Raw genomic sequence first — 144,179 nt, 5'->3', positions numbered from 1 at the left:
TTTTCCTAGTCCAAATGTATATTTTAAAAGGAGCCAATTTAACCAGGCTGTCTTGAATCAAAGAAAGAGTGTTTATTCGTTACTAAATACAAGAAAAAATAAAAACACACCAGATTAAAAATGAGAAATTGAGTCCAAAAATAAAAGTTAAAAAGATACACGAATCAGTCCTTTGGCTTGTCCATGAGGAGTAGATGGTGGAAAGTTGCAGACCTTAACTTGGGGTGATTCCAGTAGAACTGACATAGACAGTTGAGCGGTTCTTTTGGAGCTTCTTGATTCTGCAGGTTAGCTGAAAGGAGTTGTCCTGTTTCCTTTTCAACTGTGGCTTTGCTGACTTGTGACTTGCTTTCAGCAATCAGAGGGAGATCTTTTTACCTGCAAGCGCAGGGGTGCCCAGCTGATGTTCTTCAGCTGTGACCTTCACAGCGCACACACACCAGAACAGAATACCAGACAAGTACACAGGAATAGGCTTGCAGTTGGCATTTTTAAACCCCTTTCTTTGTCTATTCCTGGAAGGGGAAAAAACAAACATGTCTTTCGCCCAAATCTGTTTTATTTTCAACTCAGTTCATGTTCATAGTCTGGGATATAACCCAACAGGAGGTGGTTTCAGCTGAGATGGTCATAATTTTCCATTACCTTCGCAACCACAGGAGATTACAGTTCGGTTTGCATTGTTTTGTTTCTTTTGAAGTGCCTCTGTCCGAAGTAGGCCGTGTCACACCTTTTAGGTGTGACATTCTGTTCTCTCTGAAGTAGTTGGTCGAGTCATAAGTTCAAGGTGAGGGGCAGGAGGTTTAGGAGGGAATGTGAGGAAAAACTTTTTTACCCAAAGGGTAGTGACGGTCTGGAATGCGCTGCCTGGGAGGGTGGTGGAGTTGCCTCACATCCTTTAAAAAGTACCTGGATGAGCACTTGGCATGCCATAATATTCAAGGCTATGGGCCAAGTGCTGGTAAATGAGATTAGGTAGGTAGATCAGGTGTTTCTCACGTGTTGGTGCAGACTCTTCTGCACTATGTGATTCTGTGAAAGGAATATAGAGATTTCAAAATGGTCACTTGAGTCATGTGACCTTCTTTCTCCATAATGATGTCAAAAGAGATGTTTATCAATTGTCGGGGACTGTTGGTTTCAGTACTGATGTTGTCCCAGCCATTAGCCTTTGCAAGAGTTACCATCCATCAAGAAGTTCTTGTGTCGGGAAGCCTTCTTGACTCCACAAGAGGGATAAGCTTATCAAGATGCAAATGGCATCCATTGTCCCCTCAATGGTCCCTTTTTGAAATGGACCTGGACAGTCCCAGATGTGAGATGGGTTTGTTAACAACTCTGCAGGAATAACAAATTTTGATCTGCAAGTCCCCTGGTTTCATGATTATAATGTTCTTACAATTGGGTGTGAGATTCCATGATGATGAGAGGAGGATTTTTTGGTTCTTGTAACTCCTGTTGGTAGCTTCCAGAACAAAGGGCCAATCCTGTGGTTATGTGACTCGTAGCAGAAACTTTTTGGTTCAGCAGAAAGTCCATTTTAAAAATATCAAAGAAGAATAAAGCTTTGATACGTACAGTTTTGGATTTCTTTTCATGCCTTATTGACATAACAGTACTCTTTTCTGCAACTCTGAATGATTATGACGCACCTGTGGGCGAACAGACAAAAGAGAAATAAAACCAGAATATGCGGGAAATACTCAGCAGGACTGCAAGCATCAAATGAAAGGTCATCGACCTGATATGTTAACTCAGTTTCTCTCCACAGATGCTTCCAGTTCTCTGAGGAATTGTGGCATTTTCTGTTTTTATTTCAGATTCCCAGCATCTGCAGTATTTTGCTTTTGTAATAGGCAAATGGGAAATACTTGACTGAACTACTTCTCAAAATACAGATAATTTACAATCACTAACAAAAGAAACTATGGCCTGGAATTATAAAAAGCAACACACTGCAGATGTTGGAACTTGAGAACTAAAAGTAGATTGGAACTTCAATTTAAAATCTCATCTCAAGTGTTTGGCACCTCCAAGTTTTAACAGACTTAGGACTGGTGTAGGTCGTTCAAAGGTGTCGCTAAGCAAATGGGCATATACAACCAGCCCGACAACTTGTGAATGTGGAACTGAGCCACAGACTATGCAACATCTCCTGCAATGTCTATCGCTAGAGGAACCCTGCACTGTTGCAGATCTTGCCAAATTCAACAACAAGGTGCAAAAATGTGTCCAGTTCTGGCTGGACCATGTATAGACTGTCCATGGACACGATAAGAAGGCACCTCCAATACAGTACCCTTCTACCATTGCTGCACTGGAGTGAGCACACAGATGAAGTGCTCAAGTCTTGGAATGTGATGTAAAATCATGGAATTGTAACTTTGTCAGTGCTTGTTCCATAACCCAAAACTTTATACTCTAATCCCATTTCTCTGGCTTGAACCAGAATGTCTGACTCCAAGGTGTGAACCCTCTGTGACCAACAGGCAATGTAGGCATGGATTGTTTATACACGCCAGTAATGACATTTGTTACAATCCTTGGCCAGACCCTGGGTCATGGGGGGAGATCCGGTTAGGGACAAATAACATTTTGTTTAAACTATATAAAGGCTGAGATTCAAGACACCTGCTTTTGGAATAAAGCTACAAGGTACCACGGGTTTTGAACAAACAAAAACAAACTTTACTATACAAGTTCAGAAAGATAAAACAATTTACAAATCTCTATTATACTCTAATATTCAGGGTAAGTATGAAGTCAGATTCCATGGATTTCTCAACACCCCACCCAGATGTCTGACGTGTGTGCCAACCAATGTCACAAACTTGGTCTTTCTCATGGGGGTTTCCAATCTCCATGTTTGAAGATCCTGCCTTGGAATTCTCTCCAAATGTCACTCCCATTCGAATGCTTTAATGATGGCCCAGCTCACAGGTATTCAGTTTTGCCTTCTGAGATTCATTTTCCCTGGATGGCCAAATACATTCATTCACTACCTTACAAGCACACTTTAAGATCTATGGCCATGCCAAGCAGAACACCACTGTTCCAAACGGCTGTCTTTACTTAAGTCTGATTTCCAGAGTCCTTTCTCTAACTTCTTAACCCAACTTAACTGGGACCTCTGTCTGTTCCTGTGTTACGACCACAGCTGATGTTAATGCTGAACAAGCCAGGTCTCAAATTGAAATCCATCTCATCTGATCATAATTTTGCTTTGTATTGTAGAAACAGAGGGAATGCTACTGAACACAAAAGCACAGGACTCCAGCGATAACTTATAAAAATTTGAAGAATTAAACTGTTTATTAAAAAGATAAAACTTAAATGGACAAGATAAAAGATACACAGTTATAAAGAAATCTTACAAAGTAACCCCCAAAATGCTTTATCAAAGGTGCACAATTAAACTATCTTTTTGGCCACAACCCTTATAGATTCTTAACCATAAAATCCAGGAAATATTACCCAAACCAAGAAATTGCTTTTACTTTAAACAGGAGTACAATCTACGACTTCTTAGAACAAATCCACGCTGATGTGGTTTTTCCAAAGGGAGATTCAAAACAAACTTTCTCAGGACAAATACTCTCCTGGCCCAAAACTGAGTTGCTTTCTTCAATTAAAAAAGACTTTCACAGCTTTTCAGCACACTTCAAAACACAGGAGCTGGCTTTCAGTGGGACTTCCCCCACATCAATTCCCTACAGCTGAAAACCTGTTCACATAATACTTTTTCACTCTTTTCATCTTAGCTCTCCATTGTCTTTAAATACCCCTTTGAAAACTCAGGTTCCCAAATATCAAAAACTTTCATTTTCCTATTTTACCTCTATTTTGGGTCAATAAAATTTAAAATGTCTGCCCGTTTACTCACAAATCTCCTGTACAATGCAAATGTTCTTTAGTACCTTTGAGACCCCTTTGTAACGCAACAGCTACAAATCAATTTCAAAACTTATCCCCAATGCAAATTTCAGATCTACTCTGTTTCCTTGTAAGTTAAGACCCATCATAAGGCTTCATTACAAAATTCAAGAAGATAACACCTATAGTCTTTCATCCCTTAGATTCTACAGACAATTTGACACCAACAACCTCACCTTTGATTAACCCTGGACACACACAGACACAGCTTACCTTTACCTACACAGAATATACACATAAACACAGAAATATAAAAATAAACACATATCATAAACACCTATTTCTGTGGCACTTATTGGCTGGCTGACTCCCCAAAACTATCTCCCTCAAGAAGAACTGTTCACTGACCATTGAACTGACCTAGTGACCTATCACAACCCTGCAAGAAAGTTCCACCCCTATTACTAGGCAAGAACAAATGTAACAAATATTGAAACATCCCGTACCTTAAATATTACAATCTCCACAGACTGCTAATTTAGCACCCAGGGACACAATGGAGAGAATTTTCCCCCCGTCGGGGGTGTTGTGCGGCGGCGGAAGCTGATCCGATCGGGTCCACGCCACCATTTTACATGGGTGGGCCAATTAAGGCAGGGTAGTGGCGAAAGAGTGCAGAAATCTCCCTGAGGCACCTTTAAGTTTTAAGTTTAAAAACTTTTAATAAAGAACAAAAACTTAAGACATGTTGTGACAGTGTCACATGAGCTGAAACATGTTAATGAACTTTAATGAAACAAGTTATTTAATTTATAAACCCTTCATGAAACCTCATCTCGCCCGTGGATGAGGTTCCATGAAAAATGCGAAGGCTGCCTGGGCTCTTCACCTGCCCGCCAACCTTAAGGTTGGACAGGCAGCTTTCTCAATAGCCTTAATTAGTTAATCAATGGCCTTAACAGGCGTTTGACAGTTGTCGGGTGCACAGCCAACTCGGACACACTCCCAACGTCACCCTGCTTCATTTTACGCCTCAGTTAGTGGGCCCCGCCCCCACTCGCCTGGCCGAAAATGCTCCCCAATGAATTGAATTCATAACATATTCTAATTGATTAAAATTAATTCTTTTATTTGGACCACTCATTCACTTACTATATTAGTGGTGCCCTAAAAGATATGCTAGTTATGCTGGTTCTTGTGCAGTGGCACTGACACAACTCAGTGTCTCCCTTATTGGCCCAATCAAAATAGCCTCAGAGATGAAAGTGCAACCTACAAGCCATTCTGACACCTAATAATTTAATTACTGTACTGAGTAACGTTGATCCAAAACACGCCTGCAGCTGTCATTTTGAGAAAGTGACAGCAGAAACCACACGTTAGCAACTGGTCACGTCTTTGTGGAGGAAAAACTCACCAGATACTTATCAACCACAGAGGAACTTTGATTTTGAACAATCTTTGGTTTTTGAAATGAAACCTGTGTACAGTTCAACTGGACTAGTATGTTTTTACTTATTGAGATTTCTACCTAATAGATTCTGTATTTCTAAACACTTGCTTGCTCTTGTACTGTAGTTTCGTGGGCTGACTGCATTGATGTACAGTCTCCACACTACAATATTATTTCTCTGTGGAATAGCTGGTAGAGTTTCAATATTCTGGGACAATTAAAAGGTTGCCTACAAACCAACAAGAAAGGAGTCAAATTTGGATATCCCTATCGAACAGTACATTGTTGAGCTGCAGCACAGAATAGGGAATCAGGTTTCAAGATTAACTTTGTCTGGCCTGTTATACTATCCATGTAGTGAGTGATCCGGCAGTAGTGAGGAGCCCAGCTAAGTGTTGAGGAACAGAAATGGGTGTATATCTGAGAGTCACAATTCAGCTGCAGCTTTCTCCATACACATTTTGCCCCAGGTTGGCATGGGAGAAGTTGTCTAAATATCCTGTCATCCACCAATTCAGCTGTATTTTGGAATGCAAATACAACTATGATGAGAGGAATCAACAGCAGGAAAAGAGGAGGAAAAATCGCCGTGTGGTCTAGTTAAGTACAATAATGACGAGATTTGAAAAGCGAGTGTGACAGACTAGCAAATATGAAATAATGAAAAGTGTGCCTCTAGCTGCAGCACGACAACAGGATCATGTTGTCTGTGATCTCCTTTATGATTTTGGATTCAAACATGAAGAATAGGCACTGGAGCCAGGTAGTGAAAGCTGAGTGATGCCTTGGAACTGCAATGCTCAACTTCAGGTTAGGAGTGGAAAAATTGAGAGGAAGCAAATTTTTGAAAAAAAATTCCAGATAATGTATCACACTATCCATCTTTCCTTCTAAATTGCAGTGTCATTTATTTGCTCTACTGTAAAGGGCTGAATTTGTATTAAATCCTGAATTTTTTAAAGTAGTGACCTGCAGCATTCCAAAGCATAGTTGCAAGTTTCTCCTTAAAAGGGAATGTTTGTAAAATAGTTTCACCCATTTTCTTTTATTTTATAAAGTGAATCTGTGGCCCTCTGGTGGTTAGAATACAGACTATTTTTGATTATTTTGTGGTTTGGCATTGAATGTACCTAGTTAGATTTGTCAATTTCTATTTAAGTAACAATGAACATCCTAAAATGAAAACTTGTGAATACACTCAAAATCCTTTATTTGTAACTTTCGAGTACAAACACATCTCCATCTGTTTCAGATGGAGTTACATTGTTTCATAGTTTGCCATTGTGAGATTTGAACTTTTCATCTTGGGGTTACAAACCCAGTACCATAACCACTTGGCTATTTAGGCCTTTAGCTGTAGTTTTTAGTTTTGGGAAGCTTCCTGTTGCAAAAAATACTGGTTTGCATTTTAACATTAATTATTTTTATTTAATATGACTATAATAACATTTCTTTTCTCAATCTTTGTTTTCTGAAGTTGCTGACCCTTGATGAGATATAGTTTAATGACCCTCTAGTATTTACACCAAGTGTGTGTTGTTAAGCTACATGACTTAGGAAGCATCACAGTCTAGCTTGATTCTGTTTTCACTAATGCACATTTTCCAGCACAAATGACTGAATAATGATAATGAGCAGAACCCACGAGTACTTTTTATCACACCCCACCCAGCACAAGGCAGGGCTAAGACCAATTCTAGCACCCTGATGTTGGTCTAGTTCAGTGGTTCTCAAACTTCTAGCAGAATTAATGTGAAGAATTGTGCAGCTTCCAATGAAACTCTCATGAGGTAATATCTATTTCTAAGCTGGAGAGCTTCAGTCTCCTGTCAGGCTCTACATGCAGCTGGTTCCTCTTCTTTGTTTTCAGCCTCACGGCTATTCTATATTCACTTACTTCAGGACTCAAGCATGGCCCAACTGACTCAGCTTCCTGGTTGAAGGTGGAAGCTTGAGTAGTGGAAAAGTATAGGTACAAACCTGCACCCTAACACCACAGCACACCAACACTATATTTGAATTCAGGTTGAGGCTGATCATCTTGGCAAAAAAGATATAACTTCAAACAGAAAAAACTTGTTGCAAAGTAAGATCAGTAATTCTGAAGGATACTAACCAGAAAGGGGAAATGAATAATTTTTGTACAACTATAGTTTAGAATATAAATTTACAGTTCCATCAAAAATATTGAACTATCTCCCGTGGTTACTTAGATTTTCTAAGTTTGCGGATGTAATGGAAATGTAGTAAACAATGAGGAGGATAGCAACAGCTTTCAGGAGAACAAGGACAGTCTGGTGAAATAGACAGACATATGGCAGATGAAATTTAGCACAAAGAAGTGTGATGTGATACATTTTGTTTGAAAGAATGAGTAGAGGCAATATAAATTAAATGGTACAATTTTAAAGGCTCAAGGGCAATTAGGGATGGGCAATAAATGCTGGCCTTGCCAGCAACGCCTACATCCCATAAATGAATATGAAAAAGTGGGGAAGAACAAAGGGACCTGAGAGTGTATGGACCCACAAATCTTTGAAGGTGGCAGACCACGTTGAGGAGGCTGTTTAAAAAATGAGATCCTTGACTTGATAAATAAGGGTGTAGAATTCAAAAGCAAGGACATTATGCTGAACCTTTTTAAAACAATGATTAGGCCTCTGCTGGAGTATTATGCTCAATTCCAGACACCATATTGACAGCACTCAAAGAGGAAATGGATGGAATGGAATCCTACTTTACCCGGGGAATTTGTGGAGGCTTTGATCACAATCTTCCAATTCATATTTTAGAAAGTATGTCAAAGCCTTAGAGAGGGTTAGAAGTGATTTACTAGAAAGGTAAGATGGATGAGGAACTTCAATTATGTGGAGAGACTTGGGACACTAGGGTTGATCTCCTTAAACCAGAGAAGGCAAACCGGAGATTTGATAGCGGTGTTCAAAGTTATGAAAGGTTTTAATAGAGTAAATAAGGAGAAATTAAATTAGGTTTATCACTCTTCCCTTTTTAGAAAAAGAGTATAATATTTGCAATCCTTCAGTCCTCTGGCACTATGCCCATATCTAAGGAGAATTTTGTGATCCACAATTTTGACCCTTCCCTCAATAAAGTAGGATTCCATTCCATCCAGACCCGGTGACGTTTCTTCTTTGAATACATTCAATATATTCATTAACTTTGGGTTTGCAAGTTCTAACTAGTGAGGTACTCCTAGGATCATTGGGTCAACTATTTACAATCCATATCATTGACTTACATAAGGGAACTGAGATTTTAATGTATCCGAGTTTTCTAATGATATAGAACTGGATGAGAAAGTAAGTTGTGAGGACACAAAGAGGCTGCAAAGAGATATAGGTATGCTATGTGAGTGGGCAAGAAGCTGGCAGATGGAGTATAACTTGGGGAAATGTGAAATTATCCATTTCGGTAGGAAGAATAGAAAAGAAGCATAATTTTCAAAAGGTGAAAGACTAATAAATGTTTTTATGCAGTGGGAGAAAGACCATTGGATGGCAGCTGATAGTCACAGATAGACAAAGTGAGGAGCTCCCCAGGGAGTCATCTTGGGAGCCTCATCTTGACAAATGCAGACATAGATGACAAAATTCATCATTGCCTCCAATGTGCCAGCCCAGCCTTTGGCCAGCCTGAGGAAAAGAGATTTGAGGACCAAGATCTCAAATTTGAGACTAAGATCATAGTTTGCTGTGCTCCTTTAAGCTTTAAAGACTTGGGCAATTTAAAGCCGGCACCTCAAAGCACTGGAGAAGTGCCACCAGCAGTGCCTTTACAAGACCCTCCAAATCCAGTGGCAAAAACGGCGGTCCAAGTGCAGCATCCTTTCCCAAGTCAAGATGCCCATTATCAAGGTTCGAATTGTTCAAAACCAGCTAGCAAAGCAAGATATTAATAAGATAATTAATATGTTAGCTATTATTGTAAGGGGGAGGGGAGAAGACATTGGAGAACAAGAATAATGAAGTCTTGCTGCAATTGTATAGGACTTTGGCATGAACACATCTTGAGCGCTGTATTCAGTTTTGGTCTCCGCACATAAGGAAAGATATACTTAGCTTAGACTGAGTACAACAAATATTCACTAGATTGATTCCTGGGATGAAAGGGTTGTACTAAGAGGAGAGATTGAATAGAATGGGCCTATATTCCTTAAAGTTTAAAAGAATGAAAGATGATTCAAACATTTCACTGAAACATAGGCCAGAAATTTCCCCCCCATCAAGGGGGTTGTGCAGGGGCGGGCGCGAACCCAATCAGTGCCCCCGATCGGGTTCGCGCCGCCATTTTACATGGCCGGGCCAATTAAGGCCCGCCCATCATGACACTTGCCCAGAAGCGCTGTGCGCTTCCTGTGCGGGCAGGGGGAGGGGGGGGATTCCCTGAGTGGTTCCCTGCACTCTTTTGCACTTTTATTTCAGTGTTAAACTTTTAAATAAAGGATTTTTAAACTTTTGAAACATGTCCCCTCAGTTGGGACGTTAATGAAGTTTTGGAAAATATTTTATTGATTTTTTTAAACACTTCATGAAACCTCATCCCGCCCGTGGATGAGGTTCCATGAAATATGTGAAGACCGCCTGGGCTCTCCACCTGCCCGTCAACCTTAAGGTTGGACGGGCAGCTCATTAAATTGTTTTAATTAGTTTTTAATAGGCCTTTGACAGTTCGGCAGGCACACAGCCAAGTCAGCTGTGCACCCATTGAACTGATAATGTAAATGACAAGTGGTCACATCAGGATGCACACCCGGTGTCAGAGTGCGTCATTTTATGCGTCGGTGAGTGGGCCCTGCCCCCAGCTCACCGATGGGAAAATGCTGCCCATAAAGTTCTTAAAGGGCTTTTCAGGGGTAGATGCTGAGAAACAGTTTTCCCTGACTGGAGAGTATAGAACCAGTGGTCATAGTCTCAGGATAAGAGAGCGGCCATTTATGACTAAGATGAGAAGAAATTTCTTCACTCGGGGTTGTAAGTTTTAGAAATTCTCTACTCCAATGGGCTGTAGATGCTCAGTCATTGAATATATTCAGCACTGAGATTGACAGAAATTTAGATAGTAAGGGACATGAGATTTATGGTGATAGGACAAGAAAATGGAGTTGAGGTAGATCATCAACCATGATTTTATTGACTTACAGAACATGCTCAAGGGGACACTTGGCCTACTTGTTTTCCTCTTTCTTCTTATCTGCTTAAACTGTATCCAGTGGCAGTAGGTAACCAGTGGACACAGATTCAGTGTTTGGCAAAAGAACAAGAGGCGACATAAGCAATAGGTTGTGATCTGGAATGCCTGAAAAGGTGATGGAAGCAGATTCAACAGTAATTTTCAAATGGGAATCAGATTAATACTTAAAGGGGGAAAAAAAGACAGGGGTCTGAGAAAGGGGAGTGTGACTAATTGAATTGCTCCACCAAAGCTCCGGCACAGGGACAATGAGCTGAATGGCTTCCTCTTTTTCTAAATCATTCTATGATTGTAAGGGTTGCAATAACCATTGGTACTGTACCCCAGCTAGAAGAGAGATGAAAACAAATATTTGAGGACCTCTGACGGTTTATTGAGTTCATGCAATGAGACTGAGCTATACAAGTCAGGAATGGTTTCAACTTAATTCTCTGGCCTGCGCTAAATTAGCTGATCTCAGCCGAGGAGGTGATAGGGATTACAGTTGACCTCAGCGCTCCTAAGGTTGGAAGGATTAAATTCCTCAGGGTGCGCTGTCATGGTTACTCTGCTGGAAAGGACACATATGTAAACAGCAGGTGAGGACAAGTTGATGCTCGGATGTGATTCTTTCTCAAATTGTAAAACCTGCTCACACTCCCTAGGCAAGCTCATATATGAACAATGAGCACTTGGGCGGGGTACCACATGAATGTTAGTTCTGCAGAACCATACCCCATGCAAGCAGTCAATGTTTTCAGGAGAAAGTCATCAAGGGAGAAAGTTCTTTTAAAAAAGATGACCTGACAACAATACAGAAATAAATGGACTGTATTGTTTAATCCACAATTATTTTTTTTTTGCCTGGCATGTTAACAGCAATTTTATCTGTTTCTGTTACATTTCAAAATCAATGTGAAGTAATATCTTTTCCAGTAAAAAAGAAATAAGGTTGTAGACTGAGTAGCATTCCTACACTTCAGAAGTGTCACATCGCTTTGAGTTTTATTCAGTTCTGCACAGAGATCCTAATTTGACTAAAAAAATACATAATTGCTAAGACATCCCTTAACACAGATACAAGTGCAGCAAAATTTCAAGTGAGAGAGAGGCTTGAAGTAAACTATCACAGTTTAAGATGCACATGCACAATCTCAACCTGTAACAGATTAAAAGAACAAACTAAACACAGACATATCACATTCTGACCTGCCTGCAGAGGTGGAACCTCCAGAATCAAGGCAGAGTGCCAGTCTAATCCTTTACATTTCTGGCCATAAACCCTGCTGACAAAGAAAAATCCCCAGGAGTCCCACAGAACAAGATCCGGTACAAATAGAAAGAAAGAAAAATAGTTTATTTAATGAGCAAGGGTTTCAAAGGTAACATGATTCAAGGACAGCCCCTGCACCCTATCCACATGGGCAGTAGTTGTAGTTGTAGGGTCTGGCACATACAGGGTTAATGTGGGACTGAGTACAGTATCGCCCACACACTGATGTAAGAAGGCACAGAGACAGGGCCAGTCTATAAATGGACAGAGATATGTAAAGACCCAGGATGAAGTCAGCTCCATACCTGTACCTCTACTATATATGTGTATATAGTTATGAGTTGTTAATAAAGATTTGAGGTTAATTTACTCAAGACTACAAAGCCACTTCATGGTGTCCAAAGAGGAGTCTTCATGGTGGCAGCATCTGGATCAAAATGCTTATTCTCACAGGAATGCAGAAAAACTAAGACAAAAGAACACCTTCAACAGATTCTGAACTGAAACAAACTCCCAACTAGTGCTACAGACGAGGAGAAAATTCACCAGAAAGGAAAAGCTCCAGAGAGAGATGAGGCTACTACTAGAAGTTTTACTCCAGCTTAAGACTTCACTGAATCTCCCTTGGAAGTCCAGCTTCAGCAAGCAAAGCTCACAGCCTGGAAGGGTGAGTTTTTTTTAAATTCCAGCCCAGCCAGTTCTGAGAAACCCTTTATCATTCATCCAGTCAGAAGTGCCATTTGAAAGAAACCTGTCGCTCAACTCGATCCCCGACTCTGGGTCTCAATACATGGCTCCCGAGTTCGGCAAAGGAAAAAAAAAATTCATTTTGTCTACTTCGGGTACCTCGTGACCATCCAATTTCCTAAACAGCAAACCTACAGTTCTTCTCTATGCATCCCAACTCACAACATTATACCGCTGATTAAATTAAGTCAGCAGCCAGCTGACCCATGCAGCCATTGCGGACCCTTCTTCTTCAGGCAGAAGTGCCCTTTTGAAACACCCGCCAAAAACCAGCAAGCGCTGGAAGCCATTGTTCAGCAGCAAATGGCAATGTCATCTTGGAAGCCTGTATTCTCTTAAAGTTGCACCCACACTTTTAAAAATCTTCAAAATGGATCACAATTCCACACTTCCAGCTCCACTGGGATTCATCCATGGCCCAGAACAGTCTCAGAATAGGAATCTTTGGAGGAAAAGATTTTTAAGGTACAAAAATGTTACAGGTCTAAATAAAAAATCAGAAGCAGAACAAGTCAATATACTTCCTTACTCGAATGGGCCAATTGCAGATGACAATATTTCACGACAAACTATCGATGAGTCATCTACCAAATCTGATGATGTTTTAAAATCCTTTGACATTTATTTCAACCTGAGATCCAATAAAATATTGGAAAGAGCCAAATTTAATAAGAGAGTCCAACTGCCTGGGGAGCCTGTTGATTCTTTCATAAACAATCTCTACAGACCGGCAGTGGAATGTGAATATGGCGATTTAAAATCTGAGCTCATCCAAGACAGAATCATGGTGGGTGTTGCAGACGATTCACTCTCTGACCTCCTATAAGCTAAAGATGATCTTACCCTAGACCAGACAATCCAGCTAGCTAGACTGGGTTATCTGAACAATGCAGGACCATCCTAAGGGGAGGGAACACTGTGGGGCAGAAAACAACCCTCAGTCCACCATATCAGGTCACATCCAAGTCAAGGAGAGCAATTCTTGAATTGCCCAGTAAAGCAACCTTGCCAGTGCTGTGGTGCAAGGCGCCCTTGCAGGAAAAATCAATGTCCTGTGAGCAATGCAACCAAGAGGGACACTTTGGTAAACTGTGAAAGGCAAAACCCCAGCACCGCACAGATAATCAAAAGTTAATCCACGAGGTCGAGACCGAAAACCCTGAAGACATGCAACCATGCTTCTTGGATGACATCAGAGAATGTGATTCTTTGTTTTGGAATGCTGAAATCCTGGTAAATGGACATTAACAAATTCTAAATTATAACCAGGTGCCAATGTGATAGTATTGGCAGACGAGGAACAATGCCTCCATTTTATGGAGCAGGGTGTGTCCAAAATAATCAAGCATGATCCTTGGGCCACTTTGGAATTGGCAACAAACAGATCTTTGAGCTGATATACATTGTCCGGAACAAAAACAGAAAATGCTGGAAAAACTCAGCAGGTCTAACAGCATCTGTGGAGAGAGAAAAAAGAGTTAACGTTTCGAGTTCTTATGATTCTTCTTCAGAGCTAAAGAGAAGTAAAAATGAAAATTTATACTATTTAAGGGGGGTGGAGGAGGTGAAGCTGGATAGAAGGCCAGTGATAGGTGGAGGCAAAGGAGAGATTGCCAGAGATGCCATGGACAATGGACAAAGGGGTGTTAATGATAGTGGTACTGGCTAAAGGAGATGCTGATGGTGGCATTAAGGTCAGAATGCAGAATGTGTTAATAGCAAGCAAGCACTCTAGAAAGAACAACATGAACAAGTGACAAAACAAAAACAGAATTACCTGGAAAAACTCAGCAGGTCTGGCAGCATCGGTGGAGAAGAAAACTTCTCCGCCGATGCTGCCAGACCTGCTGAGTTTTTCCAGGTAATTCTGTTTTTGTTTTGTATTTCCAGCATCCGCAGTTTTTTTGTTTTTATGAACAAGTGACAGATGGTCCTTGTGGGGATGGGGTGGGGGAGGGGACGTTGGTGGGAAAAATGGTTGAAAATAGGATAACAGATGGGGATAAAACAATGGAAATAAATAAAAATAAGTGGATAAAAAATTAAAATTGAAAAAATAAAATTTTTAAAAAATGAATATTGAAAAAAGGGGATTAAAAGGGGATGAGGATGGAGGAGAGAGTTCATAGTCTGACGTTGTTAAACTCAATGTTAAATCCTCATTCCAGGTCCTGGAAAGTCCCCAGTGGTCAGACCAACCTACCGCACACAAAATTACCATAGCATCTCCAGTGGAAGTGGTACCAGAGAAGGATCAACAGTCAGAGGAGCCTCTACCTCCAACTACAACGATGGTACAGTTGATAGACACACCAACCACTGTGTACACACAGCAACTTCCAGCTAATGTGCCAGAACTGCAAGGGATGCTGGAACCTCATAGCAGTCTCGCAACATCAACAACAAAGAAACAGATGAGCATGCTTGCCACATGAACTCCCTTCCTCAGCCTCAGAGAGCTTCCCGATGGCCCAAACAGAATAAGAAGACGAAAAGTCACCGCCAAGCAGACAAATAACATTTTTGTTTACCCCACAAGAAACAACCAAGAGTAAAAACAACCATGCACTACCAAACCAGTCAGACCAACCAGGCGTGGTTTCACATCAAGCAATGGAAGAAACAGGTGAAACCATACCCAAATGCCAGACCAACCTCCAAGCAAACAACAAGAACCAGAACCACCAAAGCCTAGAACTTTCCTGACAGAACAGCAAATGAAATGTGGAAGCGTTATAAGGCCTCCAGGCCGCCTTAACCTCTAACTTCAACGACCTGAAGGCAGGGAGATGGGGAGTGAGAATGTTGTTAATGTTAATACTGTAATAGCAATATTGTTGATATAGCATTAAGGTTGCAACAATAAGGTTAATATCCAAAATTAATAACACTGTAAGACTTGGAAGTAAACTAAAGTAACTCTATATCCATGGGATAAAGACTTGGGGCAAGGGGTACATATGAAATAGGAGCCATTAGTCCCCTCGAGCCTGCTCTGCCATTCAATAAAATCACGGCTGATTTGGTTGTGTTTTGAATTCACATTCCCATCTACCCCTGATGATCTTTGATTCCCTTGCCCAACAAGAATCTATCTACCTCCATCTTAAAAATATTGAATGAACCCCCTCCACTGCCTTCTGAAGCAGAGTTCCAAAGTTGCACAACCCTCTGAGAGAAAAAAAATTCTCCTCATCTCTGTCCTAAATGGGTTACCCTTAATTTTAAAACAGTGCCCCCTAGTTCTGGACTCACCCACAAGAGGAAACATCCTTTCACATCCACCTTGTCAAGACCGTTCAGAATCTTATAAACTTCAATCAAGTCACCCCTCACTCTGCTAAACTCCAGTAGAAACAATCCCAGTCAGCCCTTTTCTCATAAGACAACCCGCTCATTCCAGCTATCAATCTAGTAAATCTCCTCCAATGCATTTATATCCTTCCTTAAATAAGGAGACCAAAACTGCACACAGTATTCGAGATGTGGTTTCACCTGTGCCCTGTATAACTGAAGCATAACATCCTTACTTTCATGTTCAATTCCTCTCATAATAAAGGATAGCATTCCATTAGCCTTCTTGATAATGTGCTGTATCTGCATACTAACATTTTGTGACTCATGCACTAGACACTAAGTCCCTCTGCACCTTGGAATTCTGCAGTCATTCTCCATTTAGCTAATATTCTGCTTTTTTATTCTTCCTGCCAAAGTGAACAACTTTACATTTTCTCACATAATACTCCATCTGCCAGATTTTTGCCCACTCACTCAACTTATCCAAATCTGTCTGAAAACTCCTTATGCCTTCTTCACAACATACTTCCCTACCTATCTTTGTGTCATCTGCAAATTTACCTACCATGCCTTCGCTCCCCTCATTGATATAAATTGTAAAAAGTTTTGGCCCCAGCACAGACCTCTGCAGGACTCCACTCATTACATCCTGCCAATCAGAAAAAGACCCATTTATGCATACTTTCCATTTTTTGCCAGCCAGCCAATCTTCTATCCAGGCTAATATGTTACCCCTACATCATGAGGTTTTATTTTCTGCAATAACCTTTGATGTGGCACCTTATCAAATGCCTTCTGGAAATTAAAGTACAGTACATCTACAGGCTCCCCTTTATCCATAGCACATGTTACTCCTTCAAAGAATTCTAATAAATTGGATAAACATGATTTCCCTTTCACAAAACTGTGCTGACTCTTACCAATTACCTTGAGCTTTCTAAATTCCCAGCAACAACCTCTTTAATGATCGATTCTAGCACCTTCCTCACGATAGACATCAAGCTAACTGGCCTCACATTTCATTGTTTTCAGCCTCCCTCCCTTCACGAGTAAAGTACTTTCCAGTCCGATGGAACCTTTCCAGAATCTAGGGAGTTGTAAAAAAATTAACGCAATTGCATCCACTACTTCATTAGCCACCTCTTTTGAGACCCTAGGATGAAGCCCATCTGGACCCGGAGACTTGTCAGTCCGCAGCTCCATCAGTTTGCTCAGTACCGCTTCCCTAGTGATTGTAATTTCACCAAATTTCTCTCTCCCTTCCACCTCCTGATTTACAGCTATTACTGGAATGTGTTTTGTATGCTGTCTGGTGAAGACAGCAGCAAAATATTTGTTTAATTCATCTGCCATTTCTTTATTATCTACTATTAACTTCCCATTCTAACTCTCTAGAGGACCAACCCTCTACTTACTCTTTTCCTTTGTAAATACCTGTAGAAACTCTTGCTATCTGTGTTTACATTTCTAGATAGCTTCCTCTCATACTTCCTTCTTCTGATCAACCTTTTAGTCATTCTCTGCCTTTCTTTACATTCTGGCCAATTATCTGATCTGCCACTCATCTTTGCGCAGTTAAATGCTTTGTCCTTAAGTTTGATGCTTTTCCTAACTTCTTTAGCAAAGGGGGAGCAGCCTTCTATGGTGGGTCCTCCCTTTAGAATTTTTCTTTATAGTAGGAATATATTTATTCTGAAATATGCCTTTGCATGCCTGCCGCTGTTTCTTTATTGATCTATCCCCTAGCATGGTATCCCAGTTCATTTCAGTTAGCTCACAATGGTATACAGGAGCTCCCAGATGCTGCAGCCTTGACATATCATCTATCCAGCCATCCTTAATATGTTTTAATTAATTACTTAATTATATTATTCACCTATTTATTTTTATTTTTTATATATTTTGTTAACTTCACCACTAATTTGTATATTATTTTAAACCTTAGGAATAGAATAGACCTTAACCACTTACCAGATACTCACCAAACAACTTGCTCCTCACCTTGACAAACCACCAGGAAACTCAGGTCCAGGCCACGATCACTTATTAATTATTCAAGCATACGCAGAGAGAGATGCAAGTCAATACCAGAGGTGTTTAGTCCAATGGGTACCAGCTCAAGGTGTGCATTATCATAGTGTTTTATTTGCTTCTATCAACACTAGTTCATTCTCTGGTCCAGGGCTGAACGTTGGACAAGGGGGATCAGATAATTGCGTGCATGATGTTTTGCCTCCACTTGTTAAGTCAGTTAGCGCTGTTTTTGTAACATCATTCCTGTACAAGGCCTCCCAGTCGTCACTGGTTGGTCACAATTAGTTCTGTAAAATAAGATCAGTTAGTAACCTGCTTCAACTGTGACCAGTGCTTCCAGCACCTTTTCCCTTTCATATCCACACAGGCGCAAGTATCGCTAATCATTATTATCTCAAAGTCCTATCCACTTGGGTGCCAAAACTGGTTTCTCGGGTTTAACCTCCACCATTACCTTATCCCTCACTTCAGGCATGTCCGGACAGAGCTGCTCCCCCTCACTTCTTTTCTGGTCCCCTTTCTCCTGCTGCTGCCTCACCTCAGACTTCAATTCCTTAAGCTTTCTACCCAACTCTACAATGCACCTTCTTATCCTATCTGTCAATGGTTCAACGTCTTCTCTTCAAGTCAGGGTTCTCTCTGGGAGCCACTTAACTCTCCCTGTGATCATGGTGTTAGTCCTGTGGTCTTTTTGTAGCTCGCAATCAGATTAATACAGTCAGTAATACATCTAATTAGCCTTTTCCAGCTTTCCCTTTACCTGTATCCATCTTGTGGTAAATTGTTGTTAAGTATTATTTCTCCTTACCTTTCAATTGTCTCAACTGCAGATTCCTGATACTTTTACCTTTAAGTTTTTTTTTACTCCTCCTTACCGTGATCATCCTCAGATTCTCTATTGCCTTGATCGGTTAAAATGTTTCCTTACTCTTTAGGCTATATTAACCATCCCATGTCAATGGGGATTTCTGTCTCTCGATCTTTGCTTATCTCCCCCTGTGTGGTTTCAATGCCTCAGGTAGTGGCCAGATTATCAAATTCAGTTCTCTTAAAACAGTTTGTATATTATGTCCTCTTTCCCTATCTTTATCTCCTACCCTAAATCATTTCCTCATACCATTTTACACATGCAATAGCTGCCATCTTATCTTGTTCAGGTTGTCTGGAGAGATTGTGCAGTCCAATAAAGTATTCTCATGATATTTTTAAAACAGAAATCAAACACTTATTTGATTCCAGACATTAACATATTTTGCTTCCTTATCTTCTCCTCAAACAACATTTTATTTTCTCAAAAGTAGCCCACTAGATTGTGTCTGACCATTTTTTCATTTTAAAATTATCCCAGATTCATTAACTCTGGCAAAAATTGGACTTCTGCCAAACTTTGTCAAGGTCCTAAGCTTGACTTTATATTTTGGGAACAGACTTACACATACAAAAAGCTTGCAGCATTTGAATTAGTGTCAATTGTTGTCAAATAAAACTTTTGAGAACTTAATCAGGAGCCAAACCTCAAATTTTTAAACTTTGTAAGAACTGTAATTTACACTATCAAAATTAATACTACCTGTTTCTCGTGTGTATAAATTTGTATTCAGATTAAAAGTCCCACATGTTTTTCAACACATATTCTTTATCTTGGATAGCATTTGAGTTGTTCAAAAGCAACCTGCAAATTACACTGCACTTTTCACATCTCAAGATTCTCCCAAATTCAAATAACAGTGCTGTTGGGTTGCAGATTTCCTTTCATATTTAATTAATCTCTTCTTCAAAAGAAACCCTTTTTATCCATAGAAACCACCTAGACCATGTGTTTATGTCTTTTTGTTTCCCTAGAATCCTTTTGAATTTCAGGTACTTTTTTTCCCTCAGAATTTTTAGAACACCAACTCGTATGAACTAAACTAATTCATCAATCCCAATCAGCTTGGAAGCTGGTGGAAAGAGTTACTCCCCCCTAGTCTGGAAGGGAGTGGTGCAAAGGCTGCTTCATCTCAAAGGAAAACCATGTTTTATCTTTACAATACCTTTGAATTGTGATTTTTGCCAGAAATCTCAATTTGAACCTTATACTCAAAACATTTTCTTTTAATCTAATATGAGGTTTTTGACTCTAAAGTGTTGAACTCCACACACAAATGATTATTTAGGGAGGAAAAACACTTTAAAGCTCAAATGCAAATGCTTCCTTGCACTCAAACACTTCATTACACACTTCAGGCAAAACACACAGATAAAGGTATGTATTTCCAATCTTATAACATTTTTGTTAACAACTTAAAACTTTCATACTCTAAATGAAACTTCAAGTAGCAGTAGGGGAATAAAGGGAGCTTCGAGGTTCCACCTACAGGGACAATCAAACTGACTGAAGCTTACATTTCCTCTGCTCCTTATACTCAAAATATTGGAATGTTTGAGTACATTTTTCTTTTAATCTGTCACTGCTCATTGACATCCCTAGGAGTACCCCTCTCTCTCTCTCTATTTCTCTCCCCAGCTCTTGTGACTTAGATCAATTCATTTTTTAAGTTATTTACCAAAGATTCAGGTCCCACCCGTCCTTCTGCATTTTCTTAATAAGTTTTTTATGATGTTCTGCTATGAACCTCGTAAGGAAACCTTCCAGTCCCTGGTCGAGGTCCATGGTACCTTCTTTCTCCTTCTTCTCTCCCGAAAACATTTTGTTTCCTTTCACCTGCCCTATGTGATGCCTGTTTCTTGACCTCGGTGGCTTCGGCTGACTGATTTTGTGAGCAACTTCGAGGGGTCGAACCCACCTGGGTGGCTTTGGCTTACTTAGGTCCCCAGCGCGGTTCTGCCTCCTCCTTTCTTGTGACCATAACGGGTCTGACCTACCTGCGCGGCTTTGGCTTACTTAGCCCGTCAGCGGAGTTCCGCCTCCTCTCCCTGGTACTTCTTGTCCTGAGTTCTCCTTCAGATTCTTTGGATACTCAGCCGGAACTTTACTTGGGTAGGCTTACTGCTTTGATTATGAGTGGTAAATAAAGGTACTCACTCATTTGCAGTGCCACTCCGATGATCCAGTACGAATACTCTGCTCACAGTGCCAATTGTTGTGGTTTGCCTTACAAACCACAAGGAGACTCAGGTACAGGCCACGATCGTTTATTCAAGTGTACACAAGGAGGGACAGCCTTGGGCAGTCCAAGACCGAGCTCTACCAATTACAGTAAAATCACTTTTTCATACACAGTTAGTCATGTACACATATTCTAATCTTGTCAACTCACAATCACATGCTCAACAGAGGCCTCTGGCTTTGGTCACTTATTTCCTGTGTGTACATCCTGTGTGTTCTCATCCTTGCAAGACCGACATATCTTGCAGATTGTGCGGGATTCTGGGCCTTCTTGATTCCAACACCCACTCCCTGGATGTTGTTCTTTGTTTCATTAGCTTGCCTATCTCATTTCTTATCATGCCTATTACTTCCCAGTTCTGCTTTTCTACTTATAGTTTTGTTTTTACTGAAACACACTTCTAACAAAATAAAATTATAACCCTTTCACTCACCAAATAGCTTGACCCAATCCCTATAGGGCCGGAAAGGTAGAAAAAGCAAAAGGAAATGAACATCCCCTCCTCATTGAACTCCCCCACTCATCAAACTCTCAAGTTTGCACTCAGTTTCCTCAGCTGCGCTTGTTTGCCAAGGTTGCACTAAAGAACCCAGAATTTATAGCCAACTGGACTGGGGCTAGAAATTCAACCAGTTAGCTAATTAGCTACTCAGCTCTCATAGCAAAATGTGTTTACCCTGTCTAAGCTGCAAGATAGGAAGAAACTTAGTCTACTTCCACAGTATTTACAGACTAGGTTAGATTTTAAGAACAAAATTAACACTTTAAACTCCTCCACTCACCAAGATCTCAGATTTGCACTCAGTTTCCAAAGCTACACTTGTTTGCCATCTATAGTGTTAGGGTCTGGTACATACAGGGTTAATGTGGGACTGAGTAAAGTACTGCCCACACAGTGATATAAGAAGGCAAATGACCCAGAGCCAGGGTCAGTCTAGAGATGGACAGAGATGTGTAAAGACCTTGGATGGTGTCAGCTCCATATCTGTACCCTCTACTGTATATATGTATATAGTTATGAGTTGTTAATAAAGCTGTTAATATACTCGACTACAAAGCCTACTTCATGGTATCCTAAGCAGGATTCTTCAGTAGTGAAGAAGGTTGTATGATAACATTGTCAGTGCCTCCAGCTCCTCAAACTCCATGTGCCATCCTTCCGAGACAGCAGTTATCGCTTCCTCAAAAATCCATCTTCAACTTCTATTTCTGTGCAATTAGTTCCCTATTTCCAGCTTCCATTTACTCACTAAAGCCCTCAAATATATTGTTGCCAATCAGCTTCATGGCACCTCTCCCATTACACGAATCCCTTCCATTTCCACATTGCCCACAGCAACAAGATCAGTTTTTAAAATAAATGTATCTTTTGTGACTGCGTGACTGCAACTCTAGAGCACAACCTCTCTTCTCTCTGCTGGTCTTCTCAATGTCATTTGAAACAACTAATCATCTCATCCTCTTTAGCTGTCTCTGTGGTACATTTTATTGGCAGTGCCCTAGCCAGGTTACATGCAAACAAAGCCAACACATTCCTGCAATGGCTTCATTTTCAATGGCCCCTGTCACATAGCTCAAGAAATTAAGCATGGTGTCAAAGAGATAGATCTGCTTGTCATCAGTGTTTATATGAAAGATTGTCTCTATCATTTTGAATTATGTCACTGAAGAACAGTGTATAGACAAGGAAAAGGCAGTTCTACCTGTGCAGACAGGCCAATGTGTGAAATATCTTTGATTAATTTGCTCTTTTAATACCTTATCTTCTATGTTCTTTGTCAACAGTGTCCTTTAGTGGCAAAATGGATATCATCTCTCCCTTCAACTAAATATTATCAAGACAGAAGCTATCCTGTTTGGCTCCCATCAAAAATTTCCACCTCCATCCCTCTCCCTTGCAACCTACTCAGGCAAACCTAACAATGTGTAGTCATGGTTTCCTATTTGACCCTGAGCTGAGCATCAAACACCACATTCTAAGCACCACCAAATGCACTCATTACCATTGGCAATGTTGCCCACCTCCATGCCTATTTCACCTAATTTTGCCACTGAGGCCTCTATACATGACTTTTCACCTCTAAATTCCAAAATAGTGCACCAAAATTCTCCCTGCCAGTCTCTGACTTTTCCCCTTTGCAACTCCTATTCATCCAAAATGCCACCACCCACTTCCCAATCACCACTGTTCTTGCCAACTGTCATTGTCTCCCCATCTCCAATACTTCTGATTTTAAAATCCTCATCCTTGTCACTCTCGACCTCTGCAACCCTATTCCAGCACAGACTCTCCACTCTATTAGTTCTGGACTGTTTCATCCCATGCTGTCATTGGCCGCAGAACCTTCACCCATCTCAACCCCACACACTGGAACTTTCTATAAACTCTTCCACCTTATTGCCTCTTTCTCTACCTGAAAACCAATCTCTCATCTGGCTGTCCATGCATGACTACTCCAGGCTTTTCCCAGAAATGTTTTTTTGCATTTAGTTTATGTTATTTTGCCTTGATTAAACATTTTTCTATTATGATTGCAAGCTTCCATAGTCAGCAGTTGTATCCGGACAGACGCACTGATGTCCCAGCATCCTTTACTTTGATACATTATTTCCAGTGCCAATGCCATAATGAAAAGCAGATAAGGAGCCTACGTTTTATTCTACATTGAATTTAAAATCTTTTTTCTTATATTCAAGCTCCATCGTCCTCACCCTACCCTAAATTTGCAATTTCCTTTATGTTTATACATTACTCACCAAGGGTTATTTCATTTTTTAATTTCATGGAGTCATAGAATAATTATGGCACATAAGGATATTTGGCCAATCGTCTATGCTGGCTCTCTAAAGAGCAATCTAATTTGTTTGCTAGATCCCTGCAGCCCTGCAAGTTTATTTGCCTCTGGTGCCCATCCAATTTCCTTTAGAAATCATTTACCGTCTGAGCTTTCCACATCCTTGTATAAGCAGCAAGTTCCAGGTCATTACCACTCGCTGCGCCACTGACATCCCCCCTAAATCACTTGCCTAAAACCATAAATAGTACTCTTCTTGTACTATCAGCTAAAGAGCTTTTCTTTACCTTATCCAAACCGGTCTTAATTTTGTACACTTCTGTCAAATCTGCCCCAGCTTCTCCAACCTAATTATTTTCAAAATAATTTTCCCTTCTGCGAAGCTTCTTGGGAATTTTCCTTCTTTAATTGCTCTATGGAAATATAAATTACTATGGTTTAAAGTACGTATCATTTCAAAAACAGATTTTGGTTTATTTTCAATAAACCAACTCAGTATAACAGTTTGATTTTAAATTGAAAATAGGGCCTATTTCCCACACTAGGCACACAGAAGCCGTGAATATCTCTAAATTAAATAAGACTTGACAAAAAAGCTTAAAGTCTGCACTACACAAGATGGCCACAAGACTTTCATCGTCAGTTAACCGAGTCACGTGGTTACAGACCGGCACTGGGCGGAAGTATTGATATCCCAGCATTCCTGGTCTTTCCGGTCTTTCCGGTCCCGGCGCCATAACGAGGGAGCAGGTAGGGAGTTGAATATTGGGTTGATCAAATATAAATCTATTTGTTATCGGAACCATCCTGTGGTTGGTTGACTCTTATTGTGTAGGAATGTGAAGAGCAGCGTCATATGTGGTAGTTGGACTAATTATTTTATGTCGAATTGTATAATTTGAGTCATTATTTGTGGAAGCTTGGATGAGGCCTTTCAGTAGTGCAGTGCGAACTTTGCTTGGCGTATGAATCCAAACTCCGGGCTCCTGGTTGACCTCGGGATCTGTGATATATCAAATGAAGATTTAAGTTTTTTTTTTGAAGGCCTTCACTTCACTGGGTGTTGGTCTCGTTACTGGCAACCCCGGAAACTAACGGAGTTCCCGTTCTGAATATGTAAACCTGGCCAATGGCCCATTGCTGTTGAGTGCCCGACATTCAACAACAACTTGTATTTATTTAGCGCCTTTAAGGTAGCAAAGTGTTCCAAGCACTCCACAGGAATGTTAACGCGTTTTACACCAAATTGCATATGTGACAAAAAGCTCGATTAAGGAACGTTTTAAGAGTGTTTTAAAGGAGGATGAGAGATGGAGAAATTTAGAGAGGAACTTAAAGTTTGGGCCCTGGGCAACTGAAGGTGTAATCATTGAACAGTTAAAATCTGGAATCTGGGCTGCTCAAGGGACCATAATTGGAAGAGTACAGATACCATGCAAGGTTGTAAGGCTGGAGACCATTACAGTGATAGGATAAATGGCAGGAAAGGGTTTGAACACAAGCTAGAGGTGTTACATTAGAGAGGCACTGTAGACCATTAAAACACCATAGTGATTGGAACTTTGTGAGAGTTGGGAGGCAGAGTATTGGATGACAGAGGATAGAATGTGGGAGGCTAGCCAGTAATATGTTGGAATAGTCAAGGGGTAACAGGCATTGAACAGGGTTTCATTAGCAAATAAGCTGAGGGGAGGAGTGGTTTTGAGCAATGTTACAGAGGTGGAAATAGTCACTATTGGTAATGGTACAAATACAACATGCGATTGGATGCACATCTCGGCCAAATCCTGCTCAGCTGCTTCATTGTGAGGGGAGGGAAAAAAGATTCAGTCTGTGTAAGATATCGCTGAATCCGAATCTTGTGGGTTGAAACTCCATCTTGGAGATTTAGCACAAAATCTCAGTGCAATGCTTGGTGGGTGCTGCACTGTGGGAGGAGATTCTGCTGTGTTATTTTGAAGTAGAGTTCTGTGTTCTGGCCATTATATTCCTCAATCAACATTACTTAAAAAAATCATTGCATTGCTGTTTGTGGGAGCTTGCTGCATGCAAACTGGTTGCTGTGTTTCCTACAATTGTGACAATCATTCAAAAATCCTCAATTTGCTATAAAGTGCTTAAAAACAAAAAAACTGCAGATGCTGGAAATCCAAAACAAAAACAGAATTACCTGGAAAAACTCAGCAGGTCTGGCAGCATCGGCGGAGAAGAAAAGAGTTGACGTTTCGAGTGCTCATGACCCTTCAACAGAACTTGAGTTCGAGTCCAAGAAAGAGTTGAAATATAAGCTGGTTTAAGGTTGGTGGGGGGGGAAGAAAGAAGAGAGAGAGAGAAGTGGAGGGGGTTGGTTTGGTTGTAGGGACAAACAAGCGTTGATAGAAGCAGATCATCAAAAGATGTCAACAACAATAGAACAAAAGAATACATAGGTGTTAAAGTTGGTGATATTATCTAAACGAATGTGCTAATTAAGAATGGATGGTAGGGCACTCAAGGTATAGCTCTAGTGGGGGTGGGGAGAGCATAAAAGATTTTAAAATATTTAAAAATAATGGAAATAGGTGGGAAAAGAAAAATCTGTATAATTTATTGGGAAAAAAAGGAAGGGGGAACAAAAAGGGGATGGGGGAGGGAGCTCAAGACCTAAAGTTGTTGAATTCAATATTCAGTCCGGAAGGCTGTAAAGTGCCTAGTCGGAAGATGAGGTGTTGTTCCTCCAGTTTGCGTTGGGCTTCACTGGAACAATGCAGCAAGCCAAGGACAGACATGTGGGCAAGAGAGCAGGGTGGAGTGTTAAAATGGCAAGCAGCAGGGAGGTTTGGGTCATTCTTGCGGACAGACCGCAGGTGTTCTGCAAAGCGGTCGCCCAGTTTATGTTTGGTCTCTCCAATGTGGAGGAGACCACATTGGGAGCAACGAATGCAGTAGACTAAGTTGGGGGAAATGCAAGTGAAATGCTGCTTCACTTGAAAGGAGCGTTTGGGCCCTTGGACGGTGAGGAGAGAGGAAGTGAAGGGGTAGGTGTTGCATCTTTTGCGTGGGCATGGGGTGGTGCCATAGGAGGGGGTTGAGGAGTAGGGGGTGATGGAGGAGTGGACCAGGGTGTCCTGGAGGGAGCGATCCCTACGGAATGCCGATGGGGGTGTGAAGCGAAGATGTGTTTGGTGGTGGCATCATGCTGGAGTTGGCGGAAATGGTGGAGGATGATCCTTTGAATGCGGAGGCTGGTGGGGTGATAAGTGAGGACAAGGGGGACCCTATCATGTTTCTGGGAGGGAGGAGAAGGCGTGAGGGCGGATGCGCGAGAGATGGGCCGGACATGGTTGAGGGCCCTGTCAAAGGTTCCCGAGGTTTTTCACCCACGGTCGTTGACAGGGCCCTCAACCGTGTCCGGCCCATCTCCCGCGCATCCGCCCTCACGCCTTCTCCTCCCTCCCAGAAACATGATAGGGTCCCCCTTGTCCTCACTTATCACCCCAACAGCCTCCGCATTCAAAAGATCATCCTCCGCCATTTCCGCCAACTCCAGCATGATGCCACCACCAAACACATCTTCCCTTCACCCCCCCCCCTATCGGCATTCCGTAGGGATCGCTCCCTCTGGGACACCCTGGTCCAATCCTCCATCACCCCCTATTCCTCAACCCCCTCCCATGGCACCACCCCATGCCCACGCAAAAGATGCAACACCTGCCCCTTCACCTCCTCTCTCCTCACCGTCCAAGGGCCCAAACGCTCCTTTCAAGTGAAGCAGCATTTCACTTGCATTTCCCCCAACTTAGTCTACTGCATTCGTTGCTCCCAATGTGGTCTCCTCTACATTGGAGAGACCAAACGTAAACTGGGCGACCGCTTTGCAGAACACCTGCGGTCTGTCCGCAAGAATGACCCAAACCTCCCTGTCGCTTGCCATTTCAACATTCCACCCTGCTCTCATGCCCACATGTCTGTCCTTGGCTTGCTGCATTGTTCCAGTGAAGCCCAACGCAAACTGGAGGAACAACACCTCATCTTCCGACTAGGCACTTTACAGCCTTCCGGACTGAATATTGAATTCAACAACTTTAGGTCTTGAGCTCCCTCCCCCATCTCCACCCCCTTTCTGTTTCCCCCTTCCTTTTTTTCCAATAAATTATATAGAGTTTTCTTTTCCCACCTATTTCCATTATTTTTAAATATTTTAAAATCTTTTATGCTCTCCCCACCCCCACTAGAGCTATACCTTGAGTGCTCTACCATCCATTCTTAATTAGCACATTCGTTTAAATAATATCACCAACTTTAACACCTATGTTAAAAACAAAAAAACTGCGGATGCTGGAAATCCAAAACAAAAACAAAAACAGAATTACCTGGAAAAACTCAGCAGGTCTGGCAGCATCGGCGGAGAAGAAAAGAGTTGACGTTTCGAGTCCTCATGACCCTTCGACAGAACTTGAGTTCGAGTCCAAGAAAGAGTTGAAATATAAGCTGGTTTAAGGTGTGTGTGTGGGGGGCGGAGAGAGAGAGGTGGAGTGGGGGTGTGGTTGTAGGGACAAACAAGCAGTGATAGAAGCAGATCATCAAAAGATGTCAATATTGACATTACTGAACCACAGGCGTAATTTAAGGACAAACTCCAATCATCGACACAAAATTCCATTCTCCATTAGAGACTGATGCCATTTTTGTATTGTGTGCACTGCCTAAAGCACAGGTCCTGCTCAGTCAGTGACACTACCAAGGAATTATGGCTGGCTTGTGATGTGAAACAATATTGACATCTTTTGATGATCTGCTTCTATCACTGCTTGTTTGTCCCTACAACCACACCCCCACTCCACCTCTCTCTCTCTCTCTCTCTCTCTCTCTCTCCGCGCCCCCCCCCCCCCCCCCCCCCCCCCCCCCCCCCCCCCCCCACACACACACACACACACACCATAAACCAGCTTATATTTCAACTCTTTCTTGGACTCGAACTCAAGTTCTGTCGAAGGGTCATGAGGACTCGAAACGTCAACTCTTTTCTTCTCCGCCGATGCTGCCAGACCTGCTGAGTTTTTCCAGGTAATTCTGTTTTTGTTTTGCTATAAAGTGCTTCCAGATGTCCTGTGGTTGTGGGAGGTGCTATATAAATGCAAGTTCTGTTTTCAGGTTTGGGCAGTGAATAAAAATGTTAACTATTTAAAGTCTCAATTTGGTTGTGGGAGTGTGTAAGTGTGGTGCTCTCCTATGTATATGTAAACAGATGAAGCTGTTTACATACGTGTTTACATTGGTAACATTTTTGCTCGCACGCATTACACAGTTGTAGTTTTGATGTTGGATCTTAAGATTAAAACATTAATATTACCTTCCTCTCTCTGAACAGATGCTGCCCAATCTCCAGAATATTTGGTCAATTTTTGATTTTTGGCTGTGATGTAAGACTACAAATGATTTAACCCAACACATCAAGTGTCTAGTTTTGGATGCTTTGTGAAGTGGTAAAACGTGGAGACACCCAGCAGTAGCCTAAAGCTGTTTCACATCACAAGCCAGCCATAATTCCTTGGTAGTGTCACTAACTGAGCAGGACCTGTGCTTTAGGCAGTGCACACAATACAAAAATGGCATCAGTCTCTAATGGAGAATGGAATTTTGTGTCGATGATAGGAGTTTGTCCTTAAATTACGCCTGTCGTTCAGTAATAGGAAATAGTTAGAAAATCAAACTTGCATTTACATTGCACATTTCATAAACCCAGTATAGTCCAATGAATTACTTTTGAAGTAGAAGCCATTTGCTCTTGTAGGCAAATGCGGCAGCTGGTTTGTGCATAAGGTCCTGCAAAAAGCAAATGTTTTGGCTGAGGGATGAATGTTGGTCAGTACGTGGGAGAGCTCATCACTCTTGCAAGTTCTCATGTTCACTTGAACAGGCAAATGTAACATTTAACAAATTGCACCTCTATCAATGCAGCACTCTCTCAGTACTGCATGTAGTATCCACCTACATTGTGCACTTAGTAGTGGACTGGGACTTCCACCTACAACCTTTTGGCTCATCAGACTGCTACCATTGAGCCTAGCTATTAGTGAAGTGGAAGAGAATTGCATTGAATTTTTAAGTTGCGTTCCCTTTTATATGTAAATTCTAATGTGTCAACTGCTAAATGTCATTGCCCTGGTTCTTCTGTACAGACATGGCGATCAGGTATCCTATGGCAGTTGGCCTGCGCAAAGGTCATCCCGTCACCAAGAATGAGACTGGCCCAAGGCAGTGCCGTAGAAGAGGGGTGAGTAAAATCTTATCTAGTTAAACGAGCTGCATGTGTTAGTTTAAAAGCCTTTGTGAAGGGAAAAAAGCAATTAATGTCATCATGAAGGTTTGTCTCTGCATGGTGCAGCATAAAGGAAGGAGACTGGGATTTATTGTGGGCCTTGAGCAAAAGTCAGAGGTTGAGGAACAGAACACTTTTTTTATTGATCCTACATTCAGGAGTGCTGGCTTTTTGACCAGTGCTCAGCTGTCTTGAGCATAACATCCTTGCCCTGAAGTAACTGCTGAGAGTTTAGGGAGGGTTGGGATGTTTAGCCAGAGATCTAAAATTGTAATCTTTATTTTAAATGATAGCACATAGTTTCTATTAAAGCTGCTGTCAATATGCAAGAGGTAGCAGCATAACATTTTAGAAAATCATAATGCTATCAGGCAGAGTCTGTAGTTTTGTGAAAGGAACTCATGTTTGACAAATTTATTAGAGTTCTTTGAGGATGTAACAAATGGGGTGGATAAAGGGAAACCAGTAGATGTAATGTATTTGAATTTTTAAAAGGTATTTATTAAGGTGTCACATAAAAGGTTAAAACAACAAAATAAGAGCTTAGTGTTGGGGATGATATATTAGTTGAAGGGTCAGTCACAAGGGGACATAAGTTCAAGGTGAGGGGCAGGAGGTTTAGGGAGGATGTGAGGAAAAACATTTTTACCCAAAGGGTGGTGACGGTCTGGAATGCGCTGCCTGGGAGGATGGTGGAGGCAGGTTGCCTCATATCCTTTAAAAAGTACCTGGATGAGCACTGAGCATGCAATAACATTTAAGGCTATGGGCCAGGTGCTGGTAAATGGGATTAGGTAGGTAGGTCAGGTGTTTCTCACGTGTTGTTGAAGACTCAATGGGCCAAAGGGCTTCTTCTGCACTGAGAGATTCTGTGATTAGCACAGAAAGAGGACTGCCTAGATAACAGGAAACAGTGTTGGGATAAATGGGTCATTTTCAGGGTGGCAAACTGTAACTAGTGGAGTGCCACAGGGAGCAGTGCTAGGGCCTTGACTATTTGAGTTATATTAATGACTTGGATGATAGGACCAAATGTATGGTTGCTAAATTTGCTGATGACTCAAGGATAGGTAGAGCAAGTTGTGAAGAGAACATGTCTATAAAGGGATATAGATGGGTTAAGTGAATGGGCAAAAAATTGGCCGATGGAATATAATATGTGGAAAATGTGAGGTGGTCCATTTTGGCAAGAAGAATAGAAAAGCAGCTTATTTAATTGGAGAGGATCTACAGAATGCTGCAGTACAGAGGGATCTAGGTGTCCTTCAACATAATACACTAAAAGTACAGCAAATAATTAGGAAGGCAAATGGAATATTGGCCTTCATTGCAAGATGGTGTAGTATAAAACTAGGCAAGTCTTTCTACAACTGTACAGGGTGCTGATGAGAACACTGTACAGTTTTGGTCACCTTACCTGAGGGGGGAGAAACTTGCATTGGAAGAAGTTCGGAGAAAGTTCACTAGGCTGATCCCTGGGATGAAGGGTTTGTCTTATGAGGAAAGTTGAGCAAGTTCGGCCTGTACTCATTGAAGTTTATAAGACTGAGGTGATTTTATTGGAATGTAGAAGATTGAGGAGGCTTGACAGAAGAGATGCTGAGAAGATATTTCCTCTCATGAGGGAAATTTGGAACTACATAAAAATTAGGAGCAGGAGTATGCTATTCAGCTCCTTGAGCCTGCATTTGATAAGATCGTGGTTGATCTGATTATGGCCTCAATTCTACTTTCCTATCTGCAATCAAGAATCTAACCCAGCCTTAAAAATATTCGATGACCCAGCGTCCAATTCTCTCTGAGTAAGAGAATTCCACAGACTAATGACCTTCTGAGAGAAAAGTTTCTCCTTATCTCAATCTTAAATAGACGACCCTTTATTTTTAAACTCCATCTCCTAGTTCTAGTCTCTCCCATAAGGGGAAACATCTCAGCATCCACCTTGTCAAGTGCCCTCAGGGTCTTATATTTTTCCATATGATCACCTCATTCTTCTGTACTCAAATGGATACAAGCCCAACCTGTCCAATGTTTTTTTATAAGATAACCCCTTCATCCCAGGAATCAGTCAAATGAACCTTTTCTGCACTGCTAATGCAATTATAAAGGAGACCAAAACTACACAGTACTCCAGATGTGATCTCACCAATGTACCAGCTAGCAGGCACAGTTTTAAAATGATAAAGATGAAGAGGAATTTCTTCGGAGGGTCATTAATATTTGGAATTCTCTTCCCCAGTGAGCAGTGGAGGCTGGGTGATTGAATATATTCAAGGCTGTGTTAGACAGATTTTTGATTGACAAGGCAGTCGAGTTGTTGGGGGTAGGCAGGAAAGTGGAATTGAGGCAATAATCAGATCAGCCATAATTTAGTGAATGACGGCACAGGCTTGAGGGCCTGAACGGTCTCCTATTTATTTTCTTAGGCAAGGATTCCAGCACTGAACACTGCAGAACTCTGCTGGAACAGCCGTTCAGTCAGTAAAATACCTGTTGTCTACAACCCTTTGTTTACTGCCACCAAGCCAATTTTGGGTCCAATTTGCCACTTTCCCTTGCTCCCACATACTTCTAATTTTATGACCAGTCTATCATGTGGGATCTTGGCAAAAAAAAAGTCGCTGAAATTTATGTAGATTACATCACTTTTTTTTTAAACAAACAATCAAGTTTGTCAAGCACCACCACCCTTTAAAATCCATGCTGACCATTCTTGATTAATCTGTGCTTCTAGAAAAGATTTGTATTGTCTCAATGTTTTCCAGTAATTTGCTCACAACAGAGCTTAGGCTAATTACTTGGGCTATCCTTTCTTGCCTTTTCAAATGATTGTACAATGTTACAGTCCTCCTGTTCTTCGACACCATCCCTATAGTCAGGGAAGACTGGAAACTGATGGTCACAGTTTCTGCTGTTTCATCCTTTGCTTCCCTTAGCCTAACATGCATTTCATCCAAGTCTGGTGACTTATATACACTTTCAAGAATGCTAATTACTTTAATATTTCTTCATCATTATGGTTATCCCAACCAATATTTCATACTGCTCCTTAACTACAATGTTTACTTTGCATCTGTTTTCACAAAATAGTGACAAATAATTCATTAAGAAACATGCCCACATCTTGCACCTTGACTCAGAAGTTACTTTTTTGTCTCTAATTGACCCTACTTAGTTACTCTCTTTCCCTGTATGTATTTATAAAACATCTTTGCATTCTTTTGATTTAATTTGCCAATATATTTTTTATGCCCTGTACTTTCTGTAACCTCTAAGCTTTCTGCAATATTGAGCTCTTAGCATCTGTCAAGTTTTTTATTGCTCTTTGACATCCAGGAGGGTCTAGATTTGAATGCCTCTCACTGCTCTGACACTGATTGGCCTTCCAAGTAGTTGTTTCCAGTCCATTTTTTCTAAATCACATCTCAGCTTAGTAAAATTAACCTTTCACCCTTGATCTATCTTTAACGTTTTCCATAGCTATTCTAAATCTAACTGAATTATGATCACGACTGGGATACTTGCCTTTATTAGCCAAGGCATAGAATATAAGAGCAGGGAGGTTATACTGGAACTGTATAAAATGCTGGTTAGGCCACAGCTTGAGTATTGCATGCAGTTCTGGAATCCACATTATAGGAAGGATGTGATTGCAGTAGAGAGTGCAGAGGAGATTTACCAGGATGTTGCCTGGGCTGGAGAGTTTTAGTTGTTATCCTCATAACTAAAACCAGATTGGATAGACTGGGGTTATTTCCCTTGGAGCAGAGGAGACTGGGGGTTACATGATTGAGGCGTATAAAATTGAGGGGCATAGATAGGGTAGACAGGAAAGAACTTTCCCCTTGGTGGAGGGATCAATAAAGGGGCATAGATTTAAGGTAAGGGGCAGGAGGTTTAGAGGGGATGTGATGAAGAATTTTTTCACCCAGAGGGTGGTGGGAGTCTGGATTTCGCTGCCTAAAAGGATGGTAGAGTCAGAAACCCTCGTAACATTTAAGTATTTGGATGTGCACTTGTGATGTCAAGGCCCTAGCCCTGGAAAATGATATTAGAATACTTAGGTACTTGTTTGACTGGCACAGACTCGATGGGCCAAAGGGCCTTTTTCTGTGCTGTAGATCTCTATGACTACTGCTAAAATGCTTTCCTGCTAACTCCTCATACACCTACACAGATTCATTCTCAACCTAAGCCCAAACTGCTCCTTCTCCTGCTAACCTTGCTAAGTACCTGCTAAAAAGTTCTTGAATGCATCTTAACAGATTCTGTGGGCTTAGTACCTTTTACATTAATTCCAATTAATGTTAGGAATCTCCTTTTGTTATAGCCTGTTTGTTTCTCCAGTTCTCAGCAATTTGCCTACTTCTTTGCTCTCCTAGATCCCTCTGTCTGTTTGTGTCTATAGAACACTCAAAGCAGTGTGATTCGCTTTTTGTTCCTCAGTTCAAGCCATGTGGCTTCATTCAGTGCTCCTTCTAGCATATCATTCCACCTCACAGCTATGATTGTTCCTTTACTGTGTTCCTCCTCCTCATCTGCCTTATTTACTAGATTCCTTGCGTTGAAGTGCGTATACACACACACTTCAGAGTACAACTCATTTGTCTAATTTCTAGCCTTTGTTTCCTTAAACTTCTAAATTCGCTTATTAATTTTTCTGCCTTTCTAGTTTTGCATCACTTCCTCTGAATCTAAGCACAGGTTCTGACCTGCCTACCAAGCTAGTTTAACTCCCCACACAACACTAGCAAACCTCACCATCAAGATATTAGTCCTGGGCATGTTGAGGTGCAACCCATCCAGCTTGAATAGGTCCCACCTCCTCAAAATGGTCCCCATGCCCCAGGAATCTAAACTTCCCTCCTGGACCATCTCTCCAGCCACATGTTCAGCTGTGCTATCCTCTTATTTCTGTACTCAGCACATGGCACTAGGAGTAATCTGAAGAATACTATTTTTAGTGGACATCTGGAATTGTAACTGAACATTAGTTGAAACTGTTGAGATCCTGAGTTCTCTTTTTTTAACTCTTGGTTTGATTATCTTTTTATTTCCTCAGCGCCTAACCAAGCACACCAAGTTTGTCAGAGATCTGATCCGTGAGGTCTGTGGTTTTGCTCCCTATGAACGGCGTGCAATGGAATTGCTGAAGGTCTCTAAAGACAAGCGTGCACTCAAATTCATCAAAAAGAGAGTAAGTAACAACTTGCCAGTCATCTGTGTTGCATGTGTCAAGGTTTTACAAAAGTAGGCAGCAGCATTTATGCCTATTGATAATAGTTTAATAGATTCTTATTGTTACTACATGCCTTTGCAGTTACTCATCCTATGCTAAAGTTAGTAGTAGTAAAATGCCAATATAAACTCAAGTTACAATGATTTTCTATGAAGCAGGCTAAACCTTCTCAGATGAAAGGTATGTCAATGTTACTTGACAGCTCAGAACAGAAAAATTTGGGGAATATGAGTGGTGCATCCTACATATACTCTTAAAACAAAATGAGAAAGTAGTCGGTAGCTGTTGCAGCTTCAGTTGTTTAGCTGCCTGCTATACTATCCAGACTTGCATGTGAAGAATGACAAATATAAAAATTCAAAATAATTGAAATATTACCATTCTATATTTGAGGGGCTAGAAAACTGCAGCTGTTGTGTACTCTTTAGCATAATTGGAAAACCGTTTTAAATTACATGATTTGTTGCAAACCAGTGCCTAAGTTAATTTCTCTAGTATTAAATGCACCTAAATATTAACCAGTGTTCATTCTTTTCAGGTTGGCACTCATATCCGTGCAAAGAGGAAGAGAGAAGAACTCAGCAATGTGCTGGCAGCAATGAGAAAGGCAGCTGCGAAGAAAGATTGATCTGTACAAAGTTGCTACCATTAAAGTTATTTCAAAATTACCTCGTGTTTACTTAATTTACAGTTTATTGAACTTTATTTTTCATGGAACCACAGGCTAAAAATAGTAATGACTGAGGATTGTGTATAGAAAAGTTGCTAAAAAGGGGAAAAATAAATATGAAAGTACACTAGCCAGGAATATAAAGATTGTAAGAGCTTTTTCCATCCACCCATAATTAGCTAGTCTACATTAGGTCATAGGCATCTCTGTTCACTGCAATTTTGTACTGCTCTTGTTGTTCATCAAGCATTTTCTGATGTTATCCACCCATCCAGTCCTAGCTGGTCTGATGTTTCACCTTCTATTGTTGCAAACGTTTTTTTGCAATTGTATGTAAAAAGGAGAATAGATTAACCTTAGAAACAAAGACAGGCGATAGTATGAGGAATAACGAAGTGACAGACATTGAACGAATATTTTCTGTCTTCACAGTAAAAGACACAAATTACATACTAGGAATAGTGGATAACAAATGGGCTAATGAGAGTGAGGAACTTGGGGTAATAGTAGCAGGGAAAAAGTGTTGAGGAAATTTAAGGGATTAAAATTTGACAAATCCCAGGATGTGATTGAACCCTTAAATGTAGGCGAAACAAGGTAGCTGCAGAGATGGTGGATGTGTTGATTATGATTTTCCAAAATTCCCAAATTTTGGAGGCCCCAGTGTATTGGAAGTTGGCAAAAAGGTGGGAGACATCACTTGCCTTTCAGTAGATAAGGGCTTATGGAGTTCGTACACGTTAGTGTGGAGAGGAAGCAGAAAAGGCATACAAGGGAGTTTCAAGTTGAACTTAATGAAGCATACAATAGGGTGATTTCCCCTAGTTGGGGAATCTAGAACACAAGAAATACAGTCTCAGGATAAAGGGCTAATATAGGACTGAGATGAGAAATTTCAAGAGGGTTGTGGATGTTCCATCATTGAATATATTCCAGGCTGAGAGACTCTTGGTCTCAGGGAATTGAGGAATTATGGGGAGTGGGTGAGAAAGTGAAGTTGAAATCGAAGATCAGTCATTGAATGGAAGAGCATGGTCTATTGTACTCTTATTGGAGGATTGCTTTACGGACAGGAAGCAAAGCATAGGGATAAACTAGGCATTTCAAGTTGGCATACTGTCTAGCAGAGTGCTGCATGGTTTTTAAAAGGCTTGAAACTTGTAAATGATTTTTCAGAGGGACTTGTGTGTATTTGTACAAGGAACACAAGGTTAGCATACAGATACAAGTAATTAGAAGGCAAATAGCATGTTGGTCTTTATGATAAGGGGTCTGAAGTACAAGAATAAGGAAGAATTGCTCCAGGGCTTTGAGACCAGATTGGAATACTGTGCAGTTTTGGTCTCCATTTCTAAGGCAGGATATATTTGTATTTGAGAGTGTTGTACTATGATAGGCTAAGTTAACTGGGTCTAAATCCTTTGGATTTTAGAAGGATGAGGTGATCTCAATGAAACATAGAATCATGAGGGGATAGACAAGGGTAGACATTGGTTATTTCCTCTAGCTGGGGAATATAGAATACAGAGCACAGTTTCAAGACAAATGGCTGATTATTTAGGACTGAGATTAGAAATTTCTTCACTTAAAGGGTTGTGAATGTTTGGAATTCTGTTTTGCGAGTAGAGACACAATCAGCCATGATCCTATTGTATAATCTTACCTAGCCTTCTGCAAGCCAATCTATGCAGTTGTCAAAAACATGTTTAATGAAAATCTTGCTTAATTCACAAAAATCAGTTGAGAAAGTTAGAAAAAGCCCTACTGAAAGAATTGATTAAACAAATACACCTCATTTCCTCAATCAGCTTGTACCAGAACTGTGACATTTCTAACTTCGAAGGGGCCATATGAAACAAGACAACTGGCTGCAGTAGAGCAAAACTACTTGATGCCAACAGAGTTTGGCAACCTTAATTTATTAGGAAAAAAATATGATTCAACAGTGTCACAAGTTTGCTATTAATAGGTAGAGAACCTTGTAACTGATTAAATGAAATTATAAAGTTTAAGTGAATGGCTGATGGGAAACACAAAGTAGCATTCATACTTTGAATCCTATAGACAAATAGAAATATATAAAAACTTGACTTCAAAACATTCCTAGGAAATTATTAAACTTTAAAATTTAGCTGCAAGTTTTCATTTCCCCACTAGAGGTGCAGTAGTATTACAAAACATAGTCTTGGCCTTAAACTGCAATAATTTTGCAAATATGTACTTGCTCTCCTCCCATCTCTTAGAAGGGAAGCATATACCTATTTTGATGGCAGAAACAATATGGAAAACTGGTAAGACTGGACTTGCAAACACCTGTGGGAGTATTTGGCAGTGTAATGAACATATAATCATTCTCATTGAGATTTATTGTTAATAGTGGGGTTAGGATAGTTTGTGTGGGAGAGATTTGATTGAATTGGAGACAGCTGGCTTGGAGGCTTGAGTCATCAAAAGAAGCTAGGTTTGAAATGTTAAATATGTAAACATGGCTGAAGTTTTAGAATGTGGGGTGAGGATAATTTGCATTTGTAGATAAATCAGGGTAGTTTGAATTTCAAAAAGATGATAGGATGTTGCACCTAGCCAGAGAAGTTAGGCCAAGAAGTGTGTTTATTTTTCCCAAAGGTTACTAATATAAATCTTTTCATGAGAAAGGTAAAATTCCAAAAGACACATAGGAACAAAGGAATTTGCATTAAAATGGAGGAATGTGTATAAAAGGAGAAGAGGCTATGTGCCAGAGAGGAAGGCATTTTAAGATCTACCAGAAGTGTGAAAAGCTTCCAGAATTTGAACAATAAATTGCTGTCTACAGAAACTGAAGCTGGGAAAAGCCATTGAATTCTACTGCCCAAGGTATTGTGATGACTTGTTTACTGTTGCCTTAACGGGGGTGTAACTGGAAGCCAGATTAATTAGGGGTTAGGTCTATAAATTACTACTATAACTCCTATGTATGTGCTTGCAATCTTTTGTTAATAAATGTTTAATTCTAGAGTCTTGGTGCACTTATTACTAGTGAATTCAGGGCATGCACCTCGAAATAAAATACAAATTGCAAAATTGTTGTGACCCCCTTGATCAATTTTCCCTCGTGGATTTGATCTGCCTGGAACGCATCATAAATGGGGGGGCTCTTCGCATATTTGAAATTCCTTGATTGTATTGGAGTTGGTGAATCTTAAGGTTATGAATATGAGGAGCACTTTGAATTCAGGGGTTGGTGTGAGGGATTTTTAAAGGGGTGGGACTGCAAAACTGGCTGTATCCATGGCTAACACATTTTTGGAAGTAGATGATATAACTGGATTTAAAAAAAGTTTTGAAGGGTAAGTTAACAGTTGGATAAGTTGCAGTTGAGATTACATGTAGGGACAAAGAAAGCAGACATAGTTGAAGTGATAGCACAGCATCTGAAGTTGGATGGTGATGCCCAACATTAGTGAGTCACAGCTGGAGGTAGTGAGACTTCAGTTAGAAATGAAGAAGCTGGAAGTTGAACAAGCAAAGGAACTGAAAAAACTTGAATTGGAGGCAAAAGAAAAATAATTGGAATTGAAAAGGCTGGAGGCAGTAGAAAAAAATAAGGGAAAAAGATTATTTCAAAAAGAAATGAAAATGCAAAAACGATCTCCAGAGGGAAAAGTTAGCAATGGAGGAGAGAGAAAGGGGCAGGGGGTACCGACTTAAAAAGCTGGACTTTAAAAAAGAGACATTAGATGCTGAGGAAGGTTCTTATGATGAAAAAACAGTTAACCTAAAACCCAAAGGGGAGATATTTAGATCTTTGCAAGCTCTTCCAAAGTTTGAAGGATGTGATATGGAGGCATTCTTTATTTCATTTGAGAAGATAGCTAAACAGATGAAAAGGCTACAAGAAAACTGGATATTGCTGTTATAGTCTAGGCTAGTGAGTAGAGTGCATGAGGTTTATGCTTCACTGTCAGAAGAAATGTCAGTGGAGTATGATGTGGTTAAAAATAGGCTGTTTTGAGTACATATGAGTTGGTTCCTGAGGCATGCAGGCAGAAATTTAGGAATATTAGAAAACTGCCTAGGCAAACATTGAGAGTAAAACAAAGTAATTTTGACTGGTGGATACAGGCATTAAAGATGGAGACAACATGCAGCTCTTTGAAAAGTAATTCTTCTGGAAGAATTTAAAGATTCAATTCCTTCAGTAGTGAGAACGCGTGGAAGAACGGTTAAAACAATAAGGCAAGCAGCAGAGATAGCTGATGAATGAATTAATTTGTCACCCTTTTAAATTGGAGAATGATAGAAATTGGGAAGGTAAAGGATGGTGGGTAGTTAGGGAAGAGGAGTAAGTGGAAATTCCCAAGGAGGTTTTTTCTCAGACTATAAGGGAAGGTGCTGAGGGTAGAAGTGACACTTGAAAATTGAGGTGTTTTCATTGTAATAAAGTTGGGCACATGAAGTCAGTGTGTTGGAAATTACATGGAAAATCTGTTGGAATTATTGGGATGCAGAAAAGTTCTGGAAATAAAAGTACTGTGGGTTCTGAGGTTCAAGCACAGGAAAAACCAATGGTTTGTGTACAGGTAAAATCAGTGATTGGTAAAGAAGTGGGAATGTGTTTGCAATTTACCCAGAGGGGTTCAGAGGAGCAGGTTGCAGAAATGTTTAAAGATTTTGTATGTGAAAGGGAATGTCTTTCCATGTGTGCAGGGTGGAGTAGGTAAAGATATTAAAATTTTAAGAGACACAGGGGCTAGTCAAGTCTTAATGTTATGGGACAGTGATTCTTGTTGTTCAAAGGGAGTATTGCAGGAACAGGTGATAATAAGTGGGGTTCATGGAGATGCTAAACCTATTCCATTGTGGAAGGTAAATTTAAAGAGCAAGTGGAAAACAGGAGAGGTTGTTGTTGCAGTAGTAGAAAAATTGCCCATTGTAGGAGTTCAATTTATTTTGGGTAATGATATTGCTGGGTCACAGATGTGAGTGATGCCTGTGGTAGTTGAGCAGCCTCTAGAGGTGTTTTCAACAAAAGTATTGCAGAAAGAGCATCCTGGATTGTTTCCAGATTGTGTGGTAAGATGATCACAAGCTCACAGGTTGAAACAGGAAGGAAAGGAAGTTAAAAGGCAGGGAGAAAATGTTGAAATTCAATTAGCTGACACAGGCTTTGATAAGATTGTTCAGCAAGAAAAAAATGGAGGATAATGCATCTGAGGTATTTAGCTCAAGGCATTTGGTAGAGTTACAGTAAAAGGTTCCACAAATAAAAGTTTTATCAGACAGCTTACCCAGAAACGGGCAGAATGTATTCCAGAATGTTATTGCCTTAAGGATGTGTTAATGGTAATGTGTTAATGAGAATGTGGCAGCAGTATCAAGTTTCAGTAGATCAGATTGTTATACCATTTGGATATAGAAATTAGATCCTGAAAATAGCTTATGAAATTCCAATGGGGGACATTTAGTAATTAGAAAGACACAGGCAAAAATACAAAAACATTTTTATTGGCCTGGATTGCATAGAGACGTAGTTAAATTCTGTAGAGCATGTAACATATCATGTGATAGGGAAATCACAAGCCAGCACCTTTAATTCCAATTCAAGCATTTGATGAACCTTTTACTAGGGTTATGATTGTGTAGGACCCCTCCCTAAGACTAAAAGTGGAAATCAGTATTTACTGACAATAATGGATGTGTACAAAGTTTCCTGAAGTGATATATTTGAGAGATATTACAACAAAGAGAATTGTGTAAGAGTTGACTAAATGTTTTACAAGATATGCTTTACCAAAAGAAATACAATCAGATCAAGTTTCAAATATCATATCACAGCTGTTTAAGGGAGTAATGAACAGTTTGGGGACAAAACAGTTTAAGGCAACAGCTTACCATCATAAATCACAAAGGACTTTAGAAAGGTAGCATCAAACGTTAAAAACTATGTTGATGGCATGTAGTCAGGACTATCCACAAGGTTAGGATAAGGGAATTACATTCTTGTTATTTGCTATTAGGGATGCTCCTAATATATTGACTGGATTAAGTCCTTTTGAATTAGTCTATGGTTATAAGATAAGGGGACCACTGAAATTGATTCAGGAGAAATTGGTGGGGCAAAATTCGGAAAATACTCTCCTGGATTATGTATCAAACTTCAGAGAATGATTAGACAGAATATGCGAGTTAGCTAGGTAATATTTAAAGATACCACAGCAAATTATGAAATTGAAGGCAGATAAGAGAGCCACAGCTCCTAGTTTTGTTGCTGTGGAAAAAGTGTTAGTTCTGTTACCAGTACTGGGTGACTTATTAAAGGCAAAGTTTAGTGCACCTCACAGGATTGAAAAGAAACCGAGTGAAGCAAATTATTTAATAAATACTCCAGATAGAGTAAATATGTAGAAAAAGTACTTTGACAGGGAAGGGAACAAAGGAGGAGTTATTGGTGGTAGATAAGGAGAAAGAGGTAGAAATGAAGGATTCTCAAATTGATCTTCCTCTAATCAAATTGGATAATGTGGTGCTTGAAAATTTAAATGTAATATTGAGTTGCCTTCCAGACAAGTGTCAAAGTGATTTGGAGAAGCTATTGCAGTCACATAAAACTATTTGTGGGAACAAGCTGGGTAGGACAAATTTAGCTACACATGATGTGAGTGTAGTAGTTTCATCTTCAATAAGGCAGCATCCTTGTAGATTAAATCTGGCAAAGTTATCACAAGTACAGAAAGAAATTGAATTCAAACTTCAAAATGATTGAGTCTAGCTGCAGTAACCAGAGTTTGCCTATTGTGATGGTACCAAAACCGGATGGAACAAAAAGACTGTGTGGACTATTGAAAGGTGAATGCAGCGACAAAAGCGGATTCATATCCTATACAACAGTTGGAAGATTGTATTGAGAAAGTGGGCAACTGAAGTTTATCACAAAGATTGACTTGCTAAGAGGATATTGGCAAGTACCATTATCAGAGAGAGCATAGGAGATATCAACTTTTGTGATGCCAGATAGATTATATCAGTTTGAAGTCATGCCATTTGTTACAAAAAATGCACCTACAACATTTCAAAGACTGACAAACAAAGTAATTGCATGACTGAGCAATTGTGCTGATATTGACAGTTTTCAGTCAAATGTGGGAAGAGCATTTATAGCATCTGGAAGAATTATTTAGTCAACTACAAGGAGCTAATTTGGTGATAAACTTGGCTAAAAATGAATTTTCAAAAGTGCAATTTATATATCTAGGCCATATCATTGGACATGGTAAGGTGCCTACAAGAGATATGAAAGTCAAAGCTAGCGTGGATTTCCCTGTGCATGGAACAAAATGAGAAATTGAGATTTCTGGGCATGAGTGGGTTTTATTGGAAATGTGCACCAAATTTTAGCAGTATGGTTGCTCCATTGACTGAACAATTAATTAAGAAGTTTCAATGGACATAGGAGTGTCAGAAGGCATTTGATAGTTTAAAAACTGTATCGACTACACCATCAGTTTTGGCAGTACCCAGTTATGCCAAGCAATTTAAGTTGCCATTGACAGAAGCGATATAGGCATTGGGGCTGTACTATTGCAAGATGAAAAAACTAGAATTGAGAAACTAATAGGGTATTTTTCATGGACATTGAATGTACAACAGAGAAGACATTCAACCATCAAGGAGACTCTGGGTCTGTTATTAGCGTCGTAGCATTTTGAGATTTATGTTGTAAACAATTTGTCAGAAACAATTGTTTATATAGACCACAATCCTTTAAAGTGTGGACAAATTTTGAGACTGAAGTGTAATGGAGTTTATTACTGTAGCCATTTAGTTTACAGATTTTACATGTTGCTGGACAAGAAAATCTAATTGCAGATGCATTGCCAAGAGTCTAAAGCTCAAAGGAAAATTGGACAATTAGAACCTTGACACTGGACTGGAATGATTTCTGTTGCTATCAAGGATTTCTATACACATTATGCTACATTATGCTAATGCATGCATCTGGTAATGTAATAGTGTGAGTATATAGAGAAGTGTAGGAGGTAGTGCAAGAGATGAGTTAAGAAAATGAAGCTGTCTTTTTAAATGATGATGGTTAATTTTCTCATAAGGGGGAGTATCATGAAAGTTTAATAATTCTCATAATATTGTGATTTATTGTAAAAAAATAGGTTAATTGTGGGGTTTGGATAGTATGTGTGTGGGATTTGATTGAATTGGAAACAGCTGGTCTGGAGGCTTTGACTCATCAAAAGAAGCTCGGTTTGAAATGCTAAATATGTAAACAAAGCTGAAATTTTAGAATGTGAGGCAAGAAGAATTTGCATTTTAGATACATCAGGGTAGTTTGAATTTCAAAGAGATGGTACAATATTACACCTAGCCAGAGAAGCCAGGCTAAGCAGTGTGTTTATTTTTCCCAAAGGTTACAGATAGTATTAGCACCATGAAAAGATTTATATTATGAGAAAGGTAAAGTTCCAAAGACAAATGGAACAATGGAATTTGCATTAAAAGGGAGAAAGATGTATAAAGGAGAAGAACCTACATGTCAGAAAGGAAGGCATTGCAAGATCTACCAGAAGTGTGAAAAGCTTCCAGTATTTGTGCAATACTTTGCTGTCTACACAAACTGAAGCTAGGAAAAGCCACTTTGAATTCTACAGTCCAGGGTATTGTGGTGACTTACCTGGATCTGTTTAAAATCTATTTTTTTTGTTTACTGTTGCCTTAATGGGGATGTAACTGGAAGCCAGATTAGGGATTTTAGGAGTTATTATAGTAGTTTGTAGACTATATATGTGCTTGAAGTTTTTTCTTTTGTTAATAAATGTTTGATTTAGTTTTGTAAAAAATCTCTAACATCTTGGTAGACTTATTATTACTGAATTCAAGGCACACATCTCGAAATAAAATACAAATTATAAAATCGTTGTGACCGCGTGATCAAATTTCCCTCATGGATTTGATCCATCTGGCACACATCTGCTGTGTCATAACAGCAGTGTATGACAAAACCAATACATACAAATTTGTACCCATGAGGATGAACAAAGTATAACTATCCACTTCCTAGTACAGGAAACATTGTCCAAGCAAATTAATTAATGGGAAGACATAATTGAAAAGCTTACAGATGTGTTCCCACATCTATTTACTTACACCTGGAATTTCACTAATGGTTCACATATGTGACTGCTGTAACTTCAGTGGAAACCCTGTGCATTGTCGGACAAGCCTTGAAATTGCTGGTGTCTGTCCCAATAAAATATTGTAAACTATATATTTGTCCTGAATGTACTGAATCATGTTGGAATATAGCTACAGATGTCAGGCACACCCTTCCATCTTAAATGGCCAATGAATATTAGCAGGCATTTTGATTGGAAGGGATCTCAGCTAAGATTCAGGCTGCCCACAGTCATCATTGGTACAGGTCAGTCAATAATAGGGATTATGATCTTGAATATAATTTCCGCTTTAATAGTTCAGTAGTGCCACAGCTAAGTATAGTGCCCAAGCTGTTGCCCCAGCTAACTTAGCACAAACCAGATACACAATTTAGAGTCTTATGGTCAATGTGACTACCTCATCTGGCAGTTGATTTATTCAAGTAACCCACAGGTGATAATTGGATCAAGTTTCTATGATTTCCATTGATTCTAGAATTACTTAAATGTTGATATAAATAAACTTTATTATCAATTGTCTGACAGTATGGTACCAGGATTGGTTACAATACTACTTTATTAAAATGACCAAATATATTTGATCACATGTGCTCCATTGACTCTATGGTCATGATGATTCTGAAGCACTGAGACAGCTACTCTGGGGCTGGCACATAGCATCTGATTCTGCTTCTACAGAATGTACTTCCCCAAAATGTGTCGCGGTCAGTTCTATTATATGTCCGCTGATCAATCTCATTTATCTGGAAACACTGTACTGTACACATCCTGGTAATGTTCAACAAAATGCACTTCAAGACCCTCTGTAATAAAATTCGGTAGATCGAAAAAGTCTTTTTTGTTTTCCATTGGTAAAATGATGCAGTCAACACCAGCTCGCTTTGCCTAAAAAAAAAATATAGTTGCATTTAAATCTCTGAAGTGAAATTGTTGTAATGACTTAATTATATTAAGCTTTCAGATTGCAACACATTAAAAAATTACCCATCAGGATGTTGGGAAGAATAAACTGGTTTCAAGGAACAAGAATTGAAGTGGTTTCCCATCATATAAATGACCAATTCTGGATAAAGTTTAACATCAGTGCAGTAAGAAATTTTCTGGCTTGTAAGAGTGTTAAATGAGTGTTAAAATGAATTAAAAATTGAATAATTCCTTTTTTATTGGCCTTTGTATCAATCCACTGTTTACTGCAAGCCCCAATTTTAAAGGGCCTTTGGTTTTCAGCTTGCAGTTGCATCTGTTCTATTAATTCTACTCTTTCAGAAGCTTCACAGTAACTTACAGCAATGGTCTTCTCCTTAATTCCACCAACAGGCAGGATTTTTCCAGTAAGTGACACCTCTCCAGTCATGGCTAAATTTTGCCGTGCAGGTCGATCCATTGCTAGAGAAAGGAGTGCAGTTACAATTGTACAGCCTGCACTCGGACCGTCCTTAGGTGTAGCACCCTAGAGAAACAAGTATTCAATAAATTAGAACATTTAAACAGCCTCCTATGCTACTGACTCATTGAGAGTTACTGCATTTATTAAACTCAATTTCCATCGGCGATACAGAATACAGTAGGGGGTGCACATAATAGTCCACATCACAAATTGTGCATTTTGTCTAGCATCTTATAGATAAAAACAATTCTACCGTTCACATCTCCTCTAGATATATCTTTTGTTTCTTTACCAGTTCCTTTGGCCTGCACCTTCAGCTTTTGTCATTTAATCTCTCCATTACAGACCATTTTCCGGGGCAGAATTTTGCCCTTGGCATACGAGCTTGGTGGGGGCAGGCGGGGTGGTCCCCGCAATTGGGCCTGGATGGCAATTTCACGCTGGTGGGCCAATTAAGGCCTGGTCAGTGTGAAACGCAAGTGGCAGCGCTAAGTGTGTGTGTGTGGGGGTGCGATGCAGGTGCGCGCTGCATAGTCTCCCTGAGGCAGAGGGCTGTCTCAGGGAGATGAACAGATTTTTTTTTTTAAATTAAAGATTTTATAAATGTTATGAAACATGTCCCCTATCACATGAGCAGGGAAATGTTATTAATGAAAAAATAAAGTTTTTATTTGCTTTTGGAAACCTCACCCTGCCCGTGGATGAGGTTTCTAAAAAAGTGCAAAGTCCACTTGGCCTTTTCGTTTGCCCACCAACCATGAGAGAAAAATTTATTTCAATTAATTTTTTAATGGCCTTAAGAGGCCTCTAATTGTCAGCGGGTGCGCTGCCGACTCTAGCGCGCGCCAGCCAACTGAAACATCGAGTGCGTGATGATGTCTACACGCGCCTGACATCATCACACGTCATTTTACATTCAGTTGGGTCAGGCGCGTGCCCACCCGCTAAGCTAAAAATTTTACCCCCTTTATGTTTTTTCCCCACCCTCTCTGTTTTCATTTTCTTAAACTGTATTACATTTGTTGAAAGGTCACAGATCTGAAAGAAACATGCTGTTTCTCTCTCCATGAATGCCTGATCTGCTGAGTATTTCCAGCATTTTCTGTTTTACTAATTTTATGATCAAAAATTATCCTAGATCACTTGAATTGTAGAGCTCAGATTAAGAATGTGCACCAAGTTAACAAGATCAATAGTAGGAAGTTATGGGCATTTCAATATTCTCCTCCCAAAATATCTGTAATAAGCATTTATCATCTGCTCTGTCAATAGAAACCTGCTTCAAATTGCTAGGAAGGAGGAAATTCTGTACAAAATCTATTTTTCCAAAACAGCATCTGGTCAGATCCTCAGACATTTAACACAAAAGGGACAGGAAAACAAACAGCAGGACAGACGGATTCCTAACTTTAAAAAACATTTATTTGGCAGTCCAAATGAATAAGTTTTTTTTTGAAAAGTTCTGCTAAATTCAAATAGGAGTAAAGAATCATGAACATATCTGTTACAAGGTTTGTGAGCTGACCGACCTGACAAGGTGTAGCCACACAAGCACAAAAACAGAGACATTTCTATAGTGTTGGTTCCTATGACCCGCTAATGTAACATGCACATTGCACCTGGCTTACATAGCTCTGCATTAATAGGGGAATGACAAATATTTAGCCACACTAGTTGAAAAGAGTGCTGTGTATATGGAATGGTGTATATGTTTAATACAGAGCTACAGTATGGTGTGCATGTTTAATGCAGTACTGTGTGTATATTAATGAAATATATATCTTTATTAGAACTCCACAATGAAGCACAAATTGAATAGAGTGCTGAGTATATAGTTATGTAGATTTAGTACAAGAGGTTAATTTGTTTTGAAATCAAGTTGATGTTGCAAATTCAGTTCTTCATTTAAAACATTAAATGGTTAAAACCATACCAGAAGACAGCTGCTGTAAAGGTTAAGAAATTCACAATGCAGTTAGCTAGGAGATAGTGTGTGTGAATATTTTCCCTCAGATCTTTCCCATTTCTAATTCAAAACATGACTAACATAAAAGCTACACTTTTTCTGTTGTGGGGTGGGGAAGCGGAAGAGGAAGGAATACAACATGGTTGCACTGCAGGGGTTGTGAAAACAGAACCACACGAGGCATTTCAATTGATCCATGTGTTGACTTTTTTCTACAGAGGAGGAAGTGATGCCTCATGATGCAACCAAAATTTTATAAATCGTAATTCCATTGCAGTATAAACTAGACAACAATTTACTAAAGTTTATCAAACAACGTACTCAAAACTTACCTCAGGCACATGGAGGTGAATGTGGGACTGGGTCAAGAAATCATTGGCAGGGTATTTCTGCATGAGAAAGGCCCTTGCAAATGTATAGGCAATTTTTGCACTTTCCTTCATCACATCTCCCAGCTGACCAGTCATTTCAAGGGAGCCTTCTTTATTTTCCTTGTCCCTTGGTCGACAAAGAGAGGTTTCAACAAAGAGAGTTGACCCGCCTGATTGTGAGAATTACAAAGAACAATTAACTTAGGCAGTTTCTGTTGCTGCAAGGATACAAAATCCTTTTTATTTCCTCCCTAGTTCCTCTTGAAGGGCAGGGGGAAATCACAGATTATATACAACTGAAAAACTCAAAAACATAATCACACTGATGAGTTATGGTTTTTATGTAGGCTGCAGATTTGTTCTGAAAATTGAAGTAAAATTGACAATTGGTTCATTTAACTTCCAATGTCAAGGACCCTGCTGGAGTTTAGCATTATGAAAAACTTTTAAGTTGGATTCTGCACGGTGCGAATCTCGGGGAAAAAAGTGTCACCTTGAGGCTACTCTTTGGACTGTTCTCAGTGGCCAGCTCAGGAACACTGATAGGCTGGGAGCAGGTTTCCTACGCTTGTTCCTACAGTTCATGTTCATCCCAGAGTGGATGGAACAGTAGAGTTCATCCACTCTCAGAAAAGTTGCACAATCAATAACCAAAGAACAATTTGTTCCCACTTAATCATGTTTAAAATTTTGTTTTTAAGTGCTGATTATACAGGGCAGCCCTACTGAAGGATCAGAATCTGGAGTTACAGCCATTATTCTTAAAATTTCAGAGATTGCATGCCTTCAAGTAGGTAATAATCCAGCTTTTTCATTGCAAATCTGCCAAGCTAATTTCCAAACAACATGATTAAATATAACTATTCAAATGAGAACAGCAGTATTAAGACAACAAATATAGTATTTTTTTTTTGTTGACTGGTATTCAAGACAAGTGATGAGAACCAAGCCCTCCAAACTGAGAAAGAAATGGTAAATGCAATCAAATGTTGGAAAATGTAAGACGGTGAGATTGTGCAGAAGTAAAGATATTGTGCAAGATGTACTCTAGTGAATATACTGGCCATATCAGAGCAGGAGACAGCTTGGAATATTGATGGACTAATCACTTAAACATGCTTGTAAGGCAATGGAATAAGCTTTCTCTAAGCTGCCATCTTACAATTAGAGGTATTTAGCAATAATGTGCAAGAATAAGTTGCAGTTTATGAAGTGTAGAGGATATGGGAAATATAAGCTAAACAGTGTATGCCTGCAAAATGCAGGGCTGAAGACAGATGTATCCCATTACAATTTAATTAGTGTGAAATGCATGCCACAAATGTAAAAGTTCTGCCTCAAGATGTTGGATAAAATCATGGATTGATTTACTAATAATCATTTCACTGATTCAGTTGTTTACTGTTGTAAGGTTAGGACTCTTTCTTTAACAACACAGTCATTTAAGTAAATTTTAAAGGTGTAGTAACTGTAGTAATTTTAGATTTTTTTTTTATTTGTTTTTGAAATGTGATCGTACACCCAAGTGCTGTTCGGAAGTTCCAGAATTTTGACCCAGTGAAATTAAGGAACAGTGATATGGTTCCAAGCCTGGATGGTCTATGGCTTAGAGGGGAGCTTGCAGATGGTGGTGTTCCCATGCATCTACTGCCCTTGTTCTTCTAATAGTAGAGGTAACTGGTTTCAAAAGGCACTGTTGGCCAGCTGCTGCACTACATCTTGTAGGTGGTACACAGCGCTGCCACTGCATGCCGGTGATGGAGAGAGTGACTGTTTAAGGTGGTAGATGGGTGATCAGGCGTGCTGCTTTGTCCTGGATGGTGTTGAGTTTCTTGAGTATTTTTTGGGAGCTGCATTCATCCAGCCAAGTGGAGAGTATTCAATCACACTCCTGACTTGTGCCCTGTAGAAGGTGGACAGGCTTCAGAGAGTCAGAAGATGAGTTACTCGCTGCAGAATTTCCCAGCCTCTTGACCTGCTCGTGGCCAGTCCAGTTAAGTTTCTGATCAATGGCAACCCCCAGGATGTTGATGGTACGATACTGAGTAATTCTAAAACGTAAGCTGCAAGTTTGATAAGACCTGACTGTCAAAACAGGATGGTGGTCTTAGGGAAGCATTTGTGATTAATCAGAAACTGAAACTTGTTTTGCAACATCAGCAATTATAATCACAGAATCACAGTGCAGAAGAGGCCCTTTGGCCCATTGGGTCTGCACCGACACGTGAGAAACACCCGACCTACCTACCTAATCCCGTTTAACAGCACTTGGCCCATAGCCTTGAATGTTATGACCTGCCAAATGCTCATCCAGGTACTTTTTAAAGGAAGTGAGGCAACCCGCCTCCACCACCCTCCCAGGCAGTGCATTCCAGACTGTCACCACCTTCTGGGTAAAAAGATTTTTCCTCACAACCCCCCTAAACCTCCTGCCCCTCACCTTGAACTTATGCCCTCTTGTGACTGACCCTTCAACTAAGGGGAACAGCTGCTCCCTATCCACCCTGTCCATGCCCCTCATAATCTTGTACACCTCGATCAGGTCGCCCATCAGTCTTCTCTGCTCCAATGAAAACAACTCAAGTCTATCCAACCTCCATTCATAACTTAAATGTTTCATCCCAGGCAACATCCTGGTGAATCTCCTCTGCACCTTATCCAGTGCAATCACATCTTTCCTATAATGTGGCGACCAGAACTGCACACAGTACTCCAGCTGTGGTCTCACCAAGGTTCTATACAACTCCAACATGACCTCCCTACTATGCCTCGATTGATGAAGGCAAGTGTCCCATATGCCTTTTTCACCAACCTAACATGCCCCTCTGCCTTCAGAGATCTATGGACACACACGCCAAGATCCCTTTGTTCCTCAGAACTTCCTAGTGTCATGCCATTCATTGAATACTTCCTTGTCAAATTACTCCTTCCAAAGTGTGTCACCTTGCACTTTTCAGGGTTAAATTCCATCTGCCACTTATCTGCCCATTTGACCATCCCGCCTATATCTTCCTGTAGCCAAAGACAATCTCACTGTTAACCACCCGGCCAATCTTTGTGTCATCCACAAACTTACTTATCCTACCCCCCACATAATCACCTATGTCGTTTATATAAATGACAAATAATAGGGGACCGAGTACAGATCCCTGTGGTACATCACTGGACACTGGCTTCCAGTCAATAAAGCATCCTTCTGTCATCACCCTCTGCCTCCTACAACTAAGCCAATTTTGAATCCACCTTATCAAATGACCCTGTATCCTATGTGCATTTGCCTTCTTTATAAGTCTCCCATGTGGGACCTTGTCAAAGGCTTTGCTGAAATCCATATAAAATACATCAACTGCACTACCCTCATCTACACACCTGGTCAACTCCTCAAAAAATTCAATCAAATTTGTTAGGCAATGACGTCCCTCTGACAAAGCCATGCTGACTATCCCTGATCAAACCTTGCCTCTCCAAGTGGAGATAGACATTCTCCTTCAGAACTTTCTCCAATAGTTTCCCTATCACTGATGTGAGACTCACTGGCCTGTACTTCCCTGGCTTATCTCTACAACCCTCCTTAAATAGTGGAACCACATTAGCTGTTCTCCAGTCCTCTGGCACCTCCCCTGTGGCCAGAGAGGAATTAAAAATTCAGGTCAGAACCCCTGCGATCTCCTCCCTTGCCTCCCTCAGCAGTCTGGGACACAAATCATCCAGACCTGGAGATTTGTCCACTTTTAAGCCTGCCAACACCTCCAATACCTTGTCACTCCCTATATTAATTTGCTTAAGAACCTCGCAGTCTCTCTCCCCGAGTTCAATACCTTCATCCTCATTCTCTTGGGTGAAGACGGATGCGAAGTATTCATTCAACATTCTAGTGATATCCTCTGGCTCCACCCATAGATTGCCCGCTTGGTCCCTTAAGGGCCCTACTCTGTCCCTGGTTATCCTCTTCCCATTGATATACTTATAGAATATCTTGGGATTTTCCCTACTTTTACCAGCCAGAGCTTTCTCATATCCCCTCCTTGCTCTCATAATTGCTTTCTTAAGCTCTACCCTGCACTGTCTGTACTCCACTAATGCCTCTTCTGATTTGCTTCCCTTGTACCTGCTAAAAGCCTCTCTTTTCCTTCTCATCGTAAACTGAATATCTCTGGCCATCCATGGTTCTATGGCTTGTTAGTCCTTCCTATCACCCTAGAGGGAACATATTGAGCCTGTACCCTCCCCATTTCCTTTTTGAACACCCCCCACTGTTCCTCTGTAGATTTCCCCATAAGTAACTGCTCCCAGTCTACTTTGGCTAGATCCTGCCTTATTTTACTATATCCACTCTCCCCTAAACCAAAACATTTTTTTGCAACTTGTCGATTTCTTTGTCCATAACAAACTTAAACTGTACCATGCTGTGGTTGCCATTACTAAAATGCTCACCCACCACCGCTTCAGCCACCTGTCCGGCTTCATTCCCCAGAATTAGGTCCAGCAATGCACCGTCCCTTGTTGGACCCTCTACATATTGACCTAAAAAGTTCTCCTGTATACATTTCAATTATTAAATCATTATTATTTGTAAGATTGATAAACCTAGCTTTTAAATGTAACAATGGCTGCTTGTTCGTTCAAAGAGGAATAGAAAACAGGATACCACTGCAAAGTATTAGATAGCAGCAGGAAATGCCTACATACAATTGAACTTAAAATGTGTAAACTTGCTGAATAAGCAAGTCAACCAGAATTTGAGCTGGTGGGGCCAACTTTGATTGTTCTTAATTGAGAATAAAGAAGAAGGATTGTGAATAGTCAGATAGAGGTAAGGGCCAAAAGGACACCTTAGCTTGCATGGCTGGATGTAATGCTGGCAGGAGCTTAACACTTATCTAGCTAAAGCAGCTGAACAAGAAGTAGTACACAATGCACACTACTCTCTCCAATAAAATAACAGGTGATATATGATGTTTGGAACTGTAAACTACTGCCTTGACACTGTAATGAAGTTGATTTCTGCACTGTGTCAATGAATGATTTGCTGCAACCAATTTATAACAACTTCAAATCCCTTTAATTCTAACACAGTGAAGGGTTCCCAAGCTGTTAAAAAATTGTTCAGCTACCTAGCAAAGATTTGAATATATAAAATAGAAAGGCAATTTTAAAATTCCACATGGCCTTAGCGAGAGCAAGTATTGTCAGTTTGATCTTTTATTTCAAGAGGGTAATGTTTTATTGAAGAGGATTCAGTGGATGGTAGCAAGTCTAATACCAGTGCTTGAGAACCAAGCTACGAACAGCACCTTTTGTATCAGAGAGCTTGCCTTTCGAAGAGAAAAAAGACGATTTGATATAAGTTTTGAAGATTGCAAAATAGTTTGATAAGTTAGGGATAGATCATAGATGAGGAAACAAAAAGTAAATAATACGTTCAGAGATATTTATTTAGCAAAAGGCTGATTGACACTTGGAACAACTGATTGTGCAGGAGGGGAACTAGATTTCAAAATTTATTTCAAATATTAAATAGACAAGTTCCCATATCTGAAGGGATTCTGGATTGTTTTTATAAACGACAAGGCCATCTCTGAGGAAGAGTTGATTGGAGCAAGACAGAAGTAACAGGCTTCTCTCTGAACAACAACAGCAACTTTCATCGATAGAGAACTTTAATGTAGTAAAATATCCCACAGTGTTTTACAAGAGCATAATCAGACAAGAAATTTACAATAAGCCAAAGGAGAAGAATTAGGTGATCAAAAGCTTGGTCAGAGAGGTAGCATCAAAAAGGGAGGAGCAGTAGGTTTAGGGAAGGAATTTCAGAGCCTTGGGCTTGGCAACTGAAGACACGACATCCAAGGAAGTGGCTGCGGAAGTGGGGATGCACTGGAGAAACAAGAGTTCTCAGAGGGTTGTTCTACAATAGAAGGTTACAGAAATAGGAATGGGCGAGGCCACAGAGGGACCTTAATGTGATGGTGAGAATTTTAAAATATAAATGTGTATGAACTAGAAGCCAATGCAGGTCAGCAAGAACAAGGGTGATGGATAAATGGGACTCAGTGTGAGTTACGGTAAGGACAGCAAAGGGTTAGGCAGTCTAAAGTTTATGAAGGGTGAAAAATGGGAGGCCACCTAGGAGAGCATTGGAATAGTCGAGTCTAGAGGTAGCAAACATACATAAGGGTTTCTCTGCATCACACAGGCTGAGGAGGGAGCAGAGTGAAGAGATGGAAGCAGGTGGAAATTACTACTGCGTTGCTCTGACTCAATCAATTCGAAGCTCATCCACTTACCCATCGCTGTCCAGGCTAAACCCATTACAACTCCTGGAGGAGTGACATCATACATCCTGTCCACTGTGAAAATAGGTTTTCCAACAAAATCCTGGAGGTTCTCGGGGGTTGCCACTACTGTGTCAGCCTCCTTGTGTACAATTTTATAAGCAGCCTTACGAAGCACCTACAGAAGAGAAATTGACACTTGCGGCTGTAGAAATTCAACCAACTGGAAAAACATGCACAAAACATAAAACTGAGATTGAAATGAAAGCCCAGCTATATGTTGCATCCGGGCTTTAAAAGCAGCATATAAGAATGTAATGCGAAGTAACCAGCTTACCAGAACAATCTGGAGCTCTCCAGTCACAAATATCCTACTTTCTGAATATGGGGACAGGGATAAAATAAACACCTTCAAACAACAGTGACTGTAAGAAAATGTCAAAGCTGAGCTGGCTCACATTCAGTGCCTACATGTGCATGCAAACATATACACTCATTCTTTCCAACAGGAGTCATTTGATTTGCTAAAAAAAGGCATCCCACTGTCTACCTCACCATTAAAACGCATTGAATGGTGTGAGATTGCAGTATTTGTGCAGTAGATACAAACTAAACATGTCATAGTCTTGACATTTCAAGTGTAAGGACTCTTAACATGGCAGATGTTGATTACTACAAAGCAATGTCTCTAGTATTGAAAGTAAACCATTTAGAAATATGACTTCTCATTTCTTCAGGTATTAATTGCTGGAGAACTTTAAAAGGTAGTTATTTTTTCAAAAAGTTTCTCTTTTCTCTTTCAATTCAATCAGTCTTTCCCTTTATTTCTCTTTCTATGCCTGATTTCCTATTGAATTCACCCATTCTAATTTACACTCCCCTCAGTCCTTGCACTGTTAATTTTACAATCCTTCAGTGTGATTGAGATACAGTCGCTTGCCTTGTTCACCTAGGTCCCAGATGCCCTGTTTCCCCTGTTATGATGTTAGAAGCTCCCAAATTCAGTCACTTGCCATGCAATTTAACAATGTGCAAGCCCAAGTCTAACTAACGGTAGACACTGTTAGATGCCCTGCTACAGCAAAATCTGGACCATGAGAGTTTCAATATAGCTTTTAAACAATTCCCAAGGTAGAAACTCCCTCTCCATATATACTTAATAAAGTGTGACAGAAAAAGAAAAGAAAATAGAACAGGGACCAAAACTTGTACCATTACATATCGAGTCCTACACCCTGTGCTAAAAAATTAGGCCGCAGAGATTTTACATCATAATTTTTTTCAAAGAAGTTAGGTTCGCAGTCTGATGCATAGTACAGTATGCTTTTTTTTATTCATTCACAGGATGTGGTCATTGGTGGCAAGGCTAGCATTTATTACCAATCCCTAGTTGCCCTTAAGAAGGCGATAGTGAGCTACCTTCTTGAACCACTGTGCAGTCAGGAGTTCCTTCAGCGACAATTAATGTATTTCCAAATCAAGATGGTGTGTAACTTAGGGGAGAACTTGCAGGTGGTTGTGTTCCCATCTGCCTGTTGCTATTGTGTTTCCAGGGGGGTAGAGGTCACAGCTTTAGGAGGTTCTGTCAATTATGTCTTGGTGAGTTCTTGCAGGTGGTACACACTGCAGTCTCAGTGTGCTGGTGCTGGAGGGAGTGAAGGTGATGCCAATTAAGAAGGCTGCTTTATCCTGGACGACGTTGAGTTTCCTAAGTGTTATTGCTTCTGTGCTCATCCAAGCAAGTGGACAGCATTCCATCACACTCCTAGTCAGATGGTGAGTCACTGATCGCAGGTTACACAAGCTCTGACTTGCCCTTGTAACTACAGTGTTTGTATGGCTGGTCTAGTGAAGAATCTGGCCAATGGTGACCCCCTGGATGTTGATGGTGAGGAATTCAAATAATGGTTATACCTCTGAATGTCAAGGGAAGAGGTTAGACTCTCCCCTATTGGAGAGAGCCATTACCACGCACTTGTGTAGCACAGATGTTACTTGCTACTTATCAGTCTAAGACTGAATGTATGTGGGCATGGACTGCTTCATTATGTCAAGAATCGTAGATGGAACTGAACAATTATCAGTGAACAACCCTTCTTTGGACCTTACCATGGAGGGAAGTTGATTGATGAAGCAGCTAAAGATGGTTGGACCAGCAAACTGCTCTGAAGAACTCCTGCAGTGATTGGTTTTCAATAACTATAAACATTTTCATTTGTGCTAGGTATGATTCCAGCTAGTGGAGAGTTTTCCCCTAATTTCCACTGACTTCAATTTTACAATGCTCAGTGATGCCACGCTGTCAAATGCTGCCTTGATAGGATCAAAGGCAATCACTCTCACCTCCCTTCGAGTATTCAGCTCTTTTGTCCATGGTTAGATCAAGGTTGTAATGAGATCAGGAGCCAAGTCATTCTGACAGAACTCAAACAGAGCATCAGTGAGCAGTTTATTGGAGAAATGTGCAGCCGAGGAAGATATCAGTTTAGAGACAGGCTACTTTGTTGGACATCAATGCTGAATATACTATTGTCTATACACTGAGGAGCCTTTTCCTGGTTAGAACATTTACATCAGTAACCACAGTGCACTCACCTTCTCCACCTGTTTTTGCAGATTGCGAACCCCACTTTCTCTGCAGTACTGTTTAATCAGAACAGTAAGTGCTTCAGATGTGATCTGCGCACTCTCTTTGTCCAGACCGCAGGCGTTCATTGCTTGGGGAACCAGATAACGCTGCAATAAATTGAGAATCCAAGTTTACAACCCAAGAGAAAAAGGAAATTCATTTGTAAAGAGCTATTTTTAAAAGTGCTATCTTTTTTTGTAGGCAAACACAGCAGCCAATCTGTGCATAGCAAGATCCCAAAAGCAGCAAATGAGATGAATGACAAATTTATCTGTTTTTGATAGCATTGGTTAAATCGTAAATGTTGTCCAGGGCACGGCAGAACTCCCCTGATTTTTATGAATAGTGTCATGGGATATTTCATATCTATTTGAACAAGCAGACTTGGTTTAATTGATTTAGCGTCTCAACCAAAAGATGGCATCTGCAACAACATGGTACTGCAGTGCATTGAAGTGCTAGAAGCAGGACTTGAACTCCATGACCTACTTATTCAATACTGGAACATAATTAATGATAAGTTTTGCAAACAGACTAAATTCTTTGCTTGCATCTAAGTTTCTGAGGCGCCAGTATTTTTGTGGCTTCTCACATCCACAATTCAAAGCCCATTTCAGAATTATAGAAAGTTTCATGTTCGAAAAGATCTGGCAGTACAGTCTTTTCTTCAGATCTATTATACTTGTTTCTAAATGATGTACCTCAGCAATCGCAAGCTTCTCCTGTGCTACATAGCCAGAAATGTTAATCATCTCCATTCGATCTCGTAAAGGTTCTGGAATTGTTTCAGTCACATTAGCAGTGCAGATAAAAAGTACCTATCAAAGTAAGAGACACAGGATTACAGCAGATGATTCAACAATATAGCCTTTTTCTCCCCGCTCATCAAGTGTCCTGATTCTCACTGGACATGGTTTCACAGATTGCAGCTGCTCTGAGACAGAGGTATTTTTACCTGCAACACTAGGCCAAATGTAACCCCTGATCTGTGGTAATCTGGCCCATGAAACCCACAAAACAGTCTTCTTTGTGCCAATATTTCTTTGATGAATGCTTCTGTTTGAATTTGATGGCCCAGGAGGTTCAGAAAGAGCTGTTTTATCGTGGTTTCCAATGAGAATACATACTACACTTTTGCTGACATAAATATATTAGCATATACACCCAGCCCTACGGTATCTCACACTTGCTTGTACATCCGTGTTCATTTCAAGACCAAACAAACAGTTGGAAGAACTACCTGAACATGAAGAGCATTACAGCTGACCCCAAACTCGTCCTTCTCTAATATCCACGCAGGCATTTCGAGAAGAGATCACTGTAGGCTAATAACAAGTGGGAATCCCAGCTTATTTTACCATCCTTAGGGTGGTAAGGCTATTTATAGCATTTCTACCATCAACTGGCTAAGATCAGTTAAGTCAAGACAGACCAGGGCTTAAAATATTGTATGATTCAGAGCCATTAGATAACTCCATGTAACAGTAGTTAAACCAACATACTACTATACTTTACAATGCACTTAAATACAGGATTTGCGCTGGACAAAATTTTTACATCCTCTTATGGGATACAGATGTCGCTGTAAAGGCCAGCATTTGTTGCCCATCCCCAATTCCCCTTGAGTGATATGCTAGGCTACTTCAAAGGCTATTTCAACCACATTGCTGTGATTTCTTTCTCTGAACCAGACTTTTTTTTAAATCAATGATATTTTCATGGTCATGAGCTTTCAATTATAGATATCTTATTAATTGAACTTAAATTCCACCAACTGCAGTGATAGGATTTGAAACTATGTCCCCAGAGCATCAGCTGGGCCTCTGGATTACTAGTCCAGTGACATTACTACTATGCCATGGTCGCCCAATTGCATGTACAACATAAAACTTCTATTCTTGAGATTTCATAGCAGTGAAAATAAAACAGTAGCAAGATGATACAACTCATTGTCCCCCTGCTTACTACATATTTAACTGACACCACAAGAACAAGCATTAATTACGAAACAGATCAACAAATGTCATCTCTTAAACACATTAGCATTCAATATACCAACAGATATTTTATGGATAGTTCCCAGGTATATTTTTTAATGGTTACTTGTAAAATCACATTTGGAAGTCCCAGATTTAATCTTCAGTCAGGGCTGTTTTAACCCAAATTTGCTGTACAGGTGGTAAAATTGGCCACAATATTTTTTGGTACTGATCACATGTCCAGCTGGGAGGTGCATGAGAGAACAGGATTGTGTTTGGCTGTGATATCCTCTACAATTGCAATATCTTCTATGCACAGCAGCCAACAATCATTGTTCAGACTCAGAATATTCACTAGAGCAAGGTAATAGAAAGCTGCTAAACCATATGGAATTATATTTGAGGGGGATTAACAGTCAAAAAAAATTCTTACAGTATAAAACTGATAATTCTATTCACTTCTTGTACTACAAATGTTTGTTTAATTCAAATTATGGGTTAATTCGATATAAATAACAGCACCAAATGGGAATTTAGTGCTTAAAAATGGTTAATTTGAATAAAGTGATTTTATATTAAGCAAAATAATGTAATTCTGTACGTTGGATTATCATTTCTGAACTGGAAAAAATTATTTTGGCTCCTAAAATGTTAGCCAGGATTTTGAGATCTCAGTATCTAATAAAACATGACTGAAAAAAGAAATCTGAAGAAATGTTTTACATATAATTTATTAGTAAATTCCGAAACAGAACTGGTTATTGTGTTGAGACAGGTAGCACTTCAACTGAAAGTTAGAATCCATGACACAAGAAAATGTAACTGTTGCTGCAGTAATCTTGCAGGAGGCCCTAGAAAGCAGAACAAAGGTCAAGACAAGAGGGAACCCAAAACATACCTTTGATAAATCAACTGGCACATCAAGATAATGGTCCAAAAAGTTAAAATTCTGTTCTGGATCAAGAAGCTCCAGCAATGCCGAAGATGGATCGCCCTGATAACCACGACCAATTTTATCAATCTAGAACAGGCAAAAGCAATTGTACAGGATCAGACATGTGAAAACTCTGTGCGAGCTATGTAAGCAACAATGGACCAGATTATTAAAAATTCCATATATACAGATCAGCACAAATCAATTAAATGCAGTGTAAAATAGGTTCAGATTTTATGTGAAACAGCAATCATGAGCTAAAGTTGTGAACTTTTGATCACCACTGATTTACAAACCCTCTGGTACTAATTACAATTATTTTAAAGAATTTTACCTCATCAATAAGAACTAATGGATTTTCAGTCTTGGTTTTCTTCAGGCACTGAATGACTTTTCCAGGCATAGCTCCAACATATGTCCTCCTATGAAAAAATGAATACAACATGCAGCTTACTACTACTGTCAACACTTTTTAAGAATTTACCATGAATATGCACTCTTTAGCTGACAGCACAAATAGATGAAGATTGAAAATAAATACATCAATAAGGAGTGGCAGCATACAGTGAGAGTGATATGAGTTGTCTGCAACAAGACACAGATAGGCTAGCAGAAAGGGCAAACAAATGGTAGATGGAATTTAATGCAGAGAAATGTGTAGTGGTGTGTTTTGGCAGAAGGGTTGTGGAGAGGCAATATGGACTTAATGGCATAATTCTAAAGTGTGTGTAGGAACAGAGGGACCTGTGGGTGCAAGAGCATCGATCTTTGAAGTGGCAGGACATATTGAGAGAGTGGTTAGCAAAGTATATGGGATCTTGGGCTCCATAAATAAAGGCATTGAGTGCATAGCAGGGAAGTTATGTTGAACCTATATAAAGATCTAGTTAGGTCCCAACTACAATATTGCATCCAATTCTGGTCACCATTCTTGGTACAAGGACAAGCGAAGCACAGATTTAAGATTTTGGGCAAGAGATACAGAGGGAGTGCGAGGAAGAATTTTTTTTATACAGTAATAACCTGGGAATCAGTGCCTACAAAGTTGGTGAATGCAGAAATAATCAATGATTTCAAAAGGAAATTGAATCACCATTTGAAGGAAATAAACTTGCAGGGCTACGGGACTGAGCAGGGGAGCAGGACTGACTATTGCTTAACGGCAAGTTGGCATAGACTATGACCGGATGGCCTCTTGCAATGCTGTAAATTACTCTATGACTCTAAAAAAGGTTACGTCAACATAAACAATAATGGTAGTTACAATATAGATAACTGCAAGAGGCAGGTCACTGCATTGCACATTGTAATGCAGTGTGGGACAGAGGACTTTGTTATTCATGTTTGATAAATCACATCAATTAGGGATTTAAGAATCTAAAATCTTCCCAGCTGAAGCCACAATAGGTTTGTTAGATTCTTGACCCAGTATAAAGCAGGATCATAATTCTGAATTTGGCAGCACATACCCAGACATAATCCCACTTGTATGCACTAGACATAACATTGGGTTCCTACCTTTTTCATTTTATTCTGTAAATTGTACTTTAAAATAGCAGCACGATCATGCAACCGAAACTTACTCTCACAGAAAGAATAGTGAGCTAAGCTAGTGGTCGTTCTTCTATTTGTTTGCAAGTATCAGTGCACTGGGTGTTGACGGATGGATGAGTTAATGTACTGATGATATGAGCTTCAATGAGAGAATTAGGGTATTACGGATGAGCTTCAATAGGCCAGGTGGTCTTTGACTATCTCTGATTTTTCTTATATTCTTTATGATGCTAATCTTAGCAACAGGTTCATCTCAGAATCCACACAATTAATCTGTTAACCTACTAAACCTGTAAAGACTGTATTTAGAGCTGTTGCTATAGATAAATCGTAAATTAGAACAGCTAGATCTGTTAACAAATGGTCAATATCCCACTTAATTCAACCAAAAAAGAGTTCCAGTCTATTTTCTGCACATTGATACCAAATATTTAAGTTACGTTGATGTCAGCAAACTGGTACACTTAATTTGACAACTGTTTTTTAAAGTTCCTATCAGTATTAAAAGCCTTTCAATACCATTCGACAGGCTCTTATCTTCATTTTGTTATGAAGTAAATCTTCTGAAACATGGTGAAGTAGAAACATTAAGAGTGACAATACACATGCATTATTCTTAGGCTGTAATGTTATCATCTGTCTACAACTCTGGGAGGTCCAGCAATATTAGTTAACCCATCCTTAAATGTAAACATTTAACTATTAATCCTCCTTCCTTCTATAGTTTACAACACAAAGTAAAACAAAACATTTGATGGTGAAGTGTACAGAACAGGCATAATTGATATCCAGTGTAGGTGATTAATCTATACAAGAATAGCTTTCAGTTTCAGGTTCTTGCAAGCCCTTTGAAATCTTGTTAAAAACCTCATTCCTTTATACGCCATATTTTGCCTACATCAAAAAGGTATTTACCACCTAATGACATATGCTCCTGTATCTTTGAAAAGTCTTTTCACATAAATAGTTGCAGTTATTTACTTCAAAGCTACTTATTCTCAAGCAAATGATATCCACCTCAGCAGCACTGGAAGATCAAGTTTAGGCACTCTTAATCAAACAAGCTACTTTACGGCAGTATTAGGTTTTCTCAGATTCCTTACCATCTCAACTTCACAGCATTTTATTCATTTTATATGCTGTACACATTCATTATCTGTGGCATTGCTCAATGATGAAAGTGTACAAAAAATGCTTTTCTGGAACACTTTGCCCTAAATCAGAAGGCTGAAAGTGGGAATATGTACAGACACAAAAGAAATGCATTAATTTAGTACTTCTCAGCATACAGCACTATTTACATAGACTCCATTCTTCTGTTAGGCCCTTTACAACATCATAATGGTGATTATTGTAATATATCATTAGTGTCACCAAGTCCCTACTGGAGCATGGTTGACAGCAATCACGTAGCATCACATGCCGAAATTCTGTGGTACTCTGTTCAGTAAACAATGAGTAAAACAATTCTGAATAAGTATTTTAGATATAATGCGCACATGCGAAACAGCAACCAGTTGCACTACTGCAATCAGTGCACAGCCATTAGGTGGGATGGGAGGAACAAGAAATGAACCAGGATTCCATTTTCTGATCGCTGGCAAACGTAAGTGAGAATGATTAAATGAGGCTGGTAGAAAACTGACAGAAGAGATGATCACAAAATCCGTATATTTTTGGCTAAGTGATTACAGGACTAATTTATGCTTAAAAAAAACATCAAATAGAATTGCATTTATTTCAATAATAGTTCAATACCTGTACAGAATGTGTCATTCGCAAGCTATAACTACAGTTACCATCAGCTGCAAATACTCAGTACAGTAATGACATGGTTTAAATGCAATCAGATGATTACAATACCTGTGACCCTTGATTTCTGCTACATCAGTCATTCCTCCAACACTGAACCTGAAATACTCTCGGTTTAATGCTCTTGCTATAGATCGAGCAATGCTGGTCTTGCCAACTCCAGGTGGACCGTAGAAGCATAGAATCTTCCCTTGGGTTGTACCACGCAGTTGGCTAACGGCAATAAATTCCTGGAAACACAGAAGAGATGTACATTACAAATCCAGGCTTACAGATTTACCCCACCTAACAGGAGCTCCATGTCATTATTACAATGAAAGCTTTTTAAAAAGGTAATTAAAAGGTGCCTTTATATCACCAAGACATCAAATACAAAATTCAGAAAGAACTTCGTTACCCAAAGAGTGGAGAGATTCTGACCAATCATAGGGACAGGGATACAATTAAGGGGAAGCTAGATAAGCAGGAGGGAGGAGAGAATAGTGAGTTATACAGATAAGAATTAGGCCAGGAAGGATGGAAGTAGGCTCCTATGGAGCATAAAAACAGGCATGAACTGAGCCAAATGACCTGTTCCTGTGTTGTATATCCTAAGGAAGTTTTGCATCAATGTGAACTGCAGTGCAAATCTGACATCAAGGTCCAGACCTGTCTCAGGACAGAAGCAGTGAGATCCTCTGGAGAAGACACTCACACACCATTTCAGATTTGGCACTACACAGTTCCAATGACTTCACAATTCCAGCATGGTGTCCTCTGAATTTAAGGAGCAAAGCAGAGGCATCTTTTAAACCCATTTGGAGTTAAATTAAGTGCTTAAATAATTATCTAAATGCATGTTAACGTAGGTAGAATAGCTCTGAGCACACAGGCAGACTTTCTCCTCAGTGGAACAGCAGTTTAAAGCAAGCAGCGAGAACAGGGTGGTGCCTGACTGGAACCCATACTGCAGCAGAAGATGTAATCTGCTGTCTCAGGGGTTATGTGCAACATGAAGGGTAGGACATGTTCAGAAAACCTTGAGCTTAAGCCCAATCTCAGCCAAGTCAGTCTCAACCAGGGTCTGTAATAAACCTCAGTAACTCCCAAAGAGAAAAAAAGTCCTGGGGCAACTTATCCAATTCTCCCTCTCCAGGGAAGTATGTTGTATCTAGTCCATACTGTTCCTAGGTGAAATCAGCATGCAGTACAAATTGTATGCTCTCAGGGCAGGGATCATTAACCATTGAATATGTATAGTAATGACGATTGGTCAGCTCATACCAGGATGCGTTTTTTGACCTCCTCCATGCCATAATGATCCTCCTCCAGCACCTCGTTGGCTCGTTTCAGATCCATGTTTTCTTCACTGCATTTTCCCCAAGGCATTGTCGTCAGCCAGTCCAAGTAATTCCGAGTCACACTAAAGCAGGTGAAGTGAAAACAAAAGTCACCAAGAGCAAAAGGAAACTAGAATCAAGCAATTCAATGGGTAGAATCTTCCAGGCCTGCCAGCAGCGGAAAGCTTAGTGGGTGTGGGTGGGGGAGACTTAATTTGGCATGAGGCCAAAAATCAGTTTCCCAACATGGGATGAACTCTAGCAATTATGATTTCAGGACTTTAAGCAGGGGGGCAGCGTTTAAAGAGCAATGTCAGAAACCCTTTTCCATGCAGTAACATGTCATGCATGCTCATTAAAAGGCCACTTTGCTGGAATCAAGTTCCCCCTCCAACCTAAGTTCCCCACCAGCAAGAAATCAGAATGTTCACATTCACAACTGCACATAAGTGACGTGCATCTGGCGAGGTGGACTTCTTTCATTATTAATGGTGAGTTGCCACTACATTGTGCTCTTTGGGGAACACCTGTAAATGCCAGCCTACGCTTGAGACTGGATAGTGGCAGTTGCATGGAAGATGACCAAGGGAGGGAGGAAGGGTTAGCGGGGAAGGGTGGAAGCAGTGGCTAGGCAAAGGTGGAAGGGATAGCGGAGGCTATCAGGTTGCCCTTTAAATATGGCACCAAAATCTTTGACCCCATGAGGTAACAGCGACTTCCTGCCTGCTCCTGCCATGAGAATGAGTGAGCTCCTCGTGGATACATATGTAATAAGCTGAACAGCGCAAGATCGTGTGGGGTCAGTCAGCCTGCCCCTCAGTGGAAATGACTCCCTCTTCTGCGACTGAACTGGAAGATTCTGTCCATTTAGTTACTTCACATACAGAATTGGTTATAAATCAAAATCAAAAGTTTAACAATCTAAGAATTAATTTGAAAGCACTGAGCGGATCTCATGTTAAGTTGGATGTTGCACTGTTTTATAATTATTGAAGCCTTTTACAGTGTATTGCACCATCTATTAATCTGCCAAGAGGGGGCTTGGATTACCCTGTTCCTTTAAGGCCTGAACGTCTAACTGCTGTAAATGAGAAGTGCAGAATCCATTACGCTTAAATTATAAACAGACTTGCAAGTACTTGCAAATTCCAGGTCAACTTTCCCACCAATGTTCCTCAGCAGAAAAACTGCAAATGCTGGCAACCTGCAATATACAACTGAAAATGCTGAAAATACAGGGGGCATTTTAAGAGTCTACCACATTGCAGTGCGTCTGGAGTCACATGTAGGCCAGGCCAGGTAAGGACAGCAGATTTCCTTCCCTAAAGGACATTAGTGAACCAGATGGGTTTTTACAACAATCAGCAATGGTTTCATGATCATCATCAGACTTTTAATTCAGATTTTTTTTTTATTGAATTCAAATTCCACCATCTGCCGTGGTGGGATTCAAACCCTAGTCCCCAAAGCATTACCCTAGGTCTCTGGATTACCAGTCCAGTGACAATACCACTATATCACCACCTCCCCCTACTCTGGACCAGAGATGAGGGGCAGGATATAAGGAGTGAGTGAGAGAGAACTAAAAGAAAAATCAAGGAGTGATGTTAGAAGACAGCAAGTAGGTGACTGGTTGGCGAGTATAGCAACATTATTTTTGTCTCTCTAAGCCAGGGCAGTTGTTTAAATTAAGAAATGGGGAATTACATCTATTACTTTGTTAGATAAACAAATGGAATACAAAGTATTTAGGAAAGATAGATAAGGAAAAAGGGGAAGTGGAGTAGTTATATTTATTAGGGGAGACAATGGCAGCAGAAGAAGTGACATTGCTACCAGCAAGACAGAAATAGAATTCTTATGGAGAGAGATAAAGTTAAAGGCTGAGCCACACAAGTCAGTGCGGGCGCGGGGGAGCACTCAAAGAAAGCTCCCTGAAGGCAGAGAGCTGCCTCAGGGAGCTGAAGGATTTCAATGCCAAGAATAAAGATTGTAAAAACCAGGAAAAAATGCCCACATATCAGAATCTGTCACCGGAACATATACCAGATGAAAATTCTGTGCAAACGTTTTTATTTTTTTTAAAATTAATATTGGAAAGCTCATCCTGCCCTTGGGTGAGGTTTCTTCAAAAAGGCAAAGGCCACCTGGCCACCAACCGGATTGTTGGACAGGCAACAAAAAAATCACGTTTGATTAATACGTTAATGGCCTTAATAGGCCTCTTAATTGTTGGTGGGCACGCTGCCGTTTCTTGTGCCCATCCGACAACCAAAACATCATGTGAGTGCACCATGACATTGGGGCGCCCACCTGATGTCATCACGTGCAATTTCACGCTTGAGCGTGTCAGGGAGGGATGCGCCCACATGCCATGCAAAAAATTCTGCCCAAGGGGTTTTATCCTCTAAGTTTGATAAGTTTATGTAACATTTCACCTATTTTTATTTTAATGCAGTTAGAGTAAGAGACATAAAGCATGTCCAGAAAACTAGAGACCTCTCAGCTCAACATCAGTGGTAGGAAAAATAATGGAATCCCTACTAAATAATGAGAAAAGATCATCTAGAAAGCAACATTCTATTGAATAGTCAGCATGGATTTCAAAAGGGAAAGTACTGCTTGACCAACCTTGTTGAGTTTGTTTCAACGGTGAGTAGACAAGAGAATGCAGAAGTAATTTATCTAGATTTTCAAAAGGCCTTTGATAGGGTACTACACAATAGACTAATGCATAAGGTCAGAAAATCCAGAGTCAGTGGACAAGTAGCAGAATGGATAGTTAGCTGGCTTCAAAACGGAATGCAGAGAATAGGGGTAAAGGGTTGTTGTTCAGAAGGTGGGCAGTGGTATTCCACAAAGGTCAGAGCTCAGGCCACTGTTGTTCACAATTTATATTGACGATTTAGACTCTGGAATCAAAAACACAATTTCAAAATTTACAGACACCACCAAATTTGGGGTGGGGGAGGAGGGGGTTAATCAATACTAAGGATTATAGGTTACAACAACAAATTGCAAGAAGCTATCAACGAATTTGCAGAATGGGCATGTAATTGGCGAATGAATTTCAACATAGATAAACGTACGGCAGTGCATTTTTGCAAAAAAATTAGGAGGTTGTATATTTCTTAGAAAATACGAATCTAAATGGGGTAGAGGAATTGAGGGATTTAGGGTACAAATATACAAATCACAAAGTAGTGACACAAGTTAACAAGGCCATAAAAAAAGTAACCAAGCACTAAAATTTATTTCTAGAGGGACAGTGTTGAAAGGAATTAGAGGTTATACTAAAGTTGCACCAAACTTGTTAGGCCACATTTATTCTTATTTTTTATATATAAAAAAAGATACGCACTGGAGAAGATGTAAAAAAAGATTTACAAAGGTAATACCAGAAATGCAGGAATATCTGGAAAAGATAAACAGGCTGGGTCTCTTTTTTCTCTTTTTAAAAAAAGACTAGGGATAAGCTAAGAAAGGTCTTTAAAATTGTGAAAGGGTTTTGATAGGGTAGATACAGAAGGAATGTTTCCACTTGTGGGGAAGGGCAAACTAGATGCTATCAATATAAGTCAATCACCAAGAAATCAAATGGGGTAATTCAGAAGAAATTTCTTTACCCAGAGAGTGGTGAGAATGTAGAACTCACGACTACAGGGAGTGGTTGAAGCCAACAGAATAGATGCTTTTGAGGGGAATCTCGATAATCATATGAGGGAGAAGGGAATAGAGGGTTATACTGATAAGAATTAAATGAAGACAGATGAAAGGAGACACAAGTGGAGTTCCAAAGCCTGCATATTCAGCTTGGGCTGGATGGCCTGTTTCTGAATGTGCTGTATATCCTAAGTAACATTTCAGGTGCGTAGCCCATCATACATACTCATCTAAAAAGTTTAGTAGACTCATAAGTTTTGAAAAGAACTTATTGCTCCTCTGCAGGTTTTAAGTTATCATCAGATTCTTTGGGTTCGGTGCCATCAAGTCTCTTATAAGTGGGTTCCATATACCCTACAATCAGCTTACCCTGTACTGTCCAATATCTGGCCACACTGCAAGCATGACCAAAGGATGAAATGGATAAAATTATGACATCAAATGCACTTCTCCACCACCATCTTCTGACAGATTGACTGTTTGCCAATTTAGTGACATGAGGCCAGACACCAACTGGTAAACTGTGTCTTTTAACATACCATAATTGAACAAACATAAGATTTACAGTAAACCTAGCCTTACTGAAACTTAATTCATTTTTTTATTTGTTTATGGGATGTGGGCGTCACGGCAAGGCCAGCATTTATTACCCATCCCTAACTGCTCCAAGAAGGTGGTATTGAACCGCCTTAAACAACTGCAATCCTGTGGTGTAGTTTTATCCACAGTGCTGTTAGGGAGTGTTCCAGCGTTTTGACCTAACAACAATGAAGAAACTACAATATACATCCATGTAAGGATTGTGTGCGACTTGGAAGAGAACTTGCAGCTGATGTTCTCCACATGTCTGCAGCCCTTGTCTTTCTGGAGACAGAGGTAGAGCAGGTTTGGAAGGACCTGTCGAAGGAACCTTGGCAAAATGCTGCAGTACATTTTATAGATGGCACACACTGCTGCTACTGGTGATGGACAGAATGCTTAAGATGGTGGATATGGTGTTAATCAAGCAAGCATGGATGGTATTCAGATCCTTGAATGTTGTTGGATCAGCAATCATCCAAGCAAATGGAGAGTATTCCATTATGCCCCTGACTTGGGCCTTATAGATCGCTGACAGGCTTTGGAGAGTTACAGGCTTCAGATTTCACAGTCTCTGACTTGCTCTTGGGCACAGAATTTATGTAGCTGGTCCAGTCAAGTATCTTATCAAAGGTAACCTCCACAATGTTAGTGGTGGAGCATTCTGTTGTGGCAATACAGTTGAACGTCAAGGGGAGTTGGTCATTATCTGGTACATCTGTGGCACAAATGTTACTTATGGCTTATCAGCCGAGGCTCGAATGTCATCCAGGTATGGATTGCTTCAGTATCTGAGGAATTGTGAATGATACTGAACACTGCAATCATCAGTGAACATCTCAATTTCTGACCTTATAATGGAGGGAAGGTCAATGATGAAACAGCTGAAGATGGTTGGGCCTAGACACTTCCTTGAGGAACTCCTGAAGTGATGTCCTGGGGATGAGATGATTGGCCCAACTGGCCTCTGCAATTGTTAGATGAATAGCTCATCCTGACTTTGAGTCTGGATAATTTATTGGAAGGTATAAATGCCCTCTAGTGACCCTAGTAGAAGTTGTATGCAAGAAGTCTCATTTTACAAATTGGTTCATCTGATTTTAATATATGTCTCCTCAGCCCTCAGCTTTCAGTGTAACTTTAAGGGCTATATTTATAGTAAAAACTGTACTATTAAGTTAAATTAAACCAAGATACTTCCATGGGAAAAATAGACCTAATTCCCAAATCATGACACACTTTCATGAATCATACTAAATTAATGTAACTGTATCATCTTAATTCCTGCAATGTTACTTTAAAACATTAATGATCTTTTCACTGCACTCATCATGTACATTATTTTAAAAGTGCTTTTCATACCATCTTGCCCGCCAACTTCAAAGTTTTCCCTCATGCAGGGGGGCTTTTGGGAACACTCCCAATGTTTCAAACCATTGTGACTTTTCCTATTGATTTAAGTGGTCACCTGCCCTTTTTCCTTTCTAACCCAGCAGCACTTCCATCCCTCAACACCCATAACCCACTTCCCTCACGAGCAGACATTTTTAAACTTCAAGCTACAAAATTTTCATGTCTACAAGTAACATAGAGCTCAAGAAACTCTGTTTCCCTCCTAAAAACACCATAAGGTATTTGATCCTGGAAAAGCAGTTATGTAAAATTACACAAGTATTCTCACTTGAACTCAGAGGAATGATTATCAAGTAAGTTGAGTTTGTTCAGCTCTTCATCAATAACTTCCATGACATGCTTTGGAACAACCAGTTCCTTCAGCCTCTCCCGAAACTTCTCCTCAATGGCATCTTTATCTTCCTTTTCCAGCCCTAGCTCTTTCTTAATAATCTTCAGCTGCTCCTGCAGCAAGTATTTACGATGGGTCTGCTTGATTTTCTCTTCTACCTAAAAATTATGAACACACGCACTGAGCTTCACACAAGGTTCAGCTTTGTAATTCACCAATACAATAACAGTAAATATTAAGGGGGTTTTTAGTCAGGGATTTGCATTTGTGTTTTTAAATTAAAATTCAATTTAAAGTATTACAAAGTTTTGTTGAAGAATCGCATCAGAAGTCCTGGCAGACATGTGTAAATACTCTGCCGTGTTGCACCAGGAAGGTCACATGCATCATCTCCAGTCTGGGATGAATTAGTTAATTTAAGCCATAGTAGGTGCTACTTTTGGCTTTAAGTTCTCTAGTTAGGAACAACAGAAAAAACATGCGCTTATGAGTACAAGTGAAACCAGGATACCCTCAGTGATCCGATAATTCTCTACATTCACAAAAAAGTAAGAGCCGCCTACGCAAAGATCAGCCCTAACAGTAAGCTGGTAAAGGCAGCATCTTCATATTAGAAAACTGGGGAACAAAGCAATAAAAGCACAAATAAGATGTCCAGTTACCTCTCGCCCAAGACGTTGCTGCAGTTTGCTCAATTCAAATTCTTTTTTCAACAGAGAGAGTGCCTTGTAGAGTCGATTTGGAATCTAAACAACAAAAAAAAGAGATAACGCACCAGACTAGGTTATCCATTTGCAAGGTTTAATGGGAATAAAACATGAAACTCTGCAACATGCCTCCAATAAAATTGTCAGGTCTATATTTGCAAATTATTTAATTATTCCACAATTTGCCTTTAGACATTGCTTTACTAGTAGAGTGGGCAAGCAAAGGAAAAGAGACAAAAGGGAATTTTTTTAAATGGGAAATGAATCATGGTAAGAGTGTCAAGACAATGACTGAAAACTCGGTTCAGAAAATGTATTTTGATGAAGACCAGAAATGGAGGGGAGCAGAGATTTAGGAGGAAAATCCAAAAAGTAGAGTCAAGGCAGCTAAGACAAAGACTCAGCCATCCATTAATGTTAGGGTGAAGATGGAAGGGGAAGAAGCGGATGACTGAAGGTTGCAGAGTGGACACAAGGAGGATTGAAAAGATAGGCGATGCAAGAACGTGGAGGGCTTTGAAGATGGGGACATGGGATGGAGTGGGGAACTGAGGAGAAGGAAGGAAGAGAGTCAATGAAAGGTGAGTGATAGGTAACCAGGACAGTTGAGCTGAGTTTTGAATAAATTGAAAGTTTATAAAAAGTAGAGGATAAGAAGCCTGCAAGGAAGGCTGTCAAATTTTAGAATTGTCCCAAGATGAGGGATCATCATTATGTGGATAGAGTAGAGAAGCTTGGGTTGTTCTCCTTTGAGCAGTGAAGGAGATTTGATAAGGCGTTTAAAATCATGAAGGGTTCAGATAAGAGTAAATAAAAGAGACGCTGTTGTTAAAGACCCAGAGGTGCCATGAGGAAAAATATTTTTTTATGCGTCAAGTAGATGGGATTTGGAAGCACTGATTGATAAAGATTCAATAGTAGCATTCAAAAGGGAAGTGAACAAACACTTGAGGAATAAAAAATTGCAGAAAATGGGGAAAGGACAGAGGAATTGAACTAACTTGACTGCTCTTCAAAAGAGTCAACACAAAATTGATGTGTTTAATGGTCTCCTTCTCTATAGTACTTTTCTATATTTCCAGGAATTTTGGTTCCTTTCTTCATAGGGCTGAGTTATTTTGCACTGCTGCATTTTAAAACACATGGGTATATGGGAAAAGCCACAGGCTGCAACATTTGAATACATGCATTGAAGCAAGATGAGCTGGTTTGTGAAATTCACAACTGATACAATGAGGGTTAAATGTCTCCTTCTAGGACCATTAGCCAGGAAAGCCCACATTCATTTTCAGATGAAGACACTTTTAAGCTTACACCACAAAGAGGGCAGGAGGAAATTAGGCCAGTTTTAGAGTGGAAGAAGAAAGGGAAAACAGGTTAGTTTTATTGACAAGCCCATAGGGCAATTATTATCAGGGAAGTAGTCAGCATTGCAGCCCACAAAAGAGGCAAAGGGACACACAAGCAGTCAGGGAGGTTATTAAAATAAGAGACTAAACTACAATCTTTGGTCTGAACCAGAAACTAAGACGCAGTAGGTCAGGTTTTACAGTTGGAAGTTGTGTAGAAAGATGATTCAAAATAAAAGTGAAACAAACCATGGAAAGGACAGGACAATTATTATTTTTTCCCCACCTTGAAGAAAAAAACACAATTAAGTGGTGTAAGTGGAATTTATTTTGATTGTTTGGGAGATGGAAAGGATGTGGCATTTGAAGCTCATTTTTGGGTAGAAGGACAAGATTTATGGAAAGGTTCTGCTTGAGCAAGTAGCTAGGAAAGTAAGAATCAGCAGAAAGGTATTGGAATTTATCGGGGCATCCAGAAACAAAAATAAAAAGTTTTGTCGACGTTCAGTTGGAAAAGTGCTAGGCTCATTTACAATTTGATGTTGGACAGAATCTGATAGCACAGCCCTTCTGTTACTATATAGAGTTACACAGAATCTCCAGCAAAGAAATGGCCATTGCTGGTGTTTACTCCTCATTTCCTCTCTCTCTAATTACCTTCCAACCTGTCGCCTAATCCTTCTATTCCTGTTTCCAGCGTGTATGCATCAAACGTTTCCAAAAGTTATCACAAGAAGCGTGATTTCCTCTTCTATACCAACATTTGATATAAAACCCAATCTGTCCAAAAACTTGAATACAGCCCTGTTTCCATACTTGGGGAAGCTCTTATATCATTTGCCTTGCACTTATGGGAAATGATGCAAGAAAAGGCTCATTTGTACAACCCACCCAGCACCAAAAGCATTTTATCATTTTGCATTTCTCTGAACTTTCCTCTCCATGCTCATAAGCTTAACGTATACTGTTCTATTTCATCCTCCCTCTATCCTTATTATGATAAAGTCAAGACTCATTGCACGCTCTCCAGGTTGAACTCATTCTTTAGAAGAACTGTGAAGCTCCGCACCTCCTACAGGATTTTTAAACCTAAGCATGATGTCACCCAACCACTACCTAAATTACTTCAACTTTTCATTCTTTTAACTCTTAGTGCCCTGTACTATAGGCCATGCTCCTTCAGCTTAGTTGCTCAACTTAAATTTAAAGAAAAAATGGCCCACTTTCTTACATTTCATGATCACTTTGATCTCATTTATACTGTCTGCTTTAAAGTCCTTACCTGGACTCATACAATGCCACTCTAATGTTTGGAATGGAAATGTTTTGTTGACTTCCCTTCTTACTAACAATTTCCTCATTTTAGCTTGTGTCCTGTGGGGTTGGAACCTGACTAGTTGATCAATTTTGCTGACTCACTTCTTCACCTTGAAAACTTCACGAAGGCTACCTTCAAAGCTCCTCTTTACCACAGAAAATGACTATGAAACTGTTCATCTGAGATAAAAACACAATTGATTATTCAACAACTTTTAAGGAGGGAGTTTTGCCATCTTTATCCAGACAGGCCAATGTGGTTGAGTCTTAGTTGCCATTTGAAAAACCATACCAAGCTGTTCCATTGCATCAAACCATTACAGTGGTTTAAGACAGAGGCCCACCAGGTCAGCTAGGAAATGAAACCCCTGATACCTGAAATCACCTTTGCTGCTCTGTACACCTCTTTTAACAGAGATAAAAACAAAAAACTGCAGATGCTGGAAATCCAAAACAAGCCTCTTTTAACAGCATTGATATCAGAGCAGACCTGCAGACTGCTCCTGTTGAAATTTGATCAATACCTTACATACAACAAAATAATGAGGAAAATGGGAAACCTGGAGTTGATTTTTCTATCTGAACAACCTGAGCTGACATCTTACGTTGGTCTCCTCCAGCACCTCCTGTAGCTCATGTGATTCTGCACCTGTGAGTGCCGCTCCCATGTCACTCAAGTAAATTGGGTTGTCCACCACCCTCTGCCCGGCCTGCATCATCTGAAGCACTGATTCTCTTGGGGGGGGGGGGGGCGGGAGAAAAGTGTAGAAATCAACATCTATTTTCAGTCAAAAAGTGGCTTCAAATTAAATAGCATTAATGTTCTAACAAACTTAAGCATGTATTTTTATTCTAGTAGCCAGATCCTATTTCATCCTCAAACTGATCAAAATTCTGGAGAATGCGCACCAACTTTTACAATGAAACAACTAACCATGACTATTCATAATATAGATATGATGACTCACTAGAGAATAGCTTCCATTAATGGCAGCACAAGAACCAATGGTTCTATTGCCCTCATCTGCCTCATCAAAACCAGGATTTTGCAGTCAGTGACAAAGCAACAGCACTCACTGCTGACCTCAAAGAAAGCTAGCTACAAAGATTTAGCGATCTCTGCGGCATAGATTTCCCTTTCCAGGCGTTGGTTTGAATCTGGTGCCAAATCGAGGAAATCTCCAGGCACACAGTGCCGTCATCAAACAGAGTAAGCAGCCAGTCACCTTGAAGTATTGCCAAACAGGGAAAACCAGGAAGTAAAATGCATCAATTATCCTTCACTTTTAATTAAATTTCACAAAAGATTGGGTCAAACACATGGGATTTTGGTAGAAGCTGAAATACTAAACAAACTTAAAAAAATGTAGCCTTTTTAAAATCATAATGAAGAAATTTGACATGATACAAATATAAATTTAGTTTATCAGGCCAAAAAGGTTTTTCCAGCAGTAATTATGAACTTAGTATGCAATTAAAAAAAGAGTTATACCTCTTTCAACATGTAGCTTTTTCAAGCGTTTTTACAGAGAAACTAATAGAGCAGAGTCAAAGTTCTTGTCAGTTCAGTGATTTCTAATGGATTGTAGTCTGGGGGTACTTCAACAGTGCACAAGTGCAGAATCATTGACAGCAACTTCTGGATTTCCATGTTTAGCTGCGTAGATGCAGAGTCCAGATTTGCTGTCTGTTTCAAAGTAATAATGACAGCAAATGCTGGTAGTCTTGTTGTCATTACCACTGCAAAATCTGGCCTGGGTTGAAATAATTACAGGGCTTTGCTGTCAAAATTGATTTAAAAAGAATACCCAATTCTTGCATAGGTTATTCATTTGTCCTTGCAAGCCACCAGGGTTGGAGCACTACCTTATAGAAACTAAATACAAATCAGTTCACCCCTTTCAAAACACACCCATCTTTTAAGCTGCCAAAGGCAGCAGCCAATTACTTACAAGGGGTAATTTATGTACTCACCAAGTGGTGGGGAATTCACTTGCATTGTCATTGTTCCTATGAAATTTCCTCCTTGATTCTTTTATGCTCCACATACATTGTTCTACACCTTTTTTCTTTGTTGAAATCAACTACTTTAACTCATTCTCTTCCAGGATCTTAAAATTGCTGAAGTCTTCATCTCCTTCAGTCTTCCTTTCCTCCTACAAGCTACCAGATTTTAAACAAACTTGGCATCACCTAATCACTGCTTCTCAACTTAACTCCATTTTTTGAAATGATAGTCGAATCCTGGAACGCTTACTTCAACTAGGTTCTCAATTGCAAAAAAATTTCTCAAAGAGGCACAGACAGGAGGTTTAAAATGATGGTGTTATCTGATTATGCACAAACGTCCAAACACTTACCTATAAAGTGGATTCAGAGCAATGATGTCACGTATTGTTTTCACAATTTCTGCTGTAAGTGCCTGTTAAGAAAAGTCAGATACTTTTCAATGTTTATGCATTAAGATTTGTTGTTTCATATTTTAAAACAATTAAACAACTAAAATATAAGTTGTACATTCAAACCAGCTGTTGCACTTTACAATTTAAATGATTCTATGTGGATTGTGTGGTGAGAGCATAGTACGGAACCACAGAGCAAGAACATCTGTGCTGAAGACCTCAGCCACAGAAGCAATTATAGGCCTCAGTGCCTCTGGGCTAGTAAGGGAACGACGAGTCAAATCAGAGTTCTTGTGATCAGTGCTTTTGGAGAAATAGTGTTTGTGGATGTCAGGTGAGCATAGGATAAAGCTCGACTCTGATACCTTCAATAGCCAAACACATGTACAATTTCACTGGCATCTCCACAACTTGTCCAAAATTCTGGAGGTTGCTCATTACCATGAATTCACATACAGCAAGACATCATTACTTCAGAAGCAGTAGGAAAAGGAGTTAATTTCCTTGCACCAGGATCTTTATTTGCTAAATAAGTCATTGACATGTAAAAAGCACTAAAATAGGAACCCTATATTAAGAGAACATAACTGAAGATAACATACTAAAATGATTTTGGGAAGGCTTGGGTCACCCAAAATTTCCCTTTTGCAACTTACTTTGACCTCTTCTGTGACCTGAAAATCCTCATGGATGACATTTTCCACTTCTACCATCAGCAGCTCACCCATTGGAGGTACAAGCGACTCTATGCTCGTATCCACCTCAGAGAGTTGGCCACCTGCTTCATCAGTCCTGTGGTGTTTTTGTTTCCTCTGAACTTTGTGCTGATTCTGCTCAAATTCTGCAGGAACTGTTTCATCAGCATTCACTTCCAGCTGTCTGTTTAATTGGATTCTAGGGAACAAAATCAAGAAACTCTTGGGTCCAATACATAGGCCAAGAAAAAGCATCAAAGAAACTAATAAATTAAAACCCATCAATTTAAAAACAACAGCCTTGACTCAGATGTAATACACTTTCCTTTGCATCAGAAGGTTGTGGGTTCAAGCCCCATTTCAATACTTTAGTACTTTTTAGGCTTCAAAATACTTTGGCACATACTGTGGTTGCGGCTACATAGTGCAAGTTCTTCTTTAACACTGCAACAGAGTTGGGAAAATGTCCCAACATAAATGGAGCTTGGAAATGAAACAGAGGAGAAGGGAAACATGTTGGGGTGGCACAAAGAGCAGAAGACTAAGAATTAAAGACTACTGGGCACAATTGTAAAGTTAAGGGTTTCAAAATAAATTAGGAACTTTAAACAACGCTTTTTTTCTAAGAACTGTGGAACAAACCCAAAAGGGATGATGGAACAGAAGAGATCATTTGGAAAATGGACATCATGCTAAGGAAACTGATCGGTAAGGAAAGGTAGTTTAGTTCAGCCATTTGTTTTTTACCCAAAACTTTACTCTATTATGTTCCTGAATTTGAATAGATCCTAATGCAATTTATACTAATACTTCTTGTACTTATTCTGCAGTCAGCTAGAACTACTGAATAAACCTGATTGCAGACTGGATTTAACCAAGAATTCAAATATTATTAAGATCAAATCTGTATAAATTTTTATTTAACTACTCAATTGGGGGAAATTATAAATTAAAATACAATCCACACTACTTGACTTGTACAAAAGAAAAGATTATGATACCTCAGTTAGTGAAAGAGATTTGTAAAAATGCAAATTTTCAATTCTTTATATGGTTAGAGATCAAAGAACTCAATCTGATGTCCAACTTACCTTCTGTGCCCCATTACAATCATTCGCAATCTGTCCCCCAAATCTTGCATCTCATGGATCTGGACAAATGTTCCTATCTGATAAATCTCACCCAAGTTTTCAACTGCATCAGATTCATTGCTGTGAGTTTACAGAAACAAAACAAAATTTAATAATGTTACATACTTCTCTGTTTTGTACTATCCTTTCAGACCAAAAGAAAGCCACAGCAGAAATGTCAAGACAGTTTGAAAATAAACCAATGGCTGTACCCTATTTAAAAAGTTACTTTCCCTTCTTCATTTAAATACTAATTGCAAGTCAGTTTAATCCAAGGGTCAGAGTTGGAATTAAGTGGAATGAAGTAACAGTATTTTTCCTTGACTTTTGACTTCTACAATTTTCTTCATTCCTCTCCTGAAGTTGTTGAAACACACACACAGACACACTTAAGGGTCAGGGGCAGAGAAGTGGGTGGGGTGGGTGGTAACAGGTGGCAACCCAACTAAGTTCAATTCTATCCACATGGGATTCCATCAAGAATCACAAGATGAGGATCAGGAATGTAACCCTAAAATTGACTTCCCCCTATCTCATCCAAGGTGCTGAAGCCACTTAGAGCAACTCAGTACCAATTGAGGTCAGCCAATTCAACACAGACCAAGGAGAAAACATGGGTTCATTATGGTCAGCCAGGTTTCTCTACTCACTGGATAAGCTACTGAGCCATCAGGGGAGCCGACACAATAGCTGAAAAACAGAGCTAATTACTACATCTCTCTTATCTCTGCTAATATTAATGCTGTGTTCAAGTAAGCTAAGTTTAAATAGAAAATAATAGAACAGGAAGAGTGGAGGTCTATTCATTTTAGTTGAAGGCTAATAGAAATGTTTGTGCAAGATGGTTTATCTGGCCATAGACAGAATATCTATGAATGCAAAAGGCTGACCAACTTGTAAAGAAGTTATTACACTGATCTTCTAAGTGCAGATATTTATTGTCCTGTATTGCTGGCAATGATCCATTTTCTATTTCTTTATGGCCCCCTACAGGAGTCTTACAATCATACAGCACAGAAAGAGGTAATTTGGTCCATCACATTTGTGCCAAATCCTTGAAACAGCAATCCAACTATTCCACTCCCCTGTTCTTTTCCTAATAGTCCTGCAAGTTTCAGAGTCAGGATACTAGAACTGCTCTTTAAATACAACTTACTTATGTCTTGCAATGCTGTTTTCTTATTACACATTCGAGAAATCTTGGAAGTGTCATGTAGCATCTAAACACAATGATGTTAGTGTAAACCATCAAGAGCCCAAACATCACTTACTTGTCATCTTTTTTAAGAAATACACCTGCATAAGGCTGAGCTAAACGTACTTTTCTTCGAAGGAGTTCCATTAACCTTTTGTTCTTGACCTATAAAATGGGAGTGAATATTCACATTACTGCAGTCAAGTTTTTCTTTAAACTTCAAGTATCTGCAGTTTAACCCCAAAGGAGAACAGCAACATTTCACTCATTTAGTTCTAAAAACTGTTGACCACTTGTCCTCAGAAGATATATGTACACGTGTACAGGCTGGTAACCACACATGGGGTGTTTATCATATCACATGCTGCAATATGGCTTCACGACTGGTAGATGTTTTCAAATAGCTCAACTTAACAGCCACTCTTCACATGTGAGTCAAATGTTTTATCTGATATTCGCCCACAGGAGGCATTATAATCCTGTCCTCACCATACATGGATAGTGATCAAGATCACTCCCTAACACTGGAATGATGAAGATAGTTAATTCAACAGAGACCAAAGATCGAACCTGGTACATTCCAAGTTTGTATAATTCACTAGTGCATTTACCTGCAATACCATCTTGAATGCAATGTGAGATATTCTAAAATATGGGATCTTTGATAAGACAGCTTCATTGTTAAACTTAAATCTGTCATGAGAGTATAATCATTTTCATAATATTTTTCTAGTTTATTGTAAAGTTACAGGGGAGGTTGTGTTTTTCTGTCTGCATATGAGATTTAATTACATTTTGCAGCCAAGCAGACTGCAAGTTGAAGTTATCAAAAGAGGTAAGGTGTAGAAGTATCTTTAATATGCTAATGAGTAAACATGGTTGCAGTCTTAGCAAGTAAGGTGTAAAAGGAACTTGCATTTTTAGAAAGATGAAGGGCAATTTGAATTTCAAAGTGGTTAATGAGAATAGTAGCAACATGAAAAGATTTATATTGCAAGAAAGGTAAAGTTCCAAAGACATAACAAAACAGTGGAATATACATATTAAAAAGGGAGAAACATGTATAAAGGAGAATGAGGTTATGTGTCAGGGCAAGACATTGTAAAATCTAACAGAAGAGTGTGAAGCCTCTCGTGTTTGTGCATAAACCTGTCTACAGAAACTAAAACTGGAGAAAGCCACTTTGAATTCCATGGTCTGGGGTATTGTGTTAATTTGCAGGATCTGTTTAAAATCTAAAATATCTATTTTTGGACCATTGCCTTAAAGGGGGTATAACTGGGAGCCAGGTTAATTAGGGATTTTAGGGCAAAAATTTTCAGCTCGTGGGCAGGTACACCCTGACCCGCTTGAGCATAAAATGGTGCGCGTTGATGTCGGGCAAGCGTTCCGATATCAACGCGCAGATGGTGATGTTTCGTTCAGTGGTCGTGCGCCAGAATCGGCAGCGCACCCACCAACAATTTAAAAGGCCTGTTAAAGCCATTAAAAAGATATCTAAAAGAAATTTTTCGCTGCCCTTCCAACCTTACAATTGATGGGCAGGCAACTTTTTAGGAAATCTCATCCACGGGCGGGATGAGGTTCCTAAAGCAAATAAAAACAAAGCAAAAATTTTAAAATTCATGTCCTGCTCATGTGACAGAGGGGACATTTTATAACATTTTTCTAATATTTATATTTTTAAAAACTCTACATCTCCGAGTCAGCTCTATGCCTCAGGGAGATTCTCAAGCGTGCAATCACGCACATGCGCAAAGTTTGTGCTCGCACAGTCAATGCTGAATGCTGCTGCTTGCGGTTCATGTTGGACGGGCCTTAAATGGTCTGCCAGCTTGAAATCATATTCCAGCCTCAATTGCAGACAGTAGTTGGTCTCCCGACAGGGGCAAAATTCTGCCCTAGGAGTTCTTATAGTAATTTGTAGACCTATGTATGTGCTTGAAATCTTTTAATAAATATTTTAATTTTAGTTTTTTAAAAAATCTCTAAAGTCTTGGTGGACTTATTACTAATGAATTCAGTGCACACATCTCGAAATAAATACAAATTGCAAAACCGCTGTGACAGTGTGATCAAGTTTCCCTGGTGGATTTGATTTGCCTGGCACACATCATCTGCCATCTCATAACAAATCAATTTTGTCAAATTATTTACGTGTCATTGCTTTTCTCCAATTTTCTTGGCTTGCTTACAAATGGAAAGCACAGTAACTTTTTATGCTCATCAGTTGGTATGCTAAGTTTAAAGAGAGAATAATAAGAGGAGGAAGAGTGGAGGGCTGTTTATTTAGTTGAAGACATAGAAGTGTTTGCACAAGATCAATTGCACAACCAGATAAGTTATCTATTCACAAGGCTGACCATAACTCACTTGTCATCTCAAGGCTATAGCGAAAGGGTCATGATCAGCTCATCAGCAACAGGAACTTTCCACTGTTCATGCAACTAGAGTGGTTGTGCTTTTCTAGCTTCTCTGCTGACAAACAGCACCAGCAAACAGATTACAAAAAATATTGGATCTGTCCAAAACTGGAGAGTAAGTCAGTGGCTTTTAGGGAGGTTGGCTATTCCTACTCAAGAGTATCCACATTTTACCTCTGCTTTGGAGTTGTGGATTACTGCAACCGATTATTTTTAATGGATTAGTGCAATATTCTACCAAAAATTCTTTGCATCTCTAATCAGTGGCATTTGAATTAGACCATAAGACATAGGAGCAGAAGTAGGCCATTCAATGAAATCACGTCAAATCTGATAATCCTCAACTCCACTTTCTTGCCTTTTCCCCATAACCCTTGATTCCCTTACTGATTAAAAATTTGTCTGGCTCGGCCTTGAATATACTTAACGGCCCAGCCTCTACTGCCCTCTATGGTAAAGAATTCCACAGATTCACTACCCTCTGAGAGAAGAAATTCCTCCTCATCTGTCTTAAATGGGCGACCCCTTACTCTGATGTCCTCTGGTTCTAGACTCCCACAAGGGGAAACAACCTCTCAGCTTCAACCCTGTCAAGCTCGTTAAGAATCTTATATGTTTCTATAAGGTCACTTCTCATTCTTCTAATCTTCAATGAGTACAGGCCCAATCTCCTCAACCTCTCCTCATAAGGAAATCCCTCTGTACCCGGGATCAGCCTAGTGAACTTTCTCTGAATTGCCTCCAATGCCAGTATATCTTTCCTTAGATAAGAGGACCAAAACTTTTCACAGAATTCTAGGTGGGGTCAACTAGTGCCTTGTATAGTTTTAGCACAACTTCCCTATTTTTATACCCCATTCCCTTTGAAATGAAGGCCAACAATCCATTTGCCTTCCCTATTACCTCCTAACTTGTATGCTAGATTTTTGGGATTTATGCAAAAGGACTCCCAAATCCCTCCGTGCTGTAGCTTTCTGCAGTCTTTCTCCGTTTAAATAACATTCAGCTCCTCTATTCTTCCTGCCAAAATACATAAGCTCATACTTTCTCACATTGTATTCCATCTGCCAACTTTTTACCCACTCACTTAACGTGTCTATATCCCTCTGTAGACTCTGTGGTCAACCTCACCACTTGCCTTCCCACCTATTTTTGTGTCATCCACAAACTTGCCGATAGTACATTCATTTCTCTCATCCAAGTCATTAATATATATATATTGTAAATAATTGTGGCCCCAGCACTGATCCCTGTGGCCCTCCACTAGTTACAGGTTGCCATCCTGAAAATGCCCTCCTCATCCCAACTATCTGTCTTCTATTAGTTAGCCAATCCTCTATCCGTGCTAATATACTACCCCCAACACCATGGGCGCTTATCTTATTAAGTAGCCTTACGGGAGGTACCTGATTAAATGCCTTTTGGAAATCCAAATATATTACATCTACTGGTTCCCCTTTATCTATCCTGCTTGTTCCCTCCTCAAAGGATTCTAATAAATTTGTCAGGCATGACTTCCCCTTCATGAAGCCATGCTGACTCTGTTTGATTATTTTATGCATTTCTACATGCTCTATTACATTACATTAAAACTCACAATGTCAATTATGCATCTGATGCAACTCCATGTAAGGTATACTTTGTATTGCGTCTCACACAACAACTTTCTTGTTTAGTGAAAGGCAGTGGATACAATCCCTCCCTGCTGATGGCAGGCCTAGTTTACAACAGAATGTGATTAAAAGTGTCTTCTAAACGTATGATACTGAAACTCGTACTAAGAATAAAATCAAAATGAAGCGGTCTTTAAGTATCAAATTTGCAAATAAAAACTACCTTGGGAAGTATCAAATGCTTCAAAATAGTCCAGTATGTAATCCTGTGGTAATCTGAAGTGTTATACACCTTTAAGAGAATGTGTGCAGATTGACCACATGACTGTAAGACCCAATAGCTGTGTAGCAGCTACCACGCTAAATTAGTCTAGAGTTGTATCTGGTTGGGAAGCACACATCATGTTGATGCTCTGTTGTTTGTTTAACTATATATCATATGCTTCATTTCATATTGGTCTCGTCTGCAGTATATTGTAATCGACTCATCTGCCGACAGATAAGCGTGCAACCATTTCGCAAGCAAAGCGACCTCAGAATAGAACATAAAACCTTACAGGGCTTCTCGTTTAAATCCATTCAAGGGAATATTTTGTATCTTATGTTTATTAGTGTCAGCTGTTGTATAGTGTCCACACAAATAATTATGCCAGAAATTAGAAGATCACATGTATGGAAGCAGCTCTCTAAAATTTAAAGTCAAAAGAATTCCACAAGAGACACAGGCTCTAACTTGCTAAATTGACATTTCCCATCTATTCGCCGGCGTTACAGTCTAAATAGCACGCCGCAGGATTCCTACCTCAATTATTTTAATAAATCTGGGGAATACGGGGTTCCTGGTGACTGCGATCAAGGGGACATTGGGGAAAACATCCGGCACGATCATGGGAGAGAGCGCAGTCATGGCAGGGGCCATACCTGCAGTCCCTTCCCCGCCTCCACCATCCCCGGCCCCGTCTTCCACACCATCATCACCAGAGTGAACCGAGCCACCACTGCTCTTCTCACTGAAGTCCTGGAATCTGCGCGTCTGCTGGAATATGGGGTTAGGTTGGGGTCGCAAGCTGGGTTGCTTGCCATTGGCGCAGGCCGCTCTTGTCACCCTCGTTACCGTCCAGCGCCGACCGCAGCCCTGCAACCCCTCAGGCGCCACCGAATGGAACCGCTTCAATGAGCAAGCAATGCCGTTACCACCGACTGAAGCAGAGCTGTTGACCGTGGTGAGAGGTCGAAACCCCAGCCTGCCTCCGTTAAACGAACGACATATGGAGCCAAGCCGCACGCAGGCTGACATCTTGATTACAAATATTAAATTCCCACAATGCGTTCCGGTGGCCTCTCAGAGGTACTTCCGGAGAGAATCCGTGCCGCGCTTTGACTGGCTAGAATGTTAGCCTGGTTACAGCGACACAGGAGGCCATTCGGTCTATCGTATCCTGTAGGCTCTTTACAAGGGCAACTCAGCTAGTCCTATTCCCCCGCCTTCCCTCCGGTAATCATGCAATTTTTTTTCTGTTTAGACTATCTAATTCTCTTTTCAAATCGACGCTTCAACTTGCCCCTACCACACTTTCAGGCAGCTGTACCCATTGCTAGGAGACAAGGTTATGGGTGATTTCTTCTTGCAGGCTGGGGTACCATTCGGCCCTTCTAATTGGAACGGTTGGACACTGGTTGTCCCAGTGTTTGCCTCAAATGACTTAACACAAAAGTGACAATTTTTAAAGGGGCACACACAATAGACACGCATCATAAATAAAATCAATTTTATACAATTAAATAAGAATATTGATTTCAGTGTCCACATTGCACTCCAGTCTCTGTGGTGCTCACCTGTCACAGAAAACCCCAGAGGTACCAATGGATATTGCATCCACCTGAGTTATACACTTCTATCCTTTTAATTGGAAACAGAGGCACGGGCGGAATCGTCCCAGATTTCCACTAAGTGCAAAAGTGGGCGGGTTAAACAACATTTTAGCCTCCGGCCATGATGGCGAATTTTCATGCCGTATCGTCCCAAACCCCCTGCGTTACTTATGCATTCCCAGAAAACATGCTATTTCCATGGCAGGAGGGCTCTCATTTGCCCGCCACGCATCACCTGGCCACTTCATCACACCAGGCACCACATTTAAAGTACAGCCACACTCAGCCCAGGACTGCAGCAAAGAAGAAACAGCCCCGAAAGGCAAGAAGACTTCAGCTCTCAAGTGCCGTGAAGGCCCGCTGTGCTGCCTTCTACCCCCGCTGTGGCCACAGGAGGGCTAGCTACATTACCAATCCAGCTTGGTAGGCGATGGCAGTAGTAATCAGTGCCAACGTTACATAGAAAAGGTTGGCCATCCAATGCAGATAGAGGATGAATGATCTCATCCATGCAGCCAGAGTATGGCAACCATCTCATCACTCTAAACTCACACGCTCAAGCTCATCACACATTCACTAGCATCTCACTCACTGCCTGTTCAAGGGACATCACCACCCATTCTCTCACACAGCCTCACGTATCCATCTAGCCTCATCTTCTCTGGAGACTGCTTCCCCAGCTCTTATCATCTTGAGGCCACTTGCACAGATCAACATGTGCCCCCACACACCCTGGGATACCCTCCTTCCCCAGTACATCTCTCGTTCTGCAGCCTCTTCCCCTGCCTGAAACCACTTCTACCCCTTCCCCAAGCAAGATTTTGCCCTGCAGCTGTTGAAAAGCCATCCTCATATGGCTGATCTGGTAGATATAGACCTACCCATGAGCCTCCCTAGACGTGATGTGATGCTGTCTGCCAAGCCTGGTGCTGATGACTCCCAGTGCTGACGGAAACAAGATAGCAAACCTTGAAGTCCTGAGCGAAGTGCAGCCCGTCAAGTGCACACTTAATATATACTGGTGTGAAACACGTCGGTGTGGGCGGACAATCCAGCGCGGGGGGGGGGGGGGGGGGGGGGGGGCGGGGTGGCAGGGGATGAGTCCAGTGGGCTGGCCTTATAATAATATGCTGATGTATTACAATGAGGTCCCTGACTTCCAATGGCCACCGAACATGCCCGATGCAGGCAGGCATGGAAAATCCTGGCCACAAGGTCATCCCAGCATCATCAAACAAAACCAAAGTCCCCTGTTTTTTGAGTGGCACAAGTAATAAAGTCCAAATCATACAAATAAAAGAAAACTTAATGATGCTACCCATGTTCAGTATACTCTCCTATCCCTCTGGTGCTTACTGGTCATGAAGACCTCAAGCATTCACTCAGGTACAATTCTAATGTCATGAGATGCCCTGTGATACTTTTTCCAAGCAGTCATTCTTTGCAATTGAGCCTGCACAGTGAGTGTTTATGGGTTATTGAACTAGCAGAGCATCATAACTAGTCCTCATGTTGCCCTCACATGATGTCCACACATTGCAGCCGGAGTTTCTAGATAATCACCAGGAATAACAACAACAATTTGCATTTATATAGCACCTTTATTGTGGCTAAACATCCCAAGGAACTTCACGTGAAGCATGATCAGACAAAAATCAACACTGAATCAAAGAAGGAAATACTAGGAGGAGTGACTGAAAGTGGTCAGATGTGTTTTTTAAGAAGCATCTTAAAGAGGGCTGAGGCAGGTGGAGAGACAGATTTTTGAAGGGATATCCAAAGCTTCAGATTTATATAGCTGAAGGCACAAACAGAGTTTTCAGAGATTTGTAGGGCTGGTAAAGATAAGGAGATAAGAAAGGATAAACCCATGAAAGAGCAAAGATACAAATTTTAAATTCAAGGCACGGTGGAAACAAGGGTCAAATTTAGCAACAACCTCATGATTTGCAAGTGGACTTGACAAGATAGATTATGGTAACAGAGTTGTGGATGATATGAGGTTTATGGCTAGTGGACGATATGTAGTTGGCTGGGAGAACATTGTAATAGTCAAGTCTGAAGGTAACAGAAGCATGCATGAAGATTTTGGGCACAGATGTGCTGATGCAGGGTCTTTATGATGGGCAGTATATGGGACTAATAACTCAACTAAGGGTGAAATAAATTGCTCCCATTGGGAGCAGTCAACTTGAAACCACGTTCTGGGAGGGTGTTGGAATCAATGGCAAGCCAATGGAGTTTGTGACAAAAGCTATATTGATTGCTTTGGTCTTCCCAAAGTTTAACTGGAGGAAATTGTGGTACATCTGAGACAGAATGTAGGACAAACAGTCTGACAGTACAGAAGCACTGACAGGTCAAGACAGGTAGTTGAGAAGTGGAGCTGGATGTTATCAGTGTACATATCTAACCAGTCCCCATGTCGATAAGGGCAGCATATGGATGAGGAAATAATGGGAGCTAAGGAAAACTATTGCTAGAGATACACTGGTTATGATTAGATAGGGGAGTAGAACTAAGTGAGGGTGGTCCTCTGAGCTAGACACCAGAGAAGAGGCAGTGGAGCTGGACGGCGAGATTGACTATGTCAAAGGCTGCAGAGTGTAAGAAGGATGTGTATTGACAATGCATCAAGAAACAGTCACACATGTTATTTGTGACTTTAATTGGAGGGGGAGGGTGTGGTGTGGGGGTTGCAGTGCTGTGACAGGGGCCAAAATCTGATTAGAAACATTCAAATATGAAGTTGCAGGAAAGATGAAATGGACTTGGGAGACAACAGCATGCTTGCAAGGAGGTGGGTGTTTTAAAGAAAGGGTGTGAAGTAATTGATTTCAGAAGGAAGCAAAACAGTACCTGAGGAAAGGCCACCGTTCACAATGTTAGCTAGCATGGGGGTCAGGAATGAAGTTGGGTGATCAGCAGTTTAGTGCAAATGGAGCCAAGAGAGTAGAAGCTTCATCTTATTGATGAGATCAACATGGCATTTGAGGAGATAGGGCAGAAGCTAGAAAGAGCTGTGGGTTCATAGCAGGTGAGAAACCTGAGATAGATTTAGCTTGGTGGACAAGAGGAAGAGGTAAGGGGAAGGGAGGAATACAACAGAAGCTACTGAATATATGTTCATAAGCTTTGTAACAAAGCTTCCATGAGCTTCTTGCATTTGTTGAGATGAAGGTAGAGGGAAAAGGGAGGAGGATCTAAGGCAGGGTAGTAAAGTAAAGAAGCTGGGGCTTACCTCAGGATTCTAGGATGATCTTGGAGTTTTGAGCAGCCTTGCTGTGTCCAGTCAGATTTGGTGATGGATGGCTAATCCAGATATGTGGCAGATACATTGATTTCACATCGTAGAATAATACTGCACAGAAAGAGGCCTTTCAGCCCATTGTGCCTGTGTCGACTCTTTGGTAGAGCTATCCACTTAATCCTCCCTCCTGTGTGAAAATAACTGTCACTGATCTATGCCTCTGTCACTTAGGCAATTTGTATCCATGTTGTCACTGCCCGTTTAATCCCATGGGCTTTAATTTTATGAACAAATTCATTATATGGTACTTTGTCAAGCATCTTTTGAAAGTCCATATACAAAACATCAGCCACATTGCCCTCATCAATATTCTGGTATTTAATCAAAGAAATTGATCAAGTCAGTTAAACGTGATTTGTCTTTAAAGAAATCCATACTTCTTAGCCCATATTAGCCCATATTTTACAAAATGCCATTAATTTTGTCTTGGATTATTGTTTCTTAAAGTTTCCCCACTACTGACATTAGTTGATTGGGCTGTAGGAGCTGGTTATTCCCTCTCCTCTGTTTTAAACAAGACATAGCATTTGCAATCCTCCAGTCTTCTGGCACCAAGGAGGATCAGAAGATTCTGACCAGAGGCTCCACAATTTTCACCATTACTTCCCTCAGTAACATAGGATGCACCCCATCCAGTGCCAGTGACTTTGCAAATTTGAGGAATGTCTGCCTTTTAAGTATATCCTCTTATCCTCTTATTATATTTTTATCTTATCTAACATCACTGCTGCCCCCTTCTTCACCGTTATCTTGGCAGCATTCTCTTCTTCAGTGAAGATAGATGGAAAGTATTCCTTTAGTACCTCAGTCATGCCCTCTACCTCCATAAGAAGATCTCATTTTGGCTCCTAATCAACCTGACTCTTCCTTTGAGTTCCCTTTTATTATTTATATGTTATGAAAGATTTTGGGTTCCCTTTTATTTGAGTCATTACCCTACTTTCATACAGTCTCTTGTGTTCCTTATTCACATGTTTTAGATCTCCTCTATATTTCTATATATATAGCTTGGTTCTTATGATTGTTAAAAGGCTCAATTTTCCATCTTATTTTAATCTATGTATTTGCAATCATCCTGGGTCCTCTAACTTTGGTTGCCCTTCCATTCCACTTTTTTGTCTGAAACACCTTTTGGGATGTCCTGAGGTCATGAAAGGCTCTATATAAATGCAAATCTTTTATTTTTCCCTCCTTCTAAACCTGGAGGAAGTTATGATCACTGTTCTCCAAATGGTCTCCAACTGAAACGTAGGAACATAAGAAGTAAGGGCAGGAGAAGGCCATTTGGCCCCTAGAGCTTGCTTCACCTTTTAACAAGATCACAGCTGGTCTTCCAACTCCCCATGCTATCCCAACTCTCATAATGCTGTTAGTATTCAAAAATTTATTGACATTTGTCTTGAGCATACTCAACCACTGAGAATCCTTAGTTCTCTGGGTTAGAGAATTCCAAAGATCCCTTCACGTGATAAAAATTCTCAACATGCACTACCTGCCTAATTCACCTGCTAGAACGAGGTCCAGTGCTGCTTTCTTCCTCAATGAACTGGAAATAAACTGACCAATAACATTCTCTTGTACATTACTCCTCCCCTTTTACACTATTACTATTCCACTGTATACTCAGATAATTCAAGTCCCAAGTACCACTATTCTAGTTTTTGCGTACTTTTATAAAAGGTGTGTAAATTTGCTCCACTATTCCTTCCCACTATTTGGTGGCCTGTAATATGCATCCAGTAGCTTGACAGTTCCACTATTTTGTTTACCTCTAGCAAAATGAATTGTGTCTTTGACCCCTCAACTACATCATCCCTCTTCAGTGTTATAATAGTTTCTTTGATCAAAACTGTCACCCTGCCTCCCTTTTCCCTTCCCTATTCTTCCAGAATATTTCAGGAATATTCAGTTCTCAATTGCCCCCTTCTTTGAGCCATATCACTGTTATTGCCACTATATTGTAGTCCCACATAGCAACTTGTGCCTGCAGCTTATCAACCTTATTCGCTATGCTCAAACCATTTTCATATGCACACTCCAAATCCATCTTAGCCTGCTTTGCATTTGCCCCCATGTTGACCCTTCTATTCCTTAACTAGTGCTCTAGTACTGTCTTCCTCTCCCAGTCACTTGTGCACCTTGTTTCCCTTCTTTATATTTCATTCTGGTGCCCACTCCACTCCTCTCAACCACCCTGTAAAATTAGTTTAAGTCCTCCCCCACTGTTCTAGACAATGATCTCAGCTCTGTTGGGGTGCAAACTGTCCACCTTGAACAGGTCCTTCTTGCCCAAAACAAGTCCCAATACCTCAGGAATCTTAAACCCTCCCATTTGCAAAATATCTCCTAATGCTTATTAACCTGTTTTATCCTCCTATTTTTATAAATACTAGTACATGGCACTGGGAGTAGCCCAGAGAAAAGCACTACAATTGTGATCCTGCTTTTTAACTTCAGTCATTTCTATGGTCCTTGGGCTTGAAGTGTCGCGGAAAACGGAGTGAACACTCAGACCCAGGAGGTTTGTCTCGGAAGCCTTTATTGAATCGTGATATCACGGAGAGCCCAGCAGCATACAACAGAGCTAGCTGGCACTCTGAGAAGCATTAGAGTACACACATAGTTATAGCAAAAAAGTATATATCTTTTGGCATGCACACAATAGTTTCTTTAGTTTACAACCACATCTGACAATTGCACAACCCATCTTGCGCCCATTAGTCTGGGAAGATAGCTGATAGCGCAACTAGTCTATTATTTTATGTGCTAGTGAGAAAATGGATGGGCCTAGTTTCAAGGACACTTCGTTTTAATATTCCATTATATAGTTTAACCACTTAACCCTTTGTTATCCTGTATATGTATTTTATTCTCCCACAATCCCTCCTTGTTAATCTTCTAGATTAACACCAATGAGGAATAGTATCTTCATTATCATAAGGGGGTCACAACCAGAAGGAAAAGGCCAATATCTGGTAGGGTAAACCTTTTCTCCCCACCAGTGGGCCTCACTGGGACCAGTGCGCATCATTTGGGAAACAATTGGGGCACCACCTAATCCAGTAGAGACACTGCTAATAAACTGGGAACAGCAAATTCGCAGAGCAATACATGCACAACACCCTATAACACATGCTATGACCAACCCAATTAAAACATACAGCAGCCAACTTCCCCAACCGGAGAACCACCCTATTACTGTAGCCCACCAGGAATCCTTGTTATAAAAATGACTGTCTTTCCCCAGCTTTCTTTATTTCTTGCACTTTATCCATAACATACTGTCCCAGGTTAGTAATGTTCTCAGAAACATCAGGCACATAAGTGCAGCACTCTGAATCTATCATGGCACAAGTGCCACCTTTTTCAGCTAGGAGGAAATCAAGGGCCATTCTATTTTGCAGAGCGGTCAGGCGTAGGGCTATCATTTCAGTAGTGGTAGCTGAAATCTGTTTCTGTGTCTCAATCAAAGCATCAGCTGTTGAATTAGCAAATTTTTCAAGTGCAGCTGCTAGGTTGACAATCTCGGGCATTACGAGCAGTCCTATACGAGGGGATGACAATCATCCAGAATCACTTGGACTCCAAGATGCCACAGCGATGCAGACGCAGATGCGGGTTAATATCTAATCTACTTATATAGTGGAGGTACGGATTCAAATATGCTAGGTAGCATCAACTACTCCAGGTGGGAGAGGTAGCGCCCTTGCCCAAATTATCAGCATCTTGATTAAAAAAGGAAGATAATTGCGGTATCCCAGGCAGCCAGGGATATGCTTTTTTCTCCGCAAACCCAGTATGTACCATTTAGAGGATTTTGAGGATCATAACTACCAGGGCTAGTAAATATGGTGTTTTCGCAACTACTGTTTCCCAGGTTATAGGTACCGGTTGCAAGGTTCGAACACCAATAGGTGGCGTTTATCGGCTCCTGAGGAGGCTTGATTCTTATCCCATGATTTGTATAGTTCCACCTATTAGCAGGTGGAGAGCAACGGAACAATCCCCTGAACATATTGGGATACTGCATCATCTGACTGGGTGTGGAAATTTGTGAGATCCTTTATTTCTTCCTCAGTCATTCATTGGTTTTGCCTGATAGGTGCTTGTCTCACCTCCATGTTGGGGAGTCTGGGCACATATCCAACAGGCGCCCTGTCCTACTTGTCTAGCATAGGCGCGGCATAAAGACAAAAAGGTGTTGGGATGAGAATCCTTTGGGTACACCACACAAAATATCGCAAGAAGACAGAATATAGCAAAAGGCAGTATCTGATACATAATGCAAATTAGTTCACTGGTAACAACAGTTACAGGACTGCCGAACAATTTTTTTTTACAACGAGTGGCTTGGACCCAATCTTCCTTCCCTTTAATCTTCAAGGCAGTTCGAGTTTTTAGCAGCACAAGGTAGGATCCTTTCCACCCTCTCATGCAATTCAGCTGCTGTCTTGCATAGAGGAAAATGAGTACAAATCCAACATTTAGTCTGATTAACTTGCGAGGCTACAGCCTGCATTCGTTGAACCGCAGAATTGGTATTCCATGCTCCCACAAGGACCACGCAGGACAGGATCCAAATCAGAGTCAGCATTCTGACGGCTCAGTTAAAGTTCTTGCACAAGCACTTCCGTCCGAGGTCAGCATCTGCTTGACATGCGATGCATGGATCCACAAGGGCGTCCTTCAACCTTTACGGCCATATGGGTGGTGAGCAGGACTTGGAAAGGCCCTTCCCATCGAGGTTCCAAACAGTTCTTTCTCCTGAAGGTCTTTACTAGGACTAGGTCCCCGGGCTGGTATTGATGGCAATCTTCAATGGTGAGCTTTTTCTGAGCTTTTACTACCTGTATATGCAAGCTCTTGAGATAGTTTGGGTGAGAGCGCATAGTCATGAGCGCCAAGGGTAGAGCTTCAGGTCCTTTCAAACTGGTTTCTTCACATAATTTAGCTAGTTTGTTTTTTAGAATACCATTTTGTCTTTCCACCGCTCCAGTAGACTGGAGTGGGAAAGGCAAGAAAAGTGATGGTTGCATTGTAAGGCATTCAACAGTTCCTTTATCACTTCAGCAGTAAAATGAACAACAATTTTACAACAACAACAGCATCATTTTGTCGAGTGGGATACGCCTCCACCCATCGTGAGAACAAACATACTAGAACTAAAACATAATTATATTCCATACATTTAGGCATTTGTATAAAGTCCATTTGTAGGTGTACAAATGGGCCCCATGGCTGGGGTCCTGTACCAGCAGTCACTGTGGGCGTCTTGCCTGAGTTATGTCATTGACATAGGTATGACAGTTATTACTAATACAATGCCTATTAGCATATTACTATTCACTATACATTCAACATTCATTCTACGTACACGTGTTAAACCCCTGAACTGGCAACCAATCAAGTCATGATTCTTGTGTCATGAGAGATTCAATAGATGCTCATTAGTTACCCATAAAGGGACTACCCCTTCTTTAATTTGTCTTAAATTTTCTCGGGCTTGTTCCAGGGCCCAAGATCCATAGGTGTTGCATAAATCATTTCTGCTCGCTTCGTCTGAAATATTTTTCCCTATTTCAATTAATTTATTGATAGACCCGCATGACTTTCGAGCACGGTAGCCAGACTTTGGATTAACCAATGATGTCCCTATATTGAATATCATAGTGCCATCATTTATCAGGCTGTGCTTAACGTGGTTCCCTCCCAAGCCTGATCACATCTCGCCACTGAACTGAACTGTTTCAGTAATCAGTTGGCACGTCAGAGCCATATAGAGTGCTTAGGTATGGGTTGAGCACCATTGCGGCAGAACGACACTGGATACATTCAAGACTACGGGTACCAGCTCATGGTGTACATTATCATACAAAACTTTTGATTAACCAGTACCAAACCATTCGTCGGTCCTGGATGCATAGTCGGACAAGATGGATCAGTCGGTGTGGTTTGACGGGCTTCAATTATCTCTACACAGACTGTGAAAGTAGAGGTGGCTGGGTAGTGGCGGACCTCCCATGCTCGATCTGAAGCAAACCCTTACTACAATTTGAAAGCACTTGTTCTCCTACTGTTACATTTATCATTCCCCATTGAGTGTCGCATTCGGCAGTGTCCATGCTGTACCAAAGTTCCTCCTGCGGTGCAGGATGAGCAGTGATGATCCCTGACCTTGTTGCCAGTACTGATAGGCCCACGACCAGGATTGTAGAACTGTGGAGACATTAACATCGGCTCCCGTTCTCTGGGTTACCACTTGGTCAATTATCATGTATCTAACTGTGTTTAATGCCTCCATTTATTTCCCATTCTCATACCTACAAGTGCCCATGTATCACCTGTCATAATTACCTGGAATGGTCTGTGTCTCTCAGCTCCGAGCTCACCCTAGCCATCACCTTATTCCCCATTGTGTGTATGTGTGTGTGTGTGTGTGTAGGGGGTTGGGGGGGGGGGGGGTGGTCCTTTGTTGCTCTTTGGATTTGCCTGTTTCCATATCCTTAATCATCTGTCAGTCTCTAACTTCCTCTCTCAACTCATGTAATTACCTACTTAATTCCCTTACATTGTCCTGTATTTTTCCTTTCTGTGACCCTACACCTCTTACTATAATGCCTTCAGGTAATTGCATGGCCCTTCCTGTTATCATTTCAAATGGGGTGAACCTGTTGGTCCTGCTTGGGGTAGCCCACAGTGCATTAGAATATTGGGCTGTTCCCTGTCTCTTGATTGATGTTTTTTTTTAAAGTTCAGTTCATCCTTTCCACCATCCCTGGACTCTGGGGGTGGTAAGGAATATGGAATTTCTGTTTAATCTCCATAAAATTACACACTTCTTGAATGACTCTCCCTGTGAAGTTAGTTCCCTGATCTGAACCCATTTGGGTAGGCACCCCCACTCTTTCCAGTTTACTCTCTCCTGCTGTTGTCTCATGTCAGGCCTCAATTCCTTTAACAACTCTGCAATGCAACTTCTTATCCTATCTTTCAAAGGCTCAGTATCTTCACTTCCAGTGATGGTTCTCTCTGGAAACCGCTTAACTCTGCCTGTCATCAAGGTGTTAATTCTATGGTTTTACTTTTTGTAGCTCACAGGCACATTAATATAATCAGTAATACATCTATTTAGCCTTTTTCCAGCTTTCCAGGAGGCATGGTTGAGGTATTAAATGAATATTTTGCAACTGTCTTTACCAAGGAAGATGACACCAAGGCCATGGTGAAAGAGGAGGAAATGCTAGAAGGGTTTAAAATTGATAAGGAGGAAGTACTGTTAGGCTGCCTGTACTTAAAGTTGACAAGGCACCAGGACCGGATGAGATGCATCCCCAAGGATACTGAGGGAAGTAAGAGTGGAAATTGCAGAGCCACTGGCCATCCTTATTCAGTCTTCCTTAGACTCAGCAGTGATGCCAGAGAACTGGAGAATTACAAACATTAGACCTTGTTCAAAAAAAGGGTGTAAGGATTATCCCAGTAACACTTGACCAGTCAGCTTAACTCCGGTGGTGGGACAACTTCTAGAAACTATAATTTGGGACAGAATTAATAGTCACATGGACAAATTCAGGTTAATTAAGGAGAGCCAACATGGATTTCTTATGGGAAAATCGTGTTTAACTAGCTTGCTTGAGTTTTTCAAAGAGGTAACGGAGAAGGTTTGATGAGGGCAATGCTGTTGATGTGGTGTACATGGACTTCCAAAAGGCATTTGATACAGTGCTGCACAGACATGTGAGAAAAGTTATAGATCATGGAATAAAAGGCACAGTAGGAACAAGGATTCAAAATTGGCTGAGTGGCAGGAAACAGTGAAATGGTTAATGCTTGTTTTTTGGGCTGGAGGAAGGTTTGTAGTGGAGTTCCCCAGGGGTATTGCGACCCTTGTCTTTCCTGATATATTGGACAGAGTGCAGAAGAGGTTTATGAGAATGGTTCTAGGGATGAGAAACTTCAGTTATGAAGATAGATTGGAGAGTATGGGACTCTTTTCCTTGGAGAAAAGAAAGCTGAGAGGAGATTTGATAGAAGTAATCAAAATCATGAGGGGCCTGGACAGAGTAGATGGGGGAAATTGTTCCTGTTGGTGGAAGGATCAAGAACGAATAGGCACAGATTTAAAGTAATTGGCAAAAGAAGCAAAAGCAATATGAGAAAAAACATGTTTATGCACGAGAGGTTGGGGTCTGGTACACGCTCCTTGGGAGTGTGGTGGAGGCAGGTTCAATCGAGAATTCAAGATAGAGTTAGATTATTTGATAAGAAACAATCTACAGGGTTAGAGGGAGAAAGGAGAATGGCACTAGGTGAAATGCTCATTCGGAGAGCCGGCACAGACATGATGGGTCGAATGACTTCTTACTGCACTGCAAGATTTCTGTGACTCTGTGATTGAAACATTCTTGCTGAATGTAGATGCTGACTATTTTCCCTGACCAAGGAATCTAGAACTAGGGTCACAGTCTCAGAATAAGGGGTCAATCATTTAGGACTTAGAGGAGGAGAAACTCTTTCGTTGAAAGGATTGTGAATCTTTGTAATTCTCTATTGCAGAAGGCTGTGGATGCTCAGTCATTGAGTAGATTCAAGGCAGAGAATGATAGGGAATCAAATGATATGACAACAGTGCAGGAAGGTGTAGCTGAAGTAGGTCAATTATGGGCTTATTATGCGCTGAATGGCTTACTCTTGCTTCTATTTCTCATGTTCACTGTTTTTGGCAAGACAAAGTAAGCAAGTGTAACACCTCATCCCAGATTCTTACAAATGCCTATTTTTTATTTACATCAGAGAACTTTTGTCAAAGGCTGTAAAAGGTGCAAAATAGAAATAACTCACCCCAACCCCAATGTGAAATGCTCACTTCATTACCCCCGATTACATTCCCTTTAAGTAAAATTATACGCATCTACTCTTAATTCACTTTCAATAATATTCGAGCAGACTGTCAAAGTCATTTTGCAGAATGCCTCATCGCCATGACTTTCCAACAAGCACCAAGACGTAGCTTGACTGGTGTTGAGAAAAGCCCTCCCTGTCAGATCCTTCCTACACGCCAGGAGTCTCAGCCACTCGGCACGTTGCCCTCATGATGGCTGTGGTGGGGAAGAGACTGGTGTTCACCTCCTTGTAGATTGTGACTCTGCAAAGAAGGTCTGGAGAGAGATGCAGTGGTTTCTGTCGCGGTTCATCCCGAGCAGTTCTGTGACACAGAGCTCTACGGACACACCCCGAGACAAACATCAACTGCAGCTGGAGGATCATCAACTCGGTGAAAGATGCTCTTTGGTCTGCCCGAAACTTGTTGGTCTTCCAGAGTTGTCCCCGACCGAGTGTTGCAGACTCGCACATTCCAAAGTCTAGGACTACGTGCTGAGGGACGCACTAAAGCTTGGGGCAGCTGCCGCAAAGGCGCAATGGGGAAGGGTCGCTGCCTAAGACCTTTCTGCCACAGTGTACTGAGGGGCTGGGAACTGTGAAGAGCCCCTCGGGATGTACAGCTCAAAATGAATGTCTAATGATTGTAATATTCATTGTTTGTACTGATATACCTTGTGATTCATGTTATAAAAGTTGAACCTGATTGTATTTTTGTGATGGTGATTTTGAAATGGTTTGAAATGTTGTTGAAGATTTATGAATAAAGTATATTTTTGCAACAAAAAAAAATTCGGTTTTATTTCTCTCGCCCCCTCCCTCCTTCGCGTGCGTCAGCACGAGCACAGGCAGTTGGAAGAAGCAGTTAACTGCACCTCGAGCGCCGACTCTGGAGCGGGAACACTATTTGAATGGCGGCTGCGGTATCCAATGAGAATGGCCCCGCTGCTGGGCTATAGCGAAGCGCCCAATCGGGGCTTGGGATAAAGCCAGCGAGCTGGGAAGGCGGTTCGAAGAAGTGTGAGAGAGGTTGGAGGTGCTTTAGATTTGACTAGTTTGTGTGGAAGTTTTGAACACAGGAAATGGCCTCAGCTACTCTTATGGTTTTATCCGAGGTGCTGTGTTTGATCTATTTCACTTTGGCAGATGACTGCAGGTAAGGCAACGCAAGTGCCGTAATATATTTTTGCAATGTTATTGACAGCTTTGTTATTCCAACAGACTCTCCATTGAGCCACGAGAGCTCCCGTACGTTAGGTCATCATATTTCCTTATTTTACGACGTTATTCCATGTGAGAAGACCAGCTGGTCCATCATACCTGCCCCATACCATTAAGGACTATCATGGCTGATTTACCCATCACAATCACTTTTTGCGCTGATGGCTGTTTTCCTTTGAATAGTTGACAATTAGGATAGGAGATTTCCATCATATTAGAAAAGTCAGCAAATAATTTGTGGCAAGGATCAGTGCTGGACCCCTTTTGTTCTTTCTATACATAGATGATTTATACTTGGACAGAGGGAGTACAATTGTGAAATTTACCGTGACACAAAAACATGGTGACACAGGGATGGTGTGAAGGGGAGAGTTTCAGATTCCTGGGGCATTGGGACTGGTTCTGGGGGAGGTGGGACCAGTACAAACTGGACGGGTTACACCTGGGCAGGACTGGGACTGATGTCCTAGGGGGAACATTTGCTAGGGTGGTTGGGGAGAGTTTAAACTAAAATGGCAAAGGGATGGGAACCTATGCAAGGAGTTAGAGGAAGGGGAATTAAAGACAAGAACAAAAGACAGAAAGCGGAATAAGAAAAGTGATAGAGAAATCAAGGGCAAGATTTAAACAAGGCCTCTGAAAAATAGTTCCAGGACGAGTAACGTTAAAAAGACAAGCCTTAAGGCTTTGTGCCTTAACGCGAGGAGCATTCACAATAAAGTGGATGAATTAACCGCGCAAATAGATGTAAACAGGTATGATGTAGTCGGGATTATGGAGACATGGCTGCAGGGTGACCAGGGATGGGAACTGAACATCCAGGGGTATTCAGTATTTAGGAAGGACAGCCAAAAAGGAAAAGGTGGTGGAGTTGCATTGCTGGTTAAAGAGGAAATTAACGCAATAGCGAGGAAAGATATTAGCTCCGACGATGTGGAATCTGTATGGGTAGAGCTGAGAAATACTAAGGGGCAAAAAACGTTAGTCGGGGGTTGTATATAGACCCCCAAACTGTAGTGGTGATGTTGGGAATGGTATCAAGCAGGAAATTAGAGACACATGTAATAAAGGAACATTTGTAATTATGTTTGACTTTAATCTGCATGTAGATTAGACAAGTCAAATTAGTAACAATACCGTAGAGGAGGAATTCCTGGAGTGTATATGGGATGTTTTTCTGGACCAATAATTGAGGAACCAACGAGAGAACAGGCCATCCTCAGCTGGGTATTAAGTAATGAGAAAAGAATAATTGGCAATCTAGTTGTGCGAGGCCCTTTGGGAATGAGTGACCATAATATGATAGAATGCTTCATCAAGATGGAGAGTGACGTAGTTGATTCTGAGACTTGGCTCCTGAATCTTAATAAGAATCTACGATGGTATGAGGCGTGAGTTGGCTATGATGGATTGGGAAACGTTACTTAAAGGTATGACAGTGGATAGGCAATGGCAAACATTCAAAGAGTGCATGGGTGAACTGCAACAATTGTTTATTCCTGTCTGGCGCAAAAGTAAAACAGGAATGGTGGCCAAACCATGGCTTACAAGGGAAATTGGAGATAGTATTAGATGCAAGGAAGAGGCATACAAATTGGCCAGAAAATACAACAGACCTGAGGATTGGGCGCAGTTTAGAATTCAGCAAAGGAGGACCAAGGGATTGATTAAGAAGGGGAAAATAGAGTACTACAGTAAGCTTGTAGGGAACATAAAAATTCTCTGTAAAGGTTTCTATAGGTATGTGAAGAGAAAAAGATTGGTGAAGACAAATGTAGGTCCCTTACAGTCAGAAACAGGGGAATTAATAACGGGGAACAAAGAAATGGCTGACCAACTAAATACATACTTTGGTTGTGTCTTCACAAAAGAGGACACTAATAACATACCAGAAATGTTGGGGAACACAGAGTTTAGTGAGATGGAGGCACTGAAAGAAATCAGTATTAGTAGGGAAATGGTGTTGGGGAAATTGATGGGACTGAAGGCCGATAAATCCCCAGGCCTGATAATCTACATCCCAGAGTACTTAAGGAAATGTCCCTAGAAATAGTGGATGCATTGGTGGTCATCTTCTGAGATTCTATAGACTCTGGAACAGTTCCTACAGTTTGGAGGGTAGCTAATGTAACCCCACTATTTAAAAAGGTAGGCAGAGAGAAAACGGAATTATAGACCAGTCAGCCTGACGTCAGTAGTGGGGAAAATTCTAGAGTCCATTATAAAAGATTTAATAGCTGAGCACGTGGAAAACAGTGGCAGAATCGGACAGAGTCAGCATGGATTTATGAAAGGGAAATCATGCTTGACAAATCTACTGGAATTTTTCAAGAATGTAACTAGTAGAGTTATGAGGGGGAGCCAGTGGATGTGGTTTATTTGGACTTTCAGAAGGCTTTCGACAAAATCCCACATAAAAGATTGGCGTGTAAAATTAAAGCACATGGAATTGGGGGTAGTGTATTGAGATGGATAGAAAACTGGTTGGCAGACAGGAAACAAAGAGTAGGAATAAACGGGTCTTTTTCTGAATGGCAGGCAGTGACTAGTGGGGTACCGCAGGGACCGGTGCTGGGACCCCAGTTATTCACAATATATATTAACGATTTAGATGACGGAATTAAATGTAATATCTCTGAATTTGCAGATGACACAAAGCTGGCTGGGAGGGTGAGCTGTGAGGAGGATGCAGAGATGCTTCAATGTGATTTGGACAAGCTGAGTGAGTGGGCAAATGCATGGCAGATGCAGTATAATGTGCATAAATGTGAGGTTATCCATTTTGATAGCAAAAACAGGAAGGCAGATTATTATCTGAATGGCTATAAATTGAGAGAGGGGAATATGCAACGAGACCTGGGTGTCCTTGTACACCAGTCGCTGAAGGTAAGCCTGCAGGTGCAGCAGGTGGCAAAGAAGGCAAATGGTATGTTGGCCTTAATAGCCAGAGGCTTCGAGTACAGGAACAGGGATGTCTTGCTGCAGTTGTACAGGGCCTTGGTGAGACCACACCTGGAATATTGGGCAAAATTTGCCGGCTGACGTGTGGCATAACCGAAGTCAGCGCGCGGCATCGCAATATTTCAGTGGGCGGGCACGCTCATTTCCCCCACCATTAATTGAAGGACTCGTTAAGGCCCTTAACTTTTGTCCAGGATTTTAAGGGGCCCGTGCGAACTTTAAACCGGTGCACAGGCCCAATGGGCAGGCGGGTACGAGATTATTTAAGAAAACTTTTGTAATGTCGGGGTTGTTCATGTTTTACATGAAGTCATAATTGATGAAAATGTTTAAAACTTGTCTGTGTGATTGTTAGTAGTTCTCATCGATGTCCAAGAGGTTTTTGTGTAATTTGAAACCAGTCTGCAGACAGCATTCTTTTTCGGCCTTGCAGCTTTCCGGAGGCCTCCATTTAGCCTGGGGCTATGGTTTCTGACCTCTCCAGTGGAGGCAGTTCCCCTGAGGAGGGAGGGAGGGATAGAATAAGGAGGAGGCCCGGTCTGAACATCAGCCTCCAGGGGAGCTACCTTTGGGTGTCCAAGTGTAGGCACAAGGGGCGCAGGGCCAAGAGGTTGTCCAAGGTGTAACGGGTCACAGACAATGCCGCTATCCTGCTGCCATGGTATACAGGCGGCGAAGCAGCTACTTCAATATGATTGAGGTGCAGTACCGAAGTAGGCTCCGACTCTCAAGGGAGACAGTCAACTGTATCTGTCAGATGATTGGCCCTGAGATCTCCCCTGACTGTGTGGGAGGACACCCCATGCCAGCAGCTCTGAAACTCACAGTTGCCCTTCGCTTCTATGCCTCTGGCTCCTTCCAGGACTCGGTGGGTGATCTTTGCGGATTCTCCCAATTAGCTTTCCAAACTTGTGTCAAGCAGGTTACAGACGCTCTGTTCAGACGGGTATCCACCTTCATCCACTTCCGCTGTGACCAGGCAAGTCCGGCACAGCAAGCCAGAGGCTTTACAGCCGTTGCTGGCTTCCCCCGTGTCCAGGGTGCAATCGACTGCACACATGTGGCCATCAAGGCGCCAGCAGGTGAGCCCGGTGCCTTCGTTAACAGGAAGGGCTTCCACGCCATGAAGTGCAGATAGTGTGTCATCACAGGATGCAGATTTTACAAGTCTGTGCAAGGTTCCCAGGCAGCTCCCATGATACCTACATCCTCAGACACTCCCAGGTGCTGGGGCTCTTCAGTGCTCCGGCTTGGCTGGATGGTCGGCTGCTTTGTGACAAGGGCTATCCCCTGTGAATGTGGCTCATGATGCCAGTACGCTATCCAAGAACAGAGCTGAGCAGCGGTACAATAGGAGCCAGGGCACCACAAGGGCTGTGGTGGAGGGAGCCATCGGTCTTCTCAAGTAGCGCTTACGTTGCCTTAACTGCTCAGAGGGCGCACTTCAGTACCCCCAGATTGCATCTCTCTGATCATGGTAGTCTGCTGCACCCTGCACAATCTTGTGCTGGAAAGGGTGGATGGAATTGGCGATCAAGACCTTGACACCCTGGATGAGGCTGCACATGATGAATCCGGCAGTGCCTCAGGATGAGGAAGCACAGGGTGATGATGAGGGGCACAACAACGACCCATGTTTACACCAAGGAGGCAGGGACACCCGGGACAATTTAATCCAAAGAACCTTCAGCTAGCTCCACACACATAGATCAGCAGGAACAGCATTGCCTGGAACTTCCACACGTGGCAATTAGGTGCTACATCTTCCACCTTATCAGCTGCAAATAAGGTCTTAGTACAAAAACATCAATGTCCACTCAAGCACTCATGATAATTATGTGAAAAAGAAAAAAGCACCACAATGTAAAGACCCTCAGCCATGGTACCAAAGGTGGACTTTATTGTGTCCAAAATTATTTCACAATGACAGAAAAATGAGTCCCTATTCTAAGGCCAACACAAAATCACCAGTGACATACCCGGGGAGTGCCTAAGGTGCCTTATGCTTACGTTTCTAGGTGCTACGTCTACGTGCCACCCCATTGCTTGGAGTGGTTGTGAGACAGCCTGCTGACTCTGCTGTCCTATTGGCCTAGATGACCTCTGGCCCGTGGAGCCTGTGATGGCCCTGCCTGGGAGGGAGTGGCCAGTTCCTGAACTGTTAGCTCCCCAGTTGTCGCAGCCTCAACGGAAGAAACGTTGACTGGCAGAGGGGCGGAGGAGCTGCTGCCCTCATCTGGAACGCCATGAGAGGAGCTCGCAGCGATGACAGGCAGCTGCTGCGCCGATGTGAGGTCCATTTCGACCTCCCTGCTCACCACAGATGCATGGGCACTGAGTGCTGGCGCTTGGTGTCCACAACATCTCCCACAATGGGAAAGACCACCTGTGGCCAGTACTGCTGTGAGGGCTTGCAGGTCAGAGCGTATCTCAATCATATTTTGATCCATTCGGTTAAAGCCCCTCTCTATGAGAGCCGCCAGTCTCTCATTGAAGGAAGCCTGAAGCTCTGCCCTGAGGGCAGAATCTTCACGTGCACTCTGCCTAGACTCCTCCGTCGCAGAGAGCAACTGAACCACTCCCTCATGCAACCCTGCCAGATGCAAACGCACTTCCTGCCGCCTGTCTTGCAGCTGCTGCAGTGGGGACAACTCCAGAGGCACGTCAAAAGTGCCGGACTCAGCATGTGCCTCATCCCCTTCAGCTCTTTGGCTACTGGAGCCATCAGCACTCTTTGCCCCTACCATCTCCTCCAGCGATCGTGATATGCCCTCTCCACTGTGACCTGGCATACTAGCCGATGGTAAAGTCCCCACCGAGGTGTGTGTGTCTGCACTGGTGCCTGGCTGGCGGAATTGATGTGCCGCAAATTGCACATGTTGCCCCTCAGGTGTGGAGGGGAGGCTGCGATGCGGACGTGTGGTTCGCTCTGGTGGTGGGGAGGCTGCGATGCGGACGTGTGGTTTGCTCTGGTGGTGATGCTGAAATTAACAACAAGGACAGTGCATCAGGTAGCGTTTATTCACTTCAACCTTTCATCCCTTTCCCCCCCGAGCCTCATAAGTTGCTCACCCTTAAAGACCCTAAGGAGAAGAACATTGGTGAGGTGGAAATGAGTCAAGACGGGCCCCAACCATTAAATGCACATGCAGACAGGCTGGTCAGATGGCCTCATGAATGCCACATGGCTTGTTATGAACCATAGGAGTGGGGAGAGTGCAGGGGTACCTGATGTGAACGCACTGTTGCCTGGATAGTAGCGGGGCTGAGGAAACATCTCAAATAGTTGTGACATTTTCCGCCAAACACAGGAGATTGAGAGCTCATATTATTGCCCTTCATTCTGTAAGGAGAGGCATAGACCGGGTGGCCAGAAGGCAACATTTCCCCTTGGCGCAGTAATGAGTAACGTGGTGGCATTCATCTAAGTTGAGTGCCATGAGGTTCACAGCTGAGGTGCTGAGGACCTTTTGAACAAAATAATGTGGGGCTTACTGACTGAAATGGTGCAGGAGGTTCCAAGCCCCCTAGAATGGAATAAGTCTTTGACTGTGCAGCAGCGATCCAATGGCGTGTTAGACCATGGTGATAGTGGTCACAAATAGGATAAGGTGACTTTGGAAGGTGGTGGAGACGCTATTCCTCAAGGGGACGAGGGTTCCTCCTGTATGACCCAAATGTCAGAATGTCTCAATCTGAATGAGCATTGTTGCAGCATTAACATTTGCAGCAACCATCAGTGGTTTGGATGGTGGGCAGACAGAGTGGATGGGACCGTGGACCTCAAACACCTGCCTGCTGGAGCCCAGCCTCGCCGCCCCCATCTGCCTTGGCTTCCTGCCTCCTGCCCCCTGCCCATCTCCATGGCCTGCTCCTCAAAGGGCGTGAGGCGCTGGAGGAGGGCGCGCCCACCTCCATTTCTCAGGCGCTCCCGGGCATTGTGGTTACTTTTTGCCTGCAAAACAGAGAGGAGAATTTATTGGGGCAGCTCGCTCATGTACTCTGCACGCGCACGCTGCATCCCAACCACAGTGGCCCATCTGAGGCCTCCAGCGGCTCCTGTCCACGCTATTAGTGATGAGTCCCCAGAAGATAGTACGGCTGGTCCCAACCACCTCCCCCAACGGTCCCCTTGGACACATTCGGTGTCCATCAGTTTGAATAGCACACGGGTTTTAGTGTCCCATGGCAAGGAGGAGCAAATAGGTGCGGCGCCGATGCCAGCAGATGGGACTTGCCCAAAAGACCTTGAGGTGCCCCTTGGACCATCTCATTACCATCAATATGACATGTGTTGGAGTTCTGAGTATATGTCTACTGGCCTCCCCTGTAGCTTGCCCCCAAACTACTCAAATGCCACAGAAACCAACATATGCTGCAAGGAAAGCCCTTCTTCTCCTCAACCACTAAGGCTGATGCAAGCATTGTCAGTACCCATTTGCCCACCGAGGTGTGTGTGTCTGCGCTAGTGCCTGGCTGGCTGAATTGATGTGCCACAAGTTGCACATGTTGCCCCTCAGGTGTGGAGGGGGGCTGCGGTGCGGTGCGGACGTGTGGGTCGCTCTGGTGGTGATGCTGAAATTAACAACAAGGACAGTGCATCGGTTAGCGTTTATTCACTTCAACCTTTCATCCCTTCCCCCCCCAGCCTCATAAGTCACTCACCTTTAAAGACCCTAAGGAGAAGAACATTGGTGAGGTGGAAATGAGTCAAGACGGGCCCCAACCATTAAACGCACATGCGTGCGACAGCTGCCCTATGCAGTAATGACAGCAATACATGGTGGCGGGGAGTCAAAGGCTAAGGCTGCCTTCTGGGTCAAAAGGCCAAGACAGACATGGTATTCAGCTGTCCGGAGCGCAGCAAATCATTGAATCATTTTCTGCACTGTGTGCCAGTGCACCGGACGTCACCATGGGCACTTACAGCCTCACCCACCTCCTCCCACACCTGGCTGGTGACATGGGGGGCCCTCCTCCTCCCATCCTCAGAATACAGAATCTGACGCCGGTTTCCCACCTCTTGCAGGTGGACAGCAAGGCATGCATCTGAAAGCTGGGGGCACAATGGCCTCTTCTGCAACCTGCCCCCCTCCTCCTCTGCCCTCCATACAACATTTCTTGATCTCTGAGTGGCCATGGTGCACTGCCTCAAGCAGGCTGCCTGGCCACTCTTTAAACAGCCTGCTGGCTCCTCATTGGAACCAGCACTCTGAGGCCGCCCGTCCCCGCGATTATTTTCCTGTTCTCCATGGGAGTCGCAAAGCCGCGGTGTGAGCCTTAATTGGCCCTCCTGTGGAACATGGCGGCGTGGCCCGTTTCACCGGTGGCAATCAGCTGCCTGCCTGCTGCCGAGTCAGTCGGACCCGCCCAACCGACGAACATAAAATTCTGGCCATTGTGTGCAGTTTTGGTTTCCTATCTCAGGAAGGATGTACTTGGTATAGAGGGAGTGCAGCAAAGGTTTACCCGACTAATCCCTGGGATGGCAGGACCGACATATGAGGAGAGATTGAGTCAATTAGGATTATATTCGTTGGAGTTCAGAAGAATGAGGGGGGATCTCATAGAAACCTATAAAATTCTAACAGGACTAGACGGGGTAGATGCAGGAAGGATGTTCCTGATGGCGGGGGAGTCCAGAACCAGGGGTCACAGCCTGAGGATATGGGGTAAACCATTTAGGACGGAGATGAGGAGAAATTTCTTCACCCAGAGAGTGGTGAGCATGTGGAATTCATTACCACAGAAAGTATTTGAGACCAAAACATTGTATGTTTTCAAGAAGGAGTTAGATATAGCTCTTGGGGCGAAAGGGATCAAAGAGTATGGGGAGAAAGCAGGAGCAGGCTATTGAGTTGGATGATCAGCCATGATCATAATGAATGGCGGAGCAGGCTCGAAGGGCCGAATAGTCTACTCCTGCTCCTATTTTCTATGTTTCTATAGGATTTTGCAAACAATGAGGACAGCAGTAACAGAATTAAAAAGGCTATAGGTATTCACTACTTGGGCTGGCCATTTGGTACTTTAATGTGCAGAAGTGTAAAAGTGAAATATTTTGGGAATGTTATGATCCCCCAGCTGATGTTAATACTGAACAAGGCAGATCCCAGAGTGAAATCTGGCTTGGTAGATCCTAACTTTGTTTTTAAGAAACCGTGGAGTTCACTTACAGAACACATTCACAGGAGTCTTCCTGTATTATTTTAACACAAAGAATGGATGTCTATTAAACAAGAAAAATTGAATTATATTACACTAGACAAAAAGGTTGGAAGGATTTCAATACACATACCAGAAAATGATTCAAACTCACAATATTCCTTTTATCCCAGCAACCTTAAAACCCCCACTGTCTTAACAACAAGGTTTCTTGCTTGGGTTAACTCAGTTTCAAACAGTTTTCTTCTGGCGGACTTCTGAGCATTCATTAGATATATTTCTTCAGATGGTTTCTCTCCCTGAGACACCTAAAACTGCACTCTAAAGTCACTATTACTTCAACTTCAGAGCAAACTCAGTTCCCCAGCAGGCTTGCAGGATTTCTTAATAGGGTGATTAGACCTGCCTGCACACTCTGGTATACACACACTAACTGCCCATCCTTCTATGTTTCTGTCTTTCTGTGTGTTTCTGGACCCCTGTCACCAGGCAATTGAACAGTTTTTCTACTTTATTTTTTTAACTTCATTGAACTACTAACCCCTTGGTAACCCATCTCTTCACTTCAAGAGTTGTAAAACTAAAGGAGTGGTGCAGGAAAGAGGGCTTCCATTTCGTGGGGCACTGGCATCAGTATTGGAACAGGAGGGACCTGTACCGTTGGGATGGTCTCCACCTGAACCGATCTGGGACCAATGTTCTAGCGAAAAGGGTAAATAGGGTGGTCAACGGGAATTTAAACTAGCAAGTTGGGGGTGAGGGAAGGGTAAAACTCCAAGAAGTATGACTAATGGGAAACAAAGCAGCAGGTTAGCGTGTGGGGGAGTGGACTCAACTTCTGGAAAATTATGAAAAAACTGAAAAGAAAGGAGAACCCAGGAGAGGCTATTAAAGTCTCCAAAACACAAAATAGGACAGAGTGTTTGGAAAGGGCTAGGAATCTAACTTCAAGCACATCAGATAAAGGGACAACAATGAAAAAAGGGACGGGAAATACAGGACTGAAGATGTTGTATCTGAATGCACGCAGTATACGAAATAAGGTAAATAAGCTTGTGGCGCAGATTGAAATTGGCAGGTATGATGGTGGGCATCACGGAGACATGGCTGCAAGGGGATCAGGACTGGGAGCTAAATATCCAAGGATATACATCCTATCGAAAAGATAGGCAGGTTGGCAGAGGGGGTGGGGTTGCTTTGTTAGTTAGAAATGAAATTAAATCGATATCAAGAAATGCTGTAGGTTCAGATGATGTAGAATCTGTGTGGGTAGAGTTGAGGAACCGCAAAGGTAAAAAAACCATAATGGGAGTTATGTACAGGCCTCCGAACAGTAGTCAGGATGTGGGGCACAAGCTACACCAGGAGATAGAAAAGGTGTGTAAGAAAGGCAAGGTTACAGTGTTCATGGGGGATTTCAATATGCAGATAGACTGGGAAAATCAGGTTGGTAGTGGATCCCAAGAAAAGGAATTTGTGGAATGTCTACGATATGGCTTTTTGGAGCACCTTGTGGTGGAGCCCACTATGGAAGAGGCAATTCTAGATTTAGTGATGTGTAATGAGACAGATTTGATAAGGGTTCCTTCACCTTAAGATCCCTTAGGAGGAAGTGACCATAATATTACAGAATTTACCCTGCAATTTGAGAGAAAAAGCTGGAATCAGATGTAACGATATTACAGTTGAATAAAGGCAACTACAGAGGCATGAGGGAGGAGCTGGCCAGAATTGACTGGGAGATGAGACTAGCAGGAAAGACAATGGAAGAGCAATGGCAGGAGTTTCTGGGAGTAATTTGGGAGACACAGCAAAAATTCATCCCTAGGAAGAAGAAGCATACTAAAGGGAGGACGAAGCAACCATGGCTAACAAGGGAAGTCAGGGACAGCATAAAAGCTAAAGAGAAAGTATACAATGCGGCGAAGAGCAGGGGATTGGGAAGCCTACAAAGACCAACAGAGGACACCTAAAAAAAGAAATAAGGAGAGAGAAGATTAAATATGAGGGTAAACTAACCAGTAATATAAAAGAAGATTGCAAGAGTTTTTTAAGATATATAAAGGGTAAGAGAGGGGCAAAAGTGGATATTGGACCGCTGGAAAATGACGCTGGAGAAGTAGTAGTGGGGAACAAAGAAATGGCGGAGGAACTGAATAGGTACTTTGTGTCGGTCTTCACAGTGGAAGACACGAGTGACATCCCCAAAGTTCAAGAGAATCGGGGGGCAGAGGTGAGTATGGTGGCCATTACCAAGGAGAAGGTGCTAGGAAAACTGAAAGGTCGGAAGGTGGATAAATCACCTGGATCAGATGGATTACACCCCAGAGTTCTGAAGGAGATAGCTGAAGAGATAGTGGAGGCATTAGTGGTGATCTTTCAGGAATCACTGGAGTCAGGGAGGATCCCAGAGGACTGGAAAATCGCTAATGTAACCCCCCTGTTTAAGAAGGGAGTGAGGCAAAAGACAGAAAATTACAGGCCGATTAGCCTGACCCCAGTCGTTGGTAAGATTTTAGAGTCCATTATTAAGGATGAGATTTCAGAATTGGAAGTGCATGGTAAAATCGGGCAAAGTCAGCATGGTTTCATCAAGGGGAGGTCATGCCTGACAAATCTGTTGGAATTTTTTGAGGAGGTAATGAGTAGGTTAGATAAAGGAGAGCCAATGGATGTTATCTACTTGGACTTCCAGAAGGCCTTTGACAAGGTGCCACACAGGAGGCTGCTCAGTAAGATAAGAGCCCATGGTGTTAGAGGCAAGGTACTAGCATGGATAGAAGATTGGCTATCTGGCAGGAGGCAGAGAGTGGGGATAAGGGGGTCCTTCTTAGGTTGGCGGCCGGTGACTAGTGGAGTTCCACAGGGGTCAGTGTTGGGACCACAACTTTTCACTTTTTACATTAATGATCTAGATGAAGGAACTGAGGGCATCCTGGCTAAATTTGCAGATGATACAAAGATAGGTGGAGGTACAGGTAGTTTTGAGGAGGCGGGGAGGCTGCAGAAGGATTTGGACAGGTTAGGAGAATGGGCAAAGAAGTGGCAGATGGAATACAATGTGGGTAAGTGTGAGGTTATGCACTTTGGTAGGAAGAATAGAGGCATAGACTATTTTCTAAATGGGGAGAGAATTCAGAAATCTGGAGTGCAAAGGGACTTAGGAGTCCTAGTCCAGGATTCTCTTAAGGTTAACTTGCAGGTTGAATCTGTAGTTAGGAAGGCAAATGCAATGTTGGCATTTATTTCGAGAGGACTAGAATATAAAAGCAGAGATGTGTTGCTGAGGTTTTATAAGGCTCTGGTCAGACCACATTTAGAATAATGTGAGCAATTTTGGGCCCCGTATCTCATGAAGGATGTTCTGGCCCTGGAGAGGGTTCAGAGGAGGTTCGTGAGAACGATCCCAGGAATGAAAGGCTTTACATATGAGGAATGTTTGAGGACTCTGGGTCTATACTTGATGGAGTTTAGAAGGATGAGGGGGGATCTGATTGAAACTTACAGAATACTGAAAGGCCTGGATAGAGTGGACGTAGGGAAGATGTTTCCATTTGTAGGAGAGACTAGGACCGGAGGGCACAGCCTCAGCGTAAAGGGAAGACCTTTTAGAACAGAGATGAGGAGAAACTTCTTTAGCCAGAGAGTGGTGAATCTATGGAATTCATTGCCACAGAAGGCTGTGGAGGCCAGGTCATTGAGTGTATTTAAGACCGAGATAGATAGGTTCTTGAATGGTAAGGGGATTGAAGGTTACGGGGAGAAGGTGGGAGAATGGGGTTGAGAAACTTATCAGCCATGATTGAATGGTGGAGCAGACTCGATGGGCCGATTGGCCTAATTTCTGCTCCTTTGTCTTATGGTCTAAAACCTCATTAAAAATGCACGTATACAAACAGGGCACCAGACTTGCCGGCACCCAGCTCACAAAAACCTCTAAATGAAACTAAAAAAAAGGTGACCTGGTTAACAACCAAATACAAAATGTAACTGAAACTTACAACCATACATTGTCCCTAACAGGAAGAAAAGCAAGGATTGGGAGGGAATACAATGTTATTGGAAAGCAGGACGCAATCGTAGTTTTGGATTGCTCTAGCTTTCATAGATATGGGTTAAATGGTCTCCTGTGCTGTAAATCTCCAACATTCAACACTGGGCAGAATCGTCCCATATTTGCAGTAAGTGTGGTAGCGGGCTGGAAAAAGGACATTTTACCCGCTGGCCACAATGGCGGATTTTTGCACTGCATTATCCCATTCCCATCTCATTAATTATGCAGCCACACAAAACACGCTCTTTTGCTGGCAGGTAGCCTCCGTTTTGCCCGCCACATTGTTACCCCTCCACTTCCTCACTCAAGGCGCTATATTTAAACTGCAGCAATGCACACACTTATTAATGCTTGTAGCCCAGGAGGGCATCGGTGAAAATGTGGCCCCAAAAGCCAAGGAAGAATGGAACCCCCTGATTCAGTGATGCATCCATGGGACACCTTCTGGACACTGTGAAGGCCCGCCGCACTGTCCTCTACTCTCACTCTGGCCACAAGAGGCTCATCGGTCTCACCACTCTGGCTTGGGAGACAGTGGCAGAGGTGTCAGTGCCAATACTGCACACAAGCGGTCGGCTATCCAGTGCAGAAAAATGGATGAATGATCTCATCCGTATCACCATCTCATCATTCTAAACTCTCACACTCACAAGGCCATCACACATTCACTGGCATCTCACTGATTGCCAGCTCAAGGGATATCACCACTCATTCTCTCACACAAACCCTCACATGTCCATCTGGCCTCATCTCCTCTGGAGACTACCTCCTCAGCCCTTGCCATTTTGAGGTCACTTGCACAGATCAACATGTGCCCTCACGCACATCTGGGATACTCACTTCCCCAGTACAGTCCTCACCCTGCAGCCTCTTCCCTTGCCTGAGGCAACTTCTCTCCCATCCCCAAGCAAGCCCTAGCCCTGCAGCAGTTGAAAAGCCACCACCGACTTACGGCTGGTCTGGTCATTAGAGACCTGCCTGTGAACCCCTTAAAAGTGATGTGGTGCTGCCTGTGAAGCCTAGCACTAATGACCATGAGTGCTGCCCAAAGAAAGGTAGGCAAACAAACCTGACCAATGTGCAGCTCGCCAGGTGCACGTCGCTTATTACAGTTGTGAAAACATTGCACGCCATCGTGCCTGGATAATCCAGATGGGGGTATAATTATGGTGAGCGGGGCTTATAATTATATACAGATGTATTAAAATTACATTCCTGACATCCAGCAGCAGGAAAGGCGGCCTGCCATTGTTGGGTGGAGCGGACAATCGCAAACTGGTTTCATAATATCTTGAAACCGATTTTTGGCCTTTTTACCATTTCGTCCGCTTGCATTCGCCATGACGCCAACAGTGACGGAAAATTCCGGCCTGTGTCTTCAGCTGCCCATTTGCCTCAGTCTCTGAAATTCCCTGCCCATGTCCCTCTGTCTCTCTACCTCCCTCTCCTCCATTAAGATCTTCATTAAAATACTTTATGGAGGGAGTTTGCACTCTGGAAAAAACAGCGAACCATGTAAGTGAAAAAGATTTAATTGCTCAAATCTATGATTTTCTGAACTTTTGAGTGCTGGTAGATAAAACCATGAAAAAAGGCTAATGATATTTTGGGTTTTATAACCACTAGCATAAAGTAAAAATATAGAAAGTGTCACGATAAATTTGGCAATGGTTAGGCTTCAGTTAACTATTACATTGGATTGCCAAAATTGAATGTAAAAATGCAATTTAAATCAAGAGAGAATGACAGATGGAAATCTGTTGTTATGTGGAGAAATTTGAGATATTGGGTCTATATCCTATTGATTAAAGGGAGATTGAAGTTTAAATATTTTTAAGTGCCAATATGAAATCATTATCTTTTGTTTGGTGTATCAGTGTTCAGAGGAAATCAATTCAAAGTGAAAGAAAGAAAAGGCTACTGAGACAGAGTAGGGCAACGAGAGTATTTTTGGATTGCTCTAGCTATCACAGATATGATGGGCTAAATGGTCTCCGGTGTGAAAACCTCCATCATACCACATGCTGTGTCTTCAGCTGTCTAGGTGCTATCCTCTGGAATTCCCTATGTCCCTCAGACTCTCTACCTCTCTCTTATCCATTAAGATCCTCCTTTAAAATATTTTGTGTCATCCCTCCTAATATTTTCCTTTGGTTCAATATCCATTTACTTCAGAGTTGTTTTTCCACATCAAAAATGCTATCTAAATATAGGTTGTTAAAGGAAGGTTTATAAAGTGGTAAGTATTGAATGTGCTGTATCTTCAGGGTGTAATATTTCTATCTTGTATCAGTCTTGAGGCATTGGTTTTGTTATATCATACCAAAGCCAAGGTGAAGTAGTACCAGACACCAATCATTTTATGTAATGTTAGATTTATTTACAGAGTGCAACATTATATATGTCTACCTGCTCCCTAACCAACTCTGTGACCCAGCAGTCTTTTGAACATACAAATGCACGAATTAGGAAAGAAGTAGGCCATTCGGATTTTCTTATTATACTCTTTTAAAAACCAGTAAAATAAACAAACCAACAGCCCTATAAAGGGGTACTGTAACAAAAGACAAACCTTTAAAGGAAACTTATATAATCAAATTAAAATAATGTTCCCGGGGCCAGTCTTTCCTTATACTCTTTTGAAACCAATAAATATACTAATTAATAAAGATGACAGTCCCGTAAAGGGGCACTGCAACAAAAAAACAAAACTTTGAAAGGAAACTTATCAAATCAAAATGGTGTTCCTGGACCAGTCTTTCTTTATAGCATCTTTTGTATCCACATGAGAAAGCAAACCTGGCCTCAATTTAATGTCCCAGAATGCAGCACACCTCAGTAATACACTAAAGTGTCCACCAAGTGCTCATGTTTTTACACTGGGACTTGAACCCACAACTCCTGACACAGGTGACAGTACCAGCCATCTCATAGCTCAAAAACAAAAACAGAATTACCTGGAAAAACTCAGCAGGTTTTTCCAGGTAATTCTGTTTTTGTTTTGGATTTCCAGCATCCGCAGTTTTTTTGTTTTTATCTCATAGCTCAGCCTTTCTTCATATGTGCTGAAGGCATTTAATCAATCACCCTTCATCTGTGTATCTTTAATCTTGATAATGTAATTAACATACAACTAACAGGTTTTAGCATATTCAAAAACAGAATTACCTGGAAAAACTCAGCAGGTCTGGCAGCATCAGCAGAGAAGAAAAGAGTTGACGTTTCGAGTCCTCATGACCCTTCAACAGAACTGGTTTTAGCATATTGCTGTGTTGCTGGTGTTTTGTTTATGTTGCCAAATACCAGCAACCACACTCTGGAGGTCCCAGACTATCCACTGAACAATGTAGTGAGTAAATTTACTGGTAATGAATATAATGTTTATACTATTCTAACATAAGATTTTCACATCAATCTCTTGGAGTGAAAACAATAATATACTGCCTAATTGAAAATAATTTTTTGCTCCCAAAAATGTTCAGTGCAGCAAATACATTAAAATAAGACAGTAATCCTTTATGTGCAATTCGAACGATCCAGTATTTAAAATTAAATAGATGTGATTTGACAGCAGTAGAATGTAGCTACAAAAATGCCCACGAAATATCTATCTTTCTGCGACTTGAGACTTAATGGAAAAACATTTCCAAGGCTGAAAACACAACTGAAATAGCTGAATAGGTTTTTCCAAGGAAAAATAACATTTTATGCTTAATTTTCAAATGTGTAGCTAATTATTTGTTTTTTGGTTTATGTGTTTTCTTAATAGTGAGTTAGAACTTGCTTATTCTTTGAACTTCGAAGATGGTAAAATCCCAACAGATCATGTAAGTAAACAGGCCTTTTTTTTGGGCATCTTTTTATGTTCATCAAAATGAATGAGGTTGCTCCTTGGGAATAGTGCTCCTCACATTTAAGGTGTCTAGTGTCAACATTAAGCACTTCTGGTGGAGTTCTAGCCTAAAACAAAAACAAAGATACCTGGAAAAACTCCAGGTCTGACAGCATCTGCGGAGTGGAATACAGTTAACGTTTTGAGTCCAAATGACTCTTCGTCAGAACGAAGAAATATAGAAATGAGGTGGAATATAAGCTGGTTGAAGGGGGGGTGGGACAGGTAGAGCTGGACAGAGGGCCAGTGATAGGTGGAGGCAAAGAAGAGATTGCCAAATATGTCATAGACAAAAGGACAAAGGGGTGTTGATGGTGGTGATGTTAGCTGAGGAATGTGTTAATGGTGACATTAAGGGTAGAAAGCAGGACGAGCAAGTGACAGATAGCCCTAGTGGGGGTGGGGTGGGGGGAAAGGATCGAAATAGGCTAAAAGGTAGAGCTAAAACAATAGATGAAAATACATTTAAAAACAATGGAAATAAGTAGGAAAAGAGAAATATATATATATTTTATATATATATAAAAATGATATTATTGAAAAAAGGGGGATCAGAAAGGGGGTGGGGATGGAGGAGAGAGCTCATGATTCAAAGTTGCTGAACTCAATATTAAGTCCAGAAGGTTGTAAAGTGCCTAGTCGGAAGATGAGGCTAGTCAGTTACAAAGTAAAGGTCATTGTGTTCCGCTACAACATAGTGCCTCTGCTCTAGCTGTAAAGAGCACTCCACCGTGGAAACAGCCATCTTTAAAATTTAAATTGTTTACTGCTCCCCCTGTAACCCCTGAAACTTTTCTAGATATTCTTACACCCTCCGCCTTGGGAATGCCATTTTTCATGCTGTATCTACTTCCATGATCTCTATCTCAAGCAAAACAATCTCCAACCACTTCTTTGCATCCCGCACCACCAATATCCTCTACCTGCTTCCAACACCACTACCATCTGTATCTATTCTTGGAAAAGAAATCTCTCTATCACTGACAACTGTCCTTTTGAAATCCAAACTGCTAAGCCTTGACTTTCCATTTGTTGCAATACTTAGCAACCAGCAGTCTGCTTAAGCACTTACTCATTTCCGTTTATAATGCTCTTGCCCACAGCAAAGCGTTTATCCTCTTCCATCCTAGTGATCAATTTCCTATGGCTCACATTGCCGTTCCGTCAACTCCAAGGCCTGAATTTTTCCTGCATTTGGCAGACTCGGCGGGGGTGGTTGGGAACGCACCATCATTTTACTCCGGCGGACCAATTAAGGTCCACCCAGCGTAATAGGCAAGTGGAGAGCGCTACTGTGTGGGTGGGGGGAGGAGGGAGAGTCAGGTCTAGGGCTCTTTTGTGCATGCATGCGAAAGAGCGTTTCAATCTCTCTGAGGTACGGAAACGCCTTGGAGATTGAAGTGCTTTTGAAATAAGTAAATGGAAAAAAATTAAACATGCCCCCTCATGTGACATGTTTTTATATTTCAGAATTTAAAAAAAATTAATTCATAAAAGCTTCAGGAAACCTCACCCCGCTCGTGGATGAGGTTTCCTAAAAAACGTAAAGGCTGCTTGGCCTTTTTGCCTGCCTGCCAACCGTAAGGCTGGATGGGCAGCATAAAGTTGAACTTACTTACTTCATTAATGGCCTTAATAGGCCTTTAAATTATTGGTGGGTGCACAGCCGACTCCGGTGTGTATCTGCCGAATGAAATATCACGTGTCATTTTATGTGGCGGCGTATTGGACCTGCCACCGCATGCCGACTGAAAAATCCAGGCCCAAGTGTGCAGATGTGAGTATATCTGACACACAACTAGTTTAGCCATTCAACACCAGATCTGGCTATACCATATCAAGAGCTATCCTCTGCCAAAGTTATAAATATTCTGGAGTTGCCATGGAGATCAAAGATAACGTGGAAAAACTCAATTGAAGGAGGGATAATTTCAGTGAGTTGAAAGGAGCTTTGGCCTAGTTGGATTGAAATGACAGAAAATAAGTTATGGGATGCCTTCAAACAGGAGATAGTTTGGGTACAAAGTAGACACATTTCCACATGGCAGAAGAAGGGCATCAGAAGCCAGAGGTGCCTGGATGATTTAAAAAAATGTTGGAACTAAATAGGAAACAGAAAAATGAGGCTTATTAAAAATGTTAGAATCATGATACAGTAGAGAATTGAATACAGACAGTACAGAGGGGAACTGAAAAAAGAAATAAGAGGGACAGAAAGTTATGAGAATAGATCAGCGTGTAACATGGAAGGATCTCAAGAGTCTTTCATAAGCATAAATAGTAGAAATGTGTGATTGATTAAGGACCAAAGAGGTGATCTTCTAGTGGAGGCAAAGGGCATGACTGAGATGCTAAATGCGTACTTTGCATCTTCTTCATTAAAAAAGACAATGCTACCAGTATCTCAGTGAAGGAGGAGTAGTAGAGAAATTGGATGGTATAAAAATAGATAAAGAGGATGTTCCTGAAAGTTGTTAAACTCAAAATAGACAAGACACCCAGTTTGGATGGGATGCATCCTGTTGTTGAGAGAAATAGGGGGGAAATTGGAGGTTCAGGCCACAATCTTCCAATCCTGCCTGGAAATGTAATGGCGTTTCCCCAGGGTTTGGTATTAGCACTCTTTCATATGCATTAATTAATAATCTGGATAGGGCATAATTTCAAAGTTTGCAGTTGATATGAAGCTCAGAAATATAGTTAATTGCAAGGAGGATACCAACAGACTTCAGGAGGGCATAGACTATTTTGGGAGGAATAATGAGAAGAGAGGGGGTGCAACAACAGAGAGACCTGGGCGTGTATACTGTAATATTAGGGTCTGGCAGACATCGGATTATTGAGGGACTGAGTACAGTACTGCCCACAGTGATTGAAGACGGCAGATGATGTCAAGACAACCACTGTTGTTAACCAAACAGAACTTTATGTTCCCGAGTGTGCAAACAAAAAAGTGTATCCTGACTGGGACTTCAGCTTTGAACTGTCTTCTCTCTTTGTAAAGTGTGTATAGGGACAGAATTACCTCGGCATGCATGTGCATTGATTTTTGAAGGCAGAAGAACATATTGAGAGAGTAGCTAGCAAAGCATATGGGTCCTTGGGATTCATTAAGAGGTATTGGGTACAAAAGCAGAGGTATTATGATGAACTGCTATAAAGCTCTGGTTAGGCCACGATGAACATATTGCATGTCGTTCGGATCATTGCGGTTTAAAAAGGATATAAGAAATTGAGAGGATGCAGAGGAGATTTACCAGAATGGTTCCAGGAATGAGAGATTTTAGCCAAAAGGTTAGGTTGGAGAAGCTGTGGTTGTTCTTCTTTGAGCAAAGGAAGTTGGGAGGAGATTTGACAGAGGTGTATAATATTAAGATAGGTTTAGTTAAGGTAAACAAAGATAAGATGTTTCCATTAGCTGATGGTACATGGTCTACGGGAGACAGATTTAAGGTTTGGGGAAGAGATGCAGTGGGAATTTGAGGAAGAATTTTTTTTACACAACGAGCAGTAATGGCCCATAACTCGTTGCATATGAGGATGAGTGGAGGCAGAGACAATTAATGATTTTGAAAGGAAATTGCATGGGTGTTTGAGGGAAAGGGACTGACTGGATTGCTGTACAGAGATCTGGCATGAACTCAGTGGCCGAATGGCCTCCTTCTGTGCCATAATGACTTTATGGGCAGAATTTTGCCCTCGGATGGCGGGCAGGCCCCACTGGCTTGGCGGCGGGCGGACAGCTGACCCCTGCCACCGAAACGGGGCCCTCTGCCATTTTGAGTGGGCGGGCCAATTAAAGCCCGCCCAGTGGCCTGCCCGACAGGCCCCAGCTATGCCTGTCTCTTTATGGGGTATGTGGAACATTCCTTGTTGCAGTCCTACTCCGGCCCCCTTCCACAACTCTTTCTCCGGTACATCGATGATTACTTCGGTGCCGCTTCATGCTCTCGTCGGGACTTGGAAAAATTTATTAATTTTGCTTCCAATCTCCACCCCTCCATCATTTTCACGTGGTCCATCTCTGACACTTCCCTTCCCTTCCTTGATCTCTCTGTCTCAATCTCTGGTGATAGACTGTCCACCAATATCCATTACAAACCCACCGACTCCCACAGCTATCTCGACTACAGCTCCTCACACCCCGCTTCCTGTAAGGACTCCATCCCATTCTCTCAGTTCCTTCGCCTCCGTCGCATCTGTTCTGATGATGCTACATTCAAAAACAGTTCCTCTGACATGTCCTCCTTCTTCCTTAACCGAGGTTTTCCACCCACGGTCGTTGACAGGGCCCTCAACCGTGTCCGGCCCATCTCCCGCGCATCCGCCCTCACGCCTTCTCCTCCCTCCCAGAAACATGATAGGGTCCCCCTTGTCCTCACTTATCACCCCACCAGCCTCCGCATTCAAAGGATCATCCTCCGCCATTTCCGCCAACTCCAGCATGATGCCACCACCAAACACATCTTCCCTTCACCCCCCTTATTGGCATTCCGTAGGGATCGCTCCCTCCGGGACACCCTGGTCCACTCCTCCATCACCCCCTACTCCTCAACCCCCTCCTATGGCACCACCCCATGCCCACGCAAAAGATGCAACACCTGCCCCTTCACTTCCTCTCTCCTCACCGTCCAAGGACCCAAACACTCCTTTCAAGTGAAGCAGCATTTCACGTGCATTTCCCCCAACTTAGTCTACTGCATTCGTTGCTCCCAATGTGGTCTCCTCAACATTGGAGAGACCAAATGTAAACTGGGCGACCGCTTTGCAGAACACCTGCGGTCTGTCTGCAAGAATGACCCAAACCTTCCTGTCGCTTGCCATTTTAGCACTCCACCCTGCTCTCTTGCCCACATGTCTGTCCTTGGCTTGCTGCATCGTTCCAGTGAAGCCCAACGCAAACTAGAGGAACAACACCTCATCTTCCGACTAGGGACTTTACAGCCTTCCGGACTGAATATTGAATTCAACAACTTTAGGTCGTGAGCTCCCTCCCCCATCCCCACCCCCTTTCTGTTTCCCCCTTCCTTTTTTTTCCAATAAATTATAAAGATTTTCCTTTTCCCACCTATTTCCATTATATAAAAAAAAAACCCACTAGAGCTATACCTTGAGTGCCCTACCATCCATTCTTAATTAGTACATTCGTTTAGATAATATCACCAACTTTAACTTTAACACCTATGTGTTCTATTGTACTATTGTCGTTGACATCTTTTGATGATCTGCTTCTATCACTGCTTGTTTGTCCCTACAACCACACCCCCCCCCACCTCTCTCTCTTTCTATCTCTCCGCCCCCCCACACACACACCTTAAACCAGCTTATATTTCAACTCTTTCTTGGACTCAAACTCAAGTTCTGTCGAAGGGTCATGAGGACTCGAAACGTCAACTCTTTTCTTCTCCGCCGATGCTGCCAGACCTGCTGAGTTTTTCCAGGTAATTCTGTTTTTGTTTTAGCGCTATGCACTTCCTGTGCGGGTGGGGGATGGATTCCCCATCTGTCAAAGTGCGCTGTACTGTGCATGCGTGCGAAAGAGCACACAGCTCCCTGGGGCAAAGTCCTGTCTCAGGGAGTTTACTGACAGGTAAGAGAAGTCAAAAACTAGGGAAATATTAAAATTATTAACATGTCCCCCTCATGTTACAATGTCACACGAGATGGGACATGTTAGTGAGAAACACATAAAGTTTATTAAATTTTTAAAAAATGGACATGAAACTTCATCTCCCCAGTGGATGAAGTTTCATTAATAATCCGGAGCCCGCTGGGGCTCCTGGCCTGCCCGCCAGCCTTAAGCTTTAATGGGCAGGTCATTCATTATCTTAATTAGCCTATCAATGGTCTCAATTGGCCATTGACAGGTCGGTGGACGGACAGCTGATTTCGCTGTCCGCCCGCCTTTCTAAAAATTTAAAGGGACCGGGATGACGACGGGGGTTCCTCCTGACATCATCCCGTGTCATTTTCCCCAGTGAGCAGGCCCCGCCCCCAAATCGCTGAGGGGAAAATCTTAGCCTATGTCCCCAGCTTTTCCACGTAACCTTGCAAATTAATCCTTTACAAACACCTGTCTAATTGCCTTTTGAAAGTTCTTATGAAATCAGCTTCCACCACCCTTTTAGGTGTTGCATTCCAGATTTAACCTTACCAAGAACTCCTAATTGTTTTTGAAAGTTACAGTTTTTAAATTGACAGTTAAATTAACCGATTAACTAAGTTGTCAATTTGCTCTCATTGTAGTTGTTTCAAGGGGGAGGGGTAATTGATTGGACTTAGTACTTATTACTTTTAAGTGTATGTATATATACAGTATATATAACATATGTTTATCAATGCAATTGCTGCTGTCTGTTTGCAATTACTTAAAGATTTGAGAATCAGCTGTTTCATTTTAAACTGTTTGCAATTACATTCATGGTTGAAAATTGAAACCTCTCAATTCCCTGTAGAAAAAAACCCTACCTGTGTACAAGTTTGTCCCTCTTTCCCCCACTCCTGATTTATACTGTCACCATTAATTATATATGTAATTGGTTACACCAGTTATCCTGGTATTGAACAATTTACAAAATGGTATTTGGTCTGAGTTCTCTTTTAAGTAATTGTGTAAGTTGTGAGAATGTTTTAATGTCCACTTTAATTTTAATATCAAAACCAAGCTGCTCTTGACTAAGACTGGTCCTTTGTTAAAGTGATTACCAAATGTTGCTCATTGCCCTGTACTGTGTATTCGATAGGAATATAAAGAGGAGCAAGAATAGATCATATGACTCCTTGATTAAATAAGATCATGGATGATCTTCCACCTCAGCTCCACATTCCCACATTACCCTCATATGACTTGGTTCCCTTTCTGTGCAAAAGTCTTTGAGCTCAGTTTTGAATATACTCAACAATTGTTTTCACAACCCTCCAGTGAATAAATTTCTCAGTCCTAAGGGCTTAGAAAGGTTCTCTGTTCTTGCTCTTTTTCCAATGGCTAAAGGGTTGTTAATGAGAAGGTACAGATTAAAAAGAGTTGGCAAAAGAAACAGGTGACATGAGGAAAAACCTTTTTAGTTTTTAGTAAGAGTGGTTAGGATTTAGAGTGCATTGCCTCTTATGATGGTGGATACAGATTCAATGCCTTCAAAGGGAATTGGATAAATACTCAAAGGAAGAAAAAATTGCAGGGATCTGGGGAAAGAGCAGAGGGGTGGGACTGACAAGATTGTTCTTTGAAAGATTGGGCGCAAGCTTGATGGACCAAATGGCCTTCTGTACTGCACTATTCTCTTTTATTATTTTAACAACCCATAGTAAAAAATCTCTGCTTACTTCCTGCTTAAATTTTTGCCTATTATTTTAAATCTATGACCTTTGGTTCCTGACCCAGTAGATCAGCAGTATTCACAATGTGGCCCTCAGGCCGCTTGTAGCCTGTATTTGTCTTTCCTGTGGCCTGCTCGCTGATCTCCTACTCACTGACCCTCCCACCCACAGCTGATCTTACTTGCTTCCTCCCTCTTATCGTCCCTTTCCTGAGCCCTCACTCACAGTAAGAATTTGGGAGAAGGAAGTGGCGAGTTGAATGGGAGGGTTGGGGAGGGACTGTAGGGTGGGAGTGTCGGGGAGGGAAACATTGAGTGTGAGAGTCAGGAGGGAAGTGGCAAGCAGGAGAGTCATCAAGAAGGAGGGAGGTGGTGAGCAGAGTTGGGGAGGGAAGTGGTGAGTGCAGAGAGGTGGTAAATCAGGAGAGGCAGTGAGCTTGAAGCGGGAAACAGCAAACAGGAAAAAAGTTGAGTTAGTAAGTTCAGAGTTAATAAGTTATTACGAGTTCTTAAGGGATTAAGAGTTAGTAAGACGATTTTTGGGCCAGTTAGGTTCAAGGCAGTCAATAGGGTTTTAATGTAAAAGTTATGTGGCAGGAACATAATCCACCCTCATTATATGTTTTCCTTCAGGAAAGTGATTTTTACTTAGCATGCCATTTTTTAGGAACACTTTAGGGGCAGAATTTTACGGCCCCGTTTCGGCAGGGACGAGGCCGTAAAATGCGCTGAGCCATTATAAACCCCATTGACTTCAGTGGGAACGTAAAATCCCGCTGCCGTAAAATTCTGCCCTAGGAGTGTTAAACAAGGGATATCTTCATAAAATAGAGAGAACGGAGGACCTGCTGAGCTGGCAAAGCAAGCTACGTTCCACAGGGTGGTGTGTACAACACTGGACAATAACATGAACATTCAATTAAGAGTGAATGCAAAAGCACAACATTATTTCTTTCACAAAAAATGTCCCTAACTTGCCCGTAATCATCAATCATAGTGCCAACTATGAGGCTTGTCAGCACATTTAGCTCTGACTAAGCTAGCCTCAACAAATAACGATGGCGCACAACATGAATAATGTAAAACCAATATAATGTGAAATATTTACAAGTTAAATTTAAACCCGAAAACACCATGCCAACTTTGTGCTCTTAATAAGTCTTATGTTAATGGCAATGGAGTTGGGCAGGAAAGTTGTGGCTGTGTTGAAGAGCCTCCCTGTTTGTCCAGGAAGCTCTTTTTTAGTCTGCCCATACCTGTTGCATTGTCGGCTGATGGTGGGTTTCATCACTGAAAAGCTTCCCCTGTTGCATGGGAACTATCAAAAAGCAAGAGAGCGTAACTGGTACCCACTTACTGTTCTGCTATGAGGAATGGCACACCACAGTTAAAATTATAGCCAATATAACTGCAAAAAATGAATGTTGTCACATTGTCTCCCTGTTACGTGATGCTGTCTATTTTATTAGGTGGGCAGCCCATGAATTAGTTGCACTGACCTATTCTCACATTCCGGTAGAAGGATGCTCTATGTTCGAAGAACTAAATCAAAATATTTTCCTAAAACAGGCAAAAGAAGATCAACATTTTTTTTACTGGTAGCATACTTGGAGTTTGCATAATTTTGGTGTTGGTTACTTGTATTTCATCCCTATGTTTTTACTTTGGACAGGATTTATTAGAAGCTGCAAATCATTTTCCACAGTTAGTCAACCATCCATGTGACCAAGATGTGGCTCTATATATAATGTAAGAATTTATTCTGAAGCATTAAAGCTAGAATTAGATTTTATTTGTGTGCGATATGGCGGCATTATGTAAAAAGGAAACATTTTAAAATAAATCGATGCTTCAAATTTTGTTTGTTACCATCAAACGGTGGGTGGAAGTGGGGGTGGTGATTGGTAGTTTTAATACTGTAATCTTTCTCAATGGGAACTGTATGTCTTAGTGACTGGTGAGTGGAGGTCAGTTGCTTCTCAAAGAGGTGGATGGTTATTGAAGGAGTGAGGGCTATTGCCCAATGTTAAATATCTTCTAGTTACTGGACCAGTAAACAGTGGCACTGGTTAGAGGGCTTGCAAAAAGTTCTGTTCCCATTGTCCTGTTCATTATCTTGGCAGCTAGGAGATTTACAAGTGATTCTCCTTCACTTCCTTTAGGAATTGCTTGCTCTCTTATTCCTCTTTTCTAACTCCCTCATTACCATCATTGTTTGGTTCTGGAAAAATCTTTCTGTGACCGGTTCCTTTACCAATACACGTTTTAACTCTCACTTCTCTGTCTCTCCTCTTGTGATGATACTGTTGCTACTATCCAGCAACTCAGCAGATTCTTAGGTCCTGTTTTGATGTTCTCATTCTTAAGTTACTCACAGCCAGTTACCCTTGCTGTTCATCTGGTACATTGTTCAGCTCTATATCCACAAGCCTGAAGCCTAAAACACCAGACTTGTTTGACCATGTCAAGCAATAGTGGAACTCCTTTGCCACAGCAAATTTCTCCAAGTACTCCAGGATCAGCTTGAAGGTAGAGACAATCCCAGAACCATTCCCCCAGTGTCCAAAGGCCTTCCCTAATCCCGCATATTATTGGATGTCGGATTAACAGTCTGATAGTTTAGCGATGGTGGAGGGGTAGAGAGAGCTGGTGAAGTAGAGCTGTATGTCATCAATGTACATGTGAAAACCTGTGCAGTGCTTTTGAGTGTTGTCAACTGAGGGCAGCATGTAGATGAGAAATAGGAGAGGCTAAGGCCAGATCTTTGGGGGACACGCGAGAGCAAGATGATATGTTATTGCAGGTGATATTCTGGCCATGATTAGATAGGTAAGAATGAGTGCAGTTCCTTCCAGCTGGGCAGCAGTGGGAAGGTGTTGGAGGAGGATGGTATAGTCAATGTGTCACAGGCCATTGGCAGGTCGAGTTGGACGAGGAGGGATAGTTTACCTTTACAGTCTTTTTGTGGCTTTGGTAAGAGCCGTTTCAGTACTGTGGCAGTGGTGGAAACCCGATTAGAGGGATTCAGACATGGCATTCCTGGAAAGATGGATATGGATTTGGGAGGCAACAAAGCATAACAGCATAAGAAACAGGAGCAGGGGTAGACCATATAGCCCCTCAAACCTGCTCTGTCATTTAGTACGATCATGGCTGATCTTCTGCCTTAACTCCATTTTTCTGCATGTTCCTCATATCCTTTTCTTAATAGAACAAAACTGGCTATCTCAGCCTTCAATATAAGATCATATCCCAGTATATTATGAAATTTCAGTCAATGCTTTTCAAACTGGATACAAACAGACTACTAACCTGGCTGCCACAAATCATGTGACTGGTAGCATTTTGAGCTTCAGACTGTCCGAAGTCTCAAGTGGATATCTAATTAAATATGGACACACAGCCATCGGGGAATTCATACATTCCTTTGTTTAAGGATGGATCAACACAAAAGGACCAGAGAATTCCAGCTGGCCTGACTCCCTGTTTCACCCTGGACATTGAAACTCAGGCCGGAATGTCGTGCTCTCGTTAGTGGTGAGCTTGGAGGTAGGAAGGGCATCTACTTAGGTGGGATGGTGGCATATCGGAACGCTGCCACCTTCCTGCCTCCACCAGAATTAACCCAGTTGCAGGCAAGCTTGTTACCATGCGGCCTGCATGACAGGTAAAACTTGCAGCCAGCTTGTCAACTCTGGGGGAAGGTGGGTGGTGGTGGGTGTCTGTTGATCAAAGGCACTCAGTGCTGATTCAGGGACTGGAGATCGGGAAGGGGGGGGGCCTGCTGAGAACCACCCCCTGACCTTGTTGCCAACCTCTCCCCACTTTGTGATCCTCCAGCATCTGTCTTTCCATCAGCAGCCAAAACCTCCCCAGTCCAACTGCTGAGTATAAAAGCTGCTGGCCTCTGATTGGCCAGCAGCTCTTGGTAGGTGAGACTTGCGTCCCTAGGGTCTTGATTCCAGGGGAAGGCCTGCCGCTGGCCTTGCCACTGCCTGATTGGCACATGGATCGGCAGGCTTTCCTGAAAAAGAAGCAGCTCAGGCCTCTTGCTGGCTCTCCAGTTTCCAGGTGAGATCCCTCAACAAGATTCCATCCTCAGTGTGAGTAGGTGTGAATGGATCCTATCAACCTTCCATTCCTTGTATTGTTAGGAAATAGAGTGAGTTTAAGTAAGTTATATTGGTATTTGTGGGTGTTAGGAATGGGTTTTAGCTTTAAAGTTTAAGTTTGATTTGTATTTCTGTATCTATGTTAAGAAAGATCAAATGGAGTTTTAGGTTCGCTTTAAAAATGTGCCTGCATTTCTAATGAGGTTTTTTTATGACTGTTGCAACTAGGTTAAACAAACAAGAGTGGAAGAATTGGGCTGTTAACTAGGAACAGGGGTCTAGAGAGGCAGGTCCCTCCTACAGACACACACAGAAAACCTAAAGAAACAGCAGTCTTAAGTTCAGTTTGAAGCCAAGACCCCAGAGAGACTGGGCACTGGGAGAGGGAGCTGCAGATTTCCTAAAAGAACCAAAAGGTCCCATGGTCAAGAAAGTGAGACAGATAGGGGGAAAGTCTCAAGAAGACCTTCTAGTCAAAGAAAGGACAGTAACCTGGAAAAGGTCCTTTTAAGAGCAAGGGGCAGAGAGAAAGGCTCCAAGCTTCAGATTTAAAGAGACAAAAGCTGCAGAAAGCAGATTTAAAACAAGGATAGCTTGCTAGAGGCAAGAAGGTCCAAAGAGACAACTGAAGGTCTGTAACTCTTTGCTATGGACATGTGAAGCATTGGTACCGTTGACGGTTGAGTCGGTGAGAAAGAGTGCGTGGAAGCATATGGCGACCCAGGGAAGAGGAACATCGGAAGAAGAGTTGGAAACCCTGGAGGTGAACCTTTGCAGAAGGCTTCTGAGAGAAAGTGTTGGCTTAGGAGAAGATTCCAAGGCGAGATCTTGGAGAGTGGGGATTGGAAACCCTTGAGGGAAAGACCAGATGGCTCACAGTTTGACAAGCGTCTGGTGGGGAGTTGAGGAGAGATCCATAGCATCTGGTTGAGGTGGCATCTGTCGCTTGGTTTCAGAGTGCGGTGTGTCTGACCACAGGGTGCCTATTGGTTTACATGGACTGTGTAGGTACTGTGAACATTAGTTAACTTTTGTAACATGTGTTATCCTAACAAATCTGTATATATCTGTAAAGGTATACTTGTGGGTGAAGGAGCATTGTAATGTAGTTCATCCTTTCTTGTTTAGTAAATGTTTTATTCTTTTGTTAAAAGTTTGTCAGCTGCCTCCTGTAATTCTGTTCAGTAACTACTCTCTGCGTAGCTAAACAAACAAATAAAAGTTAGGATTTATCAAGCTGGGCTCCACTCTGGGATCAGGCTTGTCCAGAGATAACTTCAGCGGGGATCATAACAGTATTATGATGGTTTCCCTCATCCAAATTAGGCTGGGTGAATCTCAAGGTATCAAACGACAACATAGGATGATTGGAATCAACGTACACACCACCCTTTGTTGGGAAAAAGGACTTTGAACTTGTAGAGGTCACATGATAAGGGAACCATTTTGTTGTCTGCTTTCAAAACCAGCAAGAAGTTGCTTGCAGACAGAGTTCCATTGAACTAACTGCAAGTCATCAAGGCAGCCAAGGTAATAAACAGCAATACCTTGAAAGTGGGGACCCTAACAGAGAGAGAAGGACCCCACCAACCTATTCCAGTTAAAGTTCACCTGAGAACAAGTTCCTAGAATTTGACTACAAGAAACCTCAGCTTACTGAGAATCCTTCGCTTTACCAATCCCTTGCTTCAACTTTAAAACATCGAGCCATGCAAGAAACTACATGTCTGCACCATTTGAGTGTAAAACAGAGACTGAGATAATTATAACCTGTAACAGTATATTACCTTCATCCGTATCTAATCTTTGAGTGTGTGTGAGTTGTGGCATTTAATTCAGGGTAAGTGCGTAAGAATAAATAACCTTTCTTTTTAAACTCACAAAAATTTACTTTTGAGCTATTTAATTGGGACACACACTCCAAGGGTGGGAAGAACACACCCCTCTTACACCAGATATACTGATCATGGGCAGTGAAAGGAAACACATAAATTCTGACCGTGACAATGTTCAGCAATGGAGCATCCGCGCAATCCTCTGGCATAGACAATTTCAAAGATTCACAGCTGAGTGGAGGAATTTTTTCTCATCTCAGTATGAAATGATTGACCCCTTATCCTGAGACTCTGCCCCTATGTTCTAGAATGCCAGCCAGAGGAAACAACCCCTCACGGTGGCTACACTTTCACCCCATCAGAACTTTGCATATTTCAATGAGATCACCTCTCATTTTTCTAAACACTGGAGAGTATCAGCCCAATTTACTCAGCACCTCAACATAGGATAGCCAAGTATTCCAGATGTGGTCTTGCCAAAGCCCTGTACGTTTGAATCGAGACTTCATTATTCTTGTACAGTAATCCAATTCCTTTGCAATAAAGGCCAACATGCCATTTACCTTCCTTATTGCTTGTTGTACCTGCATGTTAACTTTCTGAGTTCCTTTTACAAGTACATCCAAGTCTCACTGAGCATCAACATTAAAAGTTGCACACCTGTTATAAGAAAGGGAGGTTGGAGATTGGAGATGGGGCTGTAGTTTGCAAGGGCAGTGATGTCAAGGGTTAGTTTTTGAGATGGGGTGATGGTGGAACATTTCAGGAGATAGGGACTGCATCTGAAGAGAGAGAACCACTAGTAATATCAGGTCAGCTGCGCTTAACTTGGTGGAGCTGCAAAAACAGATAATTGGGTTGTCACATGGTAAGCATGTAACACAAGTAACATGAGCAAGCGTTAGAGATATAGCAGTAGAGAATCCCCATTGGAGGATGAAGGACTGTCCAATCTCTGCTCAGCTGGCCACAGATGCAAAGCTTCAGAGCCTGTTAGTGAAGAGCAGCAGCAGAAAACGTGAAGTTTTGATTGATAGCACATAATTGGAGAGAGATTGGAGGAGTCTGCTTCTAGCATTAGTTCTATGATGGCTCAGGCCTTTGTGCTGATGTCTACCTTCTTGGCAAGAGTGGCCATCTACATGGAGCTTCAGATGCCGCAAGCAACCCAGAGCATGCTGGTTCTGTTCAATGACCTGCACACTCAGCCAGCTTAAGTGGGATGGAGGAAAGTGTTGGATCCAGTGCTCTAGTTTGTTGGGGCTAAAGGATCCGGGTTACATGCCAGTTTCGGGTGACTGAGTTGGTACCAAGACAGAGAAGATAAATAGACTGCTTTTAGAAGAAGCACATTCTGTTTATTTACAAAAGGAACTGAGCAGTTACACTTGTGTGCATACAACTCAAAACTCTGTCTTTATCTTCAGACTCTAACTCACGACTACTGACTACAGAAGTAGCCTGCGCTACTCTGCTATTGGGCATCAAGATCATGTGATCTTACAACATTTGTCTTAAAGGTATATTACACATCAGATTACTATATCCCTCTCCCTTTACTCAAATACATTTTACAATTTTCCTCAAAATACCAAATTATTCGCACAGATCAATAATTTACAAAGTCAGTCTTTCTGGGGGTATCCTTATGTGTGTAGAACGTCTCAGCTCTACAGCTTTTGATGTTTTATCCAGAAGCTCCCTTACTGTAGTCATCTAGTTCTTCAGTAGGTATCTGCAAATCTGATTCTTCAACTCTTTCAGGTACAGTTGGCCCTTCAGACACAACTGGTACTCAGTTGAGTTCTTTCAACAGAAGTCATTGATTCAGTCATGAGCACTGGTGGAATCATTTCTGGGCATTTTGTTTTTCCTCTTATATGATCCACATGACTCTGTATGACTCGATTTTCCACTTTCACGTGGTAGGAAAGAGGTCCCGTTATTGCACTTATTTCACCAAACAACCACGTTGGTCCTTCTTTAAAATTTTTCACAAATGCTTTCCCTCTCATGTTAAACGTTCTGTCACAACTTTGACAGTCATGTCCAATTTCCTGACTTCCCTGACTCCTTTCCAACTTACCCTTCAAGTTTGGCTTAATTAGGCTGAATGTCAATTGGAGGCTGTGCTACATCAACAATTCCACAGGTGTAACTACTGTAGTGATATGAGGGGTGGTTCTATAAGGGAAAAGAAAATGTGCTAATTTAGTCACTATAGAATCTCCAGACAATTTTTTCATACCAGATTTGAATGTCACAACTGTTCTCTTGGCCAGTCCATTTGAAGAAGGGTGGTATGGTGAAGTTCTCACATGAGTAATACCATTGAGGCTGATAAATTGGTGAAATTCAGCACTCGTGAATACTGTTCCATTGTCTGATACAACCACTTCAGGTATTCCATTTGATTGCGAAACTTTGCCCTATCTTGTCTATTGTAGCAGAAAATGTCAGGGACCTCGCTTCATATATGTCCATCCATTTGGAATGTGCATTGATGATAAGTAGAAACATTGTTCCTATAAAAAGTCCCACATTGCCAATGTGTACTCACACCCATATCCTTCCTGGCCATTCCCAGGGGTGTACCGGAGCTGTTGTAGGTAGTTTTTGTACTTGCTGACACTGTATACAACTTCTTACTAAGCTTTCTACTTCTCTATCCATCCCAGGCCACCATAAATAGCTGCGTGCTATTGCCTTCATTTTGGAAATTATGGGATGTGCAGTGAAGTTCAGATAACAATGGCTTTCGTCCTTTTGGAGGAACAATCATTCGTGCTCCCTCCACAAGATACCTTCCTGGCTGGTTATTTAATATCTTCTCTGGAAATACGGTTTCATTTAATCAGATTCTTGTTTTTGTGACCAACCATGAAGTTCTTGATCTCGCACTTTGGATAAGACTGGGTCTTGATTTGTGCAATCTGTTTAACACATACGGTGATGAATCCAGGAAGTTCAATAATAAAATGAATCCTTGAGGAATTGGAACATTCTTATCTTTTACTTGCATGGGAAAACACCTGAATGCATCTGCGTTTGCAATTTGACTTCCGGGCCTATGAATGAAAGTATACTCATATGCTGCCAAGATCAGTGGCATTATTTGTACTTCTGTGTCTTCTTTCGATGGGCATTCTTCTTTCTGACACTGACTTTCTTCTCAGCCTTCTTTTCAACTTCCATATTGGCTAGACTAATCTCAGATGTAAGCTCGACTTAAGTGAACTCAGTGGTTGAGTTTTCCAGAATTTCATCGTCTGTCTGCTTCTTAGAAAATTATGTGACTTTTGCCTCCTAAGCCTGTTTGGTTTCAAGTAGCTGATTTTTTAGCTCTTCCATGGGAAGAATTTTCCCGTCGGCGAGCGGGGGCAGGGCCTACTCACCGATGTGTAAAATGATGCGTGGTGATGTTGGGCTGGCGTCCTGACATCACTGCGTGTCATTTAGATTGTCAGTTTGGTGGGTGCGCAGCCATGTTGGCTGCGCACCCGCCAAACCGTCAAAGCCTATTAAGGCCATTAACAAAGTAATTAAAGCTGTTAAGGACGTTGCCCATCCAACTTAAGGTTGGCGGGCAGGCGAAGAGCCCAGGCGGCCTTCGCATTTTTCGTGAAACCTCATCCACGGGCGGGATGAGGTTTCACGAAGGATTTATAAATTAAATAAAATTTTTTGAAAAAAATTAATGGACATGTCCCAGCTCATGTGACAGTTTCACATGAGGGGACATGTCCTTAAATTTTTTTTTAACATTTGTTACATTTTTCAAAACTTAAACTAATCTCCTTGAGGCACCCCTGACTCAAAGAATCCCCCGCGCCTGCACAGGGACCGCACAGCGCTTCCGGGTGTGCGTCACGCCAATTAGGGCCCTCCCACGTAAAATGGCGGCGTGCACCCCATCGGGGGTGCTAATCAGGTTCGCACTTGCTCCCACCCACCCCCACACAAACCCCCCCCCCCCGCGAGGGGAAATTTCTGCCCCATCTCTTTTTTGCATTGGTGTACTGCCTGCTGCAAAATTAAACATTGTCGAGTCTTCTCCATGTCACATATGTTAATAAGCAAATAACTCATCAAAGCTGGTGAGCTGGTTTCTGTCCAGCACTCTCAGTTGTCCCAAGTCAGTTTACATTTAGTTTATACATATATGGTTAACTACTGGGTAAAATGTGTCACACCCCGCCCCCATCCCCACTCCTCTTCAAAACAAAGGAATAGAGAGATCACCATTGGGTGAGCCATGTCCTTAGTTCAAAGCTGTAATTATCACCAGAGGTGACTAAAAGTAAAAGCATAAGTCCTGACAAACTCACAAGTTCCAAACAAATCAATATGACGACAAACTTATACCAACTTTCAGTTATAGCAACCAAAGTCACCTCCACCGAGTAGTATCCATCTTGAGGGTTCCTTATTGGTGTCCCCATGCTCACTCATCTAGTGGCAATAATTATTTGAGGTGGAAGTTAGAGAAGGTAGGTCAGAGAAGTTAGCTCTGCCATCTTGACATATAAAAGTTGCAGGATGCGTTCCCTGGACTTGTGATTTAAAATTTTTACAGGAAGATTTTGTTGCTATACAAGCCAGACTTTTTTGAAATGGTACGCATTGGAGGCCCATTTTATTTTATCTTATGCCCCAAATCAAATTGTGGTAATTCACAGAAAATGAACAAGTAATTGGCATGGTTGCACCTTGGCTTGGGTGGCTGTATCTTATTCTTTACCCAATTTCTGATGGTTTTTAGTACAGAGCTTAAATAGGGCATAGAATTGCTTGATAAGTCTCGAATAACATGAGGGATATCTACCTACCAAACCATTGAGATTTCAACTCTCAATATTTAATGTCATCAGGGCATAGTACTGGGGAAAGAAAATATGGACCATGTCCTATAAAAAACAGGACATGGTTGCAGGAGGTATTGATGTTTATATTTCCTTAAAAGGAGCACTGCCTTTTTTTTTGCTGCAGTCTGGTTCCCTCATTCACTGGGGCAAGGTATTTGAGTGGGGGAGAATGAATTATAATTGGATAACATGAAAGTCTACATTTTAAGACCAGGGCACATTTGAATTTTTTTCCAGGGTTTCCCATTTGCCAGTCAGCCTCATTGATGTAGTACAAGGGTCCAGCACATATAGGGTGAACGTGGGACTTAGTACAGTACCACCCACACAGTGAGGTAAGAGAACACATGACCCGCATCTAGGGGTCAGCCTAGTGTTGGACAGAGCTGTGTGCACAAGCAAGCATGGAGATAGTTCCTAGCTTGAACTCTTTGCTGTATATATGTACATAGTTTTTGTAGTTAATAAATACATACACTTAACCTACTTAAGACTACAAAGGCTTCATTAAGACCTACCGAATGGCATCCAACTTGGTGGCAGTGAATCGAAAAACCCAAGACCTTGCAAAAAATGCAGAAAAAACCTAAAATCCTGCAAGTCTAAAGAAAAATTCAAAGAAGCATTTTGAAAGGCTTGGAAGCTGAAGGCAGAAATTTAAAATTCCTCACTGTAGCAGAAAACTCAATAGAATTTCTTCAATTCCCAGGGTTCAGGATGAACAGACCTAGCAGGAGTGAGCTAAAGCTTTTAAATTCCAGGATAAAGCAAGTACTGAGAAACTTAAATAGTTCGGTGGTCAGAAATTGCCATTTAAAAACTCCGTCAGAAAATCCAGATTCGAGCTGGCACCTGAGAACGTGGCGCCCGAACCCCCTCCGAGAAGAAGGAGAATATATAGTTAATTAATTTGTAAGAGTCACGACTAATGAATCAGCTTTGAAGAGCAGTAAACGCCAGGATTCGACACTTTCATGACCCTAAAGCATAGCGCTGAAACAGAGAAGTCTGCAGCTAGGTGATCCAAGCAGCCATTGTTTAAAACATTTTCAAGACTGAGTGCAAATGATCTGCTAAATTTGAAGAAGTACTCAAATCATTTGATATCTATTTTAACCTAAGAAGCAACAAAATCCTCAAAAGGGCTAAATTTAATAAGCGTGGCCAGCAGCCAGGAGAACCTGTTGATTCATTCATTAATGATCTGCGCAGGATGGCTAAAGTCTGCGGATATGGACACCTAAAATCTGAAGTTATCAGGGACAGAATAATTGCAGGAGTTGCAGACAACGCACTCTCAGACATGCTGCAAACGAAGAAAGATCTAACCCTCGAGAAAGCTATCTAGATTGTTAGGCAGCCTGAGCTTGTGTGCAGAACAAGTCCATTTTAGAGGAGAAAGTAAACCATGGTACAAAGGAAACTCCACAGTCCAGTTAGTTAAACATGACAGAAAAATGGGCACTCCAGGCCAAGGAAGCAATACCCTAACCGATTAGTGGAGTGACTATGCCAGTGCTGTGGAGCAAAACAAACCCACAGGCCAATGTCCTGCAATTTCAGCCCAATGCTTTCAATGTAACAGGAGTGGACAATTCGGCAAACTGTGCAAGGTGTTACCGACAGGATAGGGACAGTTCAAATCACACTGATTTCCTCTTACCACCTGTCCATAAGCAGAAGGTGTTTTGAATTAGTTTTTAAAAAAATAGGTGGTGGCGTGTTTTCCCAATCCCTTGGTTTTTGTGATCCAATTTTACTAATGATCTACAACAAACTTGGGTTATGATTAACTCAGAAATTAGTTTATTTTACACGTTCAAAACCTGGAAAAAGTGAGTGTTCGCCACTCCCCACTCCACACATTCACACAGTAAAAAGGGGGAATAGAGAAAAGAATTTTTACAGGATCAAGACTCCAGAAAATGAATATTAGTTCATGTAAGTTCCAGAGTCCAAAGTCAGAGTCTAGAGAATGTTTCCTTTATGGTGGGGTTCCTGATGTGTTTCTGCTGGTTAAATGATACGAAAATCCTTGAAACGAACGATGCGACAGACAGGCTTTTCTGTGTTTAGACCAATTGGCAGGTGTTGATCAAAGATTTTTAGAATCAAGCAGGCTTTGTGGAGTTGAGACTGCTTACCTTGCCTGGCTGCTGTAGTTCTGTCCATTTGACGCTAAAACAGCAGTCTGGTTGCAAAAGCCAAAGACGTAATATTAAACTGTTCAAAAGGCCAGAGGCTTGGGTCATGCAACTTTTCTTCTTCACAATAACTTCAAAAGGGCTGTTTATCCAACATCTGGAATTGGCTTTGATTAATGTCTCAGTCATTAGTTATTGAAAGTGGTGCCATCTGTGTTGAGGGTCTGGTGTTTGGGAAACTATTGTCTCAACAGACCCACTGACTCTGCTAGCAAGGTTAGCTTATCAAATACAAATGCCATCCCCGTAGTTCCTTTTCAAATTGGTCTGAACAGTCCCAGGTGTGATGTGAGTCTGTTAGTAGCTATCTAGGCACAATGAGGCACATTCCAGAAATTTAGAAAATAATTATTTTGTCCTTGAAACTCTTGGGGATAGTTCCCAGAGGGTCAATCATGTTATCAGATGACTTTAGCAGCCATCTTAATTTTCTTCGTTCAGCAGAAAAACTGCAGTCTAAAATACAATAGCAATAAGATTAAAGTTTCTAAATATACAGTGCTTGGTTTCTTTTCCATGTCATAGGAACTCAACAAAGGCCAAAACATCTAAATGCAAAGAAGACCCAAAGATGATCCACGAGGTTGAGGCTGCACACCAAGTGGACACACAGCCATGCCTCTTGGGTGAGGTGAAAGATCCAGGATTTTTGTATTTAAATGCGGACATTAATGGCCCTCTCACAAACTTTAAACTGGATATGGGGGCTAGTGTTATGGTCCTGCTGGACACTGCGGCTGAGAGAAAACTGACTATGAGTAACAGAACCACTTTATGGGCCCAGAGGAATCCGATTTCTGGTCATAGGCATGATTCTGGAACTACTAAGGTATGGCAGCAAACAAATCTTCGAGCTGATGTATGTCTCTCTAGCAGAGATGCCTCTATAGCCCTGAATCTCCCCAAAAGAGCGGAAGATGTCAAGACAACCACTGTTGTAATTTATACAGAATTGCAAGTTCCTGAGAGCTCAAACAAGAAAGAGTATTCTGACTGGGACGTAGGCTCTGAACTGTCTTCTCTTTTTGCAGAGCAGATTTGTCCATTTTCGTGCAGAAAGCCCTCATTGGTCAGACCAGCCAATAATGTAGATGGTTACCTTGATGCCTCCAGTGGAGGATAGACAAGAACCAACCAACAACCAGAAGAGCCTCAACCTCTGGTTCCTATGACAGTTGGTGAGGTCAACACTGCGACACACAGAACAAATGCTGCAACTCCTGGCCAGCATGACAGTGCCACAGACGATGCTGGAACGCAGTAGCTGCCGTCCATTGCTGACAGCACACTACACAGCCAAATGTAAAGGTAAGTAATAGGAAAGGCCATCTTTCGTCACAGAGGACATGGCAATGACCCACACGACAGAAGAATAAAAGGGAAAAAATGACATGTAAACAAGCACAGTGCTCATCTACCCTGTTGTCGCTGGGTCAAAATCCTAGAACTCCATCCCTAACAGCACTCTGGGTGAACCTACACCACATGCACTGCAGCGGTTCAAGAAGCCAGCTCGCCAGCTTTTCAAGAGCAACTAGGAATGGACAATAAATGCTGGCCTAGCCAGTGACACCCTTATCCCATGAATGAATAAAAAATAGTGGCCATACCTGGGCAATTTTCCAAATAGCCGGGTAGATGCCAGTGTTGTAGCTGTACTGGAACAGCTTGGCTAGGAGCATGGCAAGTTCTGGAGCACAAGTCTTCAGTACAATTGTTGGAATATTGTCAGGTCTCTTAGCCTTTGCAGTATCCAGTGTCTTCAGACGTGGAGTGAATTGAATTGGCTCAAGACTTGCATCTGTGATGCTGGTGGCCCCCTGAGGAGGCCGAGGTGGATCATCTACTCGACACTCCTGTCTGAAGATTGTAGCAAATGCTTCAGCCTTATCTTTTGCGCTGAAGTGCTGGGCTCTCCCATCATTGAGGATGGGAATATTTGTGGAGCCTCCTCCTCCAGTGATTTGTTTAATTGTGCACCACCATTCACAACTAGATGTGGCAGGACTGCAGAGCTTAGATCTGATCTGTTGATTGTGGAATCACTGAGCTCTGTCTATCACTTGCTGCTTATGCTGTTTGGCATGCAAGTAGTTCTGTGTTGTAACTTCACCAGGTTGACAGCTGGTGCTGCTTCTGGCATGCTCTCTTGCACTCTTCATTGAACCAGGTTTGATCCTCTCGCTTGGTTGTAATGGTAGAGTGGGGGATATGCGGGGCCATGAAGTTACAGATTATGATTGCGTACAATACTGTTACTGCTGATGGCCCACAGCACCTCATAGTTGCCCAGTCTTGAGTTGCTAGGTCTGTTCGAAGTCTATCCCACTTAGCACTTAGGTGGTAGTGCCATACAACATGATGAAGAGTATTCTCAATGTGAAAATGGGACTTCATCTCCACAAGGACTGTGCGGTGGTCACTCTCACCAAGAATATCATGGACAGATGCACCTGTGGCAGGCAGATTGGTGAGGATTAGGTCAAGTATGTTTTTACCTCTTGTTGGATCCTTCACCAGTTGCTGCAGACCTAAAGCAACTATGTTCTCGGCCAGCTCGGTCTGCAGTGGTGCTACGGAGCCATTCTTGGTGATAGAAATTGAAGTCCCTCACGCAGACTGTACATTATGTGCCCTTGCCACCCTCAGTGCTTCCTCCAAGTGGTGATCAAAGGCGTACTGATTCATCAGCTGAGTGTGGGGGTGGGGGGCAGTGCATGGTAATCAGAAGGAGGTTTCCTTGTTCAAGTTTGACCCGATGCCATGAGACTTCATGGGGTCCGGAGTCAATGTTGAGGACTCCCAGGGCAACTCCCTGCCAACTGTATACCAATATGCCGCCACCTCTGCTGGTCTGACCTGCCAGTGGGACAGGACATACCCAGGGTTGGTGATGATGGTGTCTGGGACGTTATCTATAAGGTATGTCAGGCTGTTGCTTGACTAATCTGTGAGGCAGCTCTCCCAATTTTGGCACAAGCCCCCAGATTTTAGTAAGGAGGACTTTACACTGTCGACAGGGCTGAGTTTGCTGTTGTTGTTTCCAGTGCCTAGGTCAATATAGGGTGGTCCATCTGTTTCATTCTTTATCCAATTTTCCGTCACGGTTTGATGCAACTAAGTGGCTTGCCAGTTCATTTCAGAGGGCATTTAAGAGTCAACCACATTGCTACAGATCTGGAGTCACATGTAGGCAGACCAGGTAAGGTCTGCAGCTTTCCTTCCCTAAAGGGCATTAGTGAACCAATAGGTTTTTACGACAATCGGCAAAGCTTTCATGGTCATCACTAGACTTTATTGAATTGAACCCGGGCCCCCCAAAGCATTACCCTGGGTCTCTGGATTACTAGTCCAGTGACAATACCACTGTGCCACTGCCTTCAACAAGAGAAAATCTAAACATCCCCCCTTGACATTCAATGGCATTACCATTGCTGAATCCCCTACTATCAGTATCACATGGTGGTTACCATTGACCAGAAATTGAACTGGACCAGCCTTAGCAATACTGTGGCTACAAGAGCAGGTCAGAGGCTGGGAATTCGGCGGTGTTTAACTCATCTCGTGACTCTGCAAAGCCTGTCCATCATCTACAAGGCACAAGTCAGGAATGTGATGGAATACTCTCCACTTGCCTGGATGAGTGCAGCTCCAACAACACTCAAAAAGCTCGACACTGTCCAGGACAAAATGGCCCACTTGACTGGCACCCCATCCACCATCTTAAATATTCATTCCCTCCACCTCTGACGCATTGTGCCAGCAGTGTGTACCATGTATAAGGTGCACTGCAGCAACTCACCAAGGCTCCTTCAACAGCATCTTCTAATCCACAACCTCTACTACCCAGAAAAACAAGGGCAGCAGATACATGGGAACACCACCACCTGTAAGTTCCTCTCCATGCCACAGAACATCCTGACTTGGAACTAAATCGCCATTCCTTCAGTGTTGCAAGATCAAAATCCTGGACCCTTCCTTATAGCTCTGTTTGTGTTCCTACAGCACATGGGCTGCAGTGCTTCAAGATGGCAGCTCACTGCCACATTCTTATGGGCAATTAAGGATGGGCAATACATTTCTTTTTTGAAAAATATACTTTATTCATAAAATATCTAAAAGAACATTACAAAACATTTCTAAATCACCATCACAAAAAGTGCAATCAGATTCAACTTTTACACATGGATCACGAGGTGCTTCAATACAATTAATGAATATTACAATCATTTCAATATAGCCATTACAGACAGTCAGATAATGCAATGGTATTGGAGTTATCAACATACATCATGTTGCACTCTGAGGTGCTTCAATACAATTATAATACATTTAGTATTCAATGCACACATTTACTGTGAGCCGTACAGCCCGAGGGGTCCATATCTTTCCCAGCCCCTCGGTGCACAATGGCAAAAAGGTCTTAGACAGCGACCTTTCCCCATTGGGCCTTTGCAGTGGCTGCCCCAAACTTTAAAGCTTTACTGCGTCCCTCAGTACGTAGTCCTGGACCTTGGAATGTGCCAGTCTGCAACACTCGGTTGGGGACAACCCTTTGCACTGGAAGACCAACAAGTTTCGGGCAAACCAAAGAGCGTCTTTCACCAAGTTGATGATCCTCCAGCTGCAGTTGATGTTTGTCTCGGCGTGTGTCCCTGGGAACAGCCCGTAGAGCACAAAGTCCTGTCTCTTAGCACTGCTTGGGATGAACCTCGACAAAAACCACTGCATCTCTCTCCAGACCTTCTTTGCAAAGGCACCTTCCACAAGGAGGTGAACAACGGTCTCGTCCCCACCACAGCCACCTTGAGGGCAATGTGCAGAGGGGGTGAGGTTCCTGGCGTGTTGGAAGGATCTGATGGGGAGGGCCTTTCTCACCACCAGCCAAGCTACATCTTGGTGCTTGTTGATAAGTTCTGGTGATGAGGCATTCTGCCAAACGACTTTGACAGTCTGCTTGGGGAACCATCCGACAGGATCCACCATCTCCTTTTCCCTCAGCGCCTCTAAGACGTTATGTGCCGACCACTGCCTAATGGACTTGGGGTCAAAAGTGTTTCTCTGCATAAATTTTTCCACGAAGTACAGGTGAAACGGCACGGTCCAACTACTTAGAGCGTTCCACAGCAGCGTGGCCAGACCCATCCCTCGCAACACCAGGGACAGGTAGAACCTCGGCACGTAGCGACACTTGGTGTCTGTGTACCGAGGGTCTATGCACAGCTTGATGCAGCTGCACACAAAGGTGGCCATCGGGATGAGGGTGATGTTGGGCACATTTTTTCCCCCTTTATCTAGAGACTTGTACATTGCGTCCCTGCGGGCACGATCCATTTTCGACCTCCAGATAAAGCGAAAGATGGCTCCGGTGACCGCCATCGCGCAGGAGTGAGGAATGGGTCAGACATGCGCCACGTACAGTAACAGCGAGAGTGCCTCACACCTGATGACCAGGTTCTTACCCGCAATGGAGAGGGAGCATTGCTCCCACATGCCCGTTTTCTTTCTACCATAACCACTTGCTCCTTCCAGTTTCTAATGCGTGCCTTGGTCCCTCCGAACCATATTCCCCAGCACCTTCAGGCCCTCTGACCTGACTGAAGAGGACAAAGGATTGGTTAATTCAGTTCCCAAAGAGAGAGAGCGAGAAGGGCAGGTTGCAAGAGAGGGAGGGACAAAGTGTGACACAGATATGCGACGAGAGAGAGAGTGGGCAATAAATGCTGGCCAAGCCAGCAATGCCCACATCCCATGAGCAAATAAATAAAAAAAAATCTGTGGGAATATCATCTGCAACACATCACTTTTTTATAGTTCTGACTAAATATTGGTGGGGTAATTGAGCTAATTGAGTGATTTTGTCCACTGAGAAATGTGATTCATTCTCTAATAAGAAAGCTGTCCATGTACAGCCCACCAATATTCCGTCAGATCTGGAGAGAGCTGCGATCCGGTTAAGGACCTTTAATATTTAAAGAGAAATCCAAACACCTAATTTTAACCAATAGAACTACTCTGCAAGATTTCATGTTTTTAAACAACCCAAACTTTATTGTATATAAAATACTTAAACAAAACAAGCACTATTAACTGAACAAGATGGTCTATGGGCAGAATTTTACCCTTGTCAGATGGGCTCGGCAGGGGTGAGTGGGACCCGTTGGGAAGCTGACCGTTGCCCACGATCGGGGCTAGACCGCGATTTCATGCTGGCAGGCCAATTAAGGCTTGGCCAGTGTGAAACACGAGCGGCAGTGCTCAATGCTGCCTGTCTTTTGGGGGCGGTGGGGGGGGGGGGGTGGTGGTGTGTTTGTGGGGGGTGAAGGAGGGTGAGTGAGGTGAGCGCCAACTTCACGCATGCGCATGGGCGCATGCTTGAAAACTCTGAGGGACAGAGCTGACTTTGGGAGTTGAAGATTTAAAAAAAACGATTTGAAAAATGTTATAAAACATGGCTCCTGTCACATGAGTAGGGATATGTTATAAATGAAGTTTAGGAAGTTTTATTTCATTTTTATCTGATGTTGGAAACCTCATCCTGCCCGTGGATGAGGTTTCCAAAAAAGTGCAAGTCTGCCCGCTAACCATAAGGTTGGATGGGTAATGAAAAATTAGATTCAATTACCTTGTTAATGGCTTTAACAGACCTTTTAATTGTTGGCGGGCACACTGCTGATTCCCGTGCATGCCCGCCGACCGAATTATCGCATGACTGAGCATTGACGTTGGGACGCTTGCCTGACGTCATCACTGATCATTTCATAGTTGAGCGGGTCGGGCGGGTGCTTGTCTACTGAGGTGAAATTTCTACCCTATATCTAGGTTGTTGTGCATTGTCTTACTTCTCACTTCCACCAACAGTTGTCTTAGACTTTATGAAATCTTATAGAAACATAGAAAATAGGAGCAGGAGTTGGGCATTCGGTCCTTTGAGCCTGCTCCGCCATTCATTATGATCATGGCTGATCATCCAACCCAAAAGCCTGCTTCCGCTTTCTCCCCATATCCTTTGAACCCTTTTGCCCCAAGAGCTATATCTAACTCCTTCTTGAAAACATACAATGTTTTGGCCTCAACTACTTTCTGTGGTAGCAAATTCCACAGGCTCACCACTCTCTGGGTGAAGAAACTTCTCCTCATCTCAGTCCTAAATAGTCTACCACGTATCCTCAGGCTATGACCCCTGGTCCTGGACTCCCCCACCATCGGGAACATCCTTCCTGCATCTACCCTGTCTAGTCCTGTTAGAATTTTATAGGTTTCTATGAGACCCACCCTCATTCTTCTGAACTCCAGCAAA

The 144,179-nt window shown here is 41.8% G+C and overlaps 2 protein-coding genes across 3 annotated transcripts; one reads left to right on the top strand and one right to left on the bottom strand.

The window, feature by feature from the left end:
• Window positions 1-24,402: 24,402 nt before the first annotated feature.
• rpl36 (ribosomal protein L36) lies at window positions 24,403-35,980 on the top strand. Its single transcript, XM_041204989.1, has 4 exons — window positions 24,403-24,522; window positions 29,934-30,028; window positions 35,136-35,270; window positions 35,851-35,980. The coding sequence occupies exons 2-4, from the start codon at window positions 29,936-29,938 to the stop codon at window positions 35,938-35,940; spliced, it is 318 nt and encodes a 105-aa protein (XP_041060923.1). The 5' UTR covers window positions 24,403-24,522; window positions 29,934-29,935; the 3' UTR covers window positions 35,941-35,980.
• Window positions 35,981-45,527: 9,547 nt separating this feature from the next.
• lonp1 (lon peptidase 1, mitochondrial) lies at window positions 45,528-85,519 on the bottom strand. 2 transcript variants are annotated; one of them, XM_041204977.1, is made up of 18 exons: window positions 84,995-85,519; window positions 80,233-80,321; window positions 78,923-79,042; window positions 77,793-78,030; window positions 77,095-77,156; window positions 75,340-75,469; window positions 72,024-72,107; window positions 71,299-71,519; window positions 65,320-65,458; window positions 64,108-64,286; window positions 61,025-61,112; window positions 60,655-60,777; window positions 58,479-58,595; window positions 57,744-57,884; window positions 55,161-55,326; window positions 48,835-49,043; window positions 46,435-46,599; window positions 45,528-46,034 (listed from the first exon to the last, which is right to left on the bottom strand). In XM_041204977.1, exons 1-18 carry the CDS (start codon window positions 85,487-85,489, stop codon window positions 45,885-45,887), a joined length of 2,916 nt encoding a protein of 971 aa, XP_041060911.1. In that variant the 5' UTR covers window positions 85,490-85,519; the 3' UTR covers window positions 45,528-45,884. The 2 variants fall into 2 exon arrangements, with proteins under 2 accessions (XP_041060911.1, XP_041060912.1); XM_041204978.1 differs by having other exon boundaries at window positions 85,114-85,422.
• Window positions 85,520-144,179: the final 58,660 nt, after the last annotated feature.

Source organism: Carcharodon carcharias, chromosome 14 (genome assembly GCF_017639515.1).
Source record: "Carcharodon carcharias isolate sCarCar2 chromosome 14, sCarCar2.pri, whole genome shotgun sequence".
In the NCBI taxonomy this organism is placed as follows: Eukaryota; Metazoa; Chordata; class Chondrichthyes; order Lamniformes; family Lamnidae; genus Carcharodon; species Carcharodon carcharias.
The sequence above is the reverse complement of the archived record's forward strand: the minus strand, read 5'-3'. Positions and strand labels throughout refer to the sequence as shown.

Coding starts and splice junctions, on each gene's coding strand:
- rpl36 (XM_041204989.1), top strand. CDS start 29,936: ATGGCGATCAGGTATCCTATGGCAGTTGGCCTGCGCAAAGGTCATCCC. Junction 30,029..35,135: donor GGCAGTGCCGTAGAAGAGGG/GTGAGTAAAATC, acceptor TTATTTCCTCAG/CGCCTAACCAAGCACACCAA. Junction 35,271..35,850: donor TCAAATTCATCAAAAAGAGA/GTAAGTAACAAC, acceptor CATTCTTTTCAG/GTTGGCACTCATATCCGTGC.
- lonp1 (XM_041204977.1), bottom strand. CDS start 85,489: ATGTCAGCCTGCGTGCGGCTTGGCTCCATATGTCGTTCGTTTAACGGA. Junction 75,470..77,094: donor GCTCTGAATCCACTTTATAG/GTAAGTGTTTGG, acceptor CCCCCCCCCAAG/AGAATCAGTGCTTCAGATGA. Junction 46,600..48,834: donor TTCACCTCCATGTGCCTGAG/GTAAGTTTTGAG, acceptor TTGTTTCTCTAG/GGTGCTACACCTAAGGACGG.